Consider the following 144,179-nt stretch of genomic DNA (forward strand, 5'->3'; position numbering starts at 1 on the left):
TAAGAAGAGGAGAGACTAGACTTAGATGATGCCCCCTAGAGAAGGTGGCAGAGAGAGAAATGAGGCTCGACGGCTTCTTGAAAAGTACAAAAGATTGAGCAGAGACACAGATTGGCAAAGAGAAGGGGCTAAATTAGCAAACTCTCACTACGGGAGAATGATAAAGGGAAATCAGAGGCACAATAGTAAAGCAAGCTTAAGACTTTCCAGGATTGGGGGGAGGATGGAGGAGTGCAGCGCTATAAAAGGAATCCATGGTAGGGAGATGGATGATGGAATGATAAAGCTGATGCAATAGGATTTCAAAGAGTCGGATTGATGGAAGATGGTTTTTGGAGATCCCTAGGACTAGGATTGTGGATCTCGAAAGATGACACTTGGTGGATTGATTTGATTGGTGGTTACCTAAGACTAGGATTTTGGATCCCTAAGCTAAGCGTGAGGAGTGATTCAAAGAGATACTGATGCATAAGCTGGGGGAGGAGTGACAGATGCTAGAGATGGATGGGGAATAATGGAGATGGAGGGAATCCATTGAAGCTTTTTATTTTAGTGGGGGGAATACTTCAAAGAGAAGTACCACCATGTAGTTGAGCACTAGATTTGCTATAGGATTGTTGGTTAATTGCCAAGGTTACCAAGAACATCAAGGCCTTTTCACCAACTGTCCAGAGGACTGACGAATTGACTCAAAACAAATATGCAAGGATTGCCCCAGTATCACACATGAATCCCAGAGGAAGCAGCATGGAAATGACACTGGGTAACCCACAAGCAGAAAAGAAAAACAAACAAAAGACCTAATCAAGACCTAACGCTCATATTGCCCCATTCACAGTATACCATGATATGGAAGATCGTGGCAACCTTGAGGAGGGAACAAAAAGATTGCTTGGAAAAGATACTTCAAGACCCAAAAGGGAAGATTCCAAATCAGAAGAAAGTGAAAATCCAAAAGAGAGCCATTTGCCAACGAGATGGGTAGGATGAGGTACTAACAGACCAAGATCAAACATGAGGAAAGCTATATCCTACAAGGATCTATCGAAGAGCACCTATGCTGATGGATCTGGATGAGTGATGTGTCTGGCAAGCTGAACTAAGAAGGATAACACTTTGGTGACAGGAGATCTAGCTAAAGGATGCATTGGAATAGCTAACCAAGATGTGCAATGTGTGCAAGATGCTGATTAGGGAGGAACTGACATGAAAGATGGATAGATACAATGGTACTAAGCTAAAGAGGATGTACAAGCTGATGGACCAAGATATGTTACAAATATACAAGTTTGTTCATGTTTTGGTTTTTTTGTGAGATTGAAATGTTTGTGAAGGATGGGATGTCTATAATAGTTGATAGGTGGATAGGTAGATGGTTTGCGAAAAGCTTAAGTGAAAATGGGGTTCTTTGTGTGCATGTAATAGGATATAAGCTAGGATACAAGATTATTTACAAGCTAGAATATGGTACAAGATTTGGACAAGATTCGGATATACAAGGTATGGTACAAGATTTACAAGGTATAATACAAGCTTTGGTACAATATTTACAAGCTGAGGTACAAGATTTTATAAGCTGTACAGGAGGTATTTACAAGCTTCATTAGATTTTGGATATTTGGTTGGAACACCAAGGGAACAAGCAGGTGTTTTTATGAGATGGTGGGTGGATGGATGAGGGATAGGATAGTGATAGATAATGGATTAGTCTTAGTACACAAGGCGCCTGAATTACCAGGTTTTCACCAAGGTACCTATCCAAGGCGCTTGAATTGCCAAGTTTTCACCATTGGATGCTTATTTCTCTTTACTATTTTTTTGTATTTTTCAAAAGCTGGGTATACCAAGGATCTTCAAGCATAGAACTTCTTGAGATGAATGATGTTAGTAGGATCATTCAAGAGTTCCCCTTCTGGTGTAGATAGCTGATAGGCTCCGGAGCCAAAGGATGCAGTGACAACAGAAGGACCAAGCCATGTAGGTTCAAACTTGCCTTTCTTTTCTCGATCTGCTTGGGCTTTCATGTTTTCTTTGAGGACCATGTCACCTGGCTGAAAGTGTCGTGGAAGCACCTTCTTGTTGAAATTCCTTTTGAGGCAAGTTTGATACACTATGAGGTGATCATAAGCTTGTTGTCACTTCTCGTCTAAGAGATCTAGCTGGGTGAGCCGAGCTACTCTGTATTCTTCATCTGATATTTGCCCTCACAAAGATATGCGCAATGAGGGAAGTTCAACCTCTATGGGTAGTACCGCTTTGGCACCATAGACTAAGGAGTATGGAGTTGATCCTGTGGATGTACGGAAGGAGGTTCGATAGGCCCATAGAGCTAGATTTATTTGTAGGTGCCAAACGCGTCGAAATCATTGACAACTTTCTTTAGGATTTTGAGGAGGGTTTTGTTAGTTGCCTCTGCCTGGCCATTACCTTGTGGGAAATATGGGCTAGAAAAGTGGTGATGGATGCGGAGGGAAGTGCATAATTCTTCCATGTTGAGATTTTCAAAGTTACCTCCGTGGTCAATGAAGATGGTGGATGGGATGCCGAAGCGGCAAACAATGTGGTACAAGATGAACTTGGAGAGATGAACTCCTGTAGCTGAGACTAGGGGGACTACTTCCACCCATTTAGTGAAATAGTTTGTAGCTGTTATTATCCATTTATGTCCATTAGATGAGAGAGGTGTGATATTTCCAACTAGATCAAGGCCCCAACAAGCGAAAGGCCAAGGTGGTGCAATAGGTTGTAGATCCTGTGCTGGAGTGTGCACAAGATTTGTGTGCTACTGACATGGGAGACACTTTCTGACAAAGTCACAAGAGTCTTCTTCAATGGTAGGCCAATAGTAGCCTGATCTAAGGATTTTTCGTGCTAGGAAAATACCACTTCAGAGTGTACTTCTTTTAACGCCATCGCGGTCTCATTTTCATCTAAACATCGAGAGAGAGTATCGTGATAACCCTGACGATATAGGGTATTGGCTATGATAACATAGTGAGATGATTTTCAGATGAGGTTTTGGCGTTGGGTACATGTGAGGTGAGGGGATATGATACCATCATTAAGGTAAGCATGAATCTCATGGTACCAAGGGGATTGGGGACCAACCAAGATACAAACACGGTTTGAATCCTCATTCACATAAGCGAGTGTGAGGAGCTGCTCGACTTAAAACTCATATTGTGTAGCTGCTTGGAGAATTTCCAAGAGTGAGCCGATAGTAGCCATAGCGCTTGCTGCTTTGTTCTATATTCGAGCCACTTATGTAAACTGAAGCTTTGTAAAATGTTGGGCTAGCTGATCAACTAGCTCTTTGTAGGGTAATAGCTTTTCATCTTTGGTTTGATATTCATTTAGGACTTGCTTGATGATGAGCTAAGAATCGCCAAAGATTTGTAACTTAGTGATGTTCCATTCTGTAGCTATCTTTAATCCTGCTACGAGAGCTTCATATTCTGCTATATTGTTGGTGCTAGGGAATTGTAGCTTGAAGGCTTTTGGAATGTAATCTCCTTGAGGTGTAACCAACAATATTCCTACCCCTGATCCATGAGATGTGTATGAGCCATCAAAATAAAGTTTCCATGGGGGCTATTCTTCAATTAGATAGATATGCTCATCTGGAAATTTTGTGATCAAAGGATATGCATCTATTAGAGGTGCATCAGCTAGGTGATCTGCTATAGCTTGCCCTTTGATTGCCTTTCTGTCCACATACTGGATGTCAAATTCACTAAGGAGCATAACCCATTTGGCCAAACGGCCTGTAAGTGCTATTTTAGAGAGCATATACTTGAGAGGGTCAATCTTGGAGACTAGTTGGATGGTATGACTTAGCATGTAGTGGCGAAGCTTTTGAGTTGAGAAAACAACTGCCAAACAAGCTTTTTCCATAGGAGTATAATTGAGTTCATAACCAACTAGGGTTCTACTGATATAGTAGATGGCTCTTTCTCTGCCATAGTCATCAAGCTATGCTAGAAGTGCCCTTAGAGCAGTAGGCGTTGCTGATATGTACAAAATCAAGGGACGACTAGGAATTGGTGGAACCAAGATAGGGGGATTGGTGAGATACTACTTGAGCTAATCAAAGCTGTGTTGACATAAAGGATCCCACTTGAAGTTTTCATCTTTCTTCAGTAAATGTGAAAATGGCATACACTTATCTGCAAGCTGGGAGATGAAGCACCGAACGAATTGAAGCTTTCCCTGAAGAGAGTGAAGCTGTTGCAGTGTCTGGGGAGGAGGCATGTCTAAGATAGCCTTGACCTTCTTGGGGTCAATCTCTATACCTCGTTTAGAAACTATAAAGCCTAGAAGCTTGCCAGATGTGACCCCAAAGACACACTTCTTGGGATTCAACATGAGATGATATTTGGCTAACCTATCAAAGACTTTCTCTAGGTCAGCAAGATGATCCATGAAGGTATGAGATTTGACCAAGATATCATCCACATAATCCTCCAAAATGCTATGGATAAGATCATGGAAAATGGCTGTCATAACTCTTTGATAGGTAGCCCCAGCATTCTTTAGGCCAAAAGGCATCATGTTGTAGCAAAAGGTTCCCCAAGGGGTAGTGAATGTTGTCTTATGTTGATCCTCTTCTGCAATCTTGATTTGATTATACCCAGAAAATCCATCCATGAGGGACAAAATTTCATGTTCAGTTGTAAGATCTACAATCAAGGGAAAATCATCCTTTAGACAAGCTTTGTTAAGATCTCTAAAATCAGTGCAGATTCTGATGTCACTAGAAGGCTTAGTGACAGGGACCATGTTGGAGATCCACTTTGAGTAGTTGATAGGTTGGATAACCTTAGCAGCTAACATTCTTTCTAATTCAGCTTTGACCAGTAATGCCACCTTGGGGTGCATTTTACTAAGCTTTTGTCTGATGGGCTTGATCTTTGGATCGACTGCAAGATGATGAACTACAAGCTTTGGAACAAGTCCTGGCATGTCTTGATATGACCATGCAAATCGGCCAATATTCTCTCTTAAGACCTCAAAGAAGAGGTCAGCTTGGTCTTGTGATAGGGATACAACAATGTGAACAAGTCTGGGGATCTCTAAAGAACCGATGTTGACTTATCTAGTATCCTCAATTAGAATAAAAGACACCTCTGGTTGATTATCTTGAGGAGGCAATGCTAAATCCTCATGTTCTGCTTGTGACTCTAGATTTTCTTACTGAGGGGCTTTCTTCGCTGCCTTAGCTAGTCTCAGATTCACCCTAGTTCCAATTTTGGGTGTATCGAAACTAGGTTGGGGATTTTCTCCACAATACCCCTTGGGATCTAGCTTATAGATATAGGCAAAATCTGGCTTTGTTTTCTTGTGAGGTGTTTCAGCTCCCATGAATCTTAGAAGTGATTCCTCTGATTTGAACTCAATAATGTGTATGACGCTTGGTTGGTCCCAATCTATGAGTTGTGGATAGGCGAGTGGTAGGTCAATGAGGTGGATGGATAGTTCTTGGAGAATAGAGTCTCCGAGGAAGATTTGGTCTGGGATATCGTCGTAGGCTCTCTTTTCAACTTCCTCAGGAATGTCTTCAATTTCGACAAGGTCGCGGTGAATGTTTGAAAAAGCGTGACCATTCTCATTGGTGCCCCCAGTTGTGGGTATGCCAAAGCAAAGACCTGACTTCGATTCCCACTTATGTGCATCGATGGGGTACTGCATGCCTCTTTCTTCTGGTCCTAGACCACCACCTTGATAGTTCCATTTGTTAGTGATGAGCTTATGTTCTTGGGGATACTTCTGGCTGAAGTGATCAAGGCGTGCTTGATTTCTTAGAGGTGCATCCTTATGTAACCAATTGTTGATATCTGGAGTGAGCTCCTCACGAAGAGGAATTTTTGAGGATACAAAGGTTGTTGGACCAAACTATTTGTATCAAGGAGGTGGAATCTCCTTAGCTTTATGATATTTCGGTCGTCCATGGGCATGTGGATCAAGTGGGAGTGCCCCGACAGCAAATGCATCTGACAAACTATACTCTCCACAGCCTTTGTTATTGATCTTCACGGTAGATAGGGTGGAGGCGAGGATGGTTTCTGGGTCATTACAAGTATGAGATGAACTGGTGATGGCTATGCCAATATTAATTCCAGAGCAATGGTTTGTATATGAAGCTTCAACCGCATTGCAGTAAACAAAGGGTTTTGGATCGGCATGGATGGTCACCTCAGTACCCTGATGCAGAAATTTGATGCACTGATGGTAAGTGGATGGAATAGCTTGCATGGCATGAATCCATGGGCGGCCAAGGAGGATGTTAAATGGTAGGTTTAGATCAATAACATGGCAAATTGTCTCTTGGATGACCGGCCGAACCTTGATTGGCAGCAAAATAGTTCCTTCTGTGGTTCTTTCCAAGTTGTCATAAGCTTTGATGGTGATAACCTCATTGATCATATATGCCTCAGTATACCCAGCTTGTTTTATGAATTTTAGGGTGCAAATATTCAAGGCTGATCCATTATCTGTCATTACTCTTTTTATGAAAAAATTGGATACCATGATGGCTATGCGAAGCGGGTGGGTGTGATCTGGCTCGACCAAGGGTATGTCGATGGGTTTGAATGATAGGGCACATGAGGAGGATAGGTGTCTAACAAGATTATGAAAATCAGTAGCATTGATATCTGAAGGGACACGAGATTCTATGAGAGCACTGTCAAGGATGTCTTTGTACACAGGACTAGTGCGGAGAAGGTCTAAAATGGAGATTTGGGCTGGTATGTTCCCAAGGTGTTCCAAGATATTGTACCAGCTTTTTGATGGAGCTGATGAAACTGGTGGGCCTGCGATGTTAAACCGTGCTCTTCAAGTGGTGACTACACACTCATTGTCTGGTCCTCGGATATTGATAACATTGACAAAAGGCTCTTCTCGGATATACAACCTATGAGGCTACCATAGTCTATATAGGATGAAGTGTGGTCATTGTTCTTCCCATGCTGTTGGTTTGGCTGGCAGTTGTTGGTGTTGTTGTTGTTGTTTTGGATAGGTGCTTTTTCGAGATTTTGGTTATTGTGAGGAGGAAACACATTTTGATAGATCTGCAAGCCTGTATTGGGAGAGGTTTGTGCTCCAACTGTGATTTCTTTCCGATCAATGAGGTCCTGCACATAATCTTTCAGTTTCATGCATCTGAGGGTGGTGTAACCTTTTACCCTATGAAATTTGCAATACTCATTGTCTTTGTACCATGCAGCTTTGGATTGGCCTGGATCAATTTGCTGGGTAGGAGGAAATTGGATGAGGTTTTCCTTGACTAATTTCTCAAAAATGACATCCAATGGCTCACCAAGGGGTGTATAGTTTCTAGGTGCAGTTTGGAATTTGGGCTTTTGCCCTGTAGCTACAATGATGACATTAGCTTGATTGCTAGATCCTTGGAAGTTGGGTCTTGGATTGTGGTTTTGATAGCTTTGGTTACTCTGCTATTGGTAGTTGATAGCTTGTTGATTGTTTGGTTGATATGGTGGGTTGGACTGATTTTGAGAAGGACCAATAATATTCACATGTCTGGTGTCAGTGACGCCATCTGTTGCAACATGCTTGTTTTTGTTCCAATACCCAGACTTGTCATTGGAATGTGATTGATTTTGGTTGGCCTCCTTGTAAATCTTGACCACACCATCTTTAATGAGTCCTTGCTCAAGGATCATTCCTTTCTCTTTGATATCTTTATAGGTCTTCAAATAGTTTATGGTCATGTGGTCAGCCAAGCTAGGATGGGCATTATCAATAAACATTTTCACCACATGGCACTCTGGCAAGGTGTAGGATATGCGGGTGGTAAGGGTTTGCCATCTTTGCAGGTATTCGGCAAGGCTTTCTCCACCTTTTTACTTAGTGTGGACAAGGTCAACTATTGATAACTCTGTTTCAACAAGATGGGCATATTGGGCTACAAATGCCTCAGACAATTTAGTGAAGTTTTTAATTGTGCCATATGGGATTCTATAAAACCATTCAAGAGTTGGCCTGGCCAAGCTTTTGGGAAAGAGGCATAAGAGGAAGACGTCATTGTATGCCACTTCTTGGCAGTGCATGTAAAATTCTTTGATGTGGGTGATTGGGTCTCCTTTTCCTCTAAATTTGTCAAATTTAGGTATCTCAAAATGCTTGGGGAATGGAGTCATAGTAATGGCTCTATAAAATGGATAAGGACACACAGTCTCAAACTTGAATGTCTTCGGATCATTCCCTTCTTGGATGGCTTTCAGAGCTGTCTTCATTTTTTCCCATTCTGAATTGATAGGTGATGGCTATGGTGCCCCCAATGTAGGAGTGCCTTAAGGTAGGTATGCACTAGATGGGGCCATTGAATATGGATGGCTGTGAGGGATTTGCTGATAGGGATTGTGCATTGCTTGGGCAGCTGCATGGTGGATGACAGGTTGCTGAGGTGGAGGTGGCACATATTGCTGCATGTGTTGCGAGGCTTGCTATTGATATGGGATTTGAGGTTGGGATTGAGGAACATAAGTTGGTTGTGGGATAAATGGATTTCTTTGTGGAGGTAAGGTATAAGATGGTTGTGAAGCTTGGGGAAAGGATCGGGGAGCTTGTGGAACTTGACTTTGGATTTGAGAAGTTTGACCAATATATGTGGGTTGCGCCCCCATTTGGGATGGTATCTACAAATAATTGGTGGTTGGCTAGGGTGGTGGATTACCTCCTAGAAGTGGCATTGAAAAGTAGTTGGTAATAGGAGGTAATGGATTAGTTGGTGGTGGAGGTGGCGGGAATTGAAAGCTTGGGAATGGAACTGATGGGGTTTGATAGCTGGGTGGCTGGATTTAAAAGCTTGGTAGAGTGGTGGCAGGAGCTTGGGTCACTTGAGAGCTTGGCAGAACATTGGTGGTAGCTTGTGGGGTTTTATAGCTTTGTGGAGTGAGGGTATTAGCTTATGGATTTGTGGCTGATGACACTGAGCTCCAAGGACCTAATGGAAATGATGGAATTGTGCTTTGGGCTGTGGTGAACAAGCTGGGGGTGATGAAAGGTTGATTACTTGGCCCCATAAGTGGCATTCCTGTTGTATATTGCTAAGGTTGGCCAAAGATGCTAGTGTTGATTTGGGAGATGGGTGGATTTGGAAGGCTGGGTTGGAGAGCAGCAACAACAATAGTGAAGGGAGTGAATGGTGAGGTGTTTTGGTCAAAGATAGTTTGGAGTGGAGAGGTATGAACCAAGGATGGAGTGGTGGTGGCTAGGTTGGCTTGCGGAATGGAGATTTCAACTTGGGTGGAGGATGGTATGTTTGGGTCTGTTGGATCATATGGATTGGCTTGAGGCTCTTCTTTTGACACATATTGAGGATAATTTGAATCATAAGAGCCTATGGGTGGTGGCAGCTGCCCGAACAAGGGGTGAGATGGATCTAATAATGGAGGAGGTCTTCCAAAGTCGAAGGCTCCTATATTGTCCCTTTGAAAGTTAGCCATGATTGTTTCTTTGTTCTTGTCTATAATGGCATTCACCAATACTGCATTTCCTGGTTGGTTCATGAAAGCTTCAATGTCAGTAGGTGATGGTATAGCGTTCTCTGGGCTGGAGGATGGTTGAGTGCTCAAGGGGAGCGATGTTGTTTGATCTAGATGATAGGGCTCCATTGTTTCCTTCTTCTTCTTGGCTAAGCGAGTGACGGGTGGCATGAAAATGCTCCTAGGGATGAGATGTAACAATGCTGGTGGATGCAAAGGGGGAAGGCTTTTCTATGCAAATGATCTCCTACGTTGAGACAAAGCTGTATGAAAAAACCTAAGGAGGATTGGGTTGGGGATTCTAACTTCAAAGATATGTTGCCAAAGCACGAAAGGTCTACTTTCCTATGTGCAAGCTTGGTGGTGATTGTGTCAACTTAAGGATAGACTGATGATCCTTTAGGAAGAACACGAGATTGACCACTTGTGAATCCCAACCTTTAGCTCAAGGTGATGAGGGATAACAAGTGACAAAGCTAGATTACCCTAGAAAAAGCTCTGTCAAAGGGATAACCTTGGTGAGATTAGTGGATTTGGAAGATGTTAGGAATGGCAAACTTTTGGCAAAGTGACAACAATTTTGAAGGCTTGGATGTGAAGTTTTTGGATTGTTGGCTAGATGGTTTGGTTCTAAATGAGATGGATGAGCTAAAATGCATAAGGGGATGACCTAGAATGGCTGGCTTTCCTACAAAGATGACTCTAAAGTGTAGCTTAGGCAAGAAGATGTGGAGAAACAAAGGGGTCTAATCATAGAAATCATGCCTAGTTGGTAAGGCATAAGCAGGGTTAACTCCTGGATGTTGGCTAAATTTGATAGTGTGATCTAACCAGGCTTCTTGAAGGGCTTCGTCGGTAGCTTTGTCTTCTGCTTTGTGGAGTTTGGCAATTCGAGGGCTTGGTGTTATTTCCTTTCTCTTGGCTGAAAGTTCTTGGTATACTTGAGATGGCTTGAGTTTGACTTTGTGAAACTTCTGTTTGGGTTTGGGTTGTTCCGACATAAATTCCTAAATTTTCTTGGCTTTGAGAGATCTCAGTTGTTTTGCTTCGACTTGTTTGACTTCTAAAACAGGCAGTGACTACGGTAAGTGTGCCCTAAGCTAGGATCGACCAAGTTTGGCAAACATTCATTCAACAAAATAAAAAATCAAGCAATAGATAGTAACAACCAGATAGAAGTTTGTGATTCTCAGAATGTGATACTTGCGCCAAGGAGTGTGTATGTTTTACAAATGTTTTGATCAGTCACTTCAAACACATCAACATCCTAGATGGTTGTCTGCAAGGCTGATAATTGGTTTAGCTAGGGAGTCCTCGATATACCTAAGGTATGTGAGGCCCAAATTCATAGATGAAACCAAAAAGATATCACACAACTGAGAGGAGTGGTAACCCACTTCTCCTCTTTCACTTCTCAAGGGTATAAAGTTCCTTGAGGCTTATCCCGAGTGACAAAATCTTGATCCCAAGAGAGGTGTCTTTTGATTCACCTGCCAATTCTTATACTCCATCGGAACGCTGGAGTTGAGGTCGTCCCAAGGGGTGATGAAATTCCCAAGCAGGCCTCCTAAAAATTTAAACAAGATTTTGGATCCTAATCTTATGCACCCAAGATGGCCTCGAAAGAGGACAAGGGGAGAGAAGACTTGGATGATCTTGGGCTAAAAGACATAATTCTTTTCTAACTGACGCTTATGTTTTCTGATCTAGACTTTGCAAGCACTCATGTTTAAGATGCAAATGTTCAATTTCAACTTGAAATGCGCCAACAAAAGTGAAATCGATCGAAGAATGCAAGCAAGAAGAAGAATTAGGGTCAACAAAAGTAAACTCGCGCGCCCGGAGGCCCTCCACATCAAGTTTCGATTGATTTTCTTTAAGGCATTCAAGATTGAGTGTGAATTTATTTTAAGCCCAAAAAAAAGATGTGTGAAACTCGATTTCAAGCGCGCGCGCCTGGAGGCCCTCCACGTCAAGATTTGTTCAAATTTTAATGCCCAAATGAAGTGTTAGCGAGCCTAATGTGCATTCAAAGAATTTTCTAAGTTAGAAAAACTAATAAAAACACAAGTAAGTGAAGTTTGATCTTTTTGGAGCACTTAACACCCTCTTAGGTGGACCCATCCTCATAGATGGCGCTGAGATTGCAACCAATGGTTAAATTGATGGGTGATTAAAGAGGGTGAGTCCAACTATAAACTCACTTAGAATGTCTTTATTTGGTTTTTATAATTTAGGAAGTTTCTAGAATGTATTTTATGCCCAAAAATTGAAGTGTGAGATATTGTGTTGATTCATTGATTCCTTGCATTCAAGATTGAGTTTGTTTGTTTTAAGCATGCATTCCAAGAAAGGTTGATTTTAATCCATGACATTCAAGATTATGTTTGAGCAATATTCATTCAAAGGAAAAATGTTTAAACATTCAAGTTCATTTTAGCAACATGCATTCAAAGACAAGTGTTTAAACATTCAAGTTCATTTTTCAAGCGCATAAAACCATGTAAAGAGAACCTGCAAAAAACATGATTAGTGGTTTCATATGTGCTCCAACCTGCAATAGCTACAAAAAACCAATTTGATTAGTAACCCAAAAATCTCAAAATTTGAAGCTTAACTATGGGAAAAATAAAATCAACTTTTTTTTGTTCTTTTTTCTAGGTGTAAAAATGCTTAAAATAAACTCTACTCTATGGAACCACCAAAAGTTAAGATTCGATTTATACTTTTTTTTTTAAAAAAAAAAACTACAAAGTGCAGAAATAAAGATGTTAAAACAAAAATGCAACAAAGACAGGCGGAGACGACAGTTCATCAGGCACAGACGCCAAATTGCGGAGACACCGATCTGCAAAGACAATAGAGAGAGGCATAGACGACAGTTCAGGTTGGCGGTGGAAGAGACGATAGAATATCTGGCGGAGATGACGGTTTGCAGGCGCAGACGCCAATCTGCTGAGATGACAGTTGAGGTTGCAGAGACAACAGAATAGCTAGCGGAGATGATAGTTTGCAGGCGCAGATGCCAATCTGCGAAGACAACAATTGAGGTTGCGAAGACGACAGAATAGCTGGCAGAGATGATAGTTTGCAGGCGCAGACGCCAATCTACGGAGACGACACTGCACGAAAAGAACTAAAATGCACAGATTTTTCAAAAAAAAAAAAAAAAAATTCAGATTTTTTAGAGGGTATGTCTTCTTCCTAAGTGCGCCTTTCAACCTGCAAAAATAAAAAAAACACCCTACAACCTACTCAAACAACAACAAGCATTAGAGGGTTAGTTTATAAAATCAACATGTAGATTGAAATGGATAAATAAATGACCCATAGTGGGGTCCTAACGGGCGTGCCAAAATGTAGAACAAGATTTAATGTGCAAAGAACATTAACATTAAAGTAAACATTCACAAACTAAAACTAAATTCACATATAAGTTTAGACAAAGAAAGCAAACAAGAAATGCAAACCTCAAAAGAGAAAACACTCCATGCTTCCTTGATTTTGTAGATGTGTCCTTTGATGTGGATGTATGCTCAATTGCTTGCCCAATTGCTTCAATGGTGGAGATGGGTAATGGCAAATTAGTAGCCTTGTGAGCTCTCAATTTGGCATTATAAGGTTAAGATTGATGACTTTGGTTCTCAAAATAGTATGGTAACTTTAGCTCAAGGATTGTAATCAAATGGCTTGGGAGGGATTCAATTTATAGACCAAGGAGTAGAGGGATGGAGGGCTAAGATGCAAGGATGGAGAGATGGTTAAGGAGGGCTAAGATGCACTCAAAGGAGAGCACATGGATTGTGCTTGTTTAGCACCAATGGGAAGGTGACACTTGTCACAAGGAGGATGAGTGTGAGAGGGTAGGATAAGGGGTTGGTTAAAGGCATGATGAGGGAGATTGAGTATGGAAGAGAGATGTAAGAGTCATGAGTGTGCTTGTAAGTGTCTTTTATGGTTTGTAAGAGCACTCATGGCTTGGTGGTTGGGATATTTTGGAGAGGGGACTTTGATTTAGTTTAGGAAAGTCTTAAACTTGTTTAGAGAATGTGACAACATTAGGGGGTGGATTAGGCTTGGGTTTAGGATTAGATTAAGGATGTTATGTTGGAAATATTCAAGATATAACAAATTACTGAGAGGGGAGGCGTGAATCAGTAACAATACAACTTTTAAGTTAATTCAGCATAAACTGGAAAATCATTCATTCACCTAATCTGATGCATGCAAGAGATAAATAAATATTCATAACACGTATGCACAGAGATCTTGGTGACCCAGAAACCTTCCAAAATAGAAAGTAAAACTGGGGTGGGGATGAAACCCACAAAGCTTCTTTTCTGCAGTAGGAAGTTAGCCGGTTAAGGCATACAATAATCACTTCTGGTGATCTGCCCTATTAGGAGCAAAGAGGATTGCTAGATCCACCTTGTTAAAGGATTTAAAACATACTTTACAAGTATGCACTCTGTTAGGAGATTTATACAAAGACTGTTAAGTCTACCTTGTTAGAGGATTTTTAGATGATTCACCTATTAGGATGAACCAATCAGATCTACATATACCTTGATTAGATCCTTTGCAATAATCACCTCTTGTGATTGATGAAATCTTTACTGCACCTTGTGAACCTTGCTAATATACTGCTCTGCTGTTGAATTCGCATCTGTCTCTTGTATCACAATATGTACATATTCATACATGTCTCTTATCCATTACAACAATTACAACTCTGTATTATACACATATATATACCATTTCAGTAATTATAGATGCAAGGTCGGTTGAACACAAGTAAACAAAATATAACTGAGTCGGCCAAATAGTAAAATAAACTCGGGTTCTTCAGACAGACTTGATGACCTTCTGATACACGGCATCCACTACGTTACACGGCATCATCATGCACTCGGTAGAGGTAGGGGCTCAGTTCATACTAGTCATACAACATTGCCTGAAACTCGGTAACCATTGGTGACTCGGTAGATATGGTGTCACTCGGTAAAAACTAATTTCTTTGTTAACTGACTAAGCTCGGTTAACACTGAGTCCTTCTTCACTCGGTCAATACTGAGTCCATCTTTACTCGGTTAACACTAAGTACATCTTCACTCGGTTAACACTGCATCCATCTTTACTCGGTTAACACTGCTTCTATCTTTACTCGGTTAACACTAAGTGCAACTTTACTCGGTTTGAATTGTGTCTTCGATGCTTGGTTTGAACTGTGTCTTCGACGCTCGGTTTGAACTGTATAATGAGTGTTGTCACTAATGGCAAATACCTTTATGCCAACAATCTCCCCCTTTGGCATTAGTGAGAAAAACAATTATGAATCAAAGTTTATGTGCAAAATAAAAATGACATACAGTTCAAAATTGATCTTTTTGCAAATCTTGCAACACATATCCTTTTATTTACATATATCTCCCCCATACAATATGTACAATATTTATAAGTCAATACATATATCTTTTGCACAGTTAGCTCTTGAAGTCTATCTCCCCCTTTTTGACAATAATGCCAAACAGTATATATTTACACAGAGATTCCAAAATGAGAGATAAATTCTGAATGTACCTTGAGAATAAGAGCCAAAGGCTTATCCCAATTTTCTTGCAAAATTTTGCTGGTGGAGAGTGCAATTTGAACTTCTGCAGAGAGTTCAATCATGTGATCTGCAATAGAGAAGTTGTTGTCATGGATCAATGTTTTAGAATGAGCAATATGCTTCTGCATTGTGTCCATGACAAGAAGGATCATATTCTGGATGTCAATCAGAGTAGACCTGATCCTTGCTTCCTCTCTCAGCAATTCTGCCTGTTTCTCTGACAAAAACCTTATTCTCAGATGATGGGATGAACTTGCACTGTGGTCAGATTGCAGCATTTGGGCACTGACCTTCATATCCGCATCAATTTTATTCAACTTTTCTCTTATTTCCTTAGTAAACTCGGTAACATCACAGAGTTTGCCAAAAAGTGAAGTTACATTATTAAAAGAATGTTCAAAATTACTCAAAATTGTAGACAATTCTACCTGTTTTACTGCAATATGCTGAGCAATGTGCTCAAGCACCTTATTGTCAAATTTCTTCTCTGCCTTTTCAATCAATTTCTCTTGGTCGGAATTGTCCTCATTAAATTTATATAAAGCCTCTTCTAACTGAATCAAAATGTGTTGAGTAGAATCTACTTCAACACCTATAGCATCTGTTATGATATTCTTAGCATTCTCAATAATGCTATATTCCTGGTCTCTCTCATGCCTCAGCTGATTTTCCCTAGCTTTCTGCTCTAATAGCTGACTGAGCATTCTCATTTCATCAACTAATGTAGTATCTAGATCTATCTTAGGAATGACAATGTCCTTATCCAGATCTATTTCCTCATCCACTGCCTTACTGGAAAACATGTATCTCTTTGGTTTTTCTGTAGTGACTGCACCTTTGCCCTTTGAAATTGAAACAATAGTTGATGATGCTGGACTAGCTGACAAAACTGGAATAGGACTAACTAGAGAAAGACTGAGAGAAGTGCTAATAGTATCAAAAATTGGTGTTGCTCCCAAAATTGTTGTACAGGATGGAGTGGGAGAACTAACAGTTGCCAAAATTGGAGCAGGAGAAGTCAAAATTGTAGTACCTGTAGGTACACTTACTGTACACTCTACAGTAGAAGTTGATATACTTGAAAAACTTACTACTGTGACTGAGGATAACTCGGTCAAAGAAGGTGGTTGCAGCTCGGTTAATGAAGTGGTAGACACTTGCATAGATGGTACCCGGAGCTGAGAGGAGACAGGTGAAGATTGATCAATTGATGAGGCTATTGAGCTCACAATCTCACTAGTAGAAGCTATCTCCATAGTTGATGTACCTATTTTAGGTGGAGAGTGAGGAAGAGATGCAATGACTTCGGCTGCAATTATTAGTGGATCTTCTTCCTCCTTAGCTTGTTCTGCTTCTTCCTTCATTTCTCTTTTAGCTTCTTCCTCAACTTCTAACATTAATGATTGCAGGTCTTCTAGAATGTCTTCAATGTCATCACCATCATCATCATCATCATTATCATCACTATTGTCATTGTCCTTGATTTCAACAGTATCATCACTAGGTTTGTGTAGATGATAGATATTTTTTCACATGTTTGTTGCATCATTTACTACATGCTCAATGTCTTTGACAAGTATCAAACAAGTGTGGAATCTAATCATCATGTTACCTTCGTGGTCTTTCAGTGATTTCTTCACTTCAACATCAGTGAGACTCAGCAGGAGATTTCTCAGGGTCTGCTCATAAATGTCTTTGACAGTCTTGGTTGCAGCTTCCCATCTTGGTTGCAACCTTTCCAATAGCTCTTTGGAGATCTGAGAGGCTATCTGCTCTGGGGAGTATTTCCATTTACCCATTTTGTTCAGTACCAGTTCCTCAATCTGCATTTTCTCCTATTCTATTCTAGTTTCAAACTTCAATGCTTTGAAGTTTGTGAAGCTAGCTCCTGCATCTAATTGCTTCAGTCTTGCCTCAAGGGTGAGTGGAGGCTTAACAAGTACAGTTTCCTTCTTTCCCTGTCTTGTTCTCCTAGAGAACACTATAGTAGTTTGCTTTGTAGGTTTGGTGATAGTCACCTTACCTTTCTTTCATTGAGGCTTTTCTTCTTTTTCAGACTCGGTTTCCTCCTCTTCTTCATCTTCTCCTCTCCCTTCTGTTATCATGAGAGGGCCAACGTCTGTTTTCAGTTTGGCTATGCTCCTCTTTCCTTTGCTAATGGCATGAGGGATTTTAATTTGAAGCTCAATTTTGGCCTTAGCTTCATCATATGTTCCAAAAACTGGTTGCCTTGGGTCTACAGGTTCATTTACCAGTGCTTCTATGATGTCCCTGGTTTCATCAATATTTACCTCATAGGGAAGAGGTTTCACCCATGCTACCCGAGGCCTGACTGCCTGTATGTATACCTTGTCACAGTCTACCATGAAACATGCATCTTCCTTGTACTCTTCAACAAGTCTTGGAGGAATTCGGAACCTATTGTTCATTCTTTCCTTAAATTCTTCAAAATAACTATCCAAAACACTTTCAAAATTTTCACCTAATTCGGCGATGAATTCATTAATTTGATAAAGAATTGGGGTATCCTTTTCCCATACTATTGATCCTTTAGATGGAAAGGACTTTAGAACATAGAAAAACAAACAGATCAAAAGTGAACCAAATTTACAAGAGTTGTTCTTGGAAGTCCTTATGCTTTCCATATTTTTATTGAATTGGGACAAAAGCAATTCCGATAAATCAAACTCTACATTCTTCTTTACTATTTTATATGCCAAATCCACAGCTTCATAGGATACACTGTTTGGATGGCTTGAACTGTAGATTTTATGAGCAATGACGTGAATGCCAAATCTCAATTCAACGTCAGTTACTGTACTGAGCTTAAGTCCTCTGCCATCCCATTCTACTTGGGTTAGTCTCTGCAATTTTTCCCGACCTAAGGTTTTGGTAGTCTTGGCTTTTCTCAACATGGGGAGTCCAGTAATTTTGCTAATCATTTCCTTAGTGATAGGTACTGGTTGCTCTAACCACAATTGGCCATTGTGAACCCGACTGAGTACATACCTAACCCATTTTACTTGAAATTTCCTTGGCAAATGCAAAATATGGGTTAACCCTTTTGTTTCAAGATGTTTATGTTCGGGTTTCAAGGTTCCATCTACGCTCATTTCACCTAGGGCATTGTCAATTTTTAGGTTTCCAAGTTCTTGAATGGAACACTTGAAATGAGAGTGAATGTCATTAATAAGAAGTACCTTTGGAGGGATTTGTGACTGAGCACCGTTAGGGTCCAATGATTCTGCAATTGCTGGTGCCAATTTGAAGTTCGGGGTCTTCCATTCCTCTCCTCTAACTAGCATTTTTGAACCTTTCTTTGTCTTGGAGCTGCCACTTCCGGATGCCATTGCTACTCGGTAGGTGTAGAAAAATTCTGAATAGAGTCTTTGCCCTTTTGAAAAAATTCGCTTGAAAATGCTTTAAGCTCGCTCTGGAATCGCAGAAGATAACTTAGCTCTTTGTTCGCAGTAAAAAATGAGATCAAAATTTGCCCCTTTTGACAACAAATTTGCCATAAATGTTTTGGTATCATGGTAGATGAAATGACAGGTTATCATCCACTAGCTCGGTAGATATTATCAACTCGGCGATCAAATGAAAACATTGAAGTACCGACCTAACTCGGTTAGGTCACGAACCGACCTTGCTCGGTTGACACAACTCGGTCAATGAAACTTTTTTGTGCCCGATCGAACTCGGTAAAGTCTCTTACTGACCTAACTCGGTAGCTGCTACTCGGTTAATGAAGCTTTGTTACACCCAACCGAACTCGGTAAAGTCTTGAACCGTCCTGAAGTCAAAGTGTATCTGAAATACTGATTTGATCATCCTTCTTCCTTTGGAGCTACTTAGGATAAATCTTGGAGGATGCAGTTCCAATCTTTCTTTTATGAATATTAATTGGAAATGGTGGAATCACCCATTTCTTGAGTGACATTTCCATTACTTGATTTATTTTGCTCGATAGATTTTGGAATCCACTGTTGCTTCATTTGCTTCTGAATGTTGTCTGCTTTGATTTTCTTCTCATCTTCAATTCTTTTGATATTCATGCAATTTTTAGCTATATGACCAAGTTCTGTACATGTATAGCATCTTACTGTAGTGTCCTTTTTCCTTAGGTGATGTCTAGCACAATTTATGCCAGAATGTCCATATTCTCCACAATAGTGACATCTGCACCAGGTGTTGTAGTCCCATCCAAATATGGCTTTGACAATCTGTTTAGCTGGATTGAATGATTTGGTTTTGCATTGGAATGCTTTGTGACCATGCTTTTTGCATTTGTGACAGTTGCCCTCAAATTTTGGTTTTTCTTTACACTCATTTGCCTTATGACCATGCTGATTGCAATTGAAGCATTTGCCACTGAATTTTGCTTTCCCATTGCTCCAACATTTGTTTGATGTATGTCCTAACCTACCATAGTGATTACAAGTGGGTCTTTTATTCCTTTGTTCACCTTGTTTGGAGGATTCACCTTCTTCCTTGTATCCAAGACCAGCTTTACCCTTTTGTCTATGAAGGTTTTCCTCATTTTGTTGATTTAATTGATTTATATCTATTTGGGATTTCATCATTCTTTCATTGACTTGCCTTTCAGAGATTAGGTCATTTTCCAAGCTTTCATTGATTTGTCTCTCAGTTCTTAAGTCACTCTGTAGACTTTCATTGATTTGCTTTTCAGTGCTTAAATCATTCCTTATTCTTTCATTTTATGCTCTGAGAATCCTGATTTCTTCATTTGCATTAGAGAGTTGGTCTATAAGATCTTCATGCTGATGGGATTGATTATGAATTTCATGACTTCTATCTTCCAATTCTTCTTGTTCTTTGTTTCTTTGTTCCAAAACTTCACATAGCCTGATTGACTGTATTTCTTGCTCTCTTTTAAGCTTTCTTACCTCTTCTTGCAGAGATCCATTCTTTTCTAGAAGTTCTTTGATTACTTTGTCAGCTTCTTCTGAATTACTTGATGGTAACAAATCTTCAATCCTTTCTTCAACATAAAGATGGTCATTCATTTGTCTTACAAGTTCCTTTCTTCTTTTTAGGGATTGAGAAAGATGTTCCTTTGCTTCTTTGAGTTGAACCATGGCCATTTCTAGATCTAACTTTTCATTTTCTATAACTTTCTCCAGTCTGAATATCTCCATTGACTTTGATCTTTGCTCAAGCTGTCAAGCTTTGTCCTGAAAACCAAATAGCTCTGATACCAATTGTTGGAAATATTCAAGATATAACAAGTTACGAAGAGGGGAGGGGTGAATCAGTAACAATAAAACTTTTAAGTTAATTCAGCATAAACTGGAAAATCATTCATTCACCTAATCTAATGCATGCAAGAGATAAATAAATATTCATAACACATATGCATAGAGATCTTGGTGACCCATAAACCTTCCAAAATAGAAAGTAAAACTAGGGTGGGGATGAAACCCACAAAGCTTATTTTCTAGCAGTAGGAAGTTAGCCGGTTAAGGCATACAATGATCACTTCTGGTGATCTGCCCTGTTAGGAGCAAAGAGGATTGCTAGATCCACCTTGTTAAAGGATTTAAAACATACTTTACAAGTATACACTCTGTTAGGAGATTTATACAAAGACTGTTAAGTCTACCTTGTGAGAGGATTTTTAGATGATTCACCTATTAGGATGAACCAATCAGATCTACATATACCTTGATTAGATCCTTTGCAATAATCACCTCTTGTGATTGATGAAATCTTTACTGCACCTTGTGAACCTTGCTAATATACTGCTCTGCTGTTGAATTTGCATCTGTCTCTTGTATCACAATATGTACATATTCATACATGTCTCTTATCCATTACAACAATTACAACTCTGTATTATACACATATATATACCATTTCAGTAATTATAGATGCAAGGTCGGCTAAACACAAGTAAAAAAAATATAACTGAGTCGGCAAAATAGTAAAATAAACTCGGGTTCTTCAGATAGACTTGATGACCTTCTGATACACGGCATCCACTACATTACACGACATTGTCATGCACTCGGTAGAGGTAGGGGCTCAGTTCATACTAGTCATACAACATTGCCTGGAACTCGGTAACCATTGGTGACTCGGTAGATATGGTGTCACTCGGTAACCATTGGTGACTCGGTAGATATGGTGTCACTCGGTAAAAACTAATTTCTTTGTTAACCGACTGAGCTCGGTTAACATTGAGTCCTTCTTCACTCGGTCAATACTGAGTCCATCTTTACTCGGTTAACACTAAGTACATCTTCACTCGGTTAACACTGCGTCCATCTTTACTCGGTTAACACTACTTCTATCTTTACTCGGTTAACACTCCACTCGGTTAACACTAAGTGCAACTTTACTCGGTTTGAACTGTGTCTTTGATGCTCGGTTTGAACTGTGTCTTCGACGCTCGATTTGAACTGTGTCTTCGACGCTCGGTTTGAACTGTATAATGAGTGTTGTCACTAATAGCAAATACCTTTATGCCAACATGTTAGATATGTGCAAGTGGATGGCATTAATGAGGGTGGGTGAGTTAGTGGCTAAGCTTGGTTAGTATGGGTGGATGGGGTGGATTAGGATAAATGGAGGATTAGGGATAGGTTAGGGGTTTTTAGATTTGAGGATTTTATTTATCAAATAGATTTATTTAATAAATGGGAATTTTTGGAATTAGATAGGAGAAAAGGATTTAATTGATAAATGATAGATTATTTGATTTATCAATTTAGGACTATAGATGATTAATTAAATTAATCAGCTAGGGGTTGACAAAGGAATAATTAAATAAGAATTTAATTAATGATGCCTTTAGAGATAACTAAATAGGATTACTAAAGCGGTGTAATCAAATTTAGGTGTCTACATCGAGTCCTTTTGTGGTCTTATCTAATGTCCTAGTTCATGTCTGGGTCCTGATTGAGAAAACTTGGTGGACAAAAATAAAAAATATTAGAAGAGACAAGTCAAATTGCAAAATCAAGAGGCACACCAGTGCACCTTCTTGGGTGTGCTGGTGCACCAAAATCCTTTAAAATGTGGCATTTGTGCATTGATGATGTGTAGTTGTGCAACACCAAGGGTCCTCTAGGCTATATAAATGGGTGGGGGGGGCTCCATCCTTACTTATTTTTTATTCTCTGAGCACTGTGATGAATCACTGCACCCCAATAGGTGCGGTATTCCACTCCCTCATTCCTCGCAAAATGCAAAACACCAAAATGATGTGCATCAGCACACCTCCCTAGATGCACTGATGCGCACCATTTCCCACCAAAACACTACAAAAATATTTTAAAAATATATAAGAATTCACTTTAAAATAGGTGCAGGCAGGTGCGTTGATGCACACCTATTTTATTGTTTAAAGAAACTTAGAAAACCAAAAATAAAAAAACTAAATAAGTTAAAACCTTTTTAAGGTGTGCAATAGCGCACCTTAAAAGGCAAATTAAAAACCTAAGTCTTAGAATGAGTTGCGCATTAGTGCATCTCATGAGTTGCGCTAATGCGCAATAAATAATAAAATTTACTTGTTAAAAATACACATCAGGCTCACCTATTAGGTGTGCCTAGTGAGCCATTTTTTTGCATTTTAGGGTTTAAATAACATTTTAGATGGTTTTCGAGTGATCCTGGTTTTTGAATTTTTCTCGTATCAATACTAGGGTGTGACTGATTCATTTTTCTTCAATTCTGAGCTAATGGATGTACTTTTTATGTAGATTCAATGGTGTCTTCATCATCCTCCCTTTGCGAGAAAATAAAACCAAAACCAACAGTATTCAAGTTCTAGGGCATTCCTAAAAAATCACAGTTTCAAGATGATTACTCAAAGATTTGGGACACAGATTTGGGTCACATAGATTTGGGAGAGTTCTTAAAGATATGCAACAAACCAATTGAGAGGTCCCAGATGATCTCCGCATTAATCTGATCAGGGCTCGTTAATGTAGCATCACACCTGGTGTCAGTATAGTCCTCAAATCTAATCATGACACTTGTAGAACATTTTGTTCTTGAAGAGAGGGTTATTAAGAGCATAATGGGAGAGATTGTTCTTGATCTTTGACCCAAGAACATTGCAAAGGTGTTCCATCTCCCAAGGGGCAGATCAATTTATTAGACTAACCTATAAGCAAGGAGAGAGATGGTATCAGGAACACATTGATGAAGCTTATAAGATTATCCAATCCTCATACCTTATAGAGAAGACTCCTCTGGGAAAGAAAATAGGTAAAATAGACATGACAAGAGGGTAGATGAAGGAGGATATTGGATACTCAATCATACTCTTGAGTAGAGTTATGGGTTTGTTGGCGGCCAGACACCTGAATATTTTAATGGTACATTTTATTGAAACAATAAAGAAAATAGAGATGCCATTGGATTGGGCTTCTACTCTTAGTTAGAATTTGGGTGAGCAATTGGTGGTGGCTAAGAACAATAGGAAATTTTATATGACTTCGTATTTGGTATACTTGCTAGCTGCAAGATTAATAGATTATCTAGGGCTCTATAAGAGGGGCAACATGTAGGATGCAAATGCATGGTCGTATATTATGTATCCTCAACCAGTGAAGAAGAGTCTTTAGAGCAAAGCAAAGAATACATAATTGTAAACGATGCTTTCATCTTCACAATAATCTAGTTCATAGAAGGGGATTACACAAAGAGAATATCAGAAGAGGCAGCTACACAAATATCATTGGTTGGAGCTTATTACATCTAGTTCCATAAATTCACATATTTAAGGGTAGCAAGAAGAACTATCAACCCTAAGAAGCTCCCTAGGCATCCTAGTGAGAGACTTATCCTCCTGGAGATTTCTCAACAACTCTTGTTCGCATATGACAGAGTTAGAAAGTAGCATAAAACATGTTGGATATGGCCTATGACCATAGGACCTTTTCAGGTAGATCAGAGGCAAGATATCCCCTCTTTTGAATGTGAATGGGATCAATATCCATTAGAAGAGTATAATCCTCTTCAGCCATATTTTGACAATATTGGGAGGGTGCAATACTTAGCGGGCAAAACATTTCAACATGAAGAAGCCATTGAATATCACTGGATGAATGTGGCAAATGACTATGATGTCTACATAAGGGATTAGTGTAGGATGAATTTGTATCTGGTAGAGAAGGCCTTGAAGATAAAGATTCCATTGAAGATAGTGCAACAAGACACAGATGAATTACTTGATCAATTATTTAACAAAGATGAGATTGGTTGTCGAGATAGATAGACAAGAAAACTAAGACATCAACCATAGGGCAAGGCACATCATCAAATTGACACAGGATTGGATCAAGAAACCATTCAAACTTTATCCAATTCCTGAGACAATAATCTTCCATGCACAAGCCCGTCCAACTAAAGGTAGAGGGAAAAAGGTCACCATCCCTACATTTACATCTTAGTCACCAATAAAGCCAGAAACGGTGGACCAACTTGAGAGGCCAGTTGGTTATTATTGAGCTCAAAAAGGTAAAGGTAAGGGCAAGAAGAAGAGGAATTCTCCTCAAACAAGCCAGACCTGAAGAGGGAGAAATTCAGGCACCTCCACAAGGAGAAGAAAACATACAAGGGTTGGAGAATGTAGAGGCCATACAAGCACAATTTGATCCCCAAGTACCGCCAGTTGCACCAAGCCAAGATGAAACAAAAACTGAAGAACAAGAAGTTTCCTTGCCTCGACAAATAGAGCAAGCCTCCCCCTCCACACCTAAAGGAAGGAATATTAAGACTCTAGTAAAGAGGAGGCAAAAGGTAATCAAGAAAGTGATTCCTTTCCGCTCAGTTCTCAAACCAATTCCAGAAGAAGCAGAAGAAGAGGGTGATGAGGAGGAAGAGGAAAATTTAATTTCAATAGGAGAACTTGAATGGCCAAAGGCATAGAGGAGGAATGAAGGAGAATTTCCACAATCACACTGCCATCTATCCCTGATGAGCCCATGCATACCACTACATTAGAAGATGAAATGCAACAATGGATAAATGAGCGGGATGTGATGGGCATTGATGTCTTTAAGATGTTAGATTTTCACTTTATGCCCGTGGGTACTGAGTTGGTTGGAGATAAGATTAGAGATACACCAACTAGTCAACCTCAATAGAAGGATTGGATTCAAATGCCCCCTAAATGACAAGGACTCAAAGTAGTTCTTGGTATCCTGGGTACAAGTCACATTTTGTATATACAAGTGATTAACTACTCCTCTTCCTCCAGGTACAAAAGTCGAACAGGTCCAAATGGAGCATGAAGAACAAGTATCCACCGATGAAGTATCAGAAGAAGGACGGGTAAGTGAACAACCACAAAAAACTTCCCAAGACATCGAGGTGAGAACTATTGGCTCACAAATATAGAGACTTCAAGTGCTAATATCTCACAGAAGGAGAAGACTCTAGAAAGGAGTGATAAGGGGAAGAGTATAGCTGAGGAAACTCCTTCATCCTCTAAAGGAAAATCCCCAGTAAAACATATCCCAAGGTGGCTCAGAAAAGAAGTAATTAGAAACAAGAAACAACAATTCACTACTAAGGAGGAGGATAGCATGGAATTAATAGAAGTTCTAAGGAAGCCTAATTCACCTCCAAAGGATGTGTGAGCACTAGCCTTTGTCATGAGTGATCAGAATCAAGACCTTTTTGCCCATATAGCTATCCCTCCTCTAAACTCAAATGTTGAAGAATTGACTCCAAGGGATTATCAGATCCAAGAAGTTATGCTTGGGAAGCCAACCTTGAAAATTACAAAGCTAATGGTTACAATAGGGATGAAGGAGGTGTTCAGGAGTTTAGAGCAAGATGGGGTAGAATTAATAACACTTCAATGACAAAATAAAATCCTAAAGGGGCATTTGAGTGAAGTTGTTGGCCCCTTGGATCCCACTAATCCCAAGGAAACTTTAAATGTGGCAATTCAGAGAAGGGATAGAGGAATGGTACAATTGGACCCATTTTTTAATGCTTGTCAGCAATAGCGAGAAAGTTTTGAGGAAAAGGGCATATTGATTATTCAAGGGAATCTTAAATTATTACATGTTATGTAGGAGAATGCAGATAAGTTGGTAGCAATTTTGAATCAAGATTTTGGTTTAATGGATGAAGTGTATACCTAGGGAAAAGACTTGCAGGAATTATAGGCAATAAAAGGCCAAAGGTACCAGATGCTAATGGATGTATATACAATTGAGGAATTAGATAAGATAGATGATTGGATAGAGAATATTGTAGATAGCAATAAAGTAATGGAAACATTACATGCTGAGATTCACAGGCTCAAGGACCAAGCCCAAGAGCGAATTTTGGAAGCTGAGAGACATTATAGTGATTCATGTCTGGACATTTTTGAGGATGATGCAAGGGAAAAACTAATACTAGTAGAGGTAGTAGTTGAGAAATTTTGAAAAACTTTTGATGAAGTTTCTAATGATGAGAATATCTGACAAGCATTTAGAACAGAAGAAGCTTTGTTAGAGCTTGATACAAAACTCAGGAATTTTACAGAAATCCGTATAGAAGTGGATAACTATAGGCAAAAAGTAAAGGATAAATATAATGCCTTAGATTTACTAGATTCAGCTCAAGTCACTGAGATAATTGAGAAATTCAAGGGCAAATACCTAGACATAGCTCTAGTTTAAAGGGGAACAAAACCCAAATGCCATAATTTCAATTTTGACACTTAGTGAAATTTTGCACTTTTGGAGTTTGCTTTCTGAGGTTCGCTGCTACGCTGAGTGTGCTAGTGCACTGGTGTTCTTTTTGCAACAGTATTTTGGAAGATTTTGAAGAAGTTAGAGGTGCACCGACAGTTAACTACCAGTTCCAAAATTAGAGCTTTCCATGCACTGGAAACACATTCTGACAATAATTCAACTCTTATGGATGCCTAGTGAAGATATAGTTTCTATTTTTAGCACTTCCAGATACTCCTACATTGACTGGAGGCTTTCTCTTTCTTATTTTCTCATGCTTTCTTTGTTTCATGACATGTAAAGGCTCATGCATCTAATTAATGATATCAAATGGATGGAGTCCTACTTAGCACTAGTTAGATAGATAGTTTGGACATAAATAGATTTGTTTTATTAGTTTAAAAGCATATGATTGCATAAAGGTATTTCTCACTCTCAACACAAATTGAGGAGAAGATTTCTTATAAATTTTGGATTGTAATATGTAATCAAGGCCGCTGTTATTTTGCAATAATAATATGCTTTTGGTGCTCGCATTTGGAGTGTAGTGATTCTTGCCTAAGTGTCTTATATTTTGTGGATGCATGTTCATGGAATGTAATTGAGCCAAAAGTTTATTGTGTTATTTCTAGTTGTGCGATCTTTTAATTCTGGTGTTTGCTACATGTTTACTAATTCTGCTAACATATCTAGTTTGAGAAGAGATCACCCATTTTGTTCCTTCATAGCTTTGTGTCTCCTACGAGCGCACTTTTTGTGGCCTTGCGACTTGATGAAAAGTGAAACATGTTACAGTTACTAAATTCCCATCGATGATTGCATCAATGGAATCAAGGAAGTGTTGCTCCTATTTTCATTGGTTACCCATTGATTTCTTTGAAGGCTTAACTCACATACACATTGTTTCCATAGCTTATGTCCATTAGGATTTACTTTTCATGTCATTTGCTTAAAATTCTTGTCACCTTATCTTCGTTATTTTCTTTACTAACCCCTTGATTAAATTAGGAATTCATATAGTTGCATTGTTAGATTGCATTCATTGAAAAACAAAAAAATAAAAAAACTATAGTTCTTTTTGTGTGTTTAATATTTCGAAGCAACAAACATATTCTACATCTTATCCAAAGTTATTAGAACCAACAAAGGCCTCCTCGTGAACATTCACATTTATCTTCAATTGAGCGGATTCCAATAGGTCACAAGATCGCCCAAAACCTTGGAGTTGATCCTCGGATTAGCTTTTAAAGAGAGGAGTTCAAAAGGATTCCTACCATTAAGCATCATGCAAAACAATAGCTCAACACTTGGTAGGATTCAACTATATGAAATTATGTGCATTTGCAAACATTCATATGCTTCCTATGCAACTTAGTATATACATGTTCAACTACTTGGTAAACTTGTTGTCCTTCGGTAATATCCATGTTCAGTCATAATTGTACTTAGTAATCATATTGCTTTATTATTACTATGCTTGCTACTTATTCTATTTACTGACTTGAACTTAATTCGATGTCCATAACTATTTAGTTCTAGGATTCACTGACCTCTTTGTCTTCCATTAATTAACCTTTCTTTTCATCACAAGTTTCCACTAACAACAACACTCAAGTGAAAATATAACAATGTGAGATTTGTACTTTAATCACAATTGATGAGATGAAAATAATTCTAATGAGAGAAAGGCCAATCTGAGGACAAAGATGATAATTGTAAAATAAATAATAGGAACATACGATGAGATTGCAGAAGAGACATAAGGATTTATCAAGAGGTTCTAGATGAACTATGTACAAGGATAGTTCATGTCATTAAGTCTTCACATAAATCAATTGGTATCTCTAATAGAGAGTAAATAGTATTTCCATAAGAAGAAGCCAAAGAGGTTAACCATTTTTATAGCATAATCAAGCAACCAAACTTCTATGTGAGAGGAATTCTGGTTACTCTTGCTACTACTCCTAAGTATAAAGAGAAAGATCAAGATACCTTCATGGACAATGAGGTCTTAAAGATATTATGATAGAGGCAACAAATGATGTTGATCAGATTGATCAAGATGAATAAGATGCAATCATCATAGAGTCATAGGTTAAATCTATGATCAATGAAGCTAAACCTTCATCTATCCTAGTAGATATTATTACACAAGATAATATTCAATCAACTACACCTCCTAAAAAAATCATAGTGACACAAGGCATCATCCCAGACACATTAGAGGCTAGAGAGAAGTTAATAGAGGCTACACCAATCACTCTAGCAAGTAATATTAGTCATGATATCTCAAGAATGGTTAAGGAAGATCTAGATGACGATGCTTTAATGAATTTTGTAAAAGAAAAACAAAGATCAAAGAAAATGTTTGAAAAGCATGCCAAAATATTGGAATAAGCATTAGATAGATTACAAAAGATATTGCCCTCATAGAAAACCTTTGAAGAAAACAATATTATTGAGAATTTGACAAGTGTGATAGAAGACTTTGATGCTCATTACACTTTTCTTGTGGAGTCTGCCAGGGCTAAGAAAAAACCATTTCATAAGGTATATGCAAACATTGTCAATGATGTTCAAGTAATTGATGAATGCATCAAGGAGATAAGAGGATGTGTACATGAGGGATTTTTTCTACATTTCATGTAAAAAATATGTTAAATATGTTGATGATGTTACCAAATGCATCAAAGATGATGAAGAGAAGCTAGAAAAGTTAGTAGATGAGTTTACTAAGATAGGACATAATGTTGTTGATATGGACAAGATTATTAGCAAGGTTTTTGATGCGATCAATGTTATACAAAAGGAAAGGGACATAGTACCGAGCAGGTTCTCACTACAGTGAAGTCTATTAACACCCAAATTGTAGCTCATGTAGAAATAGTTAAAATTGTTGAGTCTTCCAAGAAGACTTATAAGGTACTAAGACCTAATGATTTACATGAAGTAGAGATTGCCATATATGCAATTTGTGGCATCATTCAAGTGGAAAAGAACATGAAGAAAACATGAGATACAAAATTTTCTACTTTAACAAGGAATTTTGCAAACATTTTAAGGTTTGTTTAGAGCTTTTGAGAAGGAAGTTTTTGACTTGTGCATAGTTGACTCACCTTTGCCATTGATGTCAAAGGGGGAATTATATTAGAGAAAAATGTATATAATGAAAAGGGGGAGTATATGCATGAAGGGAGAGTACAACATGATCAGGTATAAAGATTAGAAATTTTGGTCATGTTTTGATAAGATTAAGTTTTGAACAATTTTGATGTTTTGGTAGTTTTGACACTTCATCAAATTTCCTTTAAGTGTTGTCATCAATGCCAAAGGGGGAGATTGTTGAAAGTACCCAAATATGATGGTATGGGTATTATCATTTATGGAAACACTATCAATTGATAAGTTCAGAGGACCTAAGTAAACTTTTGATATTGGTTGAATAAGAAAATTGCCTAAGTTTAACTCAAGAATACTATTAACATAGGTATTGTTTTAGTCAGTGAGCTTCATTGGATTGGTATTAATGACCATAATTTTATATTATGATAGAATGGAGTCAATATTTAATGTACTTATGTTCGCTAGAGTTAATATATCAATTGACATATGTTTTGGTTTGAAAACTTGAAGACATGTTTATATCATAGGTATGAGGTAGAGATCAGACATTTTGGCCTAATAAATTGAATTGCCTTTTCAATTCAGTTACTCGAAAATGTAGGGATGTGAGATACACAAAGTAATGATCAAATATGGAAGATATCAGTACAATCAATTTTGGCATAGTATCTATAACTCATTGCATTAATTGTATATCATTGTATGAGTAATGAGCTCCATTATATTACAACTCCTAATCGGACCGAGACCTTTAAAAAAGTCTAGTCCTCTCATAAGGATTGATGCACTAAAAGTATGCAATAGACTCCTACCATGGTCAATTATTCTAATAGAGAACTTTTAGATTAGTGCATTAATTTGGATACCATCCCCACTGGGATTTTCTCTTGGCCAGTGTTTCCTCGAAAATAAATCATGGTGTTATGAGTTTCTTGGTGTTGTGTACTTTACTTTTCAATCTATTTATTTGCACATGCATATATTTAAGTGTTGAAATATATAATTGGGCTAAAAGGGTGGAAATATTAATCCACCTCACCTCTCACTATTCTCTATTTCCAACAAACTCATATCAAACATAATGCAACTTTGGTAAGGTTGCACAACACACAATATTTCCTTGCAAGCATGGCCCTATTTGATTCCCTCTAATACATGTATGATTCTATTTCAGTGGTTTGTAGATTGACATACCATTACCATTATTTTGGGTGGCCTAGACTTGCATGACCCTTGCAATGTTGTCCTCAATTGCTACAACTCACTTTTGGGCTGCATCTAACTTGAGTGACATGAATGATCGCCCCAAATAATGTAAAATGTTCCCAACAAGTTCATTCACAACAAGATAACTAATAACACCACTCTAAATTCTCACATCGAACTATCCTAGCAACTAAGCATTGAAATTTGAAAGCAATTATTATCTCAAATAGAGTTACCCTGTAAAAAGCCCTTACCAATCCTCGTAATTATGTCTCTCAACAAAAGGTAATGTTATTCATGAGGGATTTCATCCTCGCAAGTCACTTGAAAAAGAATTTCTCCAATATTTCATATATTTACAACATGCCTAAAGGAGAGTTTTTGAATTTATTTTATTGCTCTTATAAGAGCCCATTCACTTATCATACTAAAGTGGATAAATAACATAATTTTATTTTAACAATTTATGTCTCTAATATGTTATAAAATAAAGGAAACTTTTTATTTGATTATTTCTCACTTCAACTACAGTCCAACATTAATTATGTTAAATGTTTATATAAAATAACTTTATTAATGCATAATAAATTTTTTTTTTATCAATGCTACTAAAATCCTTTTGTTAGTATTAAACATTTACCATCAATATGACATGATCACTGGAGGTTTAGACCATGTCCTAATGACTTACTATAAATAGTAAAATGCCCAAAATTGCCTCTAAACACCTTAAATGATCTTCGATTGAAAATGCCTAAATAAAATGGCTTTAAAGTCCCTTAGATATCCTAGTTAGCTTACAAGACCATGGAGAAATAGGTTATCAACAACATCATGTTATAAGTGTTAGAAAGGGATAATACAACCTTCACTAGTGTGCTTTAGTTTGCATGTCCTTTTATATTTTGCCCCTAGGATGATTGTCCCAAAAATAGAAATCCATTATATCTTGTCCTAAAGTTGTGCACCTTAGCTTGCAAATCCAAATAAAGAGTAGTGACCTTCCTTGGGCAAAATCACATTGTATTGAGTTATTCATATAGCAAGTGTGATCCTCACTATGAGTTTTCCATATAAGAATTTGGTTTTTATTGCTTTATCTTTCATTGATGGTTAGCTAGTATGATCATGACTGAAAAAGATTAAGGATTTTCTCAAGCTTGATTTAGCCCCTCTCAATCTTGTGTTTAATCTCCTCTCTCTCTCCCTCTCTTTCTCACACACACACACATATTTATAAGTTTTGTTTTAGTCATGTTTGAATCATAAGAAGATGCACTTATTTTAATCATATTTAGATCTTATAAATGGATGTATAATTGATTTGAAACTACCCCTTCTCTATAGACCTATATTAGAACAAACATTATCTTTAAATGATCTACCAATCTACCTATTATACTACAGGAAAAAAATAGTTCAAAATTTTCTACTTAGACACCTACTAGGCTAGCAAGATTCAATTGTTTCTAGTAATTCAATTTCCCACTTCATACATCACTTACCAAATTGAAGTCAAGTATATTACGTTAAAATCTAATCCAATCTAATCTAATCTGCAGAGACCTCTTCCATAAGGTCCCTTAATAAGGAGGGAAAACACATCTACAAGGAAACTAGAAGAAAACAAGGAAAACGGCGTGAAATTCTATAAATTTAACAACAAAGCCTCAGGAATCGCCGGGCCAACAAGAGTGGATGTCTGCAGCTCGATTCTCAGCAAATGTGAGGAGTTATCAAAATGAGAAGATATAAAATACGATTACACTTCGTACCTGTAACTAATCATTAATTGACTTAACGAACAATCTGCTGAAATACATATACAGATCTCAGTTGACGTAGGCTAAATCTTGCAGACTCCTGAAGGCCTTTCGATGTGTTTGCCAATATAAACCCCGTTTCAGGATTCTCAATGTGCAAATACATTTGTACTGAATTTGTTTGACACATTGAATGGTACAAGCGAACACCGTTGAAAACTGGCCGAGAAGAGACAATGGATCCGTTGTCGTATGAAAGGCCAATCAGATTTCCTGAAATTTTTATCTTTCTTATGGTTCTGTTAAGCTTCGGAACAGTGCGGGCACAGGACCAGGGACAATCACGAGCTGGGCGAGCTTTGATGGCGCGGAAAATTGACGAGCCTGTCCAAGGTGATGTTGATGCTGCCGTTGAATTGAAGATGAATGATTTTAACAGTACTCTATTGATGGCTCCGTCCTCCTGGGCAATTGTAGAGTTTTTCGCACACTGGTGAGCCAATTTCCTATTTCTGTCTCTCTGCCAAAGTTTACATACATATTTGGAGCAACCGTATTACGCCGCTGTTATTTTGGTATTGTAAATTGCCCTTTTAATTTTGGTTTGGTGATTTGCTCCCTTTTAATTTGCTTTGGTTAGTTGCCTCCTTTCTAATCACGGCGAGATCATGGAGCCGAGAATCAGATATAGTAATTCAACAGAGTAGCTCTGTGAGGTCCTATCGCGTTCGACTACCCTTAGGGCATGCTATTGTAAAGATCACATCTAGGATGAGTGCTTTCACAACAGCTTTGGGATTTCTCCAATCATAGACAAGTGCGGAAGAGTTCCCCATTCGGAAATACATTTAGCACCTGCACAATTTGAAAACAGACACTGTCAGCTCCGCTTTCCTAGCAAAAGGGTTTTCTTGATCTGTTTCAAACTCAACATGTTGTCAGACACGTGGGTATTGAGACTCATGGGTCGGCCCGTATTTAGAGTTGCAGATAGAAAGGGCAAAAACTCTTGCAGAAATTGTTGAATTTTACAGGTCAGGGCCTATTCAAAGTGACCCATTATTGATGGAAAGCACAAAAAAATTGAGTACTCTATGCTCCAAATCCTATCATTTTTTCTGTCTTGTGCGTGTTGTAAACAGAAATTTAGATGTTCAAATGAGGGAGAGTAGCAGTTGTATAACTATATATATCTTTTTACTGACGGATGTTTGATTATTGTCCAGTCGTTATTGACCCAGTATTGACCCAGTGTTGAAACGAAAAGGGCCAAATTTTTTGCAGAAATTGCTTAATTATATTGGTTAAAGCCCATATAGTTTAGAATTTTTGTCACACTGGTGAGCCAATTTTCTAGTTCTGTCTCTCTGCAAATGTTTACATATATTTGCAGCAACTGTATCAGGCCGCTATTATTTATCGGTATAGTAAATTGTCCTTTTTATTTTGGTTTGGTGATTTGCTTTCTTTTAATTTTGGTGTGGGAAGTTGCCCCATTTTCAATCACGGCGAGACCGGGCCGAGAATCAGATATTGTGAATGGAGTAGCTCTATGAGATCATATTTACGGCTGGATACCCTTAGTGCATGCAATTGAAGTGATCACATCCATGATAATTGCTGTCCCACCAACCAGCTTTGGGTCTTCTCCAATGATGGACAAGTGCGAAAGAGTTTACCATTCAGAAATACATTTAACACCTGCAAATTGTAAAAGCAGACATTGTCAGCTCCGCTTTCCTGGAAAAAGGGTTTTCCTGATCTGTTTCATACTCAATATGTTGTCAGACACGTGGTATTGAGACTCACGAGTTGGCCCAGACTTAGAGTTGCCCATATACTGGGCAAAAACTCTTGCAGAAATTGTCGAATTATACAGGTCAAGGCCTATTCAAAGTGATCCAGTATTGATGAAAATCACTAAAAATTGAGTCCTCTATGCTGTAATTGCTATCAGTATTTTTCTGTCTTGTGAGTGTTCTAAACAGAAATTTAGATGCTCAAATGAGTGAGATTAGTAGTTGAACAACTTCATAAATTATATTACTCACGATTGTTTTATCGGTATTGACCAGTATTGAGACTCACGAGTTGGCCCATATTTGGAGTTGCCCACAAAAGGGGCCAAAATTGTTGCAGAAATTGCTTAATTATATGGGTTAAAGCTTACTCAAAGTGACGGGTATGATTAAATCCAGTGTAACAATGGCACTGGGGTACATCAGGATGGGGGTTCAAAGGCCTCAATTCGGGATGGCGGCAGGTGACAGGTGGTGCAGGTGGGGGTGCTGTATACTACATATATAGAACTTGAAATGCTAGTGATGAAATGATGTTTCAGTATAACATACCAAATCAAAATACTTGAACCTAGCAACATTAAAATGTGAATGAAAACCGTTGAACATTCTAAGCATTAGTCCTCCATGCTCCTAAGCATTTTACTCTCTCCTGCGAGTACTGGAAAAAGAAACTTATATGTTAAATAAGGGAGAGTAACAGTTTAATAGTTGTAAGGTTTATTTTATTATTTATGTTAGTTTTATAATTGAGTGGTATGGAAAGTCTCCCAAGTTAAGTCTGTTGAACTTGCTATTGTTCACTTGGTTTGGAACTTGACAATATTTTGTTTTCTTTATACACGTTGCAATCAAAACTAGGGCTGGATTTTCTTATCTTTGAGCTTTTGAAGAGAATCCATAAATTTAATACTTGATTTTATCCTGACTGACACTATCATTTTTGTTTAAAACAAAATTGAATTATGTATTAGAATTTAAGTTATAATTAAAATCAGTTATCATATTTCATGGGAACTCATAAGATTGGTAAGTATTTTTGTGTTTCACCTGGAATGTGCTATTCAATATTTCCCGGTTTCACTATTAAGTCTTTTATCCTTTTTTTTTGCTCATAAATTATTTGATTGATTGAAACAACAATAGCACATGATCTGTTCACATTTGTTTTGAATATGTGTTTTGATCATGGCATTTTGCACTTTCTATTAATTACAATTTATTAATGCATCAAGGATTCTAAATCTGGGTGACACTCTTATGAATTTATCCAATGTGAGGAAATGAGGGTAAACTGCTACAACATGGGAAATTGAAAATATGTTGCAAGTATGAATTTTATAACTAGTATGATACTAAGGAGATTTAAGTCAACAACATAGGTAATTCACACCACAATGTTTTCAGGGAGTAAATTCTTTTGGGTATAAAAAACAGGGAAAGAGTTATAAGAGTCTGCATTGTCTTGATAAAAGATTACAATACATTCAGTTCTTTCAAACCTACAGTCAATCTGACAGCATTTTTGTAATGTCCCCATCTTTTTAGCATCTTAGTGGACTTCTTAGCCTTGACATTCTCCGAAGGCTAAGTGGAGAAATAAGGAGAAATTGATTAAATTAACTTCTTATTGAGTCATTAAATAAATAAAAATAAAAATGTGACTTTATATCTAATTAATTTAATTAATTGAAAGTGCATTAATTATTGGAAGGGGGAAACCTCTAGTAATTAAATTTTCTAGAAGCACAATTAATTATTGTATTGCAAGAGAGAAACTTCTAGCTAGTGCATTAATTATTGGAAGGGGGAAACTTCTAATAATTTAATTTCCTAAAAGCACATTAATTATTGGAAAGGGAGAAACTTTTAGAGAATGTAATTATTAAATATTTTATTTCCTTTTAGAAGGGTGAAGGAAAAGTATAAATAGAGGTGAGAGTTTCATTATTTATCATCCGATTATTGTGAATTGCATTTGATATTAAGTTGGGAGAAGAAACTAAGGTTTCCAATTTCAATCAGCCATTGGAGAACGTCAACTCTTCAGTGTTGCAACCATTTGAGGTGGTGAAATATCCATTGAATTGGGTATTCAGGAGAGCTTCAATTCAAGAGTTCTATTTGTGCTTAAATTGGAGAATAGATTTTGGCTACTACAGAATGCATGCACGATACCGCACTGCAGTATCTATGTTTGATTCATTTCTATTCTTGGGCATCACTATTATCAGGTTCTTCTTGTAACTATTAGTAGTTATCATTGTGCTTCATAAGCATATGATTTTGCTGTGATAATTCAGAATCAAATTTTGGCATTACTGTAGTCATTATCGTGTGTCAATTGTTTTACATTTCATATCTAGTTCCCATGTATTTGCATTGAAAATACCAAAAGAATTGCACTTGCATATTAGTTCCTTGTAAGAGGATATTACATTGGTATCAGAGCTTGCTTGCAAAGTGTTTGACAAAATGTCGAACAATTAAACCAGAGAAGATTTTGGTGTTTGAAGAAGTTATAACCTGTTGGGTTTATTACATTGGCATCAGAGCTAAAATCTTGCCATCCTGAGGGTTTAGCAATCACATGCAGCCACCTGGGGTTGGCTCTCACAGATTTTCCACTCACAGGTAAGCTTTATTTTACAGGGAACAAGATTTTTTATAGGCAGCCAACACCATGGGTGACAGGCAAGAGTGTAGCCCACCAAGAGACAATAGGAATGAGGATCAGGAAACAAGGGAATTTTACAGAAAAATGGCTATAGGACAGGAGCGGATGGCTCGGGCTTTGTAGACACTCACCACCATGGTTGAGCGCATGAATCCACAGGATAGATGAAATTAGGAACAAGAGGATAATAGGAGTGCCGTGGGATCACCTAGAGTTCATAGAACTCTTTCCAGAACAGCAGACAGGCCCATACATCCTACCTTTGTTAGAGAAGAACCGGTATAGGAACTAGCAGATGAAGTTGAGAATGAGACATTTGAGAATTATTGGCACCGCAGGTTCGGGAGAGGATGACTTTTGAACGCTTTGTAAATTAGAGAAGAGAACATTACTGGTCACTCTGATAGGATAGGAGACCTAGGGGTCAAAATAGTGAGTTGAAGAGGGCTATAGGCAAGCTTACTATGCCTACATTTGATGGGAGCGGTAAAATGACAGCTCAAGCTTGGATTCATAAGCTTGACACATTTTTGGTACTAAGGCCAATGACAGAGATTGAAGCTATCAAATACGCTACTTTGCATTTGGAGGGAGTAGCACATGATTGGTGGTATTATGGTATGGTAACACTTCAACATAATCAAGTGACAGAGTACCAGGACTTTGTGGATAGGTTAGTTGAAAGATTTGACAAGAAAGATCCAGAGGTTTATTTCTAGGAATTAGCACAGCTGAAACAAATAGGCAATTTGGAGTATTTCATTGGGGAATTTCAGTGGTTAGCAGTCATGGTGCCAAACATTTTAGAGCATAGATTGATAGTTCTTTTCATTGAAGGCCTATCCGAACCACTGAGAGGTTGGAGCATCTTTTAGTAAGGATAACAAACCATTTTATAAAAAATCAGAGATGACTGATTTCAAAAGTGATTCTAAAGACAAAACTCCAGCACCTTTTGACAAGGAAACATTAAATGATTTGAGAAAGGAAAAATTATGTTTCTATTGTAAGGGACCCTATGATGCAAACCATGATTGTCCTCTTAGACCAAAGGGCAAAGCTAATAGAGTTATGTGGGCATACTATGAGGAATTTGAATCATATAATTCAGACCAACAATCTGATATAGAGGAAATAGATGGTGAAAAAAAGGAAGACAAGGCCGAAAACTTGTCTAAAATGGAGTTCAAGGATGGGGATGGAGATGGGCAACTTAGGGAAGCTCATCTCACTAGTATTAAGCAAGAAGGATCATTTGAATGAGAGGAGTACTTGCTGGATAACGAGTTATAACTTTGGTTGATATTGGTGCTACTCATAATTTCATTGATGCTAGGTTGGTGGAGAGGCGTGACATACAAACAGAGGTGTTTGGGGGAATTAGAGTGAGGGTCGCTGATGGCTATGTCCTCAATTGTGATCGTAAGATCACTAGACTCCCATTGGAAGTTAATAATTATGCCTTTAAGGCAGATTTCTATGTTGTGCCTATGGGAGATACAAATATAGTCCTTGGAATGAGTTGGTTATATGGTATTGGTGAGTTCACTCTCAATCTCAAGGAGATCGAGATGAGGTTTAAAGTAAATGGGAAGACACAGATTCTTAAGGCAATTAGGAATAGTGATTTCAGAATGGTCTCTTTCCAAAGGATGGCTAGATTGATTGGACATGATCAGATGGAGTGGGCAGTAGAGTGCATATGAATGCCATCACAGGAGGGGCAGCAAAAGATTGAATATCCTCCTGACATTTAGAAGCTTAGAGTTAAACACTCTAAGGTGTTCAATGACATTCCACTAGGTAGACCACCAGATAGGGGTATTGAGTACATCATTGAGTTAGAAGAGGGGGCTAAGCCCATCATGATTACACCTTACAGGCATCTGAAGAGGTTGAAGGATGAAATTGAAAAAACCATAAAGGAGTTACTTGCTATGGGTCACATTAGACCAAGTAAGTCTCCTTTCGCTTTTACAGTGGTGTTGGTGAAGAAGATGGGACATTAAGGATGTGCATTGATTATAGGGTGCTTAATAGTAGGACAATTAAAAATAGGTACCCCATTTCTAGGATCGATGAGTTGATAGATGAGCTTCATGGAGCTTGCTTCTTCTCAAAAATAGATTTGAGATCAGGTTATCACCAAATCAAAGTTAGAGAGCAGGACATTGAGAATAGAGCCTTTAGATGTCATTGTGGCCATTTTGAGTTTGTAGTTATGCCATTTGGGCTAACTAACGCACCTGCTACTTTTCAGGCAACAATGAATAGGGTTTTCCATCCTTAGTTGAGGAAATTTGTACTTTTCTTCTTTGATGATATCTTGGTGTATAGTAGATCTTGGGAGGAGCACTTGGTTCACCTTGACACGGTGTTAGATATATTGAGTAGAGAGTCCTATGCAAAGGAGACGAAATGTGATTTGGGTATGACAGAGTTGTTGTATTTGGGTCACATCATTAGTGCAGAAGGCGTATGCATGGATCCTGAAAAGATTCGTGCCATTGTGGAGTGGCCTTCATCGGTGAACCTTACATAGTTGAGGGGCTTTCTTGGATTATGTGGTTTCTACAGGAGGTTTGTGAATGGATATTCCAGGCATGCAGCACCCTTGACAAATTTGATGAGAAAGGGAGCTTTCTTCTGGACTCTTGAGGCACAGGAGTGTTTTGAGAAATTTAAGGAGTTGATGACTTCCAGTCCAGTGTTAGCGTTACTAGATTTCGGCAAACCTTTTGAGCTACACTGTGATGCTTCTGGAGAGGGCATTGGAGCAGTGCTTATGTAGGAGAAGCATTATATTGCTTATGAGAGCAGAAAATTAAGAGGGCTAGAGCGGAGCTTCATCATATATGATAAGGAGATGTTAGCCATTATGCATGCTTTGGCTAAATTAAGGCAATATTTGGTAGGTGGCAAATTTTGTATCAAAACCAACCATAATAGCCTAAAACACTTTTTGGGGCAGTGAGATCTCAATGATAGGCAGCGGAAGTGGGTGAGCAAGTTACAGTCCTATGACTTTGATATCACATATTTTAAAGGGACACAGAATGTAATTGCTGATGCTTTATCATGTAGGCCCCATTTGAGCTTATTGACAGATGTATCAGAGGATTGGAGACACTTGATCCTTGCAGAGTATGCAAAGGATGCATGGACTGCCGGATTCATAGATGGAACTATTTAGGACAGCAGATACACCCTTGTGAATGATCTCATCATTTACAAAAGGTGAATATTTTTGGTTCCAGGCTCAACAGTGAGGAGGATGGTTCTGAAATCTTTTCATGATTCACCTATGATAGGACATCCTGGTTTCTACAAGACATACCGAAAGATTAGAGAGCGCTTTATATAGAAAGGGCTCAAAGCATAAGTACTTCAGTATATTAGGGAGTGTCCCACCTGCCAGCAAAATAAGCAGGAACACTCCTATCCAGGCGGTTTACTTCAGCCCCTTCCGATTCCTGATAGGAAGTGGGAGTGTTTATCTATGAACTTCATCACATGACTGCCTAGAGCCCAAGGCAAGGACTACATATATGTGGTTGTGGATCGCCTTACGAAGTTTGCACACTTCTTTCCGATTACTGCTACATACACAAGTGGCAGAGTTGTTCTTCAAGGAGATATTCAGACTACATGGCTTATCTCAGAGCATTGTGAGTGACAGAGACAACAGGTTTATGAGTTATTTTTGGCAGGACCTATTTAGGTTGTGTGTGACAGAACTCACTTCGAGTACTAGCTACCATCCTCAAACAGATGGTTAGACATATATAGTGAATAAATGGGTGGAGGGATATCTCAGAAATTATATAGCAGGGCAACAGAAGGCATGGGTAAAGTGGATTTATCTCTGTGAGTATTGCTACAATACCACTTATCACATGTCTATTCAGATGTCACCCTTTATGGCCCTATATGGGTATGAGGCACCCAATTTTATGGATTTGCTTTTGAGTGACAATAGAGTGCCCATTGTAGGTGATTTGTTACAGGAGAGTCAAGACATTGTTAAGACTCTCAAGGATAACATAACTAAGGCACAGAATCAGGAGAAGCAGTATGCAGACTAGAAGAGGATAGAGCGGACTTTTGAGGTTGGAGATATGGTGTATCTTATGTTGTAGCCTTATCGTCAATCCACTCTTAAAAAGAGTGGTGCTAAGAAACTTAAGCCACGATACTATGGTCCATTTAGGATTATTAGGAAAGTGGGAGAGGTGGCTTATGAGTTAGATTTGCCAGCAGAGAGCAAGGTGCACAATGCTTTTTCATGTGTCACGCCTCAAGAAGGCGCTAGGACATCATATTGTTCCTTCTATAGTGCTCCTACCCTTAGATGATGAGGGAAAATTGATATTGGTGCTAGAGGCTATCATTGATTACAGGGAAAGGAACTTGAGGTGGCACACTATAAGGGAGTATTTGGTGAAATGGAAGGACCTGCTAGTAGAGGATGCGACATGGGAGAATGAGGAGATTTTGCAGCATTTTGACTTGAAGTTGCTTGAGGACAAGCAATTTCAGGGCGGACTGGAATGTCCCCATCTTTTTAGCATCTCAGTGGAGTTCTTAGCCTTGACATTCTCCGAAGGCTAAGTGGAGAAATAAGGAGAAATTGATTAAATTAATTTCTTATAAAGTCATTAAATAAATTACAATAAAAAGGTGACTTTATATTTAATTAATTTAATTAATTGAGAGTGCATTAATTATTGGAAGGGGGAAACTTCTAGTGATTTAATTTTCTAGAAGCACAATTAATTATTGTATTGCAAGAGAGAAGCTTCTAGTGAGTGCATTAATTATTGGAAGGGGGAATCTTTTAGTAATTTAATTTCCTAAAAGCACATTAATTATTGGAAAGGGAGAAACTTCTAGAGAATGCAATTATTAAATATTTATTTCCTTCTAGAAGGGTGAAGGAAAAGTATAAATAGAGGTGAGAGCTTCATTGTTTATCATCCGATTATTGTGAATTGCATTTGATATTAAGTTGGGAGAAGAGACTAAGGTTTTCGATTTCAGTCAGCCATTAGAGAATGTCAACTCTTCAATGTTGCAACCATTTGAGGTGGTGAAATATCTATTGAATTTGGTATTCAGGAGAGCTTCAATTCAGGAGTTCTATTTATGCTTAAATTGGAGAATAGATTTTGGCACGATGCCGCGCTGCAGTATCTATGTTTGATTCATTTCCATTCCATGGCATCACTATTATCAGATTCCTATTGTAACTATTAGTAGTTATCATTGTACTTCATAAGCATATGATTTTGTTGTGATAATTCAGAATCAAATTTTGGCAATACTGTAGTCATTATTGTGTGTCAATTGTTTTGCATTTCATATCTAGTTCCCATGTATTTGCATTGAAAATACCAAAAGAATTGCACTTGCATATTAGTTCTTTGTAAGAGGATATTACATTGGTATTAGAGCTTGCTTGCAAAGTGTTTTACAAAATGTCGAACAACTGAACTAGAGAAGATTTTGGTTTTTGAAGAAGTTATAACCTGTTTGGGTTATTTCAATTTGTGTACTTATACAACTCCTCATTACGTCTCTTTCTCAAGTCCTTAATATATAGTCTCATGGTGGACCAAAATTGCACTAGAACACGTTAACATGGATCAAAAAAGGGCTCCAAAATACCATGGTAAAACCTTATCTTACATGCTAAACATAGTATTCATGCCTCTGACTGCGTTTACAAATTCTTCATAATTGACTAAAGCAATCACCCCTGGTTTGTCTTACAATCTTTATACTAGGGAATACTCTTAGAAGTTGTCATAGCTATGCCAGGATTCTTTTAGTTTTTGTCATAGCTCCTCCTAAAGATAGCCTTGCAATCTTTTAGTTTGTCATTGACTTTATCATCTCAAGTATAGCATTTAAATGATTTTCACTGTCAGTTGGACACACATTCCTCACGGGTACATAACATATATTGGCATGGAATAATCAAATAAATAGGACTCTAATTAAATATATAGGACTAATTAAGTTTTGCATAGGGAGCATCAAGTCTTTTTTGGGCTACTTAAAACTCTTTTGTATTCTAATGAAAATTTTCATTGTTACGAGCAAAAAACAATATTGAGATAATGTAGAAACAAGAAAAGACGGAAATACTATAACACAGATTTAACAAGGTTCACCCAATATGGACAACATCCACCAGAGAAACAAACACCCACTTATTTTATTATCCAGTGAAGAACAAATTACAGTCTGATGGATTTTTACACAACAACTTATTTATTAAGCTTTTTAGTTTTTTAGGCGGTTTACAAAGTTAGTCAGCAAAAATAAACCCGGTGAGGATACTTGACAACTGTACAGTACTTGCCTGATCAGTCACCACAAACCAACATTCGTTAGCCTGTCAAATGGTTTTTTAAACTATACTTTTATAATTTATAATATTTTTATACAAACAATAAGATTTTATTGCCTCTTCATGCAGGTATAGGCTCTCAATTTTCATGTTGCAGAGAGACTTATGGAATGCTTATTCTGATAAAGAAAAAAATTGTTATTTGTGGCACTGGCAACACGAAGATTAAATACTCAATAAAATGGAGATAGATAGGAGTAAATTTGTGTTCCATTTTGCTAGCTAATTAGGAGTGTATGGTAAAACCTTTGAACCGATTTATTTCACTGACTAATTTATTTTCATGAGCATCTTATTTTAATAAAAGATCAGTATAAAAAACAAATAGAAGACAATGCATAAGATTTAACGTAGAAACCCAATGTGAGAGAAAACCACTAATACAAAGACTGCTAGGAGCTACTGTCCTAATCCAGTCTCACCATTCCTTCTGTCCAATTACAATTTTAAGGGCACCAATCCTAAGGAGTCAACATACCCCTCTTATAGGAGCATCAACTCTTCTCCCTAATAAGCACCAACTCTTCTTCCTAATAAGCACCAAACTATTCAATTTGAGCATCAACTCAACCACCCTTCTTAAGCAACTTCAAAACAATGTGTGAGCGCCAATCCACCACATTATACAAAGAAGGAAACTTTAGCTTTCTAATCAGATATGAGTACATTGAGAATCTTATAGAATAACAGACTTAGAAATCAGTCTACACTACATAACAAAACTGATGATATTTTGTACAGACTGTAGATGTATAAATGCCTTATGAACAAAGTGATCTTATGATTCTGATGCTGCAAGCTGATTTTGACAAATCCTTTGTGTCAATCAAAATGAAACGCATATAACTCTTGTGCAGATCAAAACAATTATATATATATACTGCAAAATACATCTGATGAATCTGAAATAAGCAATGAGTTCTTGCAACCAAAACCAGTCTAAATAATTTCTGCTTATTTTGGAAGTTAGACTGTTACAGACTTCTGATAGTATAAATTGTTGGTTCGCAACTCAGGTCAACTAGTCTGTCGTCCTCCTCGTCACAGTCCTCTGCATTGTGCGTGCAGAATCAATAGCATTTTGTCAGAATACGTCCTGTCTCTCCACCCTAGTAGTCTTGAGTCCAAGTCCATAGTTGCTATGTAGTAGATGCCATGCCCTACTGTTAGCCCAGACAAAGTTCAACTTTATCAGATTATCATGTTTTAACAGATTGCAAACACAAACATATACGAATACATGTGCTGTTCTGCCTTTGATTACCTCCTTTGATATTAACACTGAACAAGTCATTCAACAGAAGTTGGCTTTTCATCTACCATCTGATTCACCATACTATTTTCTGACTCTACAAATAAGGATTCAACATATTGAACTCAACAGATTTTATTGAATGCTCTCTACCTTTCATATGCTCATATTTCTCAAATATATCCTTACTCAATATGAATAGGTAAATATATCCTGAAGTTCAGAAGATTCGAATCAAAATAGTTTCCTTTAGTTATGGCAGTTGCAACTTCCTCTTAATAACTACCACTTGTCTTTTACCCATTCTTAGAATTTGTTTACTTCACTTACTTTCTGTGTGCGGTCACTTTTTGGAGTTCAGGAGAAACCAATATCTGCTAGTTTTGTTAGAACGTGATGCTTTGGATTTTGAATTTGTTTTAACCAGTTTAGAAAAAGATAATTAACATTTATTGACTATCCTTTTTAGTCACTGCAGCTTCTCGGAAGAAACTTCATATTTCCTGTGTAACACCTGATAAATGCTGAACATTGATGATTATTGAGACCTGTTTGGATGCTTGCTAACCTTGACATAAACAAATTATACAGATGTTGAGTGTTGGCTATACACCAATCTCAAACAGCTTCGTGGTGAAAGACTTTGTCTTTTTGTTATAGAAACAGACACCTCCGACAAGCATTGGTTCTAATTATAACGCAACCAAGCATAAGGAATTTTGAACCATAATAGCTAGGACATTATTTGGTGTGCATCTATAGCCGAACTTCAGCACAAGGTGAGGCCCATTACAAGTCATTTTGAATTCATCATTTCGATCTAATAAAACATCAACCCTGATAAAACATCATTTCAGTTTGATGTGGCAAACAAGAAGTTCAGAATTTGTCATTGATCACATGCTATCATTCCATTTGTCCCAGGAATGGTGGGTAAACTATCTCTGCAATTATCTTTGACATCTATCAATGACATCTCTGTCCAACAACGGAAATGGTATCATTTTCTTGTCATGGAAAATGCTGAAGCAGATTTTCTTCAAAGATCTATTTTAAAATTCTTGTTTATATGTCAAAGTGCAAAGCATTCAGGATTTTCTGCAATTTTTAAGATAAAAGATAGAACACATTAATATTAGATAGCATTTGTAATGTAATTATTAAGAACAAGAGAAGGACCATGAGCATACTCAAGGAAAAAGATGCTTCTAACTGTTATACACTGAATGAAATACTTTGTTATCCATTACACAAAATTTTGGCAGTTGACCTTTATCATTCCATTAGATCAGGGAGCACTTTAATTGTTGTCGCTGCTGGATGATTTAAAAGTTGACGAATCATGATGAAAATTCAAATAATCTGTATTCTTTGATCCTTATAGATGAGACAACAAAAGAATGACCTAATATGTTGTCCTTGGTGGAGATATATGGCATAGCTTCTATTGCCAATGATATGAGTACTTTTTTGACTTGCAAGTGTGCAAAATCAATTCCTTATTCATGAAGGTAGTTTTTAACAAAATCCAACTCATTATCCAACTTGCGAATATTGTCAACTCACATGGAAACTATGGATAGTTAACCCATTATGCTGTAATTTGCTACTCGGCAGTAGACATATATCAAATCCATCTAAATAAAATATCTACATTGATATTTTTAAGAATGGTGTGAAATGTAAGGCAAGACCTTCACTTATTGTTTTTAATATCACATTTTGTCTTTTATTCTTCTATATAAAAGTCATTTATGATGATGCTTTTGAAATATTGCAATATTTTGTCTGACACTTGTTATTCGAGAAAACTGAGGCATATTTAGGAAAAATGAAAGTGCTATGAATTTAAATCAGATTTATTTTGTGATTAAACCAATGCAATTTTGTGCTTTACTGCCTTACATATTGTTTTCTGTATTATACTCCTTCCAAATGCCTCTTTTAATATATTCCATAAAAGTCTTTAATTGTGTTTTTCAATTCGAATGCAGGTGTCCCGCATGTCGGAACTACAAGGTAAACCAATTGAAATGTATGAATGGCTCTCTTATCACTATTAATTCAAATACAAGTTTCAAATGGTTTTTAACTGATTTACATTTGTGATGGTATAGCCTCAATATGAAAAAGTTGCCAGGCTTTTTAATGGACCTAATGCTGCACATCCTGGCATTGTATTCATGACGAAGGTTGACTGTGCATTGAAGGTATATTATCTCCACAATTATGAAATTCACGAGCACATATGAGATTGCTCTGCAGCTGCAGAACTCAAAATTACAAGTTTTAAATTTGGTTGTTATAGAGAACTACGTAGGATATAAATGCATAACCTGCAGCTTTATAATTCTCAAATTGTATACAGGTGTTTAAAATATGCTATGCAATTGCATTAAAGTCACGATATTCGACAGTCCAATTAAAGTGAAAGGGAGTGCTTTTGGTAGATAAATTTGTAAGAACATTTGTATCAATGTTTGAAGTAACATTCCATCGTCCATCTTCAGGATGAGAAAATCAATATGATGAAGATGATATATTAATTTCCATTTTGCTTTCTTCATCCTACTAATGGATTATCGGATGTGATCCTAAATGTTAATATAAAATTTCTTATACAGTTTTCTACCTGAAGTACTCTAATTCAATGTAATTGCATGTATATATAGCAAAATCTAGTATGCTGTGAGTTGTGCCTACAGGTTGTTATGTTTCAAGTTTTGGATGAAATAGTCTTGATATGTCATTATTTATAACTTAGAGCTCAGTAATAGATGAAAAGGACAGTTTAGAATGATATATTGATGTAGAGCATAACATTGTGATTCCACATTTGTGTTTGTGCTTTCGTTTAGGGGATAATGAAGTAGAAGATTGGGTGGGATTCTAGCACTATCACATATATAGCAAAAGTTACATGGTTCAACTATGCCATGTCTCTAAAATGTAGACCTAAGTTGCTGGTATGGGTATGGCGATGGGATATTGGTATGCCGGTAAGAATTGGTCGGCTTAAAAAATGAACTTGGATCCAAATTGTTGTTGTGTGTAGGCATCCAAGTGACTTGAATGTGTTGTCACATGCATTCACTTCAACAGCCCTGTATTTAAACCATATAAATATACAAAGTTTAGCTACTTAGGGGGTATTATCATCATTTTCTCAACCAGAACATTTACATGAATCGCAAACGATCTTATTAAATGTAATAATTTTTTTTTTGCTCACATAGTGTCCTTTATGAAAGGAAGTTGTGATAATCTTAGTTGTTGGATTCGTACCCTGGAGGCCTTATCCGGATTTGGATTCGTGCCGCCAATCTGTCCAGATCCACAGGGTAAAAGCACAGATTCTGCCCAGATGAGATTAATCCTGCGAGGATTTGCTTGAATCCTCGAGGATCCATAGGCCAAAAAGTGTTTAAAGTGGGTCTAACTTCATTAAAAATGATTTTTCAATATTGGTTTTCCCTCCTAACCCTAAAATAACCCTTTTATTCAACTTTCAAATACATTTCACCTCACATTTTCTCTCATTTCTCTTATTTTTTGTACATATAATGCGCACACACACAGACATATTAATATACACAAATCCTTACAAATCATAATGGGAAAATATATTCATGAATCCACAGTTCCTATTCACGTGTTCAAATCCAAACCTGAATCTGAATCAGAAACTTTAGATAAAATAAATAAATGGTCCTTAAAGCTTGGCGTTTGTTCCTGATAACTCATTTTCTTTGCACAAATTTAATTCTTTGAGTGATAACAAAGCAACAAAAATCACCTCGAAGTAAAGCTGTAAGCCTATTTGTTGCTATAATTAATCATGGGAATTTAGATCATGTTCTTGATCCTCAATATTTTGGTGGAGTCCTCCACTTTTGGAATGTTCTGGTCCAAAATGGACAGGAAGCCTTTAAACCCCAGTTTATTAGCACTCATTTTAATTTGCGAGTCAACACCAGTCTCCCCCAAAGATGTGTCCTTGAAGCCTGGATGCCCATAAAGGCAACTGCCATTGGGGCTAGGTCGAAAAAATCAGAGCAATTTTCAAGTAAGTACATCAACTTTAATGGAATCAAAGGAAAATCTGTGGGAAGCTTAAATTATAGGAATTGCCTATTCAAACTGCTCCTGTCTATTCCAGTAGTGGACATAGGGTCCCTTGAGTCTAAATGTGACCTGGGTGATCTAAATCAAGTTTTTTGCCTTTTTCTGTTGTCATGGCCTCACTATGAAAGGATTCATGAATGAAAGGGCTGACTACAAACATCAGTGAGCATTATGAATACATAAGTGGCAATCTTAAATATGAACAGCGATTAATTTAATAATAAACAGTGAACTTTGAAGTAACTAAAGTTATTATCAAATCCATGAAAAGGTCCAAATCAAGAAAGAAAATAATTTTGTTAGCCAGCAGTACAGGAGGCACATCTCTTCACAAAAGACAGTCTCTCTCAGAGGTCACATATCCTTGAATGTAAGATGGATTATAAGTGAAGAAGGTTGCAGTGGAAGGAAGGCCACAATCAGCAAACAAGTACGATAACATCAAAGAAGACAATCAGGAAGATTGAACCAGTTAGCAGATAAAATAAGAAGCATTTAAAACTAGAAAGCAACTAAGCTTAAGATCGGACTTCTACAAGTCTATCAGCAAAGACAGCAAATATTCCTACGGTGGTTATTAATCAGATCAGGCTTCAAACAGCAGTGTGATATTATTTCCAGATCTGCCATTCTCAGCACTCTATAATCTCCCAACTGCTTGTGGTATAGAATCTATATATAATGATTATCTCTTGTGTGTATACTCATATGATGGAATATAAGCTATGCATGATAATGGTACTGTATGAAATCTATCTTGCATGAAGGATTGGTGATGTGAGAGGTGAGCTATAACATGGTTATTTAAGTAGGCCACTCTAGGGATAACCATATTACTGGTTCCTAGTGCCAAGAGGGCTTTGATATCAAACCACAACTTTGGCTTTGAAAGAAAATCAAGAAATCCTCACTTAATTGTTTACCTCTCTTAGTAGGCCACCTTGGTGGATGTCCATTGTCCATGTTGACTGCCCACTGAGGCCAAGAGGGCTTTGTTTCCACTCTGCTCTTGGGCTTAGTGTGGATATTGCTTTGAGTGGGCCTAGTGCGTGTCTTTCTCAAACTCTAAGGTGTTTGTATAATATAATAGATATCACATGAGTGTGATGTGCTTTTGTCTATAACCCTAATGATTGGAAGTGTATATATATGTGTGTGTTTCTTATGTTGTAATTACAGGATTTAAATCCATGATCACATAGTTGAGAATATTTTATTTCGTATGATGTAACCTTAACCCTGCTTTGTTGCAATTATGGTTCTAGTGAAAAATTGGAAAGGGAGATTACATGTGTATATTCTGAGGCAACCTAGTTGTATGTGCATTGGTTATTAGTCCTTTCATCATATCTTCTTTGTATGGGGCTTTTAGCACGCATTCATCCTAATGCATATCCAATTGTCAAAGAATCTATTATGAACTTTAGAATTTGGGCACTTGATATTGAATTGAGTTTAGATTTCATTCATCTGCCTTAGCTAGTTCTCCCCATTAGTGAAGGTTTGATGCTTTCTTAGCACTTCAAAGTATTTCAATCTCATTTGGTACTGCTTGAATTCTTCTGTGTTGCAGCTGTATATCTCTTGTACTCCTATTACTAGATACCCAAGGCTTGTCTTAAGCTATTTTATTTGAGACAATGGTTGGACTTTTTGCTACCTCGCCATTGCATGGATCTGCCAAAATTTTACTGTGTTCCCTGATTAATGAGAAGAATCATAAGCAGTTTTGAAGCAAACACATCTATATTTTATGCCTGTGTAACGGCAACAAGGCAAAACCAGTGATGACTTGATTTGAATGGCTGCCCAATCCAATTGTCCATGTATATTCTGCCACCACCTTCCTTCAAATAGCAATTTATTATTAATGGTGCTCAAGGAAGGAAAATCTCTGAAAAGCAAGTTGTTAGGAACCTGCATAAAAATAATAATTTTTTTTCAAATAATAAAACAGTTAAGTCTTAACTCAATAATATAAAAATATAAATATTCAAATGTATTTATAATACAAAACAAAGCTTTGAGGTAGGGCAAAACCATAGGAACACTCCTTATTGGCAGCTATGTTTTTGGAAATAAGAAATGAAAACTGCAACAGAAATGACAACGTGACATGAAATGAAATATTTAGCAGTTGTGTGTATAAGAACTATACATTCTGAAAATTTAATGTGGTTCACCCAATCTTTGGACTACGTCCACCAAACAGTGAGTCCAATATTTTTATTATCTAGTGATTATGACTGATTACAATCTGTAATCTCTTACAACTCGATACTGCCTCAAGAAGCTATTATTGCATCACCCCTGATGAAATCCCTAACCCTAAGCCATTTTATACAAGAATTTTGCCTCTTTAGGGTTGTAGTCATTTACAACATGTCAGCCCAAAAATTGCTGATAAATTATGGAGAGTGTACAATACTTCCCTGATGAGTCATCACAAACTAACAATATCTAGCTTCTATCAAAGCACCTGTAGCCTTTCAAACTTTTGCATTGTTCATAATTTCTTGGACAACATTATCATGACCCACCACCTCTAAGGAATCAACAAAAATCCTGGAAATGAGCTTTACATTTTCGCTCCTCCTTCACAGTCAACTGCTCTAAAAATCATTGCCCCCTTGGGGACACAACAATAACATTGATTCCATCTATCAGAAACAATAGATACACCTGGCTGAACCCAAGAATCTCTAATAAGTTTTAGTTTGGCCTCTTGCAATAAGGTAGTGCACACCTGTACAAATCCAAGGCCTGTGTAACCAGAAGATGCTCATTCTCTCAAGATAAATCTTTACTTTCTTTCTATACATTTTAGAATGTTCATTCCAGCCCAGGAAAAAATAATGTTGGGTTTTGCATATTAGCTTTGGCTTTGTTCACTCCCGGCCTCTTCTGTTGTGATTTCATTGACAACTTGTGTTGTTATCTCATTGACAACTTGCGTTGTGCTGCAATTTATTGTATATAGCTCTGCCTAGCAGTTTCAGCCACCTAAGAATATTTAACTTTATTCTATTAAAAACAGCCCAATATCTTCAAAACAAGGTCACAGATGAATGCGATGATGTTATTTCATCCTTCCTGTTTAAATAGATCATCAACTCTGGGCCTTGTTCATTCCGGGCCTCTTCTGTTTTGATTTCATTGACAACTTGCGTTGTGATGTTCTCTACTGCAATTTATTGTATATAATTCTGCCAAGCAGTTTCAGCCACCTAAGAATATTTAAGCTCTTTCCTTATGCCATACATGTAGCTACTTCTATAATGTACTATTTTTAACTTTATGCCACATCATTTTTCTGGTGATATAAAATGAATATATCTGTCTAGCTTTCAGTTCTTTTGGAATGATTTCCAGCTAGTTATTTAAAAATATGAGAAACATTTAACAAAGCCTTGTTCTATTAAAAACAGCCCAGTATCTTCATAACAAGGTCACAGATGAATGCGATGATGTTATTTCATCCTTTGTGTTTAAATAGATCACCAACATTTCTGATGCATTCTATGTTTATAGGTCCAGAAATGTTGATATGGACTAACTCTTAGCGCTCTCTTTTTCTTGTTGTATTCGTAACTCTTAGTGCTCTGTTGCTCTTGTTGTATTCTTCTCAGAAGCAACATTGTTTTGTCTACCAGCCATGCATGCTTAAAGTTCACCCACAAGACCTTTGATTCCAGTCAAACCAGTCACCATACTACAGTCTGTTACCATATGAAAGCAAATTGAAAATTTACATGGTCATATCTCTTATGTTACAATTTGTCGTTTGCAACATTCTCTCAAACTTCTGAGTAGAAATTACTTTCAAGTTTCAAGCAATTTAATGATTTATTAGAAAAAAAATGCAAATTTTCAATGCCCACATATGACCAAAGTAGGTCAGTGGGATTCAAAAGTAGATTCAGATATTGGAGAGAATATATTACCTGCCTTTGAAGTCACTTTCCAACAAAGAGTGCCAATGTGTGCTCAAATGCATGTTAATGTTGATAGGAAGAAACCCTTGCCAGATAGTGATAATATTATTGTCAGTTTAAGCCTTAAGGCATTGCTGTCAATATGGATAGCCATACAAGATTTTGTGCATTATTGACAGACAGATTGTAGACCGAAGAAAAAATTGATAAGAACAAAGAAAGTCTTCTTACAAGGGCCTTAAACAAAAAAAAGTGATCCGTTTGCAACACAATTACATTTTGAAACATCAAATTCTTTCAATTGGAGAACAACTGACTAAACCTTAGGTTAGTGCCAGCCAGTCTTAGGGCATAGTGGGACAAACGAATCCCCCCATTTCTAATGACAAATTAGAGGTAAGTGTCACCACAAGACATGGAAACGTGCTAGTTATTGATGAAACAAAAATAATGGAGACTGTAGTAATTACGAAGAAATTGTTATTCTTTTAAAAGTTTAGACTTTAAGATGTAACACTTTTGCACACACATATGCATGTATCTATGTATGTACACACACTTACACAACTTGTTAATGTTGCACTTCAAGAAATTATATTCTTCCCTTTATATGGCAGTGCAGGTAAATACAAAGTTGTGTGACAGATTTTCAGTTAGTCATTATCCTTTGCTACTTTGGGGTCCACCATCAAAGTTTGCTTTTGGTGGCTGGGAACCTAATGCAGATAGTGGGATAGAACCAATTGACAATGCTCGCACAGCTGAGAGTTTGCTCAAATGGATCAATAAGAAGATTAGCAAGTATGTTCTCTTCTATAGATTTTAGCCAGAATGCTTGTTTTATGGTACTTTGTACAAATTTGCTTGATTTGAGTTTCCAACAATTTCAGTATGCAAGTTTATCTGAATTTTTGGGTCATGCAATTACTTTCTTAGACAAATTGCAGTACTGCTCTTGAATTTCAATGGTTAGCTAGGGTCAATGCATTATTGGTTTGAGAAGCTTTTCCCACAAATGCATGAAATTGCCCCTATAAACTAGCGGAGCATAAGTTAAAACTTACAAGTCTCTTGAATACTGCTGAAAGTTGTGGGGCTTTCATCATAAATACATGTTTCTGGCATTGGTTTTTGATGCCTCTCAAATATTGCTTGCATTTTGTTCCCTATATATCAGTTTTTATTTAGATATTTATACTGCTATATGTTAGTTGTGTTAAAATGCATATAAGCTGAAATGTTTTACTTATTTGCATCCCTTTTGGAACAGCCCCGATTGTGTTTGAACACTTAAGTTTTGAAAGTCTTGTTGTTACTAAGTTAGGTTGTCACTTGTCTGTTTCTTTTGAAAGAAACTCATGAATTACCGAATCCCAAATAGCTCTTATTATTATTTTTTTCCAGAAAATTTATTCTACCCCAATCAAATGGTCGTTTCCTTAGATTTCTCGCCTAAATCAAATTGCTTTGAGCTTCAAATTTATCTTAATGCCTAAAAAATTGCTTTAAAGTTTAAATAAAGCTATTCTAAACCACAAACATCTATTATTTATATATGTATCATAAATGGATAAACAAGGAAAAATGCATTTTTAGGCTTTTAAACATACCATATTTCAGCCTGATGTGTTGATTTCCTATGCTGGAGGGAGGAAAACAGAACTTTGAGAGGATTCATGCCTTTAGTGTCTTTAAACATAATACAGCTATATACTGTTATTTCTTGGCTACATTTTTTTAATTCTCTCTCTCTCTTGTTGAGCATTTTCGAATTCTTTAATTCATTTCATTTTACCACTGAATATCATTTGAATTTATCTTAATATAAATTAGTAAAAATCTGATATTGGAAATTTTGGAGGGCCTTGCTAATATATGTAATGTATAAATACGTGAGATATTATAGGATGATGATAATGTATTTACACTAATAATGAGTGTGTCAGTCCTGGCTTCGTACAAATGTTGCATTCTTAATCTATTGAAATAAACACATGCCTTTTATATATCAGATAATGAAATAAAAGACTTAAAATATTGTTTGGGGGCAATTTCATCGACACAAGCAACGTCAGTGGTGAGGGGCCTTTTAGTTGGATTGCAATAACTACGCTTAAAGGATTCCATGAATCAATGAAGACCATAATAAATCATTAATGTCATTTACTTTGAAAGGTCACATAAAAAATTGAAGCGCTATTTATCTTAAAAGTCACTATGAAACAATGGATAATTTTATTTGTGATGGTTACAATTGAAATAATTTCCCAGGTAGATGCTTTCATTTATACTTTCTTTTACCCAAGAATTAGCATACACAGTTTGAAACAAACGTGTTGATGAGTTACAGATGCCGTTAACAATGAGAATTATGTGTTACAGGTCATATAGTTTGGATGATGAGAAATTTGAAAATGAATTACCAGCAAATGCTTCTGATCCTTCAGAGGTACATTCTATATCTTTTTATATGGTATCTTGCTATTGAGTTTACAAATAATGATATCAATGCAGTTTCACTGTCGACAAAATTGCAAATTAATTTTTTAATTCAACCTGAAATTATCATTTGAATTTTCTTGAAACAAACTTAAGACAATTTGTTCAATGTTTCACTGGTAGAGAAGGTTGCACGATCCATATATGACATCGAGGAAGCCACTGCAAATATTTTTGAAATCTTTGTGGACAACAAGGTTCATTTCTTTTGTTGGTTCTGCATTTTAAGATTGTTGTTTGTATTTATCACATTTCAGATTAATATTTAAGATCTCTTCATTGCAGGCAATCAATTCTGATGCACGGGTGTCTTTTATAAGATTTTTGCAAATTGTAGCAGTTCATCATCCATCTAAAAGGTACATTGCACTCATGGTTCCATTTTAAAATTAATGCTATTGCTGTTATATCTTTACTTACAACACAACACTAATGTTCAGGTGCCGAAGAGGCAGTGTGGAAATACTAGTGAACTTTGATGAGCTTTGGCCTTCACATCCATGGTCAAGTGATGGTAAACAGGGAGTACAGCTCCGTGAAAAAGATGCTTTCAGGGACCTGCATGTCTGTGGAAAAGAAATTCCTCGTGGGTACTGGGTAGTTTTCACTCACATTAACTCTTTTTTTTATACCTTATTTGATTCCGATTTTTTATTTTTTTCTACCTTATTTGGATTAACATTTACTCTTTCTTTCCTACCTTATTTGATCTTTACTGATTCTTACAGTTGGACTGTGCATTGTAATTGGATGAAAATATGTTGTGTTTTGAGGACTTTTTGACATCTAAGCTGCATGTTGGGGTTTGGGAACTGGGGTTCAGTATTCAGATTCAGCAATTTTCCTTTAGGGGTTGGGTTGGTTTAGACACAAAACATATAAAAATGATAACATATTAAGTTTCTAAATTTGAATTGGATAGGGGTATGGTATGTGAGTATAGTAAGTTGGTAAAATAATTGGTATTTTGGGACTAGGTAAGGCCTAGGTTTGTTTATACAAAAGCAAATAAAACTCGTAAATATATACATATTTACAGCAGAAAGTAATAACTAAGCTTGAAGCATTAAACATCATGGAAACGGATCCTTTTTTTGTCCATGATACTAGGTGATCATGCATTTTGAACTACCATAAATATTACAAATTTGAAATACAATGAAATTTGTGTCTATTGACAAATTGTCAAACTTGAATGTCATGATGAATTCATAGTTCATTAAAACAATTAGTTATCATCACCATATGGATCATCATTATCGACAATAGAAGATACATGATTGCTCTTCATTTGGTTCAGTTTGGTACATTGTACTATTCATAGTAAGTGTTTATTTCAGGAAAGTCAGGGTTTCTAATTAAAGGAGGACACTTGTTTGGGTTCTGTGGAGTGTCGAGTTTTGGCATCTTTGGCTTGAGCAGTTATTCAGGGACTTACTATTTATATTAAGTCAGATTCATAGAGCTGCTAACTATGGCATGGCACTTGGTCACATGGTTTATGCACTTGACTATAATGATTCTGAGTTGAATCAGTGATTTTAAGTTGATGGCACAAATTCATGTTATTAAATTATTAATAAAGTGAACTTTATTAATAATTTATTATAAAGTCTATTATAGAGTATAAAAGTAAATGGGGGCAATGGGACATCATTGAAGTGTATTAGTTGATTACATTAATTGGGTGCCTAAACCAGGGAGTTTATAAATTGATACTATATAAAGTCAATTCAAGCAATTTAATAAGTTATTAATGTGAATTAATTAATTGAGAAACATCTTTAATTGAACCTTATGAACAATTTTTAATAAGAGCTAAGTGCAAATCGATCTCATTATGGATATGTGAGCTTTTTTTAATTTTCTTGGAATTTGGAATTAGGTGGGAAAAAACTAAAAGGGTTTCTACAATTCGTCATTTGGAGCGCAAAATTCTACAATGTTCTTCAAAAATTAGAGATGGTGAAATATCCATTGATTTTTGCAGTCAGTGATGGCTTCAACCCCTCCGGGTTTTTTTGATAGTATTTAGAGCACCATCGAGGTGAAGCAGTGTTGTTCTCTCTCTCTCTCTCTCTCCTACTATGGACTCTTTGGTCAGATCGGCTGTCCTTAATGGGTCCATTGTGTGGGATCCTTCTCTTCTTGAGTCTAATTGGGTTTCCATGGAGAGGGTTTAGGCCCTCCTTCGACGCATTATCAGATGCCACTTGCCCACCCCCCTCAATGTCATCTTAGCTGAGTTTGGTGCTCATCCTTTAAGGCTTGGGATAATTTTAAATCTAGTTTGGTTTTTTCACTGTCTGCGGAGCTTTGTGGACTCTTCTGAGGGCTGTTCTAGATACTCCTACCTAGGTTACAATTCCTTTGAGGCAGTAGTGATGTTCGATCCTGTTGGCAGGGCTCGTTTCTGGTTTGCCCAAGCTTGTACTCTTCTTGGTTCGATTGGGACCTTGATGGATACTCTTCCTCCTCGTTTTCCTTGGATGTCCTTGCTCACCTCCTTCCCTCTCAGGAGGAGCTAAACATGCACGTTAGGACTGGCATCTATAGACAATATACTATCATGACTTGGAGCAACCCTTTGGGGGGCCTTTAGTTGAGGATGGCTTTCTATGCTAAGAACTTCATGGTTATCCAGCATGGGATTATTGTGCGCCCATAGTACCTCACTTGCCGCTAGACACATGCCCTATGCATCTCTTTGAGCTCTTTCAGAGTGGGCTCTCATCGAATATGCATCCAAACTAATCATCACATTAAGGATCTTGCGTCTCTGCAAGCTTAGGGAGGCAAAAACTAAGACCCACTTTATTTTCCGCTGCCCCGTCTTCTATGAGTTTAGAGGGAGGTTCCACTACTTATTCAGAGAGTGTATATCCCTCTCGTCTTTCATTAGATACACAACGACGTCTTACACTTTATCTTCAGGAGGCCTTGCATCTTTGAGGCCACATCTTGCAACCGTAGTCATCTTTGGTATAGTCTTTGGACTAGCTCATTCACTTCATTCTTCACTCTTGGGTCTCTGGCTCGAGGGTCAAAGCTGCCCCTTTGCCACTCTTTGGATCACAACAGGTCCGTGGGACCTTCTAGAGGATACACTTGACAACACTCTACTTCCAATAGATTTTCAAGATGGTGCAGGATTCACCCTCGCTCGAGATTGTATCCCTCGGTTCTTGACTACTTCTTGCCTATGAGGAGCAGTTATTTGGTTTGTCCTTCTTTGGTTCTTGTTTTCTTGCTTTCATGTCTTGTTCTTCTCACGAACATCGTTTGGTGCTCTCGCTGTTGGAGGGTTTCTCTTAGTATGCTCTTCAATACCTTAGACCCTTGTAGTCTCTTGCCGAACATTAGTAAATTATCTTATCTTTTATCTTATCATCAAGGGGTCATGTATGTGCTTAAATGCATAGTTTTTAGAAGAGTTTGAATTAGTTTTTAGGAGTAATAATGATAGGGTTTGTGGTAAGTGGCCAGCGATTGAGAATCACTATGTTTGATAGGGTTTGATGTAAAAACCCTCGTCGGCTCAACATCTAACGGAGGGAATGTCTTCAATTGCTTTAAAATTGCAGCTTCTCCTCTATCTTAATATACCAATCCTCAAGAAACTAGATATATATAAGCAAAAATCTTATTCCATGACAAGGCTAGTTACCAAAATAAGGTGGATTTGGTATTGTAAACTTGCAGACCATTGCATTGTATCATTAAAATTCACATGTATTGCATGAAAGTAGAAAACACAATAATGAACTTTTGAATTGACAACAGGTAATTCCAATCAGTTACTATAATTTTGAAAATCCTCACACAACTAACAGATAACAATTTGATTGGTAATTAGAAAATAGAGAATTACAACTAATTGTTATTGGCACTTGCTTGTCGAATTTCCAAACCATTGTTTGTAGGTTGATTGTCGTCTTATCCATACTAGATGCGACTAATGGCAAAAATGCTTGCCCAGGTATTTGCACACAGGCCTGATCAGAGTCAATTCCAACTATAATAATTTTCCCAATGCCTAGGATTGCATCCAGATCGTACTTCTATTCAAATTGATTGTACGGTATCTATTGTTTGTTGCAAGTGATCTCCTCTTCCATACGCTGATTTCTCCTTTGCTCAGCCCTTCATGCGGTGTATCTGTACAATGTTTAAGCTTGTGGTTTGTGGCTGTATGGTACGGTAGTCTTTCTTTCACAACCTCTTGCCGTATAGTATTCACAATTGGTGTTCTCTGGATGCCGTACAATACACTCTATATGCCAATGTGTATGGTGTCTATTTCTTGTAACATGTTCTTTTTTCCACTTCTGAACAACCAATCGTATGGTGCACTCTCTCTGCTTTCCTGCTATAACACTACTGTACGGTTACCTTCCCTTGCAATCTTCTCAATGTATGTTCCTTTGTTGTACGGTATGCCTTTCAAGTTCTCTGAGTCTTGTGGTTGTGGCTGTACAACTGTACGGTACCTTCTTAACATGTTCTCATGTTTGCTATTCTAGACCGTACGGTATGAATTACTTCCCTTTGTTATCTTGATATCGTACGATATTAAGTATTGATTACTTTCCTCGGCTCTCGTGATGCCGTACGGTATTAAGTACTCTTAGGCTTGCTCTACTATAATATTATTATTTATCTCTTTGATTTCTCATTTACACATTTATTCTAATTATTTATGTTTACATATATAGATCATTACTTGTTTTATTATGTTTACACTCTCTTTGAGTTGTTCATTCGCGGAGGTGTGTTATTTCTTTCATGGTAGACTTTCAGTTTCGACCCATTCACTGCATCGGGCACTTCGTTCCTATCGAGCGTCTATAATTTTATTGCTCCATTATCGTCAACTTTGTGGATCTTGTATGGGCCTACCCATTTCACTTTGAATTTTCTTGGTCTAATTTCGTTGCGCCCATTACACTACAACACTAGTTGGCTTGGTTGAAATTTGTTCAACTTTAAGTGCTTATCATGCCATGCTTTTCGCCTGTTTTGTGTAACCTTCGTGGCCCATTGTGCCTGCAGTCGTCGCTCGTCCAATTTATTTAAATGATACAATTGTTAAGAATGTAACCTGGATAATTCTACAGGTCTGATAGTATAGACTGTACCTTCTTACCTTCTTAGTATGGTTAATATATCCTATGAATGGTAAGTAATACATATATATGCCTTTTCTATAAGAGCCGGCGATTCCAAATAGATTTTCTTGTTTTGCATTTAACTAAACTAATACTAAGTTTTGTTATTAATGAAGTCGCCGATTTAGGAATAATAATGTTTTAATGCCAAACTAAGGGTCATGTCCCTTGAGGGACATACCCTCTAGAAGGATATATCAATGGGTTGTGAATGTAGTTTGGGAGACACACAATACACAGCAGTCTGATCTTCCAAGCATTCTCCTTCCCACGAATACATAGCAGAGATATTTACTATCACACAAGTTCGAGCATAGAGGACTGGACCTGCAGTAAACTTTAGTAATATCTGCCTCAAGAAATCTGAATATACATATTGTTTATAAGATCATTATCAGTAACTCAAAACTGAACTTTAAATCTGAGTCAAGACTCAAGAATTCGCAGAACTTTACATGGTATCAGAGCCAGGTTATGAGAGCTAGGGCTCTGCAAAATTTCAGTAATCAGACCTCATATATATTCAGTAGTTTTCTCCCATTTCAATGGCATATACAATCAGACCTGAGGACAGATTTGATGGGAAAGAACACTTTGAAGCCTGGAAATTTAGAATCTTGATGATTCTTGAGGAGAACAATGTTAAACAATTTGTTGATGGAGCATCCAAACAGTCCCCAGTTGAACCTCACAAATCCATATGGACCAATGGAAATAGAAAGGCCATTCAAATCATCTTGGATGGAGTTAAAAATGATATTGTACCTATGCTTACGAAACACCAAATTGCCTACGATATGATGAATGCATTACGGAATGCATATGAAGTAAATAATGCAACTAGGGTTCTTGCACTGAAAAGACAACTGAATCACATCCAAATAAAGAAAGGAGAATCGATAAACTCTTATTTCCTAAGAGTTGCCGGCATTAGAGATGAATTATCAAGCATAGGAACCATCATTAATGACACCAAACTAACGCTCATGGCCGTAGATGGATTGCCAGAATCATGGGAAACATTTGCACAACGAATAAGTGCTAGAGATCAGCTTCCAGACTTTAACAGACTCAAGAATAATTGTCTTCAGGAAGAGTCAAGAAAACTAAAGAAAGGAGGAAAACCAAGAGTAGAAGATGAAGAACTTCACGTTCTTAATGCAAACTCTTATAAAGGCAAGAAAAAACACTTCAAGAAGAAAAGGGGAAATCAGAAGAATGGAAAGCCCAAGAAAGATCTATCTAAAATAAAGTGTTTCAAATGTGAAAAATTTGGACACTACAGATCTAATTGTTCAGAAAATTCCAAACAACAGGCAAATTGTACAAATGTCATTAGAGAAGAAGAGACTTATGATCCTGAGAACCGTGTTTTGTATTCCTCTCTATCAAATGAAATCTCAAATAAGGCATGGGTAATTGATAGTGGATCTTCCAGACATATAACGGGATACAAAGAAACTCTAGATTCCATATCAGAGAAAGTTAACGGTGAAGTTACTATTGGTGATAACTCTGCACACTCAGTTGAAGGAATTGGTGGCTGCACTTTGAAACTAAAAACATGAAATACTCTTCTTAAAGATGTACTCTATGTACCAGGGATTAATGTGATATCCCTATTTTAGTAAATAATTTAAATAATAAAATATTATATATAAAGTAATATCAATTATAATAATAATATTTTATATGTAATCATGTAATAATATCATATTATAATAGCAATATGAAAATGCAAATGAAATATTAATCTAATATAATAAATAATATTATGATTAAGATATATTTTAATATAGTAATACTATATTAATAAAGTATTATAATATAATATAAATATAATTGATATATTAATTGTAATATAATTATTAATATAATATATCTTATTATATTAATTAATATAACTAAGCTTATAAATATATAATTATTATAATTATATTATTATTAATATAATATAATTATTAAATTTATATAATATATTGTGAAAGGACATGACTCTTACTATATAAAAATATATATATGTAGAACAATAACGTTGCTGAAGGAAAAGGCATAGAGGAAAATTGGAAAATTATATGTACAGTCAGAATTAAAAACCTTATGTCCTAATTGTGGACATTATAATTGGTATCAGATAATATAAAGCAAGAAAAGAAATACGAAAAAGCCATAAAGCAATTTCCTTGCAAAAGAATTGATAATGAAAAGGCAAGTTGGGAAAGCTATACAAATTCGGGCTTTGATATGGTAAAATGAAGTTGAGATTAATATATATGAGCCTTAATTATACTACAGAGGGCATTAAATCAATAAAGGAAGACTTATAATGGATAAAACATCCCACGTAAGCTGAAATTAGACATCAGCACTAAAGAAATATTAATTAAGGAAAAGTAAAGAGTTCAAGACAAATCAAAAGGAGAATCTTCCCTACAGGTAAGTAAATGTTTTATTTAACTTTATTTGGGTTTATATCTTCTTATGTAATTTTCTTAAGACTTTTTTTTATAGTAATTAATAATAATATAATTATAATAATTATATATTTATAAGCTTAGTTATATTAATTAATATAATAAGATATATATATTTGATCGGTAATAAGATATATATTTTATTAATAGTCAAAAAATACATAACTTCTTTACATCTTTACAATATAATCGTCATGTCTTGATATCTCTTTACATCTGCTATACTTCACCAATTCTTACAACAAAGACATTTTCCAAGGGCTATCATCTATACAAAATTGACCTTTCAAAAACATTCCCTTGACCCGATTTACAAAATACGACAAAAACTATATCAGAATGGACAAAATTTCTACAGTATATCATCTTTCACAAGGTTCGTAATTTCTGCTACTTCGATGATCCACAAACCTGCATCAGTTGTATTCCATTGATCCGTTGAGCTTTACTTACATGCTAGAGCAAAAACTTCAAAAACCTTCCCTTACATAACTGCTGTGTTTGACATTAATATCTTCACAAGGGAGAATGTTCACCCTACTGGCAAAAAACCAAAAGACCTTTCAACCTTTGTTCCTGTTATGCTCTGTGCCCTCCTCTAGCCGAACGCCTTTTTCTTGGAATAACCCAATTCAATGGCCCCCTTTGGTTTTGCGCATTGAAATCCAGGATAGCGTCCTTGAGGGTTGTCCATGCTGCTCGACGCTCGTTTACATAAGCCTCTTTATCTGAATACCCCTGAGGCCAGTTTACAAATGGAACAATGCCTTTCTCCCGTCCCTCCTCTATATCTTCATAACCCTCGCTATAGTCGAAGGCCCAGCCCAGGTGAGCCCACTCCAACATGGATTCCATGTTTGGAATGAGGGTGTCTTCAAAGAGTTGTTTCATAACCCAGCCCACGACCTGTTCATGCTCGCCTACCTCCAGACCCCACGCCATAGTCATTGCTGCAATGTCGACTTGGACTTTCCACCTATGCTCCGCATCTTGAAAAAGAGGGCACAGTCTATCCTGTAGTGCCTCCACCACTGCTTGAGATGGACATTTGAACATCTTTTACAAATGCTGGTCTGCAACATGTCCGAATAAAGCTTTCTGTTGATGCTTTGTTTTGAACGTGAATGAGGTTTCCATTGCTATTTTCACCAAAATGTTCAATTGCTATTACCACACCAGTTTGCTGTCCTCCTTTCTTATTAAACTCCAATTCGTGCGTAGCATTAAATTTTCATTTGTGATGATTATCTCCTTACAATTCTCTTTAATGAAAAGCTTGCGTTCTCTCCATTTAAAAGATTTCGCACACTTGCCCAGATTGAGGATCTTTGAAACATCATGTCGATCCATCTATATCATTTATGTGTAATTACAACCATCCTTACAATTTATATGCTTAATAATTTAAAAAGCTCTCCTTTCAAATATGCCTTCTCTAACCTTAATTTCTCATCATTCATCGCTAGAGCCTTTTTGGATAAGATGTCCGCTTCTTTATTACTTGCTCTTTTAATATGGGTAATTTTAAAGTCTTCAAATTTTTGTAATTCTTGGTGAATGAGATTGATAATAGGTTGCAGATGCCATGCATTAACATAGTTTGGAAATTGCCTGCACTGTAAGTAGAGAATCTCCTTCTAAATGGATTCTTTTAATCCCCTCTTTAATGGCTATTTGAATTGCTATCAGAGCTGCATGGCATTTTGCAATGTTATTTGTGCCATTAGGAAGTTTTTTTGCTCCTACCATTAAAAAGTGCCCATTGCTATCTCTGAAAACTAACCCAATCCCTAAACCCCATGGGTTGCCTTTTGTAGCTCCTTCTTGTGGTTTTTGCCATTCAATCTTCTCCTGCCTTATTGCTTTATTGCTTGTAACCAGTGCTCTTGAATGTGATTTAAATCTTATCCCCGGCCACAATCTTTGCATAAGTCTGTCATCTTTTGTAAATGGGATCTTCATTCCTTGTCTCCTTGTCATTGACACACTTACTGTTTCTTCTATTGCAATGATTATTTTGTTTAAGCATCTTCTTAAGCTCTCCTTGTCACCCCTAAAGATCCTCTTGTTTCTTTCCTTCCATAACTCCCATATTATTAGAGAAGAAGCTACTAACCAAATACTCGATAGGTTTGACTTCCCATGTCCCCTTGGCCAACCATCAAAGACCTCTCTTAGTGATTGCGCTCTTGGACCTTGCCATTGTAATTTAAATTGAACAATATCCCAACACTTACTAGCATATTGACATTGGATTAATAAGTGATCTATGGATTCTTCTTGTCTCTCACATAAAGGGCATCTAGATGGGCCTATAATCCCTATTTTCCTTAGTCTTTCTGCTGTTAGAATCCTTCCTCTAGAAGTGATCCATGCAAAGGCCCCTGCTTTAGGCAGTGTATCCTTATTCCAGCAAAGGTCCTTAGAAAGGAAGCCTTCTTTTCTTGTTTCAGCTAAAAGATTATACCCAAGTTTGGCTGAATACTTACCTGATAAAGATCCACACCATACAATTTTGTCTTTTCTAATAGTTAACAGCACATTCCTTTCCTTGAAGATAAGTTTCATCTGCACCTTTTATTCTTCTTTCAAGTCCTCCCTTGACACATCCCGCCAGCACCATTCTTTACCATTCAAGCTATCCTTTTCATACAAATAATCTTTAACTGAATTACCCCATCTTTCTTTAAAGTAAGACTTCAGTTCATTAACCTCATTTGTTTTTCCTAGAACTACCATCCCATTCCACGAATCTTCCTAGAATTTGCAAATTTCAAATCCCCTATCTGCCATGATATATGCTTTGTTATCACTTCTCTACAAGATAACATAAAGTTCCAAATAGCTGATCCTCTTGGAGGGTTCCTAATTGTGAAAATCCTCTGGTCTTCCATAGAATCTAAGTATTTTTCTTTCAAAAGTTTGACTTAGTAGAGTTGTGGATTCTCATATATTGCCCATATTAGTTTTGCTCCAAGTGCTTTATTCATTAAATTCCAATCTCTCAATCCTGCTCCCCCTTCATCCTTGGGTCGGCATATTTTTTCCCATCCTAACAGTGGAATCTTATTGTCTTCATTGGCTCCATTCCAAAAAAATTCCTCATTTTCCATTCCATTATCCAGACCACTTTTTTTGGGATATCCAGGCACATCATAGCAAAGACCAGCACTGCTGAAAGAACTGTTTGGAGCATTAGTATTTTGCTTGCTAGAGATAGCCATTTACCTCTTCAACCTTCCATTTTCTTTTGACACTTTTCTATTAGCTTGTCCCATAAATTAGGCTTGTTTCTTCCTGCTAAAAAAGGGATACCTAAATACTTATTTGGCATTAGCCCCATTTTTATATCCAGGATACGATAGATTCTACATTTAACATTTTGAGGGGTATTGAAGAAAAAAATTTCTGACTTTTTCCAATTTATAAACTGTTCCAAAATTTTACCATATAACTCTAAAGTGTCTTGCATCACCTTTGCTTCCTCTAGACTTGCTACACCTGCTAAAAAGGTGTCATCCACAAATTGTAAGTGTGTGAGAGGTTCCACTGTTTCTGTGATTTTTATCCCCTTCCATTGACCATGTTCTCTTTGTTTTTGAATCAGCCTACCCAACACTTCTGCAATGATGATAAAGAGGAAAGGTGATAGTGGATCCCCTTGTCTAATACCCTCATCTTGTTCAAAAAAGCCTTGTGGGCTCCCATTTATCAGAACTGAAAAACGAGGTGTTTGAATATAGCTTCTTACTCATTGGATCCATTCCTTGCTCAAACCAAATTTGCTTAGCACTTCCAACATGAAGCTCCTATTTACCTCATCATATGCTCTTCATATCTCTAGTTTGACCATCATATTTTGTGATTTTGAAGCTCGAATGGTGTGCACTGCTTCATGAGCCACAACTACCCTTTCAAAAATCGATCGCCCTGGCAAAAAACCACTCTGCTCTGTAGAGATGATCGAGTTAAGCACCTGCTTAAGTCTATTTGCCATCACCTTTGAAATGATCTTATAAACTGTGTTGCATAATGAAATGGGTCTAAAGTCCTCGAAAGTTTGCTAAGTTTCCTTCTTTGGTACAAGGGCTATAAAGGTATTATTGAAATCTTTCAAGATGAAACCACCTTGCCTTGATTCCTCTACTACTTCCCATAAATCTTCAAGGAAAATATTACTCAATTTTTGAAAAAACATAGGTGGAAAACCATCAGGTCCTGGGGCTTTGTCCCCTCCTAACCCTTTTAAGGCTTGAACTACTTCACTTTCATTAATTGGCCCCATGAGAGCTTTGTTTTGAGCTTCAGTTATCGTTGCTGGAATGATATTCAGAACCTCCTCAATCTCCGAACTGTCCCTTTCTTCTTGCTGCCCTTTATGTGAAAAAAAGTTAATGGCTTCCATATTTATTTCCTCACTATCTTTCTTTAGAATTCCATTCAAATCTTGGATTTCATAGATTCTATTTTCTGCTCTTCTAACTTTCACCGAGTTATGAAAGAAAGTGACCGTCTTTTAGCCACACTTCTCTAGAGTTCTGCCTCCAAAATATCTCTTCTTTATTTAGACAATCTTCCAATTCCTTCCTCAATAATTTCTCCAACTTGAAATCTTCTTCAAACATTCCATTTTCTATAACTTTGAGGCTTAGAGTTTTTAACTTATCTTCAACATCCTTTTTTTTGTCAAATATGTTACCAAAATGTTCACGGTTCCAAATTTTTAGTTGTTCCTTTAGATATTGCAACTTTTTAAAGAAAATAAAAGCTTTATTATCTTTTCTAGGTGGGGCATTTTTCCACCAATCCTTAATCATCTCTGAGAAACCTTCAGTTTTCAGCCACATTGCTTCAAATTTAAAGGGGCATCTATTCGGCGTTTTTTCATCTTGAATCCGAAGATATATAGGAAAATGATTTGAGCCTTGGTAAGGGAGGATTTCTGCATCACAAGACTGATTTGCCTCTTCCCAATTCCCTGCCACCAAAAACCTATCCAGCTTTTCAGCTATATGCACGAATCCTTCTCTTCGATTGGTCCACGTGAAATCACCTTTTTTGAAATTTATATTTATTAATCCATTGTCATTGACAAAAGCACTAAAATCCTTTTGGCTTTCAAAAATTAATCCTTTCCCCCCTTTTTTGTCTTCCGGATTTAAAATGGCATTGAAGTCCCCTCCTAAAATAGTCACCTCATTTCCCATCTCCTGCACTTTCTCAGCTATAGACTGCCATAATATTCTCTTCTGAGCATTATTATTTGGACTATAAACACTTATCACCCTAAAGAAGCAATGAAGATGTTTGACATAAACCTTTGCCCATTGCCAATTTGCATTTGAAATTGTCTCCGAAATAGATATAGTTTCTAATTTCCAAAGAACCGCTAGACCTCCAGAAGCTCCCTCTGCTCCTGTCAACATACATTCCCATCTTCTGAATTTGTTTTTAAAACTAGCAAAATCTTCTTCTTTGATGTTAGTTTCTTGAAGAAAAATGAGATCCGACTTCGATTGATCAAGGCACCTCTTGATCAATAGTATCTTGTCAGGGGCATTGCAGCCCCTGACATTCCACGATAGTTGGCTCCCGTGAAAAGGCTAAGCCTTTTCCCGATCTCAAGATTTTGGTTTGGCTTGCTTCTTTGCCTGCCATTTCTAGCTTAACATTGATAGGTTTTGGTCCTCTTTTTCTTTGCCTACCAACATTAGGCTTCTTCTTTTTGGTGCTGGTTTGTTCTAATGATCTCTCTTCCATGATGCCTAGTTCCTCTGATAAGCCAAGGTCATTTAAAAGATCCTCTTTTGTGGGTGACACCTCCTCATCCTTACCACTACAGCTGTCCAGAGTTTCCTTAAAGGATTCACTTAAGTTTCTGCCTGGGGAGACTTCAATGTCTTTAAACACTAAACCCTCATCTTCTAAGATCATCTTACCCCTCAGAGTCTCATTCAAAACTGCCTTTTCTCCTGATGGATTTTGTTGATCATGCATTTCTGTCTCCTCATTCTGAACATCTGTCCTACCCCATTTGTCATGAGAGTTTTCCTTCCCTTTTTGAATCCTATCTGCTGACTGGATGTCTCCTAGCTCATTGTTAACCCTTGGAACTAACACTTCTTCCCATGGAGTTTCCCTTATCACTTGAGTGGAGTTTTCTTTTTCCCCCATAACATCTACTACATCTACTCTACTCTCCATACCCCTTTCCTCTATTATCCTCTGTTTAGGGGGTTCCTGATTATCCTTTAAATTATTAGTGGGGGATTGATGGTTTGTTTGTAGATCCTACAACATCTGACCTTCCATCCTCTCCAAATCATTTAGGAGCTTGTTTACCTCCAAACCTTTTCCTTTCCTGTTCCTGACGTTCAGGACAGTCTCTGATTGTGTGCTATTTTCCTCCCCTTCCCATATTTCAATCTGTTGTTTCCAAACTTCATATTCCGTGCTTAGATTGATGAAATCTGGGCATGGATTTCCTTCCTTTAAAAGAATTAAGAACCTCGAATGGGAAGATGAATCTGTTTTATTTAGAACCATCTCTGAACTTACATAATCTCCTATTGTGTTTCCAATCTGTTCTAACACCTTCTCTCCCCAATATTCTGTTGGTAGATTTTGAAGATTGACCCAAATAGGGAAAGACTGTAATTTATCTTTGCTTGGGTCGAAATTTGGCCTCCATTCCTTGGTAATGATACCCTTTCCCTCCAATAGATAAGGGCCATTGCTCATTATGGCATCTTTATCTGCTCTACTCGGTGCTATTCCCATATAGAAACCATTCGAAAGGGTTTTTAATCTACATTCCACCCCCCATAAAGATTTGCAACCCATCCTAACAGTTCTAACCGATGGCCATGGTCCCAGCAATTTAAAGAAAAAGGCTTTCTCTCTCAGATCTCAAACAGATTCATTCAAGCTATCACTATTAATACAGATAATAGACATTACCTCATAAGTGACATTCTCTTCTGAGATGTGGGCTGGTTCTTTCTCCGCTGGTTTCTCCCCTGTTGCTGCTTCCTCTGTTTGCTTCAGTCTGTAAAACCTATGGGCAATCTTAGAGTAATCAAACTTATCAAACTGTCTGTAGAAAAGATCACTCCTATTCCTCCCATTTCCCCATTGCCATTCGTTCCTTCCATTCTGCCTTCTCTATGGGGGATTAAAACGCCCTCGTTCCTGGTAAGATGATATTGCTAGTTGCCCCCCATTCCTCCTGAAATGATTCGCTGGCCATTTTCGAACAAGCTGATTCCCATAAAACCAACCTTCATGGCGCCTGAAACCTGTGCATCTCTCTTCATCTCGTCCGACAAACCCCCTTCCTAAAACTGTTGACTGTTGTCCCCATCGTTCAAATCTTTGGTTCGCACGCTTTCGCACGCTTTCGCTCCATTCGAGTTTTTTTTTAACATAATTGAAGATATAATAAGATATATTATATTAATAATTATATTACAATTAATATATCAACTATATTTATCTTATATAATAATACTTTATTAATATAGTATTACCATATTAAAATATATCTTAAACATAATATTATTTATTATATTAGATTAATATTTCATTTGCATTTTCATATTGCTATTATAATATGATATAATATGATATTATTACATGATTACATATAAAATATTATTATTATAATTAATATTACTTTATATATAATATTTTATTATTTAAATTATTTACTAAAATAGGGATATCACAATTAAAAGGAACTTAATCTCAGTTACAGCATTAGAAGATGATGGGCACAATGTTGCATTCGTGGATGGCAAAGTATTAACTTGGGCTAAGAACTCTTCCATCAAGAAAGCTAAATTAATTGGTCAAAGAAAGGGATATTTGTATGAATTGAATATAGAACACAGTAGATCCATTCAAGCCCTAGTTCATGAAGCTGAAGATTCAAATGAAATATGGCACAGAAGATTAGGGCATCTAAACTTTAAAACCTTATCAACTATGAAAAAATGGTTATCGGATTACCAAAATTAAATAAAGATCACCCTAGTATTTGCAAAGGGTGTGCTTTGGGTAAAAGTACTAGAAGTCCCTTTCATGACAGTACTAGGAAAACAAATAATGTACTAGAGTTAATTCATTCAGATTTATGTGGACCTATGTCCGTTCCCTCTCTTGGAGGATTCTAGTATTATATCTTGTTCATAGATGACTTCTCTTGGAAAACATGGATTTATTTTTTAAAATGCAAGGAATCAGAAGAAATTCTACATAGGTTTAAAGAATTCAAAGCAATAACTGAAAATTTTTCAGGACATAAAATTAAAATCCTTAGAGAAAATATTGGAGGAGAATATACCTCAGACTTGTTTAAAAGGTTTTGTAAAGAATCAGGGATCAAGAGGGAGTACATTGTTCCTTATAATCCTGAACAAAACGGGGTAACCAAAAGAAAGAATAGGACAATTATAGAAGCTTCTAGGGCTATGATTTTTGACCAAAATCTAGAATACTATCTTTGGGCAGAAGCCTCTTGTATTGCTGTATATATTCAAAACAGAAGCCCTCACTCCTATCTTAAAAATAAAACCCCTGAAGAAGTATTTATTAAAGTAAAACCCAATATAAGTCATCTTAGAATTTTTGGATGTCCTATATACATTCATGTTCCAAAAGAAAAGAGAACCAAATTAGAGCCAACTGGGAGGAAAGGTATCTTTGTAGGGTATAGTGAAACTTCTAAAGCATATAGAATTTTCATACCTAGACAGAAAACTATTGAACTTAGGAGAGATGTAATCTTTGAGGAAGATCTTGCATTCAAAAGAGCCATAAGTTCCAATGAACCTTCTCCTTTATCAAGTTCTGAAAGAGTTAGTGAATCTGAATCCCAGAGAGAGAATTTAGAAGAGGTCAAAGATGAAAATATAAACCTTGAGGAAAGTTCAAAGAAAAGACCACTTTGGGCCATAAAAATAGTTGAAACAGCTCAAGACTTTGCAACACCTTTAGGATCAGTCAGAGAAAGTAAAAGACCTAAAAGATTCTCTAGTCATACAACAAATATGATTGATTTATCCAAAATAGAGCCAACCAATCCTTCTGATGCTATTAAACATCCAGCCTGGAAGGAAGCTATGACAGAAGAATACTAATCAGTAATGAAAAATGATGTTTGGGAAATAGTTCCAAGACCAAAAGGAAAATATGTTGTTTCCTCGAAATGGATATTGAAAATAAAGCATGTCATGCCTGACCACTACTTCGGGTTTTTCTGCAAATTAGGACCTTGTTGTTTTAAGTTCCTTTCAGTTGTTATGTTTGTATTTCTGAAGAACTTGGTTATATTACTGTCTTTGAATCACGAGACTTATGCTGAACGTATTTTCTGTTTTGAACTATGTTATTAGCAGTGAAGGTGATTTAGGATTTTGTGATTTGAAACTGGCATATGTATTAATTGCATGTTGATTGGGTATCGATTATGTTTATTATGTTTTTAATTCATTGTAAACTGCATTCTGTGTTTGTATGCTTTGGAAAGAAAGTAAATATATTGTATGTTTAACTTGACATTTCAAATGCTTTTGAATGTTAATATGCTGTATATATTTAGAATTTGTCCTTGTATTTACGTATGTGTGTAACTGAGAAGGGATTGAATTATTTCATTGGATTTGTTTTCAGTATAGCATATAGGCATATGCTGTAAAGGGATTAGATTCTTCTAAATACTTATAACCTTAAGATGGTTTTGTTTTCATGACTTATATTAACTTGTTATTTTAAAAAAAACCGCAGTTTGCATTGCATATATATATATACTTGTTATTAAAAAGGGGCTAAATACCCTAAGTTGAGATGGGCATAAACATTTTCTATTTTTAAAAAGGGTTTAATTACCTCTTAAGTATTATGTAACCCTAAACGGGTATCGAATGCCATGAAAAAGGGAACATATTCATTGTTTTGAAAGCCAAATTCATGGTGGTGGTTTTGGCACTGCCGAATACACGACTCTGTGATTCTTGATGGGTATTGAATGCTTGTTTATGAAGAATAATGGCACTTAAGGTTTGGTTGGCCATTTCTTGTTGTGAGTCGGGTTTTTTGCAGAATATGGGCCGAAAACTGGGCCGCATTGCTCTGTTTGGCTTAACATCTGTGATCTTGTTGCTGAGGTATCGGCATAATGAAGGGTATTGTTGGAAAGGGAAACTTGCATACGTGGTTAAGCACGATGGAGTTACTCATCAGAAGTTGTCTGTTGTTATTGTTGGGTTCTTCTGCTTCACTCCATTGTGAAGTCATTTGCAAGTTATATGTGTAAGTTGTGTGGAGATTGTTACCAGTTTTGACTCGGCTTTTGGGGCTTTGACATCGAGTTAAATTGCAGAGCATTTTCCATCTTCAGTATTCACGTAGGGGCAATTTCTTACCCTACTCTCTCTCTGTTTACAATTACATTGTGATATCGATTAGCATGTTGCAAATGGTTATCAGATTTTCTTGATGTGAATTTACACTCAAGGATGGGTATATGCAGAGCATGGCACTGTGTGCAATGCTTAGCCCTGTATATATCCACCTTTGAATGTGGAGTTATGGAGGTATTAATTTGGGTTTTGCTATATGTATATTTGTTTGGGCTTTGCCCTAAACATACATTTCTTTCTCCGAGTTAAACTCGGACGGGGCTTCTTGCTTGTGACAGTAAGTATGGAAGTGTTTAAGATATGCTTATGGATATTCGGCTTTGTCAGGGCCGAGCTCTGAGAGAACCATATTTTAAAGTTTATAGATATGTGTGGTTCGGCCACAGACACGAGCTCGCATTAGGTTGCAGACTCGTGACTGATTAAGGGCACAGTCACTCTGTTTTTAAGATATAAATGATTTAAAATGAGGGTTATTTCATTGTTAAAAAAAAATAGTATGCTTGAATTCTATAGCTCGGTTATTATATATTAAAACAGTAACATAGTGAACAGTATGTGACATTTAATGGTAATGACATTTTGTCAAATAGTTAAAAGGAAGCTCTATTCAAGTAGAAAATTCTCTGCGACAGCATAAACTAACCATTAAAATAGGATGGAATTGAGTCATAATTAATTGTTGTTTGTGAAACTGTTCGTAACGGAATAAGACATTATTTTTATAAACAAAGACAAGGATAGATCCTGTTATTGCAATATCGATAGGGTCATTATGTGAACAGTTTGTGTGCTTCTGTAATGTCCCCATTTTAGCAGTTGACCAAGTGTGTGTGCGTTAGCCTTGTTCTACATGGTCCCGAGGGCTAACGAAGGGTTTAATGGGATCTTGGAGTGTTTTGGCCTAGTCATTTCCAGTTTGGGCCAAAACGAAGTTGATTTACTCAGTTTCAGACATACTTACTATTTTTAGTAAGTCGGCAGGACACAATGCAACTCAATTTTGGTGGTTGGATTTGATACTCCTCGGTGAGAGCTTTCCGATGAGCTATCACTCGCATTATTCGGAGTCCGATTGCTAATACATTTTAATGCCTGAAGTTTTATTAAAGTAACGTCTAATTTAATTGTAAAATATTAAAGTGTTACTTTAATATTTATTTTATGGGGATGTGTACCCAAGGGAGACATAAGGGGTATTTTAATATATGTTTTATATATTACACATCTTTTATCCCACATTGCCCATATGAGTTGAGCGGACCCTTGGAAATAGAATAAAAGGAAGCATTTGTGGCTTCATTAGAGGGGTTGAATAGGAGAAGAAATTGGTGTGTGAGTTGCAGCTCCGTTCTTGGCATTTGAGGACGTTTATCCTCTCTTGTAACATTCTAGACGTCATTCCCTTGGGGTTTGGCCTTTGGAATTCTTTGTTATCGGCTTCATTATCAGGCAGTTTAGTTGCATTTCCAGCTACAGGCAGATTTGTTATTTTGCTCATATCTTCTTCACTACTTGTCTGACGCTTATGCCGCTTTGAGAGAATGATATTACAAAGGTAGTGGACTGATTGAAGGACAAAGTACTGTAGCAGCACTATTCATGCGGCACTATTCACGCGGCACTGTAACAGCAAGTTCGGAAGCATGGGCTGGAGTATTATGTTAATAATACTGAAGTAATTAGTGATAACTCTGCCATGTATTTGGTTTTATGAATTCTGAAAATAACATTTTATTGGCAGCAGTTCATTTCCACTTTGCATATTATTGTAGTTTCTTTCTTGTTTATGTTGTATGATACCAATTCCATGCACAAAACACAACAAACAAATAAACGTTTGATTTCCGAAGTTATAAGGGGTTTAAAACATTAAACGGAGAAATAAAAGGTTGAATGCAAACTGTTTGACATAATTCCTTTCAGCAATTTGGTTTAGTTTTTTGGGACATCTAGGGGTGCCAATTACAACTTCTTATAGCTTAGGGATTTGCATCCTAATTACTTCTGGTTATTGGCATGATGTAAGTAACTTTGCATATTTGTGAATTGCATTTTGAATTGATCTCAGATATTATATTTTTATATGCTGTTGTAGTTATAACTGGGTGGTGGCTTATTGTCAAACACTGGTAAAACTTCAATAGACATTTGAATATTCAATGAAATTGTAAAGGATCATTTGTTAAAGCATTGGCTGCACTTGGATTCAATTATGTTTAGTTTATGCGATGAAGTATCTTAATAGCATTTATGGATTGTTTTGAGATAATATGTTTGAAACAAAATCCTTTTTTATTTATACAGTTGTATTTCAGTTTATAATTGAAATGGAAAGTTGTTTCATTTATGAGGCAAATTTATGATATATGTTTGATGATATGTCATTTAAAGCAAGAATATCATATGTGTATTGTTTTATTATCTTGGTCATTTCGAAGGATAAGTTTAGTTTATTATAACAGTAGGAATAAGTAGTATAGTGCTACGACTGGTAAATATCATTAAACTGATGTAACAGTTTAGTTATATTTACGAGATCGTAATATTGTAGTATTTATTTCTGTTGTTAAAATAACCTAAGTTTACTTTGAAATTTGACAGTAGAAGATGAGATTTTTAAAAGATGAAGAATGTAATATCATGTGAAAACTGACTGTTATTCGTTGCATGTGCATTCTTAGGATATCTGTTTAATGTGTATTTTAAGGATAGCTGTAGTGAACATATATTGAGGTGTCTGAATATCGAATTATCCTATTCAGTTAATTAATTCAGTGATAATTTTAAGATGAATTGGGTGGGTTAATTACATACAAAAGATAATTGACCTTACCTATGACTTAAACTAGTAAGGTTAAGTACGGAGAACAAGGCAAGTCTCTATTACATCATTTCACGAGTACCATAGAGAATTCCTCTATGTTGTCTATGAGCTTACCATATACGGATGCAGTATCTTAGCACCATAGTGATGACACCTTAGTATATATATGATTCATTTACTAGTTATTCTTAGTGCGAGTTTAATTTTTGCATTGTTAAGAAGATGGTTACTTCTTGCATATTAATTTTAGAATTGCACTATGTTATGTGGTTCAGATATCTGCATTATGGTTTTGTATATGTTTATTCTAACATGTATGCAGGTGGATTACACTTTTTAACTCAGTATGTACTAAGCCCTCTTTGTGTTGTGTTGCATTTTGTGTGTGTTTCAGGTATTTCAAGTTGAATAATTGGTAGCTAAGGATGATTGTTGAAGTTACTTCTTGAAACAGATTTTGATACTTGTAGAGTCCATATGTTGGACATAGGCGTCTAAGAATGATATCATACTTCATTATTGTACTGAACTCTTTATGTGTTAACATAATTATGGAAATTTATTTGGATGATATCTTCTTCCATTTTGAGGTTTACGAATTGAGAGTGACTCAATCATTGTTCTTATTCTTGTAATAGATGATTAAAAAAAATAAAAAAATAAAAAAAAATTCTTTCATTCATTATGCTTGTTCTTGGTTTCCTATTTATTTATTTTGTTTTAGTATAGCATTACAAAGCATGCTGCTGATGGGAGTATTGAGAAATATAAAGCTAGATTTGTAGCTAGAGGTTTTTCTTAGAAAGAAGGGATTGATTTTGAAGAAACCTTTTGCCCTTGTTGTCAGATATACTTCTGTACGATCGGTCTTAGCAATTGCCACATCTAAGGGATGGAAGGTACATCAGATGGATGTAAAGACAACATTCCTAAATGGAAAGATTTCAGAAGAAGTCTATTTGGAGCAACCAGAAAGATTTGAAACCCATGATCCTAACACTTTTGTTTGCAGGCTCAAGAAAGCTCTCTATGGGCTTAAACAGGCTCCCAGGGACTGGTATGAAAGGACTGATAAATATCTTATCGGCTTAGGATTCTCCAAAAATGAAGCCGATCGAAACTTATATTATAAAAGAGATAAAGATGATATGGTAATACTGATATTATATGTTGATGATTTATTAATCATAGGTGATGATCATCTTATAGATCAGTGCAAGAAAGATCTAACTAGAGAATTCGAGATGAAAGACTTGGGGCTTCTCCATTACTTCCTAGGATTGAAAGTACGTCAGAATTTTGATAGTATCATATTGAATCAAGGAAAGTACACTTCAAATATCTTGAAGAAATTTGGAATGTGCAATTGCAAGTCTATGTCTTCTCCAATGGAGACCAATTTGCATAAACTTAAATAAGCAACTGCAGAATCACCTCCAATAGATTCTACTCTCTACAGACAGATGATTGGGTCCCTTATGTACCTAGTAAATATAAGACCTGATATTTGCTATGTTGTTCATGCTTTAAGTCAGTTTATGTGTGAACCTAAGGAGATTCACCTAGTTGCTGTTAAACACATTATGAGATACTTACAAGGCACTCTTAATTATGGACTCAAATATGAGAAAGTTGCTTTAGATTTGCATGGGTTCACTGATTCAGATTGGGGTGGAAGTGTTAAAGATAGGAAAAACACTTTAGGATGCTGTTTTAGTTTAGGATCAGCTATGATTTCATGGATATGCAGAAAGCAGTCTTCAGAAGCTTAGAGAATACATTGCAGTAGCGATGGCCTCTCGAGAAGCAGTATGGCTGAGGAAGTTACTTGTGGGATTATTTGGGCAAGCCATGAATCGTACAATTATTCATTGTGATAATTAGAGTTCCATCAAGCTCTCGATGAATCCAGTTTTCCATAACAGATCCAAGCATATTGAAATTCCTTACCATTATGTGAGAGAGATGGTAGATAGGAATTTTGTAAAATTGGAATGCATTTGTATTGTAGATCAGACAGCAAACATACTCACCAAACCTCTATCTAGAGTAAAGATAGAACATTTTAGGAGGAGACTTGGTATGGTTGAGTTGTAATCCATTTGTACTCTTTTGATTATTAATAAAATAATTTTATTTTTGTCAAGCTATTGACTGTTATGGGCTCCACCATGTGTAATCATTATTTAAGAGGTGATGATCTTTGAAATAATGAATATTTGTGTAAAAGACATTATGAGAGATGACGATCTCTTAGATAATGTACTAAATAGTAGATTTTACTATAAGATCCAGATGAGTTTTAGATTGTCTTGTGACATTGACATTGCCATGTTCATGGGTCACAAATTGGATAAAGAGAGAATCTTAGAATTCCCCGGGTTTATCCTATATTCTGGTAGATCTTAAACTCAGGATCTCGTTGTGATATAGAAATACTAGTTTCTATGAGTCACAACATGTGTCTTATCACTAGTAGCAGTGATTTGTCATATCATAGGTTTAGTAATATGACATTGTATCATTTGTTCTATGATACCACATACTAAGAAGAGACAGACAGATATAGAGTATTTATTCTTGCTATAACATTTGTAATGATGTTGCTAGATATGATATCTCTCTGTAGGATTATCAGGTTAAGAGGGAGTGTTAAGAATGTAACCTGGATAATTCTACAAGTCTGATAGTACATACTGTACCTTCTTAGTATGGTTAATATATCCTATGAATGGCAAGTAATACATATTTATGCCTTTTCTATAAGAGCCGGTGATTCCAAATAGATGTTCTTGTTTTGCATTTAACTAAACTAATACTAAGTTTTGTTAATTCTAAACAGAATTAATGAAGTCGCCGATTTAGGAATAATAATGTTTTAATGCCAAACTAAGGGTCATGTCCTCTCTAGAAGGATATATCTACGGGTTGTGAATGTAGTTTGGGAGACACACAATACACAACACTCTGATCTTCCAAGCATTCTCCTTTCCACGAATACATAGCAGAGATATTTACTACTAGACAAGTTCGAGCATAGAGGACTGGACCTGCAGTAAACTTTTGTAATATCTACCTCAAGAAATTTGAATATACATATTGTTTATAAGATCATTATCAGCAACTCAAATCTGAACTTTAAATCTGATTCAAGACTCAAGAATTTGCAGAACTTTACAACAATCTCTCCCTCAAATTTTCCATATCTCCTAGTGTGTTTTCGATCGTGATCCTTAAACTTGGTACTATGAATTCTGTCGGCTGCCACTCCTTGCCGTCAATAACTGTATTCTTGATTCGAGAACCTTCACGCTGTACTGCTGAAGTTTTTATTAAGCCCTTGCTTTTTGTTTTTTGTGCAAACCGTACGATGTGTTTTCCTTGCTATCAGCACCTTTCTACTAAATCTGTGGTGCGGTATAACCTTTTCTTTCCGTGCGGTCTATTCACTGTGTACTGTATGGTGGAATCTTTCCTTTTGCTAGGTTCGTACGGTATGTTTTTTCCTTCGGCTTCAGCTGTAACCGCCTTTCCTTCTTTCACTTCTTTGTATTTCTTCGAACATTCATTTTCCTCCTCTTTATTACTTTCGTCAACTCCTAACATATCATAGCTCAAAAAGAGCTCGTAGTCCTCCATCTGCCAATGGAGTAGGCCATTCACCGAGTCCATGTCATCATCGTTAGACCCTCCTTCCAATCTCAATATTCCCTCTTCGTCAAGTTCCATTCTTTTCTTTCCCTCGTTGTCCCCTCCGCCTTTGTCTTCAGAATCCGACGACGTTGCCTCCTCATCTACCATCTGTGTGTAAGTCGATTACAAATCTTCGCCCTTCGCCGTCCATGGACAGAGTATTCCGTTTCCAATCATGTTTCAGCTTCCAATACCAGTCAACCCTGTCTGAGAATGGTATCGTACCCTTTTCTTTTTAATGAAATAACCACAAAAACCAATAAGAATGGTTGCATCTTGATGATTACAAGCTGCACTATCAAGGTCCCTAAGGGCTTGATCTCGTGCTAATCAACAGTGAGTAGTTGAAATGTAGGTGGCCACAATGTAGGTTGTTCCAACTTTTTCCATACATCCTCCGGTAGTATGTTTGCTCTTGATCCTTCATCTATGATTGTGTTCGTGAGTACGGTTCCCCGGATACCCATCTCTACTACTGCAGGATGTCTTCCTGTAGTGTGCTAGTAGCAGTCATTCTGCTGCTATCCTTTCCTGTCTCTTCCGTTCGCTTTCGGGGGTGGTGTCATGTTCAGTATTGCCGTTTGTAACCGAGGTATTGTAAGAAGGTCATCATTCAGTTTCATAGGAACTTCCATTTGCATTACTTGCCATATAATATTTTGTTCTGCTAGGTTCCTCTTCGAGGTGCTAGTAGTGTCTTTTCTTTGTGATTTTTCTACTTCCATTTGTTTTTCTAATTCCGCCTTTGCTTGTTGCAACATTTTCTTTTCCTCTTTTGCATCTGGATATGTTGCCTTCTTTTCTTGCTCACGAGTGATGGCTAGTGTCTCCTTGTCACATGTTTCTATGCTTAACAAGTTCACCCATTGCTTAGGGCATTTTGAATCCTCGTGGTCTCCCAGACCACATCATCTGCACAATAGCTATGGCATTTCTGTCATGGTAGTCTTTGGCAAAGTTTCACCAGAGGTTGCATGCCCGACATTGTATCATTGGCTGTCCACTCGAGTCGTACTGTATCCTACGTTGGCTTCCATTGTTATTATTATTATTATCGCCCCATCCGCACCAGTTATTGTTACGGTACCCTCTTGAGGTTGCGTCATTGTTTGTGTTTGTTTCTGCTCCTGCGGTGGATACTTCTTGTGTCAGTAACACTTGTTGATGTTCCTTCGTCTTCATATAGAATGGGCATTCCTTTGTGGAATGTCCCGCAATTTGGTAGATATTGCAAAATTGTTTCTTCGAGTAGGAGCTCTTTGTGTGGCCCTCCTCCTTATAGTGTGTGCACCACAATTCCCCTTTCACTGAGTCAGGATTCTTTTTCAGATTTTTGAACTCCATCATCCGTAATATATCTTTCTGCAACGCTTGAACCTTCTTACGTGATTCTTCATCACTGCTGCTGCTTTTGGAAGATGGATCTTCTGAGTCCAATGATTTGCGTTTCTTCTTTTTGCTCGTTTTCTGCTCACTCTCTAGATCCATCGCTCGATTATACGCATCTATGTATGACGTTGGAGGTACAATTTTCATCTTTTTCTTTAGTGCTGATTGTAGCCCTTCAACAAACCATCTTTTCTTTAATTTGTCTGCCTGTTGGCTTTCCATTTTCTCCACTAGCTCTTTCAGCCTTCTTGCATATACACGGATTGCTTTGTTTTTTCCCTGTTTTGTACTGTATATTTCTGCTACTATTTCATTATCATCCTTTAGTAGTTGGAATTCTGCTATGTATTCTTTCTTGACGTTCAGCCATGTAGTTAATTTCTAAGGATCGACATCCGAAAACCAATCAATCGCTGCACCTCTTAGGGTTGCCATAAACTATTGGATCTAGTCATTTTGGTTTGTTACACTATTCGCGATCTAGATCGTTTCACATGTTTTACAATGTTTGATTGGATCGACCGTCCCATCACCATTGAACTTTGGAAATTTTTCCTTTAGTCTTGCCATTGCTACATTCTTTTGATTCTGTGGTACTTGTTGTGTACCCGCGCTATTTCGAGTACTTGTGTTGTTCTAAGCACCCGCGTTGTTTTGCACAACTGTGCTGCTTCAGACAACTGCCCTACTTTGGACAATTGCATTACTCAGTGTGAAAAGATCTTCCTCAAGCGAAGTTGTTCGATTCTCTACCTGTATCCGTTCGTTGGGTGCATCAGTAATGAAGAGTTCACTCCGTGCTCGTGCTCCTTTGGCACTTCGAGTCGTGCGAGATGCTTCCCTTCCATTTAGATTCTCTACCTTCGGTGTATAAAAGTTAAGGAACTCCTCCCTTGTCTCTTCCGCCAAATTCAATCATCGTCGCATTTCTTTGAGCAATTCTTTGGCACTCCTCAGTCTGCTAGATGAATGCACTCCCTCTGTCTGTGCTCCTTCACCCCCTGTGTCCGTCGATATACTACTGAAACTTCTGTCCCGTGCTACGTGTATCTCATCCTTATCTTTTATCCTATTCCTATCTTTCAAGCAGATTTGGCATTAATCTTCATAACACCTCCTTTGTACCAGATTCGACTGGCAACGACGCCAAATGTTTACCGTACAGGGTAAACGAATACTTATCACATGTAGTACAGTAAGATGTAACATAGAACATATACTTCATTCATATACGCAATGTGCACTCCAAGTACAATGCTTACAATGATGATCCAATAGTCCTTTAGGACAATGTACATATACTTTCCTGAAGGGGTGACTCTCGTCATGAGCCCTTTTGAATACAATTCCACCCGTTGCCTACAATATAGATTTTACTGACAACACAAATCAACTTTTAGATTGTGGGAAATTGGGCGTCCACAATTCAGTCAATGGACCCCCTGTTTGCAAAATTCCAGTAACCTCCAGACTCAAGTACATTAGCAATGTAAAATCACATCAAATGCAAAGAATATATGGTGTCCAAACTGAATCTCTTCAGTGCTTAGATCACCATTGTAAACACATTCAAAGGCAGCCCCAGAACACACTAAATTTCCAATACCTTTGAAATGTCAGTATAACGGTCCTCCAAGAAACAATAATGCAACAATGGAAGATGCTATATTATTTCTTAGAATTTACAATTCCAATTTCCCCAGTCACAGATAATCACAGTAAGGAGATTTGCCTAATGAAATCACTATACCTCAACAGTGACTTCAAGCAATCTTTAGGAACAAGATTCACAAGAAACCAATCTCCACTATACTTCAGCAATGGTGTAAAACCTCAGAGCAAACCCTTATACCTCAGCAAGGGATTTGAAAATCAGAACCTTAGAAAAGCCACAAAGGCAACAAAAGCAAATATATATTCAAGCATGCTTTTCTCAACAAATGGGCTTGTATTTATAACTTCCACATTCCTTTTTGCTGCCAAAATGTAACTTCACTCAAGAAGCTTCACCACACAACATTAATTAGAAGCTTCCATTAGATTCTTTCACTTGACCTGGCTTAACTAATTAATAAATGACTCTTTCCAATGATAATTCAACTCTCAACTTAAGTGAAATTACAAAGTAAAATTATAACTTCATAGTAAGTGATTTAATAATTTAATAATAATTTGGCCACTAAAATATAATAACTCTCAAAATACTCGTGATTTAAATATGCCGTCTTAAATAGGAGTCATACCTATTATTTCTCCATGTGACCAAATGCACTTTCCAAAAATAGAAAAGGTCCATCTCGACCAACACCAACTTATCACAAATAGTAAGTACACAAAACTAAACCCAAACAAAGTCCAATTTGAGCTTTGAGCCAAACGAAGACCAACTGGTAGCTTACTGAATTGTGGAGAAGACAAGACCCTCCCAAGCCAAGCCACTGCCTCAGAAGATTCTCTATCCACAATTATTAGCCTACAAGGATCACAATAATAGGCTAATCCCTAGAAGTCCAATGTTGGCAAAAGTGGGGACATTACATTTGAGGAGTTTCTTTGAAGCAACCAATTCATATATGCAGTCATGTGAGTCATCAAGGATTGATATCAATACTATAGGGCAGTTCGATCAGAGTTTTGGCTTCTTTTTGTCAGGGAGATGGGTGACTTGCCATTATCAACATTTCATGGAATTTATGAAGCATTCTGTCACTCTCTTACAAGTTGTGATTAGTCTTCAGGTTCCGTATTTGGTTGCAAGTAATTTAAGATTTTTTTTGTAGAAATTATTATGTAATGTGATTTTCGATAAATGGAACAAGTAAACGTTGTTGGTGAATGACTTTAAACTCATTAAAGCTTTAAACTTCAAATCCCTTGAAAAATTCAAACATTGCAAAAACTTTGAAAAAGGTCAATTGACAAAATGTTTCGAGATTGAGCCAATAATAGGGTGATGGAGCCCAAATTTTTTGCCTCCATTTGTTAAATTAATGTAGGAGTTTCATGATGGAAATCTGAAAGATGCAAAGATAGAGGGATACCAATGATCATGGTTAGATCATTGGAAGAAATAATGATATGTCTATAAAGATGTGGAGTTGAGCCAGAGCTGGTTATGCTCATCAATGTGTGGGGGTAGATATTTTAAGGGTGGAAAGAATAAAAGCAATATTCCACGGGGGCGCATCCCTCTATGTTTTTGGGCTCGTATCAGTCGAGGGGACGAAATGGGGACGCGGGGACGGATTTCTGCCATCCCCTTTTTGCCAATTCGGAAACGTCTTCGAAACAACAATTTTTTTGAGCATGAAACTTGGGGATGACCAACAGTACCGAGGACGGCTTTACCATCCCTTAGCTGGCCCCGCAACTTCTAGCTGTCCCCTTCAGCCATCTCCAAAATTGCTGGCCATCCCCTTTTTTCCAGTTAGTCGGGTAAAGGCAAAACACTAAGTTTTTGCTTTACATAATCAAAATATGCAAACCATATTTGTCCATTAAAACACTAAAACATTAACTCTTCTACTCATTTTGAGATATGATGTTCTTGCTAAGAGGATGAAAAAAAACATAGAGCAACAACACCAGCAACAACGAGGAAAGATTGCATTTAGTATTTATTACTTACTATTTTATTTGGACTTATCTTTATTCCATTCTGATTTCATGCATAATATTTGGAGCCATTATGTATTTTGATTTTTGTTATATATGTATGTGATATTGTTATAATGTAGGTACTTAGTATTTGTCATTTGATAATTTTCCATGTATTGATCTTCTAAAATGTCCTTGGTGAATGGTTTATCAATGTTATGATATGCACACTTGAATTCTGTCTCTCTCTATATACAAAAATCCTTTATGTTTTTTATTGCTGTCCCTTGAGGTCCTGTCCCCAAAATTTTGGATTTGACCTGTCCCCATACTGGAAGCATGTCCCCGTCCCCTAAAATGGCCCCATCCCGGAAACTCCATGAGCATAGATTAAAAGTTTCCACATGTGACACAAATTCCTTCATGTGGCTGCCTAGTCTTATGAAGATCTTTATTTCCTCTTAACAGTAGATATGAGTTTCAGTAAGGATATCAAAATTCGCTTCAAATACATTGAAGTGGCAACCAAAACTGGACAAATCAAGGAGGAAAGTGTAATCAGGGAGTCAAACTATTATGATGCTGAAAAGACAGAATCTTTAAAGCAAGACTCCCAAATGCATATCCACTGATGAAAAAGCTCAAATGGTTCAGCATGGTAGAGCAAGATGTCATCAATCAACCTGTTGTTTCACATGTTGAAGATGTTTGGGAGGCTCTCACAGGAGTATGAATGCAGAATGTTAGTACACCAAGTCTTAGCAATATATTTATCAGTATGGACAGTCCACTACAGCACACAATCATACAAAAATCTGCAGTACCTTCAATAATTGATGACTATGAAGCAAATGATAGGGATGATATTGATGGCATCAAAACCTGAATAAATCCATTTTGCCAGTTTGTTTGATTGGACAGAGGAACTCATAAATAAATGCCAGTGTTGATTATATTTGCTGTGGTCGAATGACAATAAAGTGCACCCTATAAAGCAGGGATATTCTTATCTGATTTAGAGCCCTCCAGAGAAATAAACAAACCTGTAGATACCATGAAAAGCCCGCTGAAGGAAGCCATAGTTGATGATAATAATTGTGACTCGTATCTCAGGCCCAAACTACCGTCCACTCCATATTCTGCTCTAATTATTGTTGGAAATAGATAAAGACCTCTAATTACATTTTAAGAGACATTCATCAGATACCTCCATACACGAGAATTCTAATCCATTTCTTTCTAATGAATATGTGTGTTTGGAGTCTTGATGATTGTCTGAGTGGATTGAAGTCATCAATGGTGAAGAGCAATATACTTGCTGGAAGTGATATGAAGGAAAAAAACATTTGCAGCATTCAAGCATAAGACATTGTTGACCTTTGATGATATTAGAAGAAGCATCAGTTTAGAAGAATACATAATTGGGAGGTGCATGCTTGGAGATGCCATCAAGATTTGAAGGTTTTTGAGTGCATATGTCAATAGGGATCACAGACAAAAACAAAGACACTCATAGGCTTTTAACCATTTAAAGGTGGACAGTGGAAAGCAGAGTAGAATTGAGAGAATAAGAAGAGACGTGTAGAAGTAGCATGTCAAGCCATGAGCATTGACCAACGCTTCATGAGTAAAGCTTCTTAAATAATTGTGAACAAGTAAGGTGAGATGTTGTTCATTGTTTCAAACAGAATAATATGTAGCAACATCTCCAGTAGTTGATGCGTAGTATGTTCCAACAACACTCAAAACCGTTAATACAAATGGTGTCGGGCATTAGATGATGTTAATGATTTGCTAGTAGAGACGAAGTTGTTAAGGTTTCTTCCAAACTAGTCACGTGTGCAGGAAGGTTGAAAGCAATCGAAACCTCCATTTCAAAAGTATCATTTCCATGGAACATATAATTAGGAATATAATATCATATTAAATATGATTTATAAACTATGATTAAAAATATTATTAGGTTAGTTCATTTAAAAAGAGACGTGACTTTGTAAAAGGTCACAATGTCATGTATAAGTAAGAGATGTTTCATTTGCAAAAAAATGGATAAGATACATTTGACAAGCATTTATAAAAGAGATATATATTTGTATGGAGGGATAAGGAGCTTATAATATGGCTTTGTAATGCAAATTCAAAATTTTTATTTTAATAATAAAATAAAATGTCCTTTGTTTATTTTTAAAGACATGGAGATTTAAAATACAATTGATTTGTCCTTTATAATCATTTAAAAAAAAAATCATAAACAATTTATGTTAGATAAGTGGACGTGGTCATCTATGGCATTTTAAACTCGATCATCACAGATGTGAAATATTTAATTGTTTTCGAATCTGTGTCCAACCCATCTCCCTGACTTTAGGAGTTAAAGTGCAATTTGGACTAGTTTCGAATTGCGTATAAATATTTGATCCGTCGTGTCTTGATTATTAAACTGTTTATAGTTTATGTGCGTAGAGCATTATAAAATTGTACCTATTATCTTCATTGTAGTTGACTCTGTTACCCAAATAAGCTAAAGCACTGATCTTTTTATCCATTGTTAAAAGCCTTATACAAATTTTTTATTTTGAACTATCACATTACTCCATATTAATCAAGTTCAAGGACTTTGCCAACCAAAGAACTCTCCAAAGCTTAAATTTGTTATAGAAAGGTCTTGAGCCAAACATTTGGCATTTGAGGTTAAGGTCTACCCACTTGGGTGTAGTGGAGCCTAAAGTGCAGGGGAATCAAGGTGATTGTCGTTCGTTGGCTAAAATTGATAGTGGAATCCTATCGGAGAATTGGCAAGCTCTTAGATTTCCAATTTGCAGTTTTGGGAACCAACATAGGGCTCATCACAATGGTTTCTTGCTATCCTGCTTATGTTTGAAATAAAAATTAATGGAGCTCAAATAGTCGATTTTTGAGTGAACAGCACTCTTACAATTGTTTTAGTCACGAAGAAATCCAAGAAAGTAATTAGACCAGGTAACCAGATGCCAAAGGATATAATGGTAACGAGCACTCTTCCAATTGTTTTAGTCATAGAGAAATCCAAGAAAGTAATTAAACATGGTAACTAGATGCCAAAGGATATAATGGGTGCTCTTGCAATGTTTCAGTCATATAGAAACCTAAATGAAGGTTGCACGAGAGGATATAATGGGTTATAGAAGCGAATAAATACTTAACATGTTTGTGGAATATAAACTCTCCCACAATATGCTAAGAAATATTTATATTTCTATTATTCCAGGGCCTTTCATCTAAGGCTATACAAGAAGAGTTGGTTCAGGTGCTGACAAGAAAATTATGTCTAGCGATAAGAAGGTGAAATCTGAGGAGGAAGTGGACATTATTATTGCTCACGCAGTTGTTATCAGTCATGAAAATATGCCTGATTTTTATTACAGTAGTTGTCCACTTGAGTTTGAAGAAGAATTTGAAGTTACAACATGTCCATAAAGTGTCAGGGGTGACCTTGGGCATTGACACTCATGATACTACCTCCAAGGATAAGGATTGCATGAAAATCTTGTCCCATAACAGTTCTGATTTTCGTGACAGAAGTAAGGAACCTTTGTATCAGCATGAGACAACAGTGTTCACATGTGTAGGATGGTACGAGTGAGTTATCACATGAAGGTACTAAAAGATAGGGTATGAAAAACGCATTGTATGTTGACGATTCATGTCTTGATGAGTCTGTTTTCTTCAAATCAGACCTTAGAAAACAAGTAATGAAGTTATTTAATGGCATTGAATCCTAGGATCGCGACTTGCATGGACTTGCAATTACATTGGGAGTGGAAGTGTGAAGATACTATTATATCAACAATTTCTATCTTACTAGTTGAGCCACCCGTTGATGTGCTTAGCAATAGTTCTTTTGTTGTTGATATGTGTACAAACACAATGCTTCTTATCATGAGGTGAGTGATGTTAGAGAGTGCACGGGAGAGTTATAAGTCTTAAAGTCCTTGTCATTTGGTTGGGAAACTTAAGGTTAATGACAACATGATTGCCTTAGATGTTGTTCATCAGATGTTGGCTACATTTGGCTGGGGTACTCCTCTGTCAGATGATCATGGTGATAATGGCCTTTCTTTGGAAGAGTTCCATGTACTTTGAGAAGCTATTGGAATGGTAAAATGTAACTATTTATAGTTAGTTACTAATAGAGATTTACCTTCTTGAGCAATATTGCACTTGCTATGATGCACTAGGGAAAGGAAGAGAATGTAGACAAGCTCACTCATAAGCTTGAATTGACAATGGACTCCTTGGAGAGAGCAAAATTGACCCTTTGCAAATCTCGATCATGGGTTGAGGAGCTTACTGTGGAATTGAGTTGAGCATAGTCCTCACTAGCTACAGATATAATATAGTCTTCCATAGTGGTAGTTGGCAATGATCTTATATCTACAGACTATGGTCGTGAGTAGGTTGAAGATGGGCTACACTTACCACAATTACAAGTGTGGTTGATACAGAAGAGATGAGTGCATCTGTTGAGAGTAGCAGAGAACCACATGTTGCACCAGGTTATCTTGTGGCTAAATCCGTTGCAAGTGTTGTTGGTGATGAGTCAAGTGACAAAGGTTATATTCAAAGTTTTGATAGTCAACCATTGACTAATGTAGAGAGCTTTTTATCATAACTGCATGGGGAAGAGTACACATCATTTCTTTTTTGATCCACACCTGATGGATTTGATGATGCATCGGTGTGGATTGGATTCAAGGTTATACCATCAATTGTGGGATGGGTATTTGCCATTTGCAATAGATGGTATTGTTGGCCGTGAGTTAAATTACTTGCATAGTGAATTCATCCATGGGAGCTTAGTAGAGGATTGAGATAGTGGTTGTGTTACGAACACCTTTGGGTGCTCTTATCTCCAAAACAATGATGGATGTGAGTTTAGTGTAATTTGGGATCTGAGTGATGATATGGTTAGTGTTGCAGTTTGGGTAGGTCCCATTACTTGGCTTCACCACTTTTTGCAATGTTGAAGTTGAGATTAGAGTAGAGCAACAAAAGTAAGAGTATGTTCTTTTGGCAAGCTTCTATTTAGAGTTTGGGATCCTTCCAATGTATCGAGATTTCAAATAGGCCTCGTAGAGGAGTTTTTGGGTGCTTACGTGGTGTCGAGTACGCATGGTGTTATTTTAGACCCTTATGTGCATGGCCTCTTCTAGTTGCACAATTTAGTTGCACGAGTAGGATAGGGTGTATGACAACTCACTTTGTATAGTTTTGGGAAGCAAGCTTTTTTAGCCTTTTGAGTTGCTTCCCTATGAGATTTTTACTCTTGCAACATCTATAATCAGATTCGATTTGGTTTGATAGGTATTGTTGATTATTCTTGTGATGATATTAAGAGCTAGCTTGTGACACAAGGATATTACACAGTAATACTTTTTGGGATTCAGGTGGTCTCATGTGTTATTTAGTTTCTGAGATTGCTTGGGGGCAATCAATTTTAGGGAGGGCAGATTTTAATGTCCTCTTTTTGAGACGATATGGTTTGTGAGTTTGGTTTAGCCTATTATGGGCCCTCGTAGGCAATATTAGGGAGGACAGATTGTAATGTCCCCTTTTTGAGATGATAAGTTTTGTGGGTTGATTTAGCCTATCATTGGCCCTTGCAAGCTAAGCCAGATAGTTAGAGGGTCTCAATTGGCAGAATAGGAAAGTCAAGTCCCTTTTCAGAGGATAGTAGAGTTTAGGCTTGTTCTTTGTTTGGTTTAGTTTGGCACATTTACTATTTATAGTAAGTGTTTATTTCAGGAAAGTCAAGATTTCTATTTATAGAAGGCCACCTAGACATGCTTTGAGCAATGTTGAGCTTTAGCATCTTTGGCTCTAACAGTTATTCAAGGGCTATCATGATTCCTAATTAACTCAATTATTTTACGTTGATGGTGCAAATTCATGTTGTTAAATTATGTTGCATCTCAATTTTTTCTCAATTTTTGGCTCAATTTAAAATTGTTTATAGCCGTTGAGGCTTCATGTGAAGTTAGGTGATAGGTAAAATTAGTTACGATTCATGTGACGATGACATGTTAGTTAATTATTATGATATTGACAAGTAGGAGATAATTTCCATAGCAAGTCAAATTGTGATATTGCTATCAGGATTTAACTGTGATTTTTGAGTCAAACTCATTGACCCGTGTTTCATGACTAGTGATTCAACATGAATCCATCTCTCATGAGAATCAATGGAACTCTTAGCACTCATTGGATCTAGGTGATGCTCACAGGGTGAAGCATTGGGACTTCTCGGGAGGTCACCCATCCAAGTACTACTCTAGCCTGAGTGCGCTTAACTATGGAGTTTCCTCCATGGTTAAACCCAAAGCTTGCAAACCCATAAAGGAAACTCCATAGTTAAGCGCGCCCAGGTTGGAGTAGTACTGGGATGGGTGACCTCTTGGGAAGTCCCGATGCTCACCCCTGTGAGCATCACCTAGATCCAATGAGTGCTAAGAGTTCCATTTATTCTCATGAGAGATGGATTCATGTTGAATCACTACTCATGAAACATGGGTCAATGAGTTTGACTCAAAAATCACACGGTTAAATCTTGATAGCAATATCACTATTATGATGTTATTATATCATTATCTTGAAAACTTAGAAAATTATTATTCATTATGAATTCATGGGAAGCAATATGTGGTGAGCTGTTGTGTTGGTTTATGAATAATAACTTGTTATGGAAATTGTGATTTTGCTGAGGAATATGATAAAATTGTGTAGAATTTCCTTTCCTTGTAGGAGCACATTGAAGGGGGGAAACATTGCCATAAAGGAATTGGGCATGGGGGGCCACCTCCATTATTGGGCAAATAGGTACGAGTCGTGAATCACTATGGCTATGGGAAAATGGCTAGACGAGAAAGAGTGTACGTTGGACAACCATGAGCTACCCACTGAGTTCTTATAACAAGTGAACATTTAAATAATTATTGGGAAGAGAGGTGTTACCTTCTTTTGATTTTGTTGTGTTTTTAAGTTGTCACCAGTATATGAATCTATATATTGACACAATGGTATTTTAACACCTATAATTGCATCTACATGTATGGCCATATATACGTACATATATGTGTGTATAAATAATATATAGTGAACCACATGATTTTAACTACACACACACACACACACACACACATATACATAGATAGTGTAATGTCCCCTTTTTGAGACATCAAAAAAGCTAAAGACATATTCATATAATACTAAAATTGACTTTGAGATTGTGGACTCAAATTATAAAAGGTCAATTTAATATGACAAAGTGGGCTAAAAATGACAAGGAGAGATAAGAGGAAAAGCCAGGAAGGGAGTTGAAAAGTCATTGTGGCGAGAATAAAAGGAGAAGAGAGTTATTCTTTTGGGCATGCTTGATTTATGATCTAGATTTCAATTTCTCTCTTAAGAGAGTTATTCGGAAAGCTTTAGCTTTCAACGAGTGTGAGGACGTAGCCCCTCATGCCGACAGATAGTGGACACAAACCCATTGTCCGTGGAGATGTCACTTCAGGTGTCTTGTATGTGCTTACAAGTTTTTCTCTTAAGTGTTCCAATATTATTGTAAAACTGTGTTTAAGATTGGATTCTGAAGGCTCGTTATTGTATTGCTGTTGTATAATGCAATAACATGTTTTTGAGGAAATTTATGAGAGTTTACTAGTTTTATACTATTGGTTTGTAACATATTTTCATATGTTTGAAACCTGAATATTATTTTGAAAAGGACGGGTTTATATCTATTCAAGAATCTATTAGTTTCTATTGCTGTTTTGTAATACATCTGCCTATATTTTAGTTCTGAATATATTTTTGAAAAAGAAATCGGTTCAACATCCGTTTGGGATATTTCAGTGGTATTAGAGCCTAGTGTCCTGGAAGGGAGTGGAAGAGTCACTGCGGGGAGAATAAATACAGAAGAGACTCACTCTTTTGGGCATGCTTGATCTTTGATTCAGATTTTAGTTTCTCTCTTAAGGGAGTTATTCAGAAAGCTTCAGCTTTCAGTGAGTGTGAGGATGTTGCCCCTCGTGCCGGTAGACAGTGGACGCAAAGCCATTGTCTGTGGAGACGTCACTTCAGCTGTCTCGTATGTGCTCATAGGTTCTTCTCTTAGTGTTCCAATCTAAGATTGGATTCTGAAGGCTGGTTATTGTATTGTTGTTGTATAATGCAATAACATGGTTTTGAGGAATTTTATGAGAGTTTACTTGTTTTATACTATTGGTTTGTAACGCATTTTCATATGCTTGAATCCTGAATATTATTTTGAAAAGAACGGGTTTATATCTATTGGAGAATCTACTGGTTTCTATTGCTGTTTCGTAATACATCTGCCTATGTTTTAGTTTTGAATATATTTTTGAAAAAGAAATTGGGTCAATATTTGTTTGGGATATTTCAGTGGTATTAGAGCCTAGTGTTTTGCCAGCCTATAGGGTTTACATTGCAGTTTTGATAATTTTAATTTAAAAGTATTGAAGTTTTACCCGATATGGAGAATCAGTAATTTTTTACAAAGGAAGATAAATATATGCAATTCTGAGCTTTATATTTGCAGCAATCATGATTGTTTGAGGAGGCAATTCAAATTCTGATTTGTGGATCTTGAAATAGTTTTGGTGAATATATTAAACATGAAGGTTTAATGTTTATATAAGTACTTTGCATGGTTGAGCATAGAATTAACAAATTCGAATGTGCTTCAGTTTGGAGAATATTTTGGCAAATACCTTGGAATGGGTTAAACTACATCTTGAAGTGGGCATCTTTGTAGGACCGGATTTACGTGGTGATAAAGGTTCTATATTAGGCGATGATTGTATAAAATTCATTTGTTCAAACTTTCTTTGACAAGGACAGAAATTTAAATATATGCCCAAAACATTGGGGAAGAAAGAAGTTTTGTAAACAACACTTGGTGAAGGTTTTGCAAATGGGGTTGCAAGCTTTGGGTTAAACCATGGAGGAAACTCCGTAGTTAAGCGCACTTAGGCTGGAGTAGTATTGGGATGGGTGACCTCCCAGGAAGTCCCGGTGCTTTACCCCTGTGAGCATCACCTAGATCCAATGAGTGCTAAGTGTTCTATTTATTCTCATGAGAGATGGATTCATGTTGAATCACTACTCATGAAACATGGGTCAATGAGTTTGACTCAAAATCACACAGTTAAATCTCGATAGCAATATCACAATTTGATCTACTGTGGAGATTATCTCCTACTTATCAATTGATGAGCTTAAGGGGCTTTCTAATGAATGGTTCATATGGCACACCACTTGGTGAAGGTTTTGCAAATGGGGTTGCAAGCTTTGGGTTTAACCATGGAGGAAACTCCGTAGTTAAGCGCGCTCAGGCTAGAGTAGTACTGGGATGGGTGACCTCCTAGGAAGTCCCGGTGCTTCACCCCTATGAGCATCACCTAGATCTAATGAGTGCTAAGTGTTCCATTTATTCTCATGAGAGATGGATTCATGTTGAATCACTACTCATGAAACACGGGTCAATGAGTTTGACTCAAAATCACACAGTTAAATCATGATAGCAATATCACAATTTGGCTTATTGTGGAAATTATCTCCCACTTATCAATTGATGAGCTTAAGGGGCTTTCTAATGAATGGTTCATATGGCACAACACTTGGTGAAGTTTTTGCAAATGAGGTTGCAAGCTTTGGGTTTAACCATGGAGGAAACTCTGTAGTCAAGCACACTCAGGCTAGAGTAGTACTGGGATGGGTGACCTCCTGGAAAGTCCCGATGCTTCACCCCTGTGAACATCGCCTAGATCCAATGAGTGCTAAGTGTTCCATTTATTCTCATTAGAGATGTATTCACATTGAATCACTACTCATGAAACATGGGTCAATGAGTTTGACTCAAAATCACACAGTTAATTCTGATAACGATATCACAATTTGACTTATTGTGGAAATTATCTCCTACTTATCAATATTCAGAACAATTATAGATTGTTATCGCAGTCCAAACTATATCTTCATGAGTCTTTGTGGAGCTAGGTCTATTGATAGGCAACGAATATATAGTTCGGGGTGAAATATGAGAGAATATTAAGATCTTTTGGTGAGCCGCTTCATTTTGCCTGAGATGCTAGATATCCCTTTGAGAAGATTGGTGAAAGGATTTCTTAGAGTTATCGAGTTGCATGTTTTTCAAAACATATATCTCTATAGTGAGCTATGAAATGAACCCTGTTGATGTCGTGATTGTTCCAGGTAGCGTCGAGAATAAGCTAAAGAGATTTTGCATCAAGGGAGCTACTGATGTATATGTCGAGCTAGAGTCACTCTGAGGAATTCTGACCTATGCAAACAATTGTTATCGCCGGAAGATAGTGGTAACGAAGAGGTCATCAGTAAAATCGAGTGGCAAGTCTTGGCAGTTACAAATGCAGAAATTGTAGACGTTTTGCAACAAAGATTCTTTATAAAGAAATTGTAACAGAAGCTGTATAGGTTATCGTGAATGATATTGGATTGCTCGGTTCGAACATGTTTGTATTTGTGGAGTTTTGAAGATACAATAGTTTTTGAGGCAAGTTTGAGGACGATAATCCTCACCGGTTCAACGTCTTGGACAACAAACTGAATTTAGCAAGGAGTTATGTGAGTCACACAATTGGGTCAGGAGATTAGAAAATAGGAAATTGCATGCTTTACACCCATTACTAGAAGACATTTGTGCGCAGAGGGATTATGGAACCATAATATTTGAGAAGGGTCATTACAGATTTTAGGTGCCAAATCGAATTCTAGAGTGTTAATATCATCATTAACGTATTATGGTCACTGGGAGAATTGCCATTACAACTTTGTTGACGTTTTTGGATAGGCTATCGACAATACATTAATAATCATCTTGGGGAATCTAAAGGAACGGTTTTATAATTCTGGACAATTATACGATATGTATTACAAAGCATCGATAATAAGAGAATGGTCTTGGTGCTTGGTAACGGGGGCTAGACAATTTGATTTAAAGCTGGAACAGTTGGCATCATTAATGTTGAATTATATATGTTGAAGCTATCATGCGAGAACGATCAGAGGAGTTGAAGCTTATTTAGAATTTACGTTGGGAAAGCCACAAGTAGACTTCCATTTGCATAATGCCAAGGAAAGACAAAGACTGCCTGTTTGGGGAAATTGTCTGACATAGAAGGAGAGACCAGACAATAGTCGCTGCATATTACTGGGATTGTCATGCAGATATTGGTATTGTTGAAAAAGGAGTAGCAACTCAAGAAACTTCCAGTGGGATCGGGTGTGTCTATATGATGGTAACCGGTAGAGGAGTTGTTTCTATGAATTTGGTCCACCAACTTAAGAGATAATGTTGTGGGTGTTGCTACTGTACACACTGTTGCTACGAAAAATTCCCTCGGCTATGTTGCCGCCAATGTGTGACTTTAAGTGATTAATGATTGTATTGCAGCGTTTGGTATAGAAGCGAAAGTTTTTAGGAAAGAGTGCAAGCTTGTTCTTAGACCATCATGGGTACTCTCTAAGGGAGTATGTGACCAACTTATCATTACTGGAACAACACCATTAATGGAGTCACCGTGCCATTCATTCAAACTCAATAAGCCAACAACTTGGTAGAGATAGTTACCAACAAACCTTCAAAAACAGGGTGGACCATTTCATAAGAATGGCGTCCTTCAGTAATTTAAGCTGTGGAAGACAACCAAGATCTTAAATTGGCATGATTACATAACAATCTGTTTGTAATCTGCAGCGTTTTTCTATATTAAAGTATTCATCACTAGGTAGAGGCTTATTCTTTGAGACATGAGCTATAAAGTCATGGGACTAATATATTATGTTAACAACTTGAGAATGCAACATTGACATTGTTTTGTTTCCCAGGACTGCGTTCGGGTGGATGTGGACATGATCACAAATGAATAAAGCAGGTACAACTTTTGGAACTGGCCAGAAAATTCTTGCAGAATCTTTTAATGTCCAAGGAAATTCAGTCATGTCTTCAAAAAGATATTACAAGGCAATTGATCTCTATACATTGGCCATATCTTTGTCTGGAGACAATGCTGTATATTATTGTAACAAGGTAGCTGCTCATACTTAGGTTGGCAAATATATTGAAGCTATAGAAGATTGTAACAAAGCTATTCAGCTAGACCCACGCTACAGTAAAGCTTATAGCCGTTTAGGCTTGGTATATTATGCACGGGGAAATTATCATGATGCTATTCATAAGGGTTTTAAGAAAGCTTTGGAATTGGATCCACAAAACACTTTTGTCAAAGAGAATATTCAGGTAGCAAATGAAAGATTGGAAGAGCTTCAGAGACGAGAACATGGTCAGGGTTCAGGACCAAGAGAACAAAATCGAACAATTGCACAAGGGATTGGGACAAGAATGCTTGGCATGAGAGCATAAACTCATAGTGCAAGATTCACATCTATACCCTTCGATTATCACTTCCCCCAGAAGTGGTAAACATGATTCCAGGTTTCATGAACATGGCAACGCAATTTGGTCAAAATACTCATAAGGAGCACCAGGAAGATAATGGGAATCATGACTTTGGGAGCAGAAATGTTGATAATCAATTTGAAATATGGGCATAAATACCCGACATTTATGGAGAGTATAAAAAACTTCCCACCCGAGTTCAAAATGACTTACCTTTTAGTGATTACATGGTTTTCATCTAGAGCCGCAAAATAAGACTGATATGGCAAAAAGGAAGTATTTGGAATCGGTTCAGGATCTCCTTGCAAAGGACCAGTGCAAAAATGTGTATGAAGAATTTTCAGCAGACCAAAATCATCTAACAGAGGGTCTTGAGAAAGAAGAGCAGTCAACTACCATTGATTTACAGCCTTCCCGTAATCATGTAAAAGATGTTACACAGGGTGCAAGTTTCTACATTGGTGATTTGGAGGTTCGCTTTGACAAGTAGGTTGAGGAGGTCGGTTGCACATGAGGATAGAAGATTGAAATCTTTGTATGATGAACTATATATTTCTGATGCCCATGACATGAATTTAGAGGAACAATCTAAGATGACACTGCAAGATGATCAACCACTTCAACATGACAATAATGAAATGCATGCCTTAAAGAACCAACTGAAGGTTAGTGAAGACATGGTTGTGGCATCTTTGGTACGTTATGACAACACTCACAAGATGGTTGAAGATCTCTATAGGAAGGCTCAAAGGGAAGTGGAAGGAGATTGACATGTTGCTGATTTGCAGGTGGTCAAAACAACTCTTCAAACTATGAAATTAGATTATTTATGTTTTCTTTTCGAAAGGGATTATATTCTTAAGGTTGCTGAAATGCTGATCAGTCGAATAGAGAAAGGAATGAGATTAAAGAGCTCAATAGGGGGCTTAAGTATGCTCATGAGGCATTGGATGATACTCGGTTTTCTCTTCAGGAAGCAGAAAATCAGATTAGGATCACGAACCATTTTCGAGAACATGAGGGTAAAGAGACGTAGGAGTTTTTCCAAGAAGTAATTGAGGAACTTGATAGCATTCAACAAACTTATGACTTGGATAGTTGTCCCAAAAGACTAAGTACCAAAGTTTCAGATCACATTCAGCATATAGACAACCCCATGTTTGAGGTGGATGCTGATTGGACTTTCGATAATCCCCTTTTTGAGATAAATGAGGGAACTCCTTTTGATTATTATGAAGAAAATGATTCTGATTTCAGAATATGGAATCTTGGTACAGTTCCTAGCAGTGTATTTTGGTCACAAGATGGGAGTAGTGAATTGACTACTATCGTTTGTCATTGGATCAGTCCAAATATGGTTTCCGATTTCACCCCATATAGGAGTTGGATGGATTTCCTACATCAGCCACTGAATAGATCTTGGTGGAGTATTGATGAGAGCTATGTTTCAATCATAGCGAATAGCTTTTGAGCTTCATACTTACTCATAGCACCTATGTACTTGGGTGTTCTCCAAATTTATGACAACAATATGTTTTTGATGTGCTCGTGGTGTTAGTTTCAGCTTTTGAGCAGCTCGTTTCTTACATCATCTATTTAGGTCGGGTCGTCATCATCTGCTGGGTTATACATAGCCCCTTGATACATTTCTTTCTTATCATATCAGCTGGTCATGACAACAGGGTTTTGGGATCCAAGTGTTGACAGTATGTATCTATGGCTTGTTGAGGATTTTGTTGTAGTTCTATTTAGTTTGAGATTGGATGTGAGGATAATCAAAGTTGTACAGTCTACAAGTGCAGTGATATTTCATAGATTTGTATGGGATCTAGGGATCCGGTTGATGGATGGGTTGCAAAATGACACCTTGCTTTGTAGTGTGGCCGGATTTGTTTTTAGATTGGGCTACAGGGCTTCCTGTAGATTCATACGAGCTCCTATTATTGATTGCTTGAGGGAAAGCAATCTCAAGGAGGGAAGATTTATAATGTGCCCTATTTGGGACATTAGAAAAGCTAGAGACATTCATATAGTACTAAAATTGACTTTGAGAGTGTGGACTCAAATTTTAAAAGGTCAATTTAAATATTATAAATTGGGCTAAAAATGACAAGGAGAGATGAGACGAAAAGCCAGAAGAGAGTCAAAGAGTCATTGCGGTGAGAATAAAAGGAGAAGAGACTCATTCTTTTGGGCATGCTTGATTTATGATAAAGATTTTAATCTCTCTCTTAAGATAGTTATTCAGAAAGCTTCAGCTTTCAGCCAATGTAAGGATGTAGCCCCTTGTGCCAGTAGACAGTGGACGCAAACCCATTGTCTATGGAGACGTCACTTCAAGTGTCTCGTATGCGCTTACATGTTTTTTTTTAGTGTTCCAATTTGACTGTAAAATTGTGTTTAAGATTGGATTCTGAAGGCTGGTTATTGTATTGTTGTTGTATAATGCAATAACATGTTTTTGAAGAATTTTATGAGAGTTTACTGGTTTTATATTGTTGGTTTGTAACACATTTTCATATGCTTGAATCCTGAATATTATTTTGAAAAGAACGGGTTTATATCTATTGGAGAATCTACTGGTTTCTATTGCTGTTTCGTAATACATCTCCCTATGTTTTAGTTCTAAATATATTTTTGAAAAAGAAATTGGGTCAATATCCGTTTGGGATATTTCAGATAGATAGACATAAGTATACGTACAATCATAGGTGACATCAAATAACATGATGCCGATATATACGTATATTTTGTATATGTATCAACTTTGAGTAATTATAGTTATTTGTCTCTCATTTATTCCATAATGTTGAGATATTGCCACCACCATATTGGTCATAATCTTCTTTTAAAATTTATTTTAAAGATTCATGAGGAGTTACTTTTGCTCGATGAAAGATCATGTCACTCGACTCCCCTTTCTTGTAACAGAAGTAGTGTACAGTATTATATGGGAGCATTCTGCAACCAAAGGGTGCTTCCTTGTTTTGATACCTGTCTTTTTCATAATCGTAAGAACTTTGCATTCGAGCGGAGAAACATACTCAACATTGATATACAATTCTTCTTGTTGCATATGCGACATTGATAAGCCTTCTTTCTTGTTGCACTTACGACACCATCAAACTACAAGTAATCAACGTTTTCTCAAAGTCTAGTAAGCAAGCTTAACATTGAACTCTTGGTGATGTGTTGCAATTACCATGTGAGAATCAATATTCAGATCATGCTACCATCTTCCATTGTTCTGCTTTTATATGCATTTTGTCTTTCTTTCAGACTTACTGATGTTAATGAATGTCCATACTGATGTGCTGAATCCACAATCCACACATTTGAACCACCAATATTATCTGAAGGCTTGATGAATGAATTAGAGTGAGCCATGCTATTTTCTTTTCATATTCTATTTTGTATATCGGTTGATGGATGTCATGCAGAAAGTGCAGACCCCATCAGCTGCCATTCTTTCACCTTTACTATTTTGCTTAGTAATCACAACCAAGTGTGTACGGTGTACAACAAATTTATATACATAGAGCTTGTCCTGATATTACTCAAGAGGTCTGACTTATACAGTGGTATAGTCTATATACCATGGAGATAAGATTCAAACTTGAGAAGAGAATTCTGATTACTATATTGAAATGCATTGGATTCATTGAAACCTCCCAGGATACACACCCTAGACCAAGAAAGGTCAAATATGAATGGGCGAGGAGGAGAAGGATCCTTGCAAGAACAATTGAATGTCAGTAAATCAAAGTAAATGAATAATTAAACTGTATAAGTAATATTGAGTCAGCTCATGGCAATCTAATGTTTAGATCTCGATGCCTAGTTGAGTAGTGGGATTGATACTCTAGTACCAGGATGCTCAATGGTTGGACAAGGTGTTCATTGTCTATTTCTGGGTAGGGACAGCCTTTCTTGGATGAGATTGTGTGGGGTTATCTAAGGGTGCGCTGTTGGGAAGTTAAATGCCCTTGACAATGCTTCTCCTCTCCACCAAATGCCAAGGCTTGCACAAGACAAAGATATGATTCTGCATTGAATATCTTCAGGAAATGGGTATTTTACTTCTATGATATTTGAAATTACAAGTTGAAGATATGTTAGATTGATTAATATCATTGAATCAATTTTTCCTCTTTAATGTAATTGATAAACAATTAGATCAGTTGATCTTCCAATTGAACATGAAATGCATTTGTATGCATGAGATAGGCTTACTAGATGGTTGTTATATCTGCCTTTGATTTATGTGAATAATGAATATGAACGTATCTTTTAACTATATGTTACTGCCATAGTTAGCAATAGAAGAAAAAAGGATGATACAATGGTATTTGGTGCCCTAAGTAGTATTTGTCATTATGATATAGTAGTATTTGATGCCCTAAATGGTACTTGTCATTACGATACAATGGTATAACTATTTGTGCCCTAAGTGGAATATGTGGGCTAACCTGGATTTTGTTGATGCTACCCTAGGCGGATTCCGGTTTCAAAATTTAGGGTATGGAAAACTTAAATCTTCTATCAAGATTTACTGATGACGCCTTCAATTGCTAGATATGATATCTCAGTAAAGCTGAGCATAACCATTAGTCTCTTTCTCATGAACATAACTGTTATAACTGTCTTTTCATGAATGTGAATTAGTATCTATATTTTCGATGTTATGCTAGTTGTTAGCTAAGGCCCATGAAAAGTGGATGAAAAGTGGATGTTACAAATTAATAATAAAGTGAACAGTATTAATAATTTATTATAAAGTGGCCACGGGACAAAATTAGAGTACATTAACTGGGCACCTAACCAAGGAGTTTGTAAATTGATATTATAAAGTCAATTCAAGCAATTTAATATGTCGTTAATGTGACTTAATTGAGAAACCTCTTTACTCAAGCCTCCTGAACAATTTATAAAAAGGGCAAAGTGCAGATCAATTTGATTATGCACATGCAAGTTCTCTTATTTCCTTGGAATTTGGGAATTGTGTGGGAACTAGGATTTTTCCAATTTGTCAGCATTGGAGGAGGAATTTTTTTTAATGCTCTTCAGCAATTAGAGGTGGTGAAATATTGATTGATTTTTGCAGTCAATGATGGCTTCCTTCAGGGGCCATGAATGTGCTCAAATGCATAGTTCTTAGAAGAGTTTGAATTAGTTTTTAGAAGTAACAATGACAGGGTTTGTGGTAGGTAGCCAACAATTAAGAATCACAACTTTTGATAGGGTTTGAGGAATTTCTTTGAAGCAACCAATTCATGTATGTAGCCACGTGAGTCACCAGCACAGTTTTATCAGAGTTTGGGCTTCCTTCTATTACAGAGTTGGGTTGTTTTCTGTTATCAGCATTGCATGGAATTCATGAAGCATTCTATCATACTCTTACAGGCTGCAATTAGTCTACAGGTTCCATATTTGGTTGCAATTAATTACAGATTTTATATTAGAAATAACAATGATAGGGTTTGTGGTAGACAGCCAACAATTAAGAATCACATCTTTTAATAGGGTTTGAGGAATTTCTTTGAAGCAGCCAATTCATATATGCAGCTACGCGAGTCATCATGGGCTGGTGTCAATATTCCAGGGCAGTTTTATCAGAGTTGGGGCTTCGTTCTATTACAGAGTTGGGTTGTTTTCTGTTATCAACATTGCATGGAATTCATGAAGCATTCTGTCATACTCTTACAGGCTGCAATTAGTCTCCAGGTTCCATATTTGGTTGCAAGTAATTTCAGATTTTATATTAGACATTATTATGTGTTGTGATTTCTATAAATGGAACAAGTAAAGTCTGTTGGTGAATGAATGGCTAGTGTTTCAGAACAATTTCCATACATTTGCCATTTATTTGCAAAACTAATTAAACACTTTAAAACACTATAAAAATTCAAACATTACAATAGCTACAAAAAGGTCAATTGTCAGAATGTTTAGAGATTGGGCCAACAAGGGTCATCTCATGTCCACTTGACTTGCTGTAAGAGCTTATCGCATAGGTCATCATTCTTTAAGTTAACAAAGTCGAAGTAGTTCTGAGAGATTTGAAGAATTCCTCATAGAATCCTGGTAAGATTTTTAAAACGTGATGACAACCATATCCTCTTCTTCCATCTTGTGACCAGTAATCTCTGGTTGATCTTAATGAGATGATCTTGCAAAGACATCTTGCCATTCATCATAATGAAGAACAACATATTGGTAAGGAAGAAAGCTCTGTCTTTATCTGATGTCTTGTGGAAACTCTTCAAGCAACTCAAGATCTCTGTAGTAGTTTTTCCTAGTGGCATTTTTGAAGCATATCATTGGTGACAGATAATTTAAGTAGTATTACTAAAAACAAGCTGATAAAGACAGCAACACTCAAAACTAGTGAGCATCTGCTACTTCTAGATATTCAAGTTCGTTCTGTTGAACCTTTGAGTGCCTTCCAACGTGATGTTGGGTAACAAAGCCATCCCTCCCATTATCTAGGGACACAGTAACTTTTGTCAAAAGAAGCTACTGCAAAGGCAACACCATGATTTCGTGAATAAATGTCAAGCCTTTGACATGACATGATTTTGAGAAAAAGCTCATAACGCTTTCTTTTGTGGAAAAATGATAAAAAATTCCCCAAAAATTAACAGTAAACCATGACTTTTGGGAAAAGTTGTGTAAAGCTGCCATGGAAAACCATGATTTTTGGGAAAAAATGTGAAATCCTAGTTGTAACAGTTTGTTTCAAAAGCCCATGTTTGAAGAGAATTTAGAACTCTATTGCACATTATGGAAAACATCAAAAACCTAGCTGCAAAATACCAATCACAACACTATTTGCTTTTTAAATATTTTTGTACCTGGCAAAGTCGCCATACCAGAAACTTGTAACTCACAGCCCATGAAAGCGATGCCTAGCTGGTATGTGGGAAAAAGAAGCAATAGGACTAGGTGCAATATGTAGATTCAAAAGAAATTATTGCTAAAAAGTCTTGTTGAGTGAAACAAAAACCTGCACACAACCAAAAATAGCCTAGAAACAGTCACAGTTGGCAACAAAACGTTGGACTGACCCTTGAAACTAATGCCCATAAATAGAGAGAGAAAAAGAGACGCAAGAGTGCCTAAAAAAGCTACACGATGCTTGCAATTGTGAGCAGGGCAAAAAAATGACAAGAAATGTTTGTGTGACAAGTGCGAAAATGTGGCACGTACTCAATACCAAGATCCTCTCTACTCAAATCAGTAGGTTTGACCGAAAACAACCTTCAGTCATCATTTGCAGCTTGATCTGAAAAAAATGTGAGTTGAGACTAAAAAATACAGGCTCGCAAAAAAAATGTGACCCAGAAATCCTTGAGGTTAATAAACAGACTTTAATTTTATAATTTTTTTTAGGATACTGTAAAAAATGCAGGCTCGAAGAAATTTCTAGGATACTGTAAAAATACTTTCAGAAATAAATTCCAGGTATTGTATCCAAGAATCTTAAAAGTTTGCCAACTACCTACCTTTACTGTGATACCATGAAATGATAATTGATTGTTGTATATTTAATAAATAAAAAGAATACTCCTTATAAAGACTATTGCAAGAAGATCTATCCATAGTGGAACAATCAAGTACTAAATAGTAAAGACAAAAGAAAGCTTTTAAACTGACTGACTGACTTACTCAAATAGAAAGTTACTAACTAAACTAAGTAGATGACTTAAACGACCATTATAAGCTAAATATAATAATATTACAATAATGCCACTAAAAGTAAATATTTTTCCTAAACCTGTCATGGAGTACTATTATCCTCGTTTCAACCTTCAGAAAAATTTAGTTAATCTGCCTTAATTGAATTACAAATCCGTTGTTGATCATATCTTTTCCATTCACACATTGTTTGGGTAAGATGGAATCTTGTATTTCAATTCCATCTTTCTCTCTTCATTTGATTAGGTCCCAAATTGCAAGTTCTTTCGTTTTCAAACTTAGTAAAAGTTTGATTTCTTAATATAGTTCTCGTGCACACCAGTTTTCTTGAATGACATGTAAAATGCCAATTGAATTACTTTCAAATGCTAGACTTGTATTTTGTTAAACTGAAGGGTACCAAGAACTTGATTATGTGAAACTGGTGTTCATAAAAACCTTTTTGGCTCTGAAGGCAGTCTTGAGAACCATCTCAGTGTCAAAACAATTAACTGTAACTTCATCATCATTCTTTGAAGACATTTTGGAAATTAGACAGTTGTGAAAATTCATTTAGCTTTTGAAGGTGCTTCAAGAACCATGCAAGTTCTTGAAGGCAAAATGATCTCCAAAATGGTTGAAGCAGAAAACAAAAAACTCACTTCTTTTTCTGCTTTCATTGGTTTCTAGAACCTCATCCTTGAATAAATGTTTAGTTCCAGGAACCAACTTAATGACAAAATTGTTTGCTTTGAAATAAGACAGATTTTTCTTTGAAGAAAATAATGGTTTGTGGAAGTTCGAGTGCTTCCACTGTATTTCCAGGAGTCATATAATTTTGTCAAGCAATTCAATTGTGTAAGATTTCTGGATGAAAATACAGTGACACAGAGCACTTAATAGCTTGAAGTAATGTGTTTTCTTATGAGCTCGGAAATCTTGAAAAACATATGAACAAGTATTTTGAAAGGTTTTCACAAGCTTCACATAATCTGAAGTGAAGCCAGTTGAGTCAGAAAAGGCATGTATTTTATTGAATGCCTTTTATCACTCTTCATTGCCAACAATCTATTTAACTAATCTGTAAGTTGAGTGCATTGTTTACTACACTCATCACAGTTACACTCATCACGGTTCCTACTGCTCAAATTGTTGGTTCACACCTCATTAACAAGGTACATGCTTTCATCTCCATTGCCTCTTTTTTCATGGATTCCCATTCATTAAATAATGTGTTTATTGCCAAAGAATTGCTCACCTCTCAAAACAGGCTGTAGTTGGTTTATTTTTCCAATAATTTGCCATTTCCACAGTGAATTTGTTGTCCAATACCATTGGTACCAATTAATCGTCAAAGTGGTCCATGGCTTGATATCATCTCACTCACCCACTCAATCAAATATTTACAACCTGTTCCCAATTGTTTAGAGTTGAACTATTTTCTGATTTAACCTGACAAAATTATCTTTCCTTGTGCAAAGACTTCTGATTTCTGAACTGGCAGAAATGAGATATAAGTATCACCTTTAATTGAGGGAAGAGATTAAGCATACAAAATTAAAGTCCCTTACAAAAAGCCTTTTCCTCCATGTGGATATGTTCAAGATGATCATGTGATAATGGATGGGATGTTGGTGCTTAAACTAGAAACATAGCATCACATTCATGAAGTGTGTAGTTAAAATCATTCATATGATGAGGTATTTAGTATTCATAAATCTGAGGGATGTATGATTAAGGGCTAAGATCAATTGAGAAAATTGCTTGATATATCAATTGTTGTCGCTGCTGGCATGATGTATTTTTATATCTGTTACTGCTGTCATGATCAATTTAATTGCTATAATATGTTGTCATGATACGTTTATTTTTGCTGTTATAATGCTGTCATAAAACGTTAACAATCTTTTTTTAATGGTATGAATGAGTTTTTAAAAAACATTTCTAAATTTTTCTTTCCAATAGGGATTGGTGAGGGTTACGTCTTCTAATGTCTCATTGTCCCCAAAATACCTCAGGTGAAGGGAATGGGGGTTTGAGAGGTGGGGATCCATATTTTTTTTAACTCATGTGAATTGAATATTCTAAATAACAAAATTCATGATATTACCAGTTTCCTCAAATTTAAGAGCTTAAACTTTTAAACTCAAACCACACTCAGAAATTCATAGGATCATCTGCTTTAAAATAATTCTAAAAAAGCTCAGCAGCACCCACAGTTTTTTTAAAGTAAGCCCCCTCCATGGCACCACATTCTAAATTAGATTCGTATCTATCCATAATGAAGCAAGATTTTGATAGCACGAGGGTGGCTGTAATAAGATGCTTCAGTAATTTGAGAAAAATGAGCAAAAGATAATGCTAAAGCTTTATGCACGCTTATCAAGTCTCTATCTAATAAAATCTGTGGAGGTCTAACAAAGTCTTGTCCACTTTTTTTGATCGGTGATATTGCTTTTGACTGGAGCTTTGAACCAGAGGGGTCACAGTTTAGGGACCCCATCCCCATCATTGCATTGTAAGTACTTCGGTATGGATATCTTGCTAGATTTGATTCATGTGGTAGCTTCAATATTCACTCATTTGTCTGCCGAGCACATAACAACGAATCACGTTATGTCTCCCATCTTTTTGTTGTTCACGTGAATACATCAACACCTAACTTTATATCACAGCTGGCATGTCACCTTATGTCTCACATTCATGTGCATATCGTATGAAATCCTTATTTCTCCAGCTGCACACCCCCTGCCACGGTGACTGTCCAATACCTCCAGCGGCAGTGACCCCTCCTTGTACCTCCCTGGTTATTACCTTATCTCTCAATCTGCTGTAACAACCCTCAACTGGTTATAGCTTAGACAAACATTAAATTCCTCCACTAATCAATTGTTCAACTTTCTGTCAAATGCTTAGCAAGCAAACTCAATATCACTGCGATGATAAGTTCTGTATTGTGAGCTTATTGCTCCTATATGTTGAATTACCCAACAGCTTGAAATACTGAAATTATGATTGGAATATTAACTATGCAAACAACCAAATTTTTAATGAATTCCAACGCTAAGAATTAACTTAACAGTCATCATCACACTTCCAAATATCAAACTCAATTACTCACTTATTATATTGAATTCCATAAACTTCTACATGAGAGTAACAAATATATTGAACCTGTACTCCAATTAGATTTGCAGCATAGATACACACATGAATACCAACCAATAATGTTGCCAAGCTGATGACCTAAGTCTTAGACAACAACTGTTCTCTTTGCTAATTCTCACGATACAGTATGTGTGCAAGAAACAGAAGTTCGCAGGCTTCCAATGCTGAATGCAGACCTCAAGAGGAAAATCACAGGCCTCACACAGATAACTGCAGGCCTCAAATAGGTGAACACAGGTCTTCAATAATTAGTTTGCAGCAATCAGTATGGCCAAACGCTGCCCAGAAATGAAACGGCAGCCACCGACATTGCACACTGCATCCCAATTTGTAATTGCAAGGGCACACACAGAATTTACACAATGTCTCCCACCAATATAATGAAGAACATGATCCAACTTCAAGAAGCCACCACAATTTCTTATATCTCAGCAACAACAAAATCTCCCAGCCACAGACAAATACAGTAAGGAGATTCAATTAAAATAACCAAATCACTATATTTCAGCAGTGATTCAATACAATTTGTTGAACTAATTCACAATACCTCAGCTATGAATCACCAGACACTTCTCAATTGGAAACCCTTATACTGCAAGTGCAAAGAAAACATCAAATTCATAAACACTTCATAGACAACTAAAGCAAATAATCAATCAGATGCCTTTCCCATCAAATGGGCTCATATTTATAATCTCGAAATGGCACCAATTCCCCAAATGTAATTCCACTTAAGAAGCTTCCTCAACACAACATCATTTTATAACATTAAATATATTAAAGTGCTATATAATATAATATATTAATTTCTTTTGTCTCCCAAAAATGACCTTTTCCACCATTACATACTATTTTGATGCACAAGGCCACTATTTCTTGTGCCTATGATTTAAAACTTTTCAATTCGATTCCTACGAGATATGATACTGAGGTGACCAACATACAACACCAACAAAAATAGCAACCTCGGCATATTTAGATGAATAATAATAATAATTCACCCATTTTATGAAAATGACTAAAGAGGCACCAGAATCGAAATTTGACAACACTAGAGTGATTCTGATGAAGAAAGATGAATGAACTTGATAGGGTGACTTACTTTAAATAGACGCCCCCTCCAAGATTCTTGGAGCCCAAACTAAAAGCTTAAAATAAAAAGTGAGAGCATCACTCAACTTCTCTAATTCAACTAAGCTCATAGGAACCAATAGTCGACTTACTATAAATAGTAAGTCCCTAAAAGTGGAGTTAAAACTCACTATAGGCTGCTGGAAAGCCTATAACCCCACAACTGAGACCCTCTAATCCCACTATCAACTCATGAGGGTCGCAATGATGAATTGACCAATCCAACTGCAAGTACCTGCTAAAAATGGGGACATTGCAGTCCTCCCTCCCTAAGATTGCTTGACCCCAAGCAATCTTGGAGCAAAATGAACATCACAGTCCAACTGGATCCTAAGAGTAGAATTGTGTACTATCCCTGTTGTGTCAACTCCTATAGCACCAACATCCAAAAAATTGATATCAGTGATAACATCATCCAGAAACTAGCTGTTGGTACTAATGGAGGCAACCACCCATAAGAACTCAAACTAACTAAAATACCGACTCTATCAACACTTGAGTCCCTATCAAACTGAAACTCACACCCAACAACATTGTAGGGATGATAACAACCATAGGTACTTGAATCCCTATCAACAACTCCAACCACAAATAAATTGTCCTAGGTGTGATGACATTGTAGGTTGTCTAAATTTGCAGTTGTTGATCCCATTTACAGAATATGGTGCTAACTCAACCCGAAATGGATGGTATGAAACTGGAACCAACCCACACCAACTTAAAACCAAATCCTCTACTTGTGGGTCAAAAGAGAAGTGATGAGCACTCCTCACAGTGTAATGCCGATAAAAACTCCCAATCTCAATCGAAGGCTCATTAGCATCACTTTGGGAATTAGGATACAACTCCAGTCTCTGACTTCGAACTACTGGCTGGGCAAAATCTAGGCAACCCTCTCAGTAAATCCAACCTCAAAATCCCTATTGGGAAGCATTGTAGCCAAGGTCTCTACAATCTTCCTTGCCAATCGCCATATAATATGAGAGCATGGAATGACAATACCCTTAGATACTCTGTAATGAATCCTCCCACAAATCCGAACTCTCAAGCAAATATGTCATGAATGACTTAGTACAAAAGAAATATAAGTGGAAGCATCAACTTGCTCCCCTGCAATCCACAACTGATCCCTCAAAAGTGTGGCACAACAAGAATCACACTGCAGTCCTCAACTGATGCTCTCACCTCATTCACACCTATTGCATCCATATCGTGGGCGGATGTGACTGCTACATCATCATGCCCCTCATCCCCAATTGTGGAAGCAAACTCGCCACCAACCACAATATGAAATTGTACATGGTTTGGGACTGGTGTTGACTAAACCTACTCCAACTCCATGATAACCTCATCCAGTCGTGATTGTGATTCTTGAAGAGTCAATTGAGTACATTGAAGAGAGTCTAGAGTCACCTCAAGGTCCCGAGTGAGCTCAACCACCTCCTCTTTCCCTAACAATGCCTCATAAAAGGTGCTACCCCACTCTAAACAGTAATCCCTGTTAGCAACTAATTGTGAGTAGTTATGCTTCAAGATCTTGACAACCCCTCGAAGCTTGTGATTCTCTACAAGAGAAAGACCACTATCACTGTGATCATTTGAGATAGGAACACCCCAACTAGATGCAACTAACATCTGACGAATAACATCACCATGCTCAAGAGTTGAAGAAGTAAGTATCACTTACTTTTAGCTGACTAGTCACATGATGCCTATGTAACCCTTGCCTCCTATGCAACCTCATTACCTCACTATTTGCACTGTGATAGGAAATTGAATTAGAGCTGTGAACCACAAGATCACTCTCTACATGTGTGTTGCCGTCTGTGCACACATCTACAATCGAGATAGAACTACTCGGTACCTCTTCCAACTCATGAAGAAGAGGAAGCTCTAGCTATATCAATCTCCTCGCATGTCTTTGCTTCCTACTTAATAGAAAGTACCTGTAAATCCTGATCCTGGGATGCATCCAAAACCTCCTTGGAGTCATTGCCTAATATCTTGCAAGGGATGTCATACTTAGTGCAAAAAATCCTCAGAGGTATCCATACCATCTATATCCACATATCCTAACAGACGCACAAGTGCTATCACTTGACGCTGCACACACGACTCAATGTCAAACTTTGAATTAATAATGCTAGAGTATGATCCAATGCCCATTGACTCTGTTGTAACACTCATATTACCAACATCACGACTAGGTGATTCCCTACATGCATCGCTCCCACTTGAGGAGGCAGCTGCCTCCTGCACTAGAGCAACACTACAGCAACTGACATATAAATCTCCAATAACAATCACCTCCTTGAGAGAGTCTGAACAATCAATGGTAACTACTACCCCAATAGCCCCTACACTATCTGCAATGACAACTCTAGAATCCTAAACCTGGTGAAGCGTAGTGCTGTCGTTTGCAAAGGGCCCCTACACATCCACGTCTCTATGTGGAATGTCCATCTTCAAAACTATGGATAGGACTACTAGGTGCTGTATTGAATATAGGTACATCTGCATCATGGACACCTGTCGGGGAAAACTCAAGCCTCCTTTCTTGCAATCTTGACGCCGGCCTTCTAAATGTGGAAACCATATACCTCTCTGCTCTATCAACTATCACTGGATTTGACAACCTCACCCCCAACCTCTTCTGATGAAGCTTAAGTTTTTCCATACTCTCCCACAAAGCATTCATTTTCCTACCAAACTCCTCACTACTCCAATAGCGTTTAGAACTACCTGTCCTCCTATGTCTATCCATGGCTCGAAAATGCTAGAGTGCTGGTCAGTTTATATGCAACAGCAGATTTGAAATAATTAATTATTTCCTACCCCATAAGATGGTAGGAAACTGCTCTGATACCATTGTGACAACCCTCAACTGGTTATAGCTTAGACAAACATTAAATTCCTCCACAAATCAATTGTTTGACATTCCATCAAGCACTTGGCAAGCAAAATGTCACCTTTGATAATAAGTTTTGTATTGTGAGCTTATTGTTTTTACATTTGAAACCTATATGTTGAATTTTCCAACAACTTGAAATATTGAAATCATTATTGGAATATTAACTATTCAAAAACCAAATTTTCAATGAATTCCAACACTGAGAATTGACTTAACAGTTATCATCACACTTACAAAATATCAAACTCAATTACTCATTATATTGATTTCCATAAACTTCTACATGAGAGTAACAAATATATTGAACTTGTACGCCAACTCGATTTGCAGCAGAGATACACACATGAATACCAACCGATAATTTTGCCAAGCTGATGGCCTAGATGTTATACAACAACTGGTCTCTTTGCTAATTTCTACGTTTTAGTATGTGTGCAAGAAACATAAGTTTGTAGGCTTCCAATGCTGAACGTAGACTTCAAGAGGAAGATCACAGGCCTCACACAGATAATTGCAGGCCTCAAATAGGTGAACGCAGGTCTCTAATAATTAGTTTGCAACAATCAGTATGGCCAAATGCTGCCTAGAAATGAAACGGCAGCCACCAACATTGCAGTCCGCACCCCAATTTGTAATTGCAAGGGCACACATAATTTACACAATGTCTCCCACCAATATAATGAAGAACATGATCCAACTTCTATTTACTTTTCAATCACAGTCGCCACAGTCAAGAAGTTACCACAATTTCTTATATCTCTGCAAAAACAAAATCTCCTAGCCATAGACAAATACAGTAAGGAGATTCAACTAAATTAATCAAATCAATGTACTTCAGCAGTGATTCAATACAATTCTTAGAACTGATTCACGATACTCAGCTGTGAATGACAGGGTACTTTTCAGTTCCAAACCCTTATACTTCAGCAAGGGCAAAGGAAACATCAAATTCAGAAACACTCAACAGAATAGAAGCAAATAATCAATCAAATGCCTTTCTCCTCAAATGGGCTCATATTTATAATCTCCAAATGACACTAGTTTGCCAAATGTAATTCCACTTAAGAAGATTTTTCAACACAACATCATTTTATAACATTAAATATTTTAAAGTGTCATATAATATAATATATTAATTTTTTATGGCTCCCAAATATTACCTTTTCCACCATAACATAATATTCTGACACACAAGGCCACTATTTCTTGTGGCCACAATTTAAAACATTTCAACCTGGTTCCAATAAGCTATGATACCTGAGGTGACTAACATACAACACCAAAAAAAATAACAACCTCAACATATTTAGATGAATAATAATAATCCACCCATCTTGCGAGAATGACTGAAGAAGCAACAGGATTGAAATCTGACGACACTGGAGTGATTCTGATGAAGAAAGATGATGACTGAACTTGATAGAGTGACTTACTATAAATAAATGCCCCCTCCAAGATTCTTGGAGCCCAAGCTAGAAGCCCGAAATAAAAACTGAGAGCATCACTCAACTTTTCTAACTCAACTGAGCTCATTTGTACGAATAGTAAGTCTCTTAGAATGGAGCCAAAACTTACCAGAGGCCATTGGTAAGCCTATAACCCCACAATTGAAACTCTCAAATCCCACTCTTTGCTTGCGAGGGTCGTGATGATGAACTGACCGATCCAACTGCAAGAATCTGCTAAAAATGAGGACATTACATCTGGTGAGTGTATCTTTCCACCAACCCATAATGGGAACACCACCAACTCTGATTGCAACACCATCAACAACACCCTGTCAGCATCTGCGTGCACAGCCTATGCAGACACCTTGTCAAATTATACTTAACAACCTGTGGGAGGATGGATGGAATAACAGTTTTGAACAGCACACAAACTCTATTGATATCTGCAGACTGTGAATGGCCTGGGCAAGGACTCAAACCTGGGCTTCTGTGTCCAAATGGCCTTTGCAATGGCAAGTTTGCCATTGCACTGTGGCGTCAACCCTCTTGTGCGCCTTATTAAAGATGACTGATGGGATAAGTCTAGAGCAGTTAGAATCCCATTTATATGATCTCAATAATAGCACGAAAATCATTGGAAATGGATTCCTTGAATGAAATTTGGTTGAACCTCAAACTGTATGATTTAAAATAAGAACAAAAAATCATTAAAGGCTAATGACCCTTGAATGAAATGGAATGAGGAGCTGACGAGTAAGCAAGCTGGGAGCCTCAGATGGTGAGGTGCTTCTGCTTAAACATAATTGAGGGATTAAGGTTAAAGCAGCTAAACTCTATTTATAAGATCAAAATACAAGCACAAGTGGTTATGTAAGGGATATCAATTAAATGGAACAGAAAAAACAATAGTTGAGACTCTGGAAAGTACATCTGCTTTCTGGTTATAACTGGAGTGGTATGCCGTACGCCAGCTTATGATAGCACTTTGTAGCCCATGTCATATTCCCACTAAAAGCTTGTACGACCTTCAAGGTTACCTGTACCTGTGATGAAAAGATAGGTAGATAGAGAAACTGGGTGAGAGCCAACTTGCTATGAAACTTGGCAAAATAATCCTGTTAACTTTGGGAGAGTTTGTGATCCACAGTTGTGTTTTTATGTGCATAAGAGAAATAATTTCGCATGGCAAGCTATTCTGGTGAAAAACTGAATGTGCTATTATCCCTTTCTTTGCTTGTGCAGAATGAAAAAGTAAGCCAACTGACAGGCAGCGGAGTCTTTCTTGATTGATCTGATGGATTGTTTCCATTATTTGCTGCTTCATAGCCTTGACATTTTGTTTTTCTTCCAAACTAAATATGGCAATCCAAAGTTCACTGTTTAGATGTTTGAGAATATAGGATTGTGTTCTTTCTCACTAATGTGTTTTCTGCATGCATTCTCAACCTGTGTGCTCTTCAAACCCTCTAGTCAGCCACAAATAGCACTTCTTAGAAATGTTACATTAGAATTCAAGTGTTTTTCCAGCTATTTTGGTTTGGTTATATAATGTTCTGCTATTCTGTTTTTTGTTTGTTAAACTTAAGCATTAGCTGAACTTTAAACAATGATAATTATTGGTCATATTCTTACTGTAGGCTTTCATCTGACCACTCTTTTCTCACAGATCTTTTGCCGTGGCAGCAAAAATGAAACTCGAGGATTTAGGTATGCTTATTGGTTTTTGATTGGCATTAGTATAATCTTACTGATGGACATCTATAATATTGAAAGAAATGAGCTTATTTGCAAATTAGTAATATTTGCCACAACAATTTTTACTTCCAAATTTCTTAAGGTTTGGGGAATATGTTAAGGTATGGAAGTTTGAGTCTTAATGGTTCTTGATTATAGATTACATTTTTACTGAGTTGATAAGCACACACTGAGAGAATATGTAGGTTACAACATATGCCAATCTTAAAACTTTAATAAGTTGAGAATTTTGATGTACACTTTTCACTCAACTTGCTCGTCCCATCTCCTTGGCAGATCCTATGCCCACCATTTTAGAGGTCACAGAACCTTAGATGGTAGCGTAAATCTTCTGATTTTGTTCTTCAGGATTTTCACCAGGAAATGAGGTCCCTGACCTCAGAAATTCTGATCTGGATCCCAGAAGTGATTTGGAATTGAACATACTAAATTGATAAATGTGGTAAATGTGGTACTGGAAGAAGGAAGCATTACAGCAGTTGGGGCTAAAGATATTTGCAGAACTGGATTTGAAATAAATAGAACAAAATGTTAGAAACCCATTTGCCAGCACAAAGAGAAGATGATTTAAATGTGAACTGTATGTATTAATATAATCTTTATAAATTAGGAGTAATAATACGGCAGCTCTAGTAAAGAGCTGAATCTTAATAGGCCTAAATTTGGTGCAATTTGATGACCCAGGTGTTGGGTATTGTAAAAAAGTTATGGAAATAAGAACATCACCAAACAATTTCAGACTAAGACTAGTTATATATTGAAAGCTACAGAGTACAAATGAACCTGGGGGTGGTTGACACAGTTTTGAGAAACATTCAGAATTCTGATATAGATCAATGGATCATGTGTTAGTGCTATTGTAGGACAGTAGTTCCATCCTTTGCCCCAAAATTTGCTCAAATGTTCAGATTTGTTAGTTGTATCGTAGATACCAGATCCATTGAGTTTAGGTGTCTGATAGGGTCAAAAAATGACAACTTGTGATATGATATGAAAATCTAATATAAATTAATGATTGTATGCAAGTAAAATAGAAAAAACCAGGAAGTTCAAACCCAAATATAATAAAAAATAATAATGTAGAAAATGAGCTTGTGTGCAAGTTAGAAAATGCACCGAGGAAGGTGGAAGTTATAGGATTGATAATTTTGCAGAAACAATTGTGGTGGTCCCAAGGTGGGAGGCCGGTTTACTGACCTAGGGCAAATACATTAGTACTGGTGTAGGGGCACATTTGTTTAGGCTCAGAATCTTTAAAACTTCAGGGTTGGTTTGTTTTAAGGTTCTGATCATTTCATATAACTGTCTTTGACTCCTTGGAAAAGTAGTTGCTTAGACTGAGATAAAGCAAGTAAATAACTCAATGACACAAGAAAGGAGAGATTGCTTACCCTAGAGAAATCCAAGGTGGGAATAGTTCAGAAGAGCCTTAAGTTATTCTTTGGCTATCAATGAAAAAGTATAACCGATCATCTCAGTTAAGTGAATAATGATTATTATTTAGGATCCAATTATACCATATGGTCAGTTTGTAGAGTGGTAATGATTCTATGTAGTAGAACAATAGTTTTGTTGCATTACACTTATTATACTTTGGATTCTGCAGTTGTGGCCTCTGGCTTCTTTTCCATTCTTTGTCAGTAAGGATTGAAGATGGTGAGAGTATGGCTACTTTTACTGCAATATGTGACCTTGTTCATAATTTTTTCATCTGCGAGGAGTGTCGCCAACATTTCTCTGAGATGTGTTCCAGGTTTGATGAAATCACTGTTGGATCATTTTGTGCTTTGTTTTCTGCATATATTAAGAATGTGTGCTAATGCAAAGTGTTCTGATACTGTGGATGGTAATGAATTATCAGGGTTCGAGAGCCTATGAAATCTCGCAATGAGTTTGTTCTTTGGCTTTGGCGTGCACACAATGAGGTGATTGTTTGGCATCTGTAAACCATTGATAAGGGACAGCTTCATTAATTGCATGAGCTTACTGTTCTGTGTGCCACTTTATTTTCTATCTAGATAGCATGATTTAAGGGCAATATGTGTTCATTACTATTTTTCAGGTTAATCAGAGGTTAATTGTTGAAGAAGCTTCTCTAGGAACTGGTGATCCAAAATTTCCAAAGATGGTATGGCCGCCAAAGCAGCTCTGTGCATCATGTTGGATCTCTAGCAAGAAATACAATAACACACATGTTGATGTTAATTGGAATAATACAGCAGTGTACCATTTTCTTCTTGATTTTTATGGCCGGAACATTAAATTTCCTTTATCAGATAAAGATCAAACTGCAAATTCTAAACAGCAACTAAATCTTGGTGAGGACATAACTCCTAGTAATGCTGTAGCAGTACCTATTGGTGCTGCCGTTGCAATTGCCATTGCCAGCTGTGGATTTGGTGCGGTTGCATGTTTCTGGAGAACGCAGCAAAAGAAGCGTAAGCATCCAAATCAATTCCACACCTTCAAGCACATATGATTTGATTAAGATCCTTGCTGCAGCCTGCTTGTATCTTTATCAAGCAGAAGCTTATCAAACTCAAGAAAAAATGTGAGTTTGCCCAATGAGGAATCCAACAGCTAATGTGCACAATTTTGCGCAGATCAGTATTCAATTGTTATGTTGTGAAAATTTAAAAAGGAAATGCAGATATTTAATTAATATTTGTTCATTGTTGTAATGTTTTTTGATATTGCATTCAGATGCGTTGTTATCATGATGGAAGTTTATCTTCTTAAGTCATCTTAGGCAACACTTGTATTCTTTTCTAATGTCAACGGCATTTGTGATTGTGGAATGGCACAAATAATTTTCAGTATGTGTCTCCACTATAGCTCACTGTCTTGCTTAGTTTCAAAATATGTTTGCTGAAATGTATTTGATGTTATACACAGATTTTAGGCCTCTATTTTATAGCCAAATCCAAAACAATTTTCTGCTGAAAAACTAGACGGGTACCAACCTAAATTGCAGGTTTTTCTTTCTTTAATTTCTGGCAATTGATTACTTATTTTGTAGATTCATGCTAGAATAATTTCATACATCATTCTTTCAATACCTTTAAATAAGATAATAATTCCACAAGAGTTTTTGGTTGGGATACACAATGCTGAGAGCAGGGTATGAATGCCAGGCAGATAGATTCCAGGCTAATATTAATGTAGCTTATTCATTACAGGATAAGAAATTTAAACAAGCTGAGGGAAAGCCAGGATCTAAAAGGGAAAAATTGGATGGGAGAACTGATGCATGAGACAAATGACAATTTGAGGTATTGCAGATTCTGCTTCATCTAGGAATATGAATTATGATTACATGTATAGACATTGGTGTGTGTGTGTGTATATATATATATACACGTCAGAGTAAAAGACAAATGGAAGACCTACCTAAATACGATTTAGTCGGGATGCTCAACAAACACCTTGCCTCTTTTAATTTGGGTTACCTTCTGAGGCACTTCTAAGAAATGTTTACTAAATATATAGGTGGATTCAATTCAGCACTACAACTTGTGTTCATTATTTTATTACTGTCATTTTCGCTGCTGCTCCCATGGCTTAAAGTGTTGCAAAACACTTTCCTACACACAGGGATCTTCAAACCGCTAGTGCCCATATATAGGAGAACTCTTTAATATCACACCTTGTTGTATTCACCGTGAGAACAATTTTCCAAATTCTTGTCTTTAAAAGTAACCCCTATGCAACGAGACCTCTCTCATCCTCCATATATCCCAATATCATGGTTTGACATGGCTTAACAAGTTTGAAGTATTTTGAGATTGAATCACATAATATTTCGCTCCGACTTAATGTCCTCAAAAGTTTATTAGTGATCCTGAGTCAAGGGATTCTTAAAGACCTCATTATGTTCTTACATTTTTGTTCCAAGACAAGTTGATTGCTTTGTAAGCTTCATTTTTTAATAATTATTTCTATGAAATTTTCATTGATTTTGAATTTGGAAGCCACAAAAAATCGATATAGCAAGTCTTTATCCTTCTATGGAAATCTTTGGATCACAGTTGACTCAATAATTAGGATGCATAATAGACACAATTGTTAAACATTTCATCTTGATGGAATTAAGGTATAACCTCTAATGAAATATCTATTGTAATCCTCTTTAAAAGTAGTTCTTAAATAGTCTAAAATGCCACTTAAAGCATCCCTGACAACAATCACTTCTCTCAACTTGGTAGAGTGCCCATCAACAATTGTTGTACAATGGTACACTGATATCTCATATACATGTACAAAGCCACAACTCTTTATATATCCCACATCTGTTATCAAAAGCTATTTGCTTGATTTTGGACTTACAAATGGTTGCTCTGATAGATATAGATTATTGAGAGTAATGATTGTCACTCCACATAAATAATTATATTCTTGAATATTCATAGTTAACTTTAGGTTTTTTGTTTTCACAAACACATTTGTTTTATCCAACCTAGGGAAAATACCAAACAATGTTAAGAGTATCTCTACATTACTCAAACTATGTAAAATCTTAGGAGCTCTTGTTACTAGGTTGTGATGCTCGTACATTAGTCCAATTAGAAAGTTGGTATTCTGAGAGAAGGCTTTGCTCATGCAAGGAGATCTATCTGGTATCAATAGCCTTAGGAAACTTGTTTCCACTAGTTATTCCCTTGGCAAAATTTTGAAATTTTGCAAAACCTTAAAGACTTGACAAAATTATGAGTAAAGTTCACGAACGAGGGCTTCAACTACTGAATCAAAATGGCTCACAATTTTAAATACCAAGTTTTGGGGGTCATGTAATGAATAAAAATAGAGTATGGTGAAGTAGTAGTTTGTAGGTTTATGCCAAGACTACTCCTATTACCTTACATAATCACAACTCCAACTCTTACACACGCCAACTTTTTGGCAACATTGATACTGCCAATTGCATTTAGAGATTTTTTAACTAGTTTAAATAAATTTTGGTTATGGAATTATCTTTCATTTTAACAACACAAAGTATACAAGGTTGGCATACATGTTTTTGTAAAGTGTACACATGCACACACACACAATAGTTATTATCATTAACTTTTGTTACATGTAGTTATCAAGTCACCCAAAATGACAAGAACTCAACATTCTCTTAGCACTAAACTAGCACGCATGATTAAGTGCGCTATCAAACTTAGCATATGGAGAGATGATGGTTGTTTATATGACAAATAAATCCAAGAGTGGTAAAAACTAATATTTTATTAACATTAGGAGAAGTAAAAGCCTACACTAACAACCCCTTAAACATAATCTAAGTTGGTGATAAATATAAAGATGGGTCATGTATACAAGGCCACATTTGGTACCCATGTGCAAAATTATCTGTTGCAAATAAAGAAAAGGGAAAAACCCGTGGGACAAAAATCCTTCCCAACAAAAAGAAAAGAAACAAAGTTTCCTAACACAAGAAAAAATCCCATGCAATGAATAATTTCCCTCCAATATAGAAAGGATAGGAGAAACTATGTAGCCTTCCCTCAAGGCAATCATTTGTACCAATAGTTGATGCTCAAAACTAGATGTGAAGATGGCCCGTGATTGTCAAACAATGTCCATCCCCTTTAGAAGAAAAGAAGAAAAAGTGCATTAAGAACATATTCCTATTCTTAAAAGGAATATAAAAGAAGAAACTACAAAATGTATGAAGTCTCCGAAAATCGCTCATGTACACTCATGTTGATTAAATGTGTGCTAGGAATTGAAGACTTTGTTAGCACTTGGATAAGTTGTTGAAATATTGTATTGATGACTAGTTTTGTCATTGATGACAACACATGTTGTTATGTTTATTAGAGACACACATTTTGTATATTGTAGGTTATTTATTAGAGCAATAAAGTTAGTGGTTGACATAATTATGAATGTGTGCTTACATGTGTGCAAAAGAATGATTACATATATCATATCTTTGTTTACTATTCTTTATGTGATGCTTTGGTTGAGCTACAATTTGTTTGGTGAAGACTAATGTGCAGGAAACAGTGACAGAGATAGTTGCAAGCATTTTGGCTATATCTTATTGGCGAACAAAAATTAACCATAGTGAGCTTGGAAGGTGGTAGAAGACTTTCTTATGTGCATGTTTAGGAGTGAGAAGCATTGGAATAATTGTAGAAAGGATACTAGTTTAAAATGTGCAATATATTTTATTAACAGCTAACCGTGTTACAAAAACGTGTGATTTATCATTGAGAAATGTAATTTCTTCGTTGTAACGGGTGAGAAACGTTTGCAAACCAATGCGCAAGAAACAATGATAGAAATAGTTGCAATCATTTTGCTAACATGAATTAACCATGGCTAGCTTCGAAGGTGATAGAAGATTTGTTCATGCGTGAATGCTCAGGAGTGAGAAGCATGTGTGTTAAACATGTAGTGTATTTTACCAACAACTGACTATGTTGAGCAAACATGTGATTTATCATTGTCACATGCAACATCTTTGTTGTAATGATTGAGAAACTTAATATAATGCTTGTAATGATTCTTATGAAGACATATGTCTTAGCATGGTTGTATGAAATTAATTGTACATTGGGGAAGCTCTAACATGCCAACCTAATTAATTATTTGTAAATGGTATAAAGAAAATTTATTTTCCTTGGTTAGGAATGCATGTAACCATACATGGGTGATGTATGCATGGTATAATGTGAGCTTTTATGTTGGATGATTAGAGTAGAGAAGAGCTTATGTTGGTTGATTGAAATAAACTTCAAATGAATTGTTTTGGCAAGTAAGTTGCATAGCAGTTTGTTCATGTTATTGGACATGGTATCTTAGAAGTATTGTCTCTCACATTTGTTGGAGCATTAGGTATTTAGTGTATTTTGTTCTTATCAACCTTTAACATGGTTAGGACCTTCTAACAAGGGTTTAAGATCTCCTAACAAAGATTTTTCCTTTAAGAGGGGTTATAGTACTAAATTGCTATATTCGACTCCTAACAGGGTCACATACTTTCACAAGAAATATGTATATTAGTTCATTATCTTGTAGGTTCCATTCCCACCAAGGTTTTCTCCATGATCAACGGTTTCCCTAGTTAACAAATCATTGTGTTATGGTGTATGCTCTTGTTCTTGTGAATCATTATTTTAATTGTTGTAGATCAGATATATAAGCTTCGATTTAATTATATTTGTTCACAACTGATTCATCCCCCAAAGTTTTGTGTGAACTTTACTTAACAATTGTTACCAGAACATAAGACCTCAAGTTAGCAAGTATCCAAACACCAAAACTCTAGAGGCCGGAGTTGGTGATGGACCTGCAGCTTATTCAGTTAGCATGTTTGTGAGCCCAACCAACAACAGGCTGGGGACCCCACCACTATGTGGGTCCTGGTCCTCTTTGAGAAGGAAGCTTAGCAACTTGGGGAGATCTACTATAAATTACAGGAAGTAAAGTTCTAAATTTGATAGTGATAACTATAACAATTGGAAGAACAAGATGCAAACACATATGATTTGTATGTGAATTGATCATTGGTTGATCACAAGAGATAAAGTTGATGTCAAAGCTGAAAAGGATTTGGCTTCATGCACCGATGAGAAGAAGATATTCCAATACAACATGATTGCAAGGGAAGTATTGATAAGTGCATTATTTGGATCATAATTCATTGAGGTAAAGGAACTTGACCTATAATATATTTGTAATCACCGATTTGGTCTATTATACCATGAGCCCCCAATGTGAAAAATTAAATTAAATCAAAATATTAGACCACACTTATGTATTATATCATTCTTGCATCGTTAAATCCTTATCAATCTTTAATCAAATCATCAAATAAGCATTTATCTAATTATACTATAAAGTTTGATCACTTTATCAAATAAATTATTTCACTAAAAGAAATTCCCCATTTAATTAAATAAATTAAAATTCCTTTTCTAAGTGCACATTAAAATGGATTTCTAAATTCAAAATAAACAAAATAAACTCAACGTTAAGTACACTCTTGTTAGAAACTTCCAAAACCATGAGCACTCATATCAACCACAAGAAGATCATCATCGTTGGTTACCTTTTAAACATAGTCATCTACTCATTTCTAAAATCTATATTCATTCCTCATTTCAAAGGATCTTGAGTTTGTGCTATTGTTATGTTGTTGCTTTGACATTCACATTCTTGTGCATTTTTTAGAGCCTTTTGAGCATTATCATTTCCATTTTCTTGCATGTATTTTAAATCACATGGCTTAATTAAGATGGATTATAATATTTAGTTAACTTAGTCTTTGCATTTTGCTTAGATTTATTATTATCTTTCATATGCATGCATTCATGGAGCTGACTAGATTCTTGAAAATCCATTTCTTGCAATCTTCTTGAACCTTCCATCTCATAGTGCACCTTACAAAGGTTGATGCAGGAGTATCTTGGGTCAATGAGCAATCTTCCATCGCCCAAAAAATTTCTTGTTTTCAGGACCAATTTGTTGTCTGTGAAGTAACCGTTGCTACCTTGAGTTTTGTGCTGTGCACAATTAGCATCTTGTTGAGGACATATTTTTGGTCCTTACCCTAAGAGTGCAAAAGATGATGTGTCATACTCTTTGAGTTCCGTGTTGTTCTTTCTATTCTCTGTTTCTTGCAACTTTCATCTAGTGAGGCATGTTATTTATTTTGGTGTAGTTTCGTATGATGTCGTTGTTGGAATTACAATAGGAAAGGTAAACTACTAAGGGGGGGGGGGGGGGAATGAATCAATGCTTCAAACTTTGACCCATAAGATATTCACCACACATCCATCTCACATATTCAATAAGTAAATTGAAATACCATGAAAATCACATACATCTAAAGCATGTAAACAAGTAAGCATTCACACATATGACACAAGATATGATTACCCAGAAACCCTCCAACAAGAAGGTAAAACAAGGGTGGGGATGACACCCACAAATCTTCACTATTGCATTAATAAAGTGTATCCAATGAATGTTGCAATGTTTGATCATAAACCATGATCTACCCTGTGAAATGTCTACCCTGTTAAAGGCTTACAAAGACTATTAGGTCTTACCCTATTAAAGGATTTCAACACTCTGTTAAAAGTTGCCTTGTTAAAGGACTTCAACACATAATTAAGTAAGCACCTTGTTAGAGGATTTCAATACAGCCTGTTAGGACTACTCTATCAAAAGATTTAACTAATTCACATATTAGAATGTCTCAGCAATGATCCTACGGTTAGCACTTTGTTGCTTGATGAAAAATCACCTCTCAACTGATGTATACTTGATCCTTCTTGATCAGATGTCTCTTTGTTGTTCACTATTTCCTTCCTCTGTTCTCCTTTAACTAATTCTGCAATGCGATTTGGATCATAATACCTTAGTCACCATGAATGTCTTGGTTTGCACATGGAAAACTCTCCTTGATCATTCATTCATTTGCTTTCATGCTCATAGAAAGTTTAGGGTTTGTCCTCATTAAGAAGACCTAGGTGACTTAGGGTTAGGTGTGAATCAACGATTGTGATTCACCCATATTGCCACTTAAACCTTCGTTTTACCTGATTGGATGCATGTAATGCATAGGGATTCCAACTTAAGATTCATCCTTATCACCAAAATATCGTAATTCAATCTGTAAGTTGGCTCAAAAATGGTTTACATAGTAGTTTGTACCAATACAAACAACTATGACCAAACTGTGTTACTCGACATCTGAAGTCCTTGATGCTCGACACATACTAATTTCAATACTATCACTCGGCATCTAAATGAATCGACATGCATTGTTTGCTAGGCTCCTGAATCACTTGACACATATTGACTACTTGGCACATGAGTAACTCGACACTCACTATTGACTCGGCATGCTCTAACTTATACATGTGCTCGGCATATGCTACTTGTTCGGCATGAACTAAGTAAATGAAATAAGTGTATAGACACTCACTTGTCAAAACCGGTCTGAGATCAACAATCTCCCCCTTGGACATGAGTGTCAAAAACACTTGGTCATGTATTAATAATTTTATTCTTATGAGCATAACATAATATAACTAGTTAGCTTTTGTACAAAATTTCAAAATATTAAAATTTTGCAACAACTTATACCTTAAAAATCTTATAACTCCCCCTGAGTTGTTTGATATGTTTTGTTCTATAACAAAATTTCTCTTGTTGAGTAGATTTTCCTCAACTGTTGATACTCTTTCTCTCATTCTTGCTCCCCCATACTTGCATACTTGCTCCCCCATCGCTCTTACTCCCCCTTTTTGACATTGATGTCAATGGGTTATACACTAATAGTGTGTTTCTCCAAAAAATATTTATGGATCTCAAGAATAATCTTAAGAGCGACATCCCAATTGTCACAAGCTACCTCCAAAGACTTGATTTGGATGGCCAACTTGGCAGCAAGGTGTACTAGGCCATCTAATGTAGAAAGATTGGGGTCTTTCTTCATAAGAACTTCTATGTAGCCTAACTCCTTGTATAGAATCTCCATGTGAGGAGTCAATGTAGTCTGGATGCTTATCAGTTTAGCCCTTATGTGGGCTTCATCTGCAGATAGTGCTGCAAACTAACTCTGGGTTTGCAATAAGGTCCTGATTTGTTTCTCACTTTGAGCTAGAGTCATGGGAATTTAGCTTTGGATGACTGCATTTGACTTTCCAAGCTCAGGATGTGATTCCTTATTTATTGTGTAAAGAATGTAGGATTACACAGTTTGGTGTACTGAGAGAAAATGTTCTCTAGTACCTTCTTCACACTTTCTATCTTAGTTGCCAATGCAACTTGTGTAAGTGCTATATCACTGGATATCTTCTCATTCACTTTATATTGAAACTTCTTCTCAAACCATTCTAATAATTTTGCATTAGTATCAAGGTTTGTATCACTTGCTTTTTCCACTATGTTAGTCAATTGTCCAAAAAGTGGCTTTGTTTCATCTAGAGTAGGCAGACTGAATGCATCCAAGAAGATGTCTTTGATATCAAGTAAAGCTTTCTTCTACCTATGCTCCCTTCTAAGCAGTTCTTGATGTTTCTTTCTTGCTAGGGCTTCTTGAAGTATACCCATTTGCTCAATTGTTATTGCTGCAAGATCAAACTTGGGCAATATAATTTCTTCATCTAGGCTAACATCTCCATAGGTTATTACCTCTTCTGCCTTGGATGAACTTGGACTTGACACTGAGAATTGCAAAGTTGTTGCATCTGCGCTCAACCTCTAAAGAGTTTGATTGGAAGGAGTGCTAGATTCTGGTAAAATTACCAGTGTTTGAATTGCTGCTAGCTCCTTCGACTTGGGTGTTAAAATAGTCTCTTCAAACTTGTCCTTTTTTGCCTTATTGATTTGTATTGCACCTTGTTGTTGTGTTGGAGGTGCAGGTGAATCTACCTAACCATTTTGACTCTGTGTCTCATTAGTGACTTGTGTGTCCATTTTTTCCTCTCCAATTATCACAACCTTTTCTGTTGCAACTTCTGATACATTTTTTGAGACTAGAGTGCCAACTATGTGTGTCCTAACAATGCATTCTACTATCTCCTTCCTTTGATTCTCAACCAAGGGTTGTTAAGGTTGTACACTAGTGACTTGAGGAGTGATTGTAGGTAGTTCTTGTGTTTTCACCTCCTCCCTTGTAGTTATAGTCATTGATTTCTGGATTTCATCTACACTCACCAATATAGAGTTGTCACATAATTTGGCCTGTAGTGTAGATTGATCAAGTATCTTTTTGAAGTCTTCCTCTATTAGGGGATTGATGTTCTGAGTAGTAGAATAAGAAAAATACTTTACTATAATAGTTTCAGTATTAACACTTATTATCTGTGGAGGGCTGACACTCGACATTTGTGTATCTTGTACACTCTGTTCTTGTTGCTACTCTTCCTAAGCTATTGCCTGATCATCTATGTTCATATTAGTGCCTCCCTCAACTGTGCCTTCTTCATTGTCATCATCTTCATCATCTTTGACCTCAATAGGTTCTTGTTCACTTGCTTTCACTGTGGCTAGCCCATATGTGATTTTCCACATTTGTGTGGTCTTCTTTACAACATCCTCTATGTTGTTCTGTAATATGTTGAATGCCCAATATTTAGGAACAAATCTAACAACATACTTCTTTATTGATTTAACTATTTGTGCCTTGCTAAGTTCTAGCATAACTTGAGCAAGGGATGTCTCCTGATTTGCCTCTCTGTATCTAAACAATAGTGCCATTTTTTCTCAACTCTTTCATATAGGCTTTTAGGTATGGAGTTGGCAATCCTTGGAGGAGCCTTCTTAAAAGTAGCTATCATGGCATATATTGCCTCCTCCACTTGATTCTTCTCAACTTTTCCAAAATTTTCAAAATCAATGTCAGAGAAACTTGATACATTAGCATTATTTTTAACATTCTCACATAAGTTATCCAAATTTGAAGATGGAGTATGACTTAACACTTGGAATTTGCTATTGTCATCAGATTTAGTTCTTTCCTCATTATATTCAACCTAAGCAACATATTTTCTTCTAGGTCTTTTCTGCACTTCACCTTCCTACTCTCTAGGCTTGGCTTTCTCTTTAGCCTTTTGTGTAATGACATGTGTACTGGCCCTTGTGGTAGGTGTTGTAGGTTTGGGCTGGCTTGGTTTAGCAAGCTTCTTAGGTCTTGTCTTTGCTTGTGCCTTTTCCTTTCTCTTCTTCTGATCAATAGAAATAGGTGCTTCCATGACTTCTTCTTCCTCGACACCTTCTATAGTCTCAGTTTCTTCCTCTTTCCAATCCTCACCCTATCCTTGTGTCAATGCAAGTGGTTCTTGAATATGAGTGTCTTCTTCCTCTTCATCGTCTTCCTCTTCTTCTTCCTCCTCGACACCTTCTCCAAATTTTTCTTTTAGTTTCTTCACCAATTTATCCTTCTTTCTAATGACAAAGGCAGTCTTCAAATCTATAGCAATCTTTGATTTGGCCAACTCATAGTTAGCAAAAGCTTTGGCATCTTTGTCCACTTCTTCTGCAAGTAATGTTGTGATTGTTGTAGAGGCCTCATCAACCTTAATCTCATAACCTAATGGCCTTAGCCATCTCACTCTAGGAATTGCTGCCTGAAAAAATGTGTGATCAACATCAACTAGGAAACAAACATCATCATAATGTTTTTCCACTAATGACATTAGAATCCTTAATCTCTTCTGCATGGATTGTTTGAAATCCTCAAACTAACTAGTCATTACTGACTCAAAATTTTCACCTAACTATTCAATGAACTCTCCTATTTGAACTACAACAAACCTATTTGTCTTCCATGCAACAATACCAAATGTAGGAAATGTGTTCTGTACATAAAAGAAGATACACACCAAAATAGATCTGAATTTACACTGTGCACTCTTTATTTTCCTTATTGCTCCTAGGTTTTCAATTAATTGTTGTAGTTGCAGCTCGACAAGATTATATGTATGATCCTTCTCCACAATCTTGTAGCCCATATCCACTGCAATGTAGGGTACATTGTTCAATCTACTTGATTGATAAAACTTATGTGCAATTACCCTTACAACAAAATCTATCAGAGGATTTGTGATTTTGTCTATGGTCATTCCTTTCTTGTTCCACATAGCCCCTATGTTCTTTTCAATAAATTCTTTAGACTCACTTCTAATAATATTTGGCTGATCTAGGGTTGGATACCTTGTTACCTTATGAATTATCCTCTTTGTGATTTTAATTGGTCCATTATCTAACCACATTGAGCTATCATGAATTCTACTCAAAATAATCTTGATCCACTCAATTTTGAAAACATTAGGGAAATTTAGGGCATGAGTTAACCTTTTCTTTTCTACAATCTTGAATTCTTTCCTCAACACACCATTTTCACATAGTTTTCCATATGCTTCTTTGATTTACATGTCACTAATACAACCAATCTTACAATTAGAACACTTTTTGACATATTGAATCATTAAAACTTGGGGGGTATCATATATAACACACCAGAGGGATCTTGTTTGTATGCTATGTCTGGAATGACCTTGAAAATAGGTTGTTTTATCTCATTGCTAACCAACTAAACATTTAAAACCTCTTTTCCCTCTACACCTTTTTCTTTCAAAGAACTAGATGCCATTTTATAAATCTAGGGTTTACAAAATTTGAAACAATGTAGCTTGGCACACAATAAATACCTTGTAAATCCTGATGAAATGAAGTCGAAGAACTGCTCAAATCTCTTACAAATGCGTTGGATGAAATTTTTAGATTGCCTTTAGCTCTTCTTTCTCTCTTGAATTTGAATGATGTTAAATGAGCAGAAATTGATCAAATACCCCTTTAAAATACTACAATTAATGCTAAGTGCTTACACAACTGTAAGCTTGACATCAACTAATTTCTTGTTCACTTGACATCTACTTGTCTTTCCATTCATTCTGAAACCATTATGAGCTCAACATCAACTAGCCAATCTGTTAGCTCAACATCCACTAGAATTTCACTCAGCAACCATAGGAAACTTTTCATACTTGGTAGTAACATGAAAGACTAACAAAACTTAAAGATTGTTCTTTGATTCCTAATAACACCTTGCATCTTTATTCATGCTTATGTAATCTTTTCAGAACTAAATTGTTTGGAGCTAATGTATGGTATAACTTTTAAATATCAGTCCCACACACCTCTTGATTTCTTAGTTTGATGAGGTGTGATCACTTGACCCATTGGGTAAAGTGATCCCTTATCCACTTGATGTGCTGCAATCCTCCTTTCTCTTCCATGTCTTTTTCATTTCATTTCTAACATTTTCAATAGCTGCCTTGCCTTTGCTTTTATTTAACTCACAACTTGGTGCCTTTGACCTTGTTGGACAATATCGACTAATGTGACCAGTCTTTAAATAGCTAAAACATGTGGTTTGACTCAACCACCTTTTGTAGTCACTCTTGAAGTGTGTTCTAATACAATTTTTAGGAATATGTCCATACTCTTGATAGTAGTGACAACTATACCTTGTATTAGAGTCCCAATTATAAAAGTTGCCATTGTTTTTTACTTTTATTTGCTTGTTTGATGACCATATTGGGTTGGATTTGCACTCAAAAGCTCTATGTCCATACGTCTGATAGTTGTAACAATATCCTTCAAACCCTTAAATGTGCATGGTCATGGTTCTACATTCATGTACTTGATGACCTTGTTTGTTACACTTATGGTAGTGACCCATACTCTTCTGCTTATCATTTTGATTTATAGTCTTAATCATGCATAAATTGGTAGTATGTCCTTTCTTACCACAATTATGACAAGTAGGTTTGGAATTCTTACCTTTGTTACTCATTTCTTCAACAATTTTGGATGATTCTCCTTCTTTAGTACTTGTGTATCCTAGTCTAGATGTATCATTGTTAGATCTAGTGGATCTCATTAATTGTTTAAAGTACTTGATGACTTCACTAAGTTTATTGAAACTTTCAACAAACTCCTTTTCTCTTTTTAGGTCATTGCTCAACTGCTCATTCTACAACTTTAGTGTTGTTATCTCAATTTCCTTGGCATTTAGTTCATGGTTGGCATTCATTAGTTGACTCAAAGTTTATAAGTGCATTTTAGCAATCCTGGTTACATCTGATGATCTCTCTTCCAATCTACTGGTCAAAACTCTTTTTTTATCGTCAATCATGGCTTTTTCTTCCATTGCTTTCTTTTTCTATTTAGTCACCTCACATAGTAATATGGCTTGTGATTCTTGTTCTATCTTGAGATTTTTGATTTCTTCAGCTTGGGTTTTGTTCTTTCCCATTAGATCTTCAATTGCTGCATCAAATTCATTGGAATCTCCATTTGAAAATAGTTTAGTAGTGTCCATTTGTTTGTATTTTGTGTCATTTTCCTCAATGGTGATTTTCTTCCTTCTCTTTAGTGATTTCTTTAGATAATCTCTTGCTTCATTCAACTAATGTAGAATGAGTTGTATTTCAATTCTCTTATTCTCAACGATCTTTCCCAACTTGTAGACTTCCATTTCTAAGATCTTTCCTAAAAGATGCAAAGCTTCTCTTTCAAAGAACCACTTCTCTGATACCAATTGTTGGAATTACAATAGGAAAGGTAAACTTCTGAGTGGGGGGGGTGTGTGAATTAGTGCTTCAAACTTTGACCCATAAAATATTCACTACACATCCATCTCACATATTCAATAAGTAAACTAAAATACCATGAAAAACATATACATCTAAAGTATGTAAACAAGCAAGCATTCACACATATGACACAAGATATGATTACCCATAAACTCTCCAATGAGAAGGTAAAATTGGGGTGGGGATGACACCCACAAATCTTCACTATTGTAGTAATAAAGTGTATCCAATGAAGGTTACAATGTTCGATCATGAACCATGATCTACCTTGTGAAAGGTCTACCCTATTAAAGGCTTACAAATACTGTTAGGTATTACCCTATTAAAGGATTTTAACACTCTGTTAAAATTGTGCCTTGTTAAAGGACTTCAAATCATAATTAAGTAAGCACTTTGTTAGAGGATTTCAATACAATCTATTAGGACTACTCTATTAAGAGATTTAACTGATTCACCTGTTAGAATGTCTAAAAAATGATCCCGTGGTTAGCACTTTGTTGCTTGATGAAAAATCACCTCTAAACTGATGTATACTTGATCCTTCTTGATCAAATGTTTTTCTATTGTTCACTATTTCCTTCCTTTGTTCCCCTTTAAATGATTCTACAATGCAATTCAGATCATAATACCTTGGTCACCATGAATGTCCTAGTTTGTGTATGTGAAACTCTCCTTGATCATTCATTCATTCACTTTCACACTCATAGAACGTTTAGGGTTTTTCCTCCTTAAGAAGACCTAGGTGACTTAGGGTTAGGTATGAATCAATGATTGTGATATACCCATATTTCTACTTAGACCTTCCTTTTACTTGATTGGATGCATGTAATGCATAGGGATTCCAACTTAAGATTCATCCTTATCACCAAAATATTGCAATTCAATTTGCAAGTCAGCTCAAAAATGGTTTACATAGTAGTTTGTGCCAATACAAACAACTATGACAAAACTGTGTTACTTGGCATTTGAAGTCCCTGATGCTTGGCACATGCTAATTTCAATACTGTCACTTAACATCTGAATGACTCGGCATGCACTATTTGTGCGGCTCTTGAATCACTCGACACATAATGTCTACTTGACACATGAGTGACTTGGAACTCATTGTTGACTCAACATGCTCTAACTTATACATGTTGTGCTTGACATGTGTTGCTTGTTTGACATAAACTAAGTAAATGACTTAAGTGTATAGACACTCTCTTGTCAAAACCAGTCTGAGATCAATAGTCGTGGCATCTTGCACACTTGGGAGATGACTCCTTGATTGTGTTTGGACCTATCCTTAAGAGTGTGTGAAAAATTAATGCCCATTACTTGGGTTATGACTTACACCTCCAAGGAAGGACCTATATTGTAATTAGATGCCCGTCTGGTTGCCTTGCGGTCTAGCTAGCTATATAAGAATTTGGATTTGATGTGGGAAAGTAGCATAGACTAGTAGGATAGTTGGAGCTTGGAATCTACTATTGAAATTCATTTCATATGGTTGCAACCCAGAAGACCTAACATTTGGGTACATTAAATGTTCTCACATATATTTTATCATGTGAGCTATGTAATCAATCAATAAATCTATAAATCTTGTTGTCTCTTTGTTGCAATCCTGTGTTTTCTTTCGTGTGTACTCTTGGCAAGGCTATTAGGTGGTTGGACTTGTGTCCTCTCATATACCTTCCTAGTGTTAGGTGGTATCAAAGTTTGAGGTTTCTTTCTTGTAAGTTGGATTCTGGAAAAGCTTAATTGGATTGGTTGTAGGGCAAAAAATTTGAAATCTAACCTACAACTAGCAAAAGGTTACAATCCTGTAGGAAATATTGTCAAGATGGTTTGAGGTAAAGGAATGCAGATAATGGTATGTGAGACTTGAAGTTTTTGAGACAACCCAAAGAAGAGGTGTAGAACTTTGTAATGTCCTTTTACTGATTTTTTATGATATTTCCAGCCTCAAATCAGAACTTTAAAATCAAACAACCAATATTACTTCACAACTTCACAAATTATTAATAAATCTGAAAATGGACATTTTTACAAAAATTTCAGCAGCATAACAGCTTACAAAATGAAATTTCTAGATTTGTATAGCCTTTACACAACACCTCACAAATGTAGGGAAAAACTATGCTCAATCGAGCTCCCGAAATTAACACAAAAATGCTCGAAAACACCACAAAACACTCATAAACTATCTCAGAAGTTTAATCACGACCCAATACATATATTCAGCTCTATTTTAACATCATAAAGTCTGAAATACAGCAGCAAAACAAACTGATATGAAACACTCAACTGAAAACCCAAACTCAAACCAAAAACAACCCCGAAAACACCCAAATCGGCACTATTCAGCACAAAGGCAAACTCTGTATGAGCATGCACATGGAATGGCTTCAAACTCCCACCCTTAGCCTTCCTGAAAATCTGCAAACTCCCATTCTTGGGTCTCCTTCTCCACAGGTTTGGCAGCTTCTGAAGAACAACAAGAAAATTAGCAAGAATCAAGATGTAGAATGAGCCCAAAATGCCTCCAAACCCCTTTTAAAGAGGGCATAACCCTAACTCACATCCAAGAGGGGTTAATAAAATATAATTTAATAATAATTTTTATTTATTAGTCCATTGGTTTCCAAATATTAGCCCCTTTTTCCGAAATTTCACCTTTTTGGAGCCTGCCTGCCTTAACAAAGTTTTTTTTTTAAAAAATTATTTGAATAGGGGACATGACAAGTCCTCCCCTCCCAAATATTGCTTGTCCTCAAGCAATGATGGTTGGAATTCTCAAGAATATGTGCTCCTTCCCAAGTTGCATCCTCTAGTGGTAATCCTTTCCATTTGACCAAATGCTCTATGATGCTCCTATTTCTTAACCTTTTCTCTCTTGTATCCAAAATCTCTTCTGGTATCAAAACTAATTTCCCTTCATTATCAAGAGGTGGTAATTCTGTAGATACTATGGTTTGCTGGCCTAGAACCTTCTTTAAGCAAGATACATGAAAAATATTATGTATTTTGCTGTTTGGTGGGAGCTCCAATTCATAAGCTACCTCTCCTACCTTCTTGATGATTTTATAAGGCCTATAGAACCTTGGCTTGAGTTTCTCTGCCCCACTTCTCTTCAAGGTGCTTTGCTTATATGGATGCAACCTAACAAATACCAAATCTCCCACCTCAAAAGATCTTTCAATCCTTTTCCTGTCAGCATATATCTTTTGTTGGTTTTGTGCATGTTGTAGATTATCCTTGAGGGACCTTATTATGTCTTGGCTTTGCTTGATGAAATCACTTGCTGCGGGTACTCTGCTATCGGAAAGTATTAGATCAACAAAGGAAAGGGCATCATAACCATAAAGAGTACGAAAAGGAGGCATACCAATAGACATGTGATGAGATGTATTGTAACAATACTCCCCTAGGTGTAACCATTTCACCCAAGCATGTTGTTGATTTGAAACATAGTTCCTCAAATATCCTTCTATCCATTTATTAACTATCTCTGTTTGTCCATCTGTTTGAGGGTGATAGCTAGTACTGGGAGTGAGTTCAGTTCCTGCCAAATGAAAGAGCTCCTTCCAAAAAGAGCTGAGGAATCTACTGTCCCGGTCACTAACAATGTTTCTAGGCAAACCATGTAATCTAAAAATTTCCTTGAAGAACAATTTGACCACTTGTGATGCCTTGAAATCAGATGTGATAGGAAAGAAATGTGCATACTTAGTTAGTCTATCTACCACCACATATATGCAATCCTTACATTGAACCTTGGGCAACCCAGTGATGAAATCCATGGAAATACTTTCCCATTTTTGTTCGCGAATAGGAAGTGGTTGCAACAACCCTGCAGGAAAATTTTGCTCACTCTTGCTTTGTTGGCATACCATACATTCCTTAATCTGTTTAAGGACATCCTCCTTCATACCCTTCCATGAAAACTGCTCTCGAATTTCCCTGTATGTCTTGAAGTATCCCTGGTGACCAGCCAAAGGTGTGTCATGAAAGGCCCTCAATATCCTCTCCTTAGTTTTTGACCCTGGCACTAAGAAGATTCTGTTCTTGTAATAAATCAATTCATCAAAAACTTTGTACCTATTATCATCCACTAACTTATCCAAAATCTTGGTGGCAAATGAATCTTTAGCATACTCTAAATTATGGAGACTTTCCAATCGGCAGAGATAGATGATAAGGAACACAAAGTGGGCTTTCTTGAGAGAGCATCGGCAACCACATTATTCTTTCCTTTCATGTATTCAATATCAAAATCATAAGCTTGCAATTTTCTTACCCATTTTTGTTGATGATCATTCAAATCCCTTTGGTTCAAGAAGAACCTGAGGCTATTATGGTCTGTCTTTACAATGAATCTCCCACATACCAAATATTGTCTAAACTTATGAAGTGCATGCATGATTGCCAACATTTTCTTATCATAGATGGAGTACCCTTTCTCTGATTGATTTAATTTTCGACTCTCAAATGCTATTGGATGTCAACTTTGAGTTAGGACAGCCCCTATACCTTCTCCCGAAGCATCACATTCAACAACAAAAGGTAAAGAGAAATCTGGAATTGCAAGCACAGGGCATGAACTCATTACCTCCTTAAGCTTGTCAAATGTTTTTTGTGCCTCTTCTGTCCAAACAAAAGCTCCTTTCTTTGTCAAATCAGTCAAGGGGGCAGCAAGCTGAGAAAATCCCTTGGCAAATCTCCTATAGTAGCTACACAACCTGAAGAAACCTCTCAACTGTGTAAGATTAGTGGGTGGAGGCCAATCCAAAATTGCCTGGATTTTTTGTTGATCAACCTGTACTCCTTTAGAGCTTATAATATGTCCCAAATATAGGATCTCTGTCAAACCAAACTCACATTTAGATAGCTTAGCATAGAAGGATTTCTGCTCCAAGATTACCAAAACAGTGTCTATGTGCTTTAGATGCTCTTCCCATGTTTTACTGTATATCAAGATATCATCAAAAAATACCAAAATTTTTTTTCGAAGATGCTGACTGAATACCTTATTCATACAAGATTGGAATGTTGCAGGTGCATTAGTGAGTCCAAATGGCATAACAAGAAATTCAAAGTGCCCATAGTGACATCTGAAAGCAGTCTTTTCCACATCTTCACTCCTCATTCGGATTTGATGGTAGCCTGATCTTAAGTCAATTTTTGAGAAGTATACAACACCATGTAACTCATCAATGAGTTCATCTATGCGTGGTATGAGATACCTATTTTTTATGGTCTTCTTGTTTAGAGCCCTGTAGTCTATACACATTCTCATTGTATCATCCTTTTTCTTGACAAGTACCACAGATGATGCAAATGGACTAGAGCTAGGCCTTATGAATCCCATGTCCAAGAGTTCTTTAATAGTTTTTTCAATTTCTTCCTTATAACCTCTTGGATGGCGGTATGGGGTTGTTATAACTGGTTTGGCACCCTGTTCTAACTCTATAACATGCTCAAAACCTCTATCTGGTGGTAATCCTGGAGGCAAATCATTGAAAACTATACTATGCTTATCAAGAATATTTTGAATTTCAAGATGGAAATTATCTTGATTATTTGGAGAGCTTGTTGGTTGGATTATGACTCTTGTTGCCCATGTTACTTGTCCTCTTCGAAAAGTCCTCTCCATCCTCTTTGCAGAGACCGCCTTAGGTGCTCCATTCGATAACCCTCTCAATATGACTTCTTTCCCATTGGAATGAAATTTAAACTCCATAGTTTGATGGTTCATGTAATAGCCTCCGATAGAGTGCAACCATTGAACACCCAATACAAGATCTGTCTCCCCAATACCAACCACATAGAAGTCATCACATAACTCATAATCCCCTAAGGTCATCTTGAGTTGTTTCACCACCTGTGTGCAAGGCATAGTGAATCCATCAGCTACAGTAACATTGAATCCCTCAAAATCTTCTGCTTTAAGCCCTCTTTTCATGACAAATCCCTCATCAATAAAATTGTGAGTTGCCCCACTATCAAGAAGAACAGTCAACCTTTGCCCTGCTAGTACCCCTCGAATTCGAAAGGGATGGTATCTTGGGACTCCTGATAATGCTGCTAAAGTGCCATCCTTGCTGATTTCTTTTACTTTCTCTTCTTCTACCTCCTCCTTAGTATCACGAAATTCCTCATGCTCATCTGAATCAGATTCTGAAGCAACTTCAATATAGTGTACTTGACCTTTCCCCAAACATCTGTGTCCTGGAACCCATGGTTCTCTACAAGTAAAACAAAGCTTTTTCCTTCGTAATTCACTCCTAGTCTCTTCATCTACCTTCTTTTTTGCCACATTTGTCACATCTTTTGGTGGTAGTGTTGGGAAAGTCTTTTTCTAAAAATTTCCCTTATGTTGCCAAAGATTTGGGGGTTTTTGATTAGTGATTGATTTCATAGGCACGCAAGTTTCAAGTTGCAAGCTTCTTTTGATAGCTTCCTGTAAGGTTGAGGGTGAGAAAGCCTTAACCAAACCCTTAACAGAATCTTCTAAACCATCAAGAAAAAGATAAACGATCCTCTTTTCACTCATATCAAGTACCATAACAACCACTTTTTGAAATTTTTCTATATACTCATTAACTGATTTGGTTTGCTTCAACTTTGACAATTCTTTAAAGTACTCTTCATCATCCTTGAGGTCAAATCTATCTATCACCCTTCGACTGAAATTTTCAAATGTAGTTACCTGATCGTGACCTTGAGTAGTCATTCCATGATACCACCAATCATAGGCTGCATCTTCCAAGTGTAGACTTGCAAATTGAATAGCATCACTCTCTTTCATGGGGTTAAGTGTGAAGAAAGTTTGTAATTTTTGTAGCCATGCTCTAGCTGAAATTTTATTTGTTCCATCAAAAGTAGGTGCTATAAACTTGCTTATTTTATTTTTGAGCTCTCTTCCACTTGTGTCATGCTCCCTCCTGTTCTCTTTCTTGGGCATCAAAGCGTTCATCATATCCACATATTCTCTAAAAGGAACTGAACTACGAAAGTCATCATCTAAGCCATTGTAAGTAGCTCTTAATGTAATCAAATTACCTGTAACCTCTTCCACTGGATTAATGGCTGAATTTGGTACTGGTGGCTCATCTGCAAGCAAGAAAATAGATTTGGTTGATTTAGATGGTGTGGATCTCCCATTTCTTGGCTCCTCTGAAGTGCTCCCTTTCTCATTAATAGATGCAATTCCTTGTAATTTTTCTGTCAATATTCGCAAAGCCTCTCTAGTTTCCGCCAAACCATCCACTGTTTGCTTCTGAGTATTTTGGATGTCTTGGAAGAATTTCTTTGCCATCTCATCTGGATCAGCCATACTTTTTTCTTCCTTGGATTTTATACTTTTGCTTTCAACTGGGGGTTTGATCAAAATTTATTTATTCTTTTCTCGCTGCAAATATCTTTTTTCTCTTTCACTTAGTTGCATGCAATCATAAAATATGACATGCAAGATCTGGGTAGTTATCAAAACTTGACATGCAAGATCTGGGTAGTTGTTAAAATTGACATGCAACTTCTACAAACCCTCAGGCTGGCAAGATCACGGCTCTGATACCACTGTAATGTCCCTTTACTGATTTTTTATGATATTTCCAGCCTCAAATCAGAACTTTAAAATCAAACAACCAATATTACAAAGATCTGCCAATTTCCTAATAAAACCCAAATCGGGTATGTCCAAATTTGTGCCAAAAACTTCACAACTTCACAAATTATTAATAAATTTGAAAATGGACATTTTTACAGAAATTTCAGCCACATAACAGCCTACAAAATGACATTTTCAGATTTGTATAGCCTTTACACAACATCTCACAAATGTAGGGCAAAACTATGCTCAATCGGGCTCCCGAAATTAACACAAAAATGCCCGGAAACACCACAAAACACTCATAAACTATCTCAGAAATTTAATCATGACCCAATACATATATTCAGCTCTATTTTAACATCATAAAGTCTGAAATACAGCAGCAAACCAAACTGATATGAAACACTCAACTGAAAACCCAAACTCAAACCAAAAACAACCCCGAAAACACCCAAATCGGCACTATTCAGCACAAAGGAAAACTCTGTATGAGCATGCACATGGAATGGCTTCAAACTCCCATCCTTAGCCTTCCTAGAAACTTGAAAACTCCCATTCTTGGGTCTCCTTCTCCACAGGTTTGGCAACCTCTGAAGAACAACAAGAAAATTAGCAAGAATCAAGATGTAGAATGAGCCCAAAATGCTTCCAAACCCCTTTTAAAGAGGGAATAACCCTAACTCACGTCCAAGAGGTGTTAATAAAATATAATTTAATAATAATTTTTATTTATTAGTCCATTGGTTTCCAAAGATTAGCCCCTTTTTCCGAAATTTCACCTTTTTAGAGCCTGCATGCCTTAACAAAGTTTATTTATTTTTAATTATTTGAATAGGGGACATGAAAAACTTGAGGATGTTGGTGATGACGAAGAAACACCTAATCCTAAACCTAAAATTGAACTTGGCTAAGTGGAGCAAGATGAGGAAAGGCTTCTTAGATTTTTGTCTAGGTCAAACTCTAGACTTGCTGTAAAAGTTTCTTGCTATGATGGAAGAATAGAGACCAATGTTGTATTGGATTGGATCTCTGAGATAGATAAATACTTAGAGTATGAAAGCACTCCTAAACCTAAAACTAAACCTGAAGTGGAACAAGATGAGGAAAGGTTTCTTAGATTTTTGTCTAGGTCAAACTCTAGACTTGTTGTAAAAGTTTCTTGCTATGATGGAAGAGTTGAGACGAATGTTGTATTGGATTGGATCTCTGAGATAGATAAATACTTAGAGTATGAAAGAACTCCTTATAACAAGAAGGTGAAGATAATGGTTGTGAAGTTGAAGGGTCATGCTTCACTTTGGTGGGATCATTTGTAAACTAAAAGACATAAATGAGGAAAAGAAAAGATCAAAACTTGGGTAAAGATGATTACAAAAATAAAGAAGTTCCTTCTTGTAGATTACCAAATTAACATATTGAGAAGAATACAGAATCTAAGACAAAAGTACATGAGTGTGAAGGAATACACAAGGTGGCTAGATACGTGAATGGTTATAAGACATCTACTCAAGATGAAATTAGCTATGTTAATATGGATAGTGTGGAAGAAGCATATCAATACAACTTGAAAGTTGAAGAAAGGTTGGTGAAGAAATATGATCAAAGATAAAGAGGAAGAGGTGGTAGTTTTCAAAGAAGTAGAGATAGAACCTATGGAAAAAGTAGAAAATATAATAGTACAATGCAAGAGAAAGGTAATACAAAATGGGAAGAACCTAATGGAAATAGAGGCAATTATACAAGAAGTAGCTATAGTGGTTACTCTAGGAATCACAATGGTGGTAAGATAGAAGAGATATCTTTGTTTAAGGGAACTTGTTTCAAGTGTGGGGAAAAAGGAGGAGCCTTTGGATCCAATAATTCTGGTAAGAAGATCAAAGTTAACAAAAAAAAAATATTGGTTTGTGAAGAAGTAGTTGAAAAACCCAACAAACTAGAGAATGGTGAGAACTTTATGTTGAGAAGAGTCTTGTATGAGGAAACTGATAAAGAACTTTTTCTATGAATATGTTTTTTCAAGACTAAGAGTAAGATCATTGGAAAATGTTGCAAGATAATCCTTGATAGTGGAAGTTTAGATAATTTGGCTTCTGAGTGTAAGAATATCATATGTCTCTAAGTCTTGAGTTCACATATCTACTTTCATTGTCCATACGAAAAAATTTGATGGATTTCCTTGATTGCTTTTCAATAAGAATCTTGAAGGCCAGAAACGTATCAAACACTTCATTCTTGTGATCAAGAAATTAGACCCATGTGTAGTGTGAAAAGTCATCAATGAAAGTGAGGATGTAGTGACCCTTGCTAACTGATGCTACTATAAAAGGACCTACTAGTACTGTGTGAACCAACTCAAGAACATCTGATGCTCTCCAAGACTTCCCTTTATCAATCTTTTCTTCTAGATGCATATCCATTGAACAAGTTGAACACTCACCCTGAGAAAAGTTGATTGTAGGTAGACCTTTGGCCTTGTTGTTTGAGAAAAGTTGATGAAGATAGCAGAAGGCAAGATGTCCATACCGCTCATGCCATAATTTTCTTTGTGAAGTAGATTGAGTCAACAAGGCATGTGAAGGAAACTTAGCCACAAAGTGGGAGAAAGAATAAAGCCTTTTGTGATGATTTACTTTACCCACTATAATTGATGAATCATCTTTAAGATTGCACACCATTACTGAATCAAGAAGGAACTCAACTTTATTGCCATCTCCATATTGATTGATTTGGAAGATTGAAAGGAGATTATAGTTTAGGTTGGGAACATAGAGAAATTCTTTGAACTCTCCATTTTCCATTTCAACTTGTCCTTTCGCTTCAACTTCCACTTTTGTATCATCTTCTACAAAGATGTGCAGTACCTTAGACTACTTCAATGAAGAAAAGTCTCCTTTTAAAGAACCCATATGATATGAGGCACATGAGTCAAGAATCCATTCTCTTGAAGAACTTGAACTAACCATAAGTGCTTGCCCTTTTCCCTTTGAAGTGGGTGGAGTTGAATCCTTGGAAGCATTTGGTATATTGATTTTGTTCTTCCTAAGTAGGTTTTCCAATTCATCTATTCTCTTAGTCTTGCAATGATTCTCATCATGATTTAGTTTCTTACAATATGTACAAAATAGTTTGTCCATCTTGTCATTGTTGTTACCACATTTTGTTTGCCCTGCCAAGTTTCAAAATTTGAATGTTACCCCGCCCAACGGTCACCTCCCCGATTACTAATATTTTAATACCCACGAAGATATCAAAATTACCTAAGTTTTGAACCTTATGAAATTTTTATGCCTTGCAAGTTCTTTGCCGTCAGATCAGGGCCGATCGATGGTCGTCGCCACCTCGCTATGGGTAAGTTGCTCGAGGTTTATGTTGGCGACACAGTGCCTTGTTGACGTGTGTCTCACTGGCCCGATCAGAAAGGACGGTCGGTGGCTGGCAGTTAATGTAATCGTCACAGTTAATATGAATATCTGCAAGGGTGGCGCGATTAGTTCGATGATGAAAGGTCAACCACGAAGACTTCCCCAGGTGGAAGAATGAAGAAAGGTAATTGGCCCGCATGACCCAGCTGGCTCATATAGCCTGTTTGACTTGCTTCAACCTTGTTGATTCATGAACTAGGAAGCAAAGGTGATCAAGGTTATCTTGCGATTTGATCTTCGCGATCAATTCTGACCCACCTGAAATGAATGCAAGGCATAGGGAAACACTCCACCGTCTCAGTCGATCCATCTACTGTGTCAGGATCATTCATTGGCGTCGCTTCTATCTACTCGAGGCATTCTTTCAGTCGAATATCTGATTTTATACTTCAGAACCATGCTCGAGTGTGATCTTTGATCGGATATTTTGGGGTTCAATGGCAGTAGTTGAGCAGTTAATGCAGAATCATTTCCCTCAGTTATGCCTGAACTATAAAGGCAATTTTGTAATCTTTTCCAAGGGTCGACTCTTTCTGATTTCTCTGATATTGCTCTACAACTCTCAGTGTAACATTACCTATGCCTTTGAACTGAATGATTCTCTATTTTATCTCCTTCATCCATCAATGTGTATGTGCATCCCATTTTGCCTCTCATTGGTGTATTGTCGAGATCTGTAGCCTGCATACTGTATCTATTTTTTGCCAACTGGATAATATATGAGTGAGATTCCTCTTTCCTTGTGTTATTCAATTTGGTTTCTTGATCTGCATGAGGTTATTAGATCAAAACAAGCCTATATGTATATATCCTTAGTTTCATTCTGGTTCAATAGTGTGTATATGGGCAAAAATGGGTCTGAACACTCTATTTTGGTGCATCACCTCCGTAGTTTAGGTAGGGTAGAGTTGTTTTCTGCATCTCCTTCTTCCCCTTTTCCTTCCAAGAGTAGTTAGGTGCGCCCTGATAGTAAGAGGAAGCCGGCCTTCTTCAGAGACTCAACCTCGTAGTTCAAGTCCCACAGCTTGGAGGTTGTTTCCATGTTTCACTAGGTTGTCCTCGCGCATAGGCCTTGGACAAGGGTGCAAACCTAAGTGACAACAATTGTTTCCCTTCTTGTTGGAAGAAGAATTTTCCTACTATGAGGAGGTAGATTGTTGTGTCTCTGATTGTGATTTTTGCTTCCACTTCTTTTTGTTGTTGTTGGTAGAAATTTTTCCTTGATTGTTTGATTGGTTCTCATTGCTAGCCACCAATGT

The 144,179-nt window shown here is 36.7% G+C and overlaps 1 protein-coding gene across 1 annotated transcript; it reads left to right on the forward strand.

Annotated features, from left to right (window-relative positions):
- Window positions 1-32,707: 32,707 nt before the first annotated feature.
- LOC149571214 (sulfhydryl oxidase 1-like) lies at window positions 32,708-118,455 on the forward strand. The gene is made up of 12 exons (XM_089812797.1): window positions 32,708-33,410; window positions 47,055-47,079; window positions 47,178-47,270; window positions 53,743-53,921; window positions 55,503-55,569; window positions 55,748-55,816; window positions 55,905-55,978; window positions 56,060-56,216; window positions 115,686-115,726; window positions 117,381-117,527; window positions 117,636-117,699; window positions 117,837-118,455. Exons 1-12 carry the CDS (start codon window positions 33,154-33,156, stop codon window positions 118,251-118,253), a joined length of 1,590 nt encoding a protein of 529 aa, XP_089668923.1. The 5' UTR covers window positions 32,708-33,153; the 3' UTR covers window positions 118,254-118,455.
- The last annotated feature ends 25,724 nt before the right edge of the window (window positions 118,456-144,179 follow it).

This window comes from Cupressus sempervirens, chromosome 2, assembly GCF_028749045.1.
Source record: "Cupressus sempervirens isolate cs-2001-9-10 chromosome 2, ASM2874904v1, whole genome shotgun sequence".
NCBI lineage: Eukaryota > Viridiplantae > Streptophyta > Pinopsida > Cupressales > Cupressaceae > Cupressus > Cupressus sempervirens.

Coding starts and splice junctions, on each gene's coding strand:
- LOC149571214 (XM_089812797.1), top strand. CDS start 33,154: ATGGATCCGTTGTCGTATGAAAGGCCAATCAGATTTCCTGAAATTTTT. Junction 53,922..55,502: donor ATCAATAAGAAGATTAGCAA/GTATGTTCTCTT, acceptor TATGTGTTACAG/GTCATATAGTTTGGATGATG. Junction 56,217..115,685: donor AAATTCCTCGTGGGTACTGG/GTAGTTTTCACT, acceptor CTTTTCTCACAG/ATCTTTTGCCGTGGCAGCAA.